Source organism: Rhea pennata, chromosome 12 (genome assembly GCF_028389875.1).
Source record: "Rhea pennata isolate bPtePen1 chromosome 12, bPtePen1.pri, whole genome shotgun sequence".
NCBI lineage: Eukaryota > Metazoa > Chordata > Aves > Rheiformes > Rheidae > Rhea > Rhea pennata.
Window position 1 is genome coordinate 6412869 of NC_084674.1, and position 141109 is coordinate 6553977.

Consider the following 141109-nt stretch of genomic DNA (forward strand, 5'->3'; position numbering starts at 1 on the left):
ACAGTGGCTTTAAAACCTCTCCACAAGCGTGGAGATCTCTGCAATAGTATACTTTGCATATGTTATATCCGTAGCCCGTAATGGCCCGTTATATCTTTTTAGATGCTGAGGGAAGGTATTAAAACCGTTTTTCTCCTCGAGGACTTTGCATAACAACCTTTAGCTCTTGAGCCGATAGTCTGGAGCTGCAGGGGAGCCGGGGTTGTAGCAGGCCACGCTCAGCCCTTCGCTCTCGGCCCCGGGCAGCTCAGAGCCTTCGTGCCCCGCGCGGGCGGGTGGAAACGGGAGCCCGGGAAGTGCTGCGGAGGCAGGAAGGCGAAGCAACGCCTGGGAGACGATCGGTCCCGTGCCGAGCGGCCCGGGCTGTGTAAAGTTTGGAGCTCTCCGTTCTCACGTAACCGCTTTGCGACTATGATAGGTTTCAGATTAAGAGGGAAAACGTTTGGCCATGTCCCTGCTTAATGTCTCCATTTCTTTTGCGCACTCACATACGTGGAAAAAAGCAGTCTTCTGTAATACCAGCTATGATAGAGATGAAGCACTATTTGAGAGCCTTCAAAATCTCTTTAATTAACCAAATGTATTAGTCTCCATGCAATGTACACCTTTGGGTTCCATCTCTGGAAAATACTGCCTTTTAACTGAGTAAAAGTTCCTCACTATTAGATCTTGCTATAATGCTGCCTTTCTGGCAAATCTTTCAACAAATCGAATCTTCTCTATTTTCTTCCTTGCTTTTATAGTAATTACTGTTCCTAAATGTAGTGAATGCAGTTGCTAAAATGATGGTGCCATTGTAAATTATTAAAATTACATAGAGTAATAAAAATGTATTGTGTTAAAAAATATAAGACAAGGAAATTGGACTTGAACTTTTAAGCTACTTCAAAGATTCCTCTGAAATCTATAATATGGACAAGCTATGCATGAAAAACATTTGTTCTGTTTATCTTTACGTGTTTTCCGGAGCAATATGGTTGGATGCTGTAATTTTTAGACTCCCCACTTTCCTTGAAGAAAATGAAATGGAGGGTCAGATGGGAGAATGCTCAAGGCTCTTTCATAATTTTGCAGAACGTCTTGGCTTAGATGCTCAGAAGCATAGATGTCCGAATAAATCACTTCTGAAAATGGAGGTGGTAGGCAGCATGCTTAGAACGTGGGGCACTGAACAAGTGTACAAGCCCTACTCTGCATCTAATCTGTGCATTAATGACTTCAGTGCATCATGTCTGTATTTTTTATTGAATAGAAAAGCTATTGAGAATCTATGAACTAAATACACCCTTGTTACCTATTGGACCTGCAAACTCGTAGTAATAAAAGTAGTTTGAGTTTTCCCTTTCTTGTAGCATGCACTCAGAGACCAGCTACAGGGAGTGTTATGAAAAGCTGGAGATAAATGCTAAGCAGCACAGATGTATGGTCTGTCTTATATGGAAAAGGAGCACAGTGCATAATCTCAGCCCTTGATGGAGAAGATATCGTGAAATGTTGACTTTAATTGCCAAGGGACATAGATTAGCAGATGGTCCCATGGATAGACTGTTCTCCATGTCTATAAATAGAGCAAGCTAATTTATGCAAGATCTTTCTCTTCTTTTATAGCTATCTCCCAGTGTGTCAATAGCTCTCCGGCAAGGAAATACCAGTGCTGGAGCTTGGATATAGGTCCTGCTCAAAGCCCTGGTGTCATGTGGTTACACTACAGCAAAAAAGCATCTGATCAAGTGACTCATGATTGAAAAGACAGGCAGGGACAGCCTGATCTGAATGCACCTCTCTTTCAAAAATAACTACCGAGTATGTGCAAATCAGCTGGAGTAATAGTGGTGAGAGCTGGGGAAGGAGCAAGGTGCCGGCCACGGTCAGGGAGCTGCTTGTGGCTCCCTCTCTCCGGCTCATTTTGACTTTGCAGATTGCTTCTGCCTTTCTACTCCCACCTTTCTGCTAGTGGACGAATTTCCTTGGCTTGCAAACAAATTGTGCTGTTTTGACCTGTTGCCTCTTTGTGGCAGGTCCTGCCTCGCTTTGTTTGATCGCTCCTTCCTTTCCCACCACCGATGCAGGTGGACTTGGGGGCTCGCCCTGACGATGCTCCAGTGCCAGGAGATACGTGCTAGTATCTGGAGGGAAGCCCTGCTGCCGCTGCTGGGGTCGGGATGCTGGCTCGGCACTGGTGGGGCTGTGCCTGCTTTCCACCACCTGGACCTCAAGCCACAAAGTGTTTTGTTTCCAGCTGCACCTCGAAGGAGCGAGAAGCCGTGCTGGAGCCAGTGGAAAACCTCATGTGTCCACGTATCTCTTTTTGCTGGGGGCCTGTGAGCTGCCCACAGGTACAGGACTCGAGCGCTCTGGGTTGGCAGCACGACGTGGCAGCATCGAGCTCCCATCCCTGATTTCTTTGTTTCCCAGGTTTCGCTTTCCTGGCGTTCAGACCCTGGGTGCTGCAGCTGTCCGTCAGCCCCTGTTTATCAGAGGCGCACATCCCCCTCGCCGCCGAGCTTTCCCAGGTGGTTTCTCGCTGTCGATAGCTGCTGTAATGGAAATCTCACTTTTGGGTTCGTAGATTTGGCTTCCTTGTCATTCAGAAAACCTTATGTTAGCAGGCTTGGCTACAACTGTTACCTAGCAATCGGCTACCAGATTCCCACCGATCTCTTTTTCCCAATAGTAGCACAGTATCTACTAGTGCTGGAGAAAGGCTGTGCCATCCCTTTGCTCACCTCTCAGACAAGTAAATGAAAATGGATCGGAGGACCTAGAATGAGCATCTTTGTCGCCTCTCGAGTCTAACGCAAACCAAAATTAGCCACCGGGGACATGCACCAGTTGTGCTCCGTGATAAATCTAAACCCCGTTTGTTTCAGTAGAGATATTCTGGATTTACCTGCTTGTAATTTAGAACAGATTTTGGACCCAGCTCATGAGAATTATGCCTCTCCCTACAGGAAGGAAGATTGTTTCTGACCTTACTTAAACTAAGCAGCTTTAATCATTCATTATAGAAGCCCCAGAACTGGGGTGGGGGTGGACGGCACAGATATGAGAATCCTCTAATCTTTGGTTAAGTTGTAATGAAATTGTCCAGATGAGAAGGAAACAGATGGATTCTGATTAATTTCTCACAAGTGTAGACCTCAGCATCCGATGCAACATATGTGGTGAGCAAATGTCACTCATGCCTCCAAAGTGCAGAAAATATCACTATTGTCAGGTTATATTCACTGGCATATCGGCTACTGAACTCCCAAGGGTATAAGGATGCTGTGCATTACATTTAGACCTGAATTAAATATTCAGAGGCAGAGATACCTAACCCTTTCCTGTATGCCTCACTGGTTATCACAGTTGAACTTAATGAATCGAAAGAGGGAGGGGAAGGGAGATTTTTTCCCCCCTCCTTTGTAAATCCTTATTTATTGTGGAAGGAATATCAAGATAGCATGATACTTTTGCTTTACAGAGTTCAGCTGACTAGCAATACAGCCGGCGTTAAGAAAAATAACACAGCTTTGAGCCGTAAATGAGCAACTGTACCACTTTGATCTTATACCGCTAGAAATCAGAGTGTTTGTGGAGCTGTTCTTGTTTTTGCCACTTCTACAATCTATTCCATGTAATTGCATATTTAAGAAAATGAAGTTCATTTATTGATGGCCTGTATATTGTTTAAGGCAGGTAAATATGAGAGGCTGGAGCTACTTGCTCTCGTCTCAGCGTACCCCATAGGAAGTCAGAGCAGCTATGCATGCGAGCAAAGGGAGGCCCCATCTGTGCTGGGGAAAGATATTCATTACAGCTGACTTGTCCTGTTAGAATTACTGCTCCAGCCTGTTTCTCCAAACGCATGCCACTAAGGTATCTGTTAGAGGATTTCATCACACAACTTGGGGACCGAATACTGAACGCAGGGGCTCCCGCGCCACTCAGGCTCTGCCTTTGGATACAGCTCCCCCCTTTCAATCAGTTCCTCTGGAAAATCAAGAAATGTGTTACCACAGTGTCTTCTTGTCTTAAAAAAACCAAAGAATTCCGTGTTAGAAAAAATGGAAGAAATGTAGCCGGCAACCTGTAGGTTTCCCTCTCCCCCTTAGCAAGCACTGCTCCGGCTCGCATCCTAGTCTGGTTAGTTTTTTTAATGATCTGCTTTTTAACAAGTGAATGTAGAGCTTCTTTCTGAGACGGTGAATCACCTCAAAGTCTGATTTAGGAACGTATAGCTGGAAGGGCTGCAGGAAGTTTGAGACAGCCACGTTTGCTGCTCTCTCTCTCTCTCTTTTAATGTGTTTTGTTTAGTTTTAAATTGAAGATGCTACAAATCTCAGTAGTAGCTGGGACTTTACTAAATGGTACCCATCTGCTGAAGTCATAACCTTCATCTTAATTAAGGCCTCTAGTTTAGGAAAACTTGGCCTGAGACTCTTCTTTCCCTTTTTTTATTGTTTAATGTTTTGGCCTGTGTCAACCTACAGGCTCCTCTTTGCTTGTGAAATACAGCAGTATTTTGTTTGACTTCTGTGCTTGTTAGAGACAGCTAGTAGTCTTTGTGCTTGAACCTTTAAAAATTCCAATGACACAATCGGACTGTGATTTCCCAGGAAGCTGCTACAAAATTGAGTATTGGTTTTGCTGAAATTCCTGCCCATGGATATTACCAACAGTTTTTGCTCATTGTTGCCTTAATTACGTGCCCAAAGAGAGGGGAACAGCTTGTGCATCCGCAAACTTTCTAAGCAGCCGTGCTGTCCTTTCCGAGACAGGAACTGGTTTTCACCTCTCCCATTCCTTTTCATAGTGGAGTGGTTACCAGCCTCCTACAGGACTATGTTTTATCATTGCTTACTGCATCAAGATGGCACAAGACAAAATCACATGGATCCTCCTTCAACCTCCAAAAGTACCAAACAGGGTCTTTTCCTCGGTCTGCCCCGTGGCACTGGAATTGGCTTGCAACACACAGTTCCCCTTGTGCCGCGGTGAGGACCGGGAGCGATGCAGGGACTCCTGCACCCCGTCGGAGGGGACGTGTTGCAGAGCTATGTCATGATTTTCTGGGCCAGATCCTGTGATGGGGGAAGACTTCGGAGGTTTGTGGTGCCACCTCAGCTAAATGCACTGGTTGTCTAATGAACCTACTTACTGGATTGCTTCACAAAGTCTTTCCAGACTTTCCAGGGCAAATCATGAAGTCATGCGAAGAGGCAAAGCCAAGGAGAGTGACGGGAGATGGATGGATGGATGAAGAAGCTGAAATGGTGGGTGTGGAGATTTTTATTAATTAATTGTAACGCTACAGAGAAAAGGAATATACAACCACTGCAGAAATAGCATGTACCTAAAAATAGTTCCATAAATCAGTTTAACTGAGAATCTACTCATTCAAGTGTAGCCATTTCCAAAGGGCAGCGTGATGAGGATGGGACCTGCGCGCACGTTGCTTTTGTCTCCTCATCTGAAGCATTGTACATGAGAGTCCCACTTGGTGCTTCCTATACACAGCAAACCAGTATAGATATTAAACTGGGGGCATGACGATGAATGAAACTGAGGGACATGTCTTCATTATCCCAGGTTTCTAATGTATAATTGAATTATTTTGGTAGGTATATTTCAAGCCCTTTGATTTCTGGCCTCTGTTTTTAATTACTCAGCCCCCTCTTGCCCTTGTGCGTTATTATGCTATTCATTAGCATTCAGTGAGACTACAGAAGTTTGACTTCTGAATAAAGTAGCGTACAAAAGAGAAGGGATGCTTTTTATCTTACCACTTAATAATTTAAATGGAATTCCTTTCTTTAATCAATGTTTAATTGTACAATAGCTGTTTATTTAAACTGGGCATTGCCTAATTTTGCAAACAAAAAAAAAAAAAAAAAAAGGAGAGAGAGAGAGAAAGGATAAACACATTTAGAAATAATGAGCTTTGTAACTATGCTAATCTTCAAAAGATTTAAAATATATACAGCACTTAAAATGTCGGTCCATGTAACATGGGCCTGAATGCATCTGTGTTGCGTATACACTGTTAAGTAGTACAAGCCAATTTTTTATTTGAGAGAAGCAGAAAACCTTGCTAATTGCAAAACTGAAAGCTACTCAGCCACGTTAATATTGTTGGCATGACCGCCAGCTGTGATGATTAGGATGTGTGACAGAGGGAGAGATAATTTGATCACAGGCCTGGGGACTAGAAACTCCTGTGTCCTGCTCTTTCCCAGTACACCTACTAAGGCAAGGAAAATTCGGGGAATGACTTAGCCCAGCCCCATGATCCGCAATTCCCATGCTTTGCTGAGAGCACCCTGCAAGGCACAGCAGATGCCAGAAATGCTGGAGTGTAATAACGGGGTGCAGGAGGGAAGAGGAGCTCATACCCAGGCCCTAGCCCTTCAGAGGAAATAGCTTTAAGGGGGAGGCAGAAATCAGGCGTGGATGTATGCTGTGTGCGCGACACTCGTTCCGCCCTGCCACCAAAACGCATCTTTGGATGTGACTTAGTCACAGAGCCCGAACCATGGCAAGGTCAGGGAAACCCCCAGAACCAGAAATAAGAGATGAGCGAAAGCACGCTTCCCTCTGCCTTGCTTCCTCATTGGTAAAACAGGAATTGATCGGGGGATATCTTGAGGATTTAGAGATATCTAGAGACCGCTTTGGAGGCATTAAAACTGGTAAGCATAGTATCTGCATTTCAAAGTACTCTTTGGACATCACTTAATTCATTTTGACAGCATCCCTGTGCAAGAACTGTGGCTCTCTCCATTGTCTGGATGGGAAAACTGAGTCTCTGAGCCTGGCCTAAGACGGAGACGGCTGGGGAGGGAAACATGAGCGTGTGATAGCACCAGGTCAGGGCAAGCAGTGAGCTCATGTCTCAAATGGCTCAATAGCCCAGCTGTAACAGCACCCATGGCAAGAAAACTGCTCAGTCCACAGGTGCCGGGGGTTTGTTGATCCTATGTAATCTCCGTCTGATGTCCTGTCTAGCCTGTTCTCAACAAATTGTTCCCCAGGCAGCAAAAATAGACCTTTTTCCTGCTGATTTGTGTCCCTTGTCTTCTAAATCTTTCTCTTTCCCACCAGCAGAGCCAGTTCTCCCCTTGTCCCCAGGTCTGCTTCTCACAAGCCCTTCTGCAAGCTTGGAGTGCCTTCCTTCCTCTGCCACCACTCTGCCAGCTCAGGTCGGCATCCGTGTCGTTCAGCCATTAGGATGGTGTTGGCCATGGGAGTGCTGCTTCTCTAGTAGGTAAGCAGTGAGTAGATAATTTCCTTTCCCTTATTTTAGTCAGCGATCTCTGTCCTCCCTGACCAGCTTTGGTGTTTGCCGGTAAGACTGTCATCTTTTTAGACCTTCATACAAACACGTTCTCTGATGCACGTTCTCCAGTGCAGATGAAATTCACTGGTTCACTCGAAAGTTATTAGAAGGGGACCAGGCAGATGGAAAGGGAGTGGCCTGTAAGTCTCCCTTTTGGAGAAAATGAGGTTAAAAACCTTCAGCGTGGGAGATTTCCCAGCCCCAGTTTTGCATGGGAGGGAGTGATACCCAGCTTGATTCTGTTAAACTAGACTTCAAATGATACCAAGCAAAACAGCACTTCCCAGATGTCTCCTTTTCTAGACTTGATAGAGGTCTGGAGCAAAGACTGGTGAGCTATCAGGAGCACTATGTAAGAGAGCAATAGCTCCATATTTAAGAAATGAATTGGAGAAATGTGATGTGATGCTGTGGTCTTGTTCCCCTCCTATTTTGATTTGTACTGAAATTCCTGTTGACTAAAGGGGCATCACCAAGCCTCAGGGAGATCTAGGGGTCCTTCATGCTCATGTTAAACAATTTATCCAAGATGTAAGAGTTTGTTATTGTATTATTAATTCACAGTGAACTGTAGTATAAAAGCTACTGTGATTTTTGGTGTTTTTCAGGTGCGCGCTAGAAAAGCTGCACACGGCCAACTTGAAAAACAACATGAAATTCCAAATGAGTAGTTGAAGAGTGATTCCCTATGATAAAAAGCAGACTGCCCTCTTCCACAAAGAGTATTTTAAGTGGTTCTTTCGATTCAAGGGAAGTGTGTCCTAGATGGTGGTGGTAATTTGTATTGCAACAGCACTTGGGGAGCGTAGCCAAGATCAGACTACTGTTACACTGCGAGCTCTACAGCCACTTAGTGTGAGACAGCTCCCTTCCTCACAGAAGTGAGGTTCATAGCTATAGATGTTTAAGTGCCTTACTCCTACTGAAACAAATAGCTGGGCACCACACTCTCAGCATACAACAGAGCTGCAGGGAAAATCGAAGGTGTAAAGTGAGTTGACGAAGGTGGTACAGAAGGTCAGTGACAGAGCAAGAAACAAAATCTATTTCCCAGTGGCTGCTGGAAAGCCTATCCAAATGACCCTAGGTTTGTGGTCAGTGAAAGATGATCTTTCACTTCTTCCATTTAAATTGAATTTCTGAATGTGATAATTTATTGATAATGTGCAGGGTTGTGGTATATGGTGCAGTAGTGACCAGACATATGATGAGAAGAGGGGTGGGAGGTTTTGGCCCTGACCCTCTGCACCCTTTTGTATGTCACGGCTGTCCCCAAAAGATGCTGTGAACTACAGATCAGTTGTGTGCTGAAGAAACATTTCCTTTCCCTTCCCCTGGCTGAGCAGCGACCACTCTCTAATACTAAAATAAGGTCAGGGCTCTGCCAGGCGGTTAAAAGCCCGGGCTGAGCAGCGTGTGCAGCTCTGCCTCCGAAAGCAGTGCAATCTTTCCCTGCAGCATCCTCACTGCTCAGGACTCCAGGGACATTGCTGGAGTGCAGAAGAGGGCACTTGGTGGAAACAGTTTTTTACTTAATGTGCACGGTGGACTCGTGCACTAGAGGAAAAGTGAAGGGAGGGACCAGGGAGCCCCACAGGGGTGGAAGAGAAATAAAAGCTGTAAGACTGTGCTGCCTCCTCCTGCCTCTGAAGAGGAGGAGTGGGAGGGGACCTCTAAAGCCACTTTGGGCGATGCGCCGCTACGGGCGGGAGTATGTGCGGAGCATCTACGTCGCAGCTTGAAATCCAGGCGCGCTCCCTGGTCTCCAGCTAGATGATTTCCCCCCCTCTTCCTGCACAGCGCTGAAGCAAGTGGCTGCCCCGCAAGCTGACACGGTTGCTCCTGCCTTCGTTGCGCTTTAGCACAGCCCCTCCTTGGACGAGACAGCGGCCAGGTACGCGGTACCCAGGGAGCAAATTGGGGCTGGGGCGCCAGGAGGCGCAGGCTCCGGCTGCCGAGCTGGGGCTTGCCTGGCTGCAGATCCCAGGGCTAACCCAGCCGGTGCTTGGTGCTGCATATCGCTGCCAGGGTCTGCCGTCCCAGGCGGGCTGGAGGGGTGATGCATGCGAAGGGGAGGCAGCCGCGCTGGGAAAAAGCACCGCTTAATCCGTGTGGTAACTTGCATTTAGGAGCGCAGTTACCAGGAGTGTGGTGAGTAATAGTGACTTATCTGTTCCCCGAGTAGCCATCAGGATCTGGCAGGCTGCCCTCCACTCAGAGGCACCAGGCAGATCCTCCTTGCTAGAAGACTCTGGGATTTTTGCACTCTTAAGTACATCTTTTGTGAAGCCCTAGGGGTGGGCAAGCTCTGGCATTGTGAGTGAGACTGTGAGAGTGCCAATCTGCACCACTTCAGGTATTTGTATTATTTAAATATACGTATGCGTTAGTGTGTGTGTGTAAGTAATTAATTTACTGTCATAGTTATTCGAGTGATTCTAGTGATAAGGAAGTCACTAACAATTGGATAAGCTTCTTTTACAGATATCATTCTTACTTTTTAACTTTTGTCTTTTTTTTCTCTAAATGTTTTAATCTCACCTACCGATTTTATAGCTCCTGAAATACTTCTATTTCCTAGATCAGTTGGTTTCTTCCTATTAGCACTTTCAGCTTTTTTCAGTTGGAGATCTTGAAAATACACTTTGTTTAAAATAGAGCTATAACAATACCCACTCCTTTCAGTGTGGCATGTTTTATTTCCAGACCCCTCCAACTTCACTTTGAAAACAGAGGCTGGAAATAATCATTTAAGAGATGCTACTCTGCCTGCTTCAACAAGTTGCTTTATTCTCTGCTCCAGTAATTTCCTCTAAGACTCACCGTCTTTATGTAGATGATATGGTGATACGTGTGATGTTAAACCTGCAGTCACTGGGGACTAATGCATGGGCATGACATCATCGACAGCCAATGAGGTGATGGTTTTGGACACATACTGACCCAAACTGTTTTCCGAACTGATGTGGTGATCCTGCCATGCTCCTAAGGAATAGCACAAGTTTGGAGAAATGGGGTGGATTCCTAACATGGTTTCATTCTCAGTCTTGTGCCTTCCTTCCTTCCACGTCTGCAAGACAGGCGTAGTTCGTTAAATAGCCACATGCATATGTTTAGTCTGGCTGATCAAAGATTACCTTTATTGGTAAGAGATTATTGAAAACAGACACATTAGCTCCTTGATACAATAGATACAATGTGACTGAGTTTGTTGCTGGCAGAATACAAACAGCCAAAGAGTTCTTAGCCTTTTTTGCAGGAAAGCCATCTGAGCAGAGTGTTTGAGCACACAGTGGATTTACCTGTTATAAATTGCCTCTTTTGCTTTCTTGCTCAGAGTAGAGATGTTCAAGTGGAGGCAGACACACATTCTGTGTCAGTGGAGCGGGGAGCGAAGCTGTACAGCCAGGTGCCTCCACGTTACCAGGGTCTAGAAGGTTTGACACCCTTGGCCTCAGTTTCTCCTACACCGCTGTAGCGTTACTCAGCTGGCGTTGGTAACTTTTGCAGAATCACGGCAGATGTTTCCAAACAGGAGCTGGCTCCTGAAATGGACATTTCTAAGTTCAGGCTGCCTCTCCTGTCTGATGTTCCCTTAAACTTCATCATTTTGCAATAGTCTCATGCAGATCAATGAGGGGGGGTGAGCTTCAGTGCAGGCTGCATGTGAAGCTTTCAGTCAGTATCCGAAATATTCTTTGCACACAGATAACCTTGGCTTAAGTATTTTTTTCATGTTCGTCGAGGCACTTACTATTGAACACAATTTTGGGGGTCCAGAGTTCAGTCCTCGGGGTGTTTAATGTTTTTGATTTGCAATTTGTATGTGTATACACGCACACATGCACACACATATACACATGCCTGCACTCCCGTATCAGTGCCATTTGCCATTGATAGCCATTTATATTAAGGGAACCATGTAAAATATTATCAGTACGATTGACATGCCTCAGAGGTGTGCATGATTCTTACGCCTTAGATGCCAATAAGACGTGACAGGATACATCTAATGAATTACCTTTAAATTAGAAAGCAGTAAACAACCTGTTATTGGATTAGAGAAATATTAAAATTAGAAGAATGTTACCATCTTTTGATATCCTGTGGCATATTTTTAACAGCTAGGAAATGAGACAGGTTACTGCAGAGAGAGAGGGTCTCTAGAGACCTTAATGATTTTCATCTGTCTGATACAGATTTTTTTTTTAATGCTGTTACTTACTATCTTATGTTTAGATAATACTGTAGCAGATTTTTTTGCCTTTACTTTCATACCAATGTTTACTATTCTTTTTTTTTTAGTGACTTGAATGCTTTTGGAAGGTACACACTTGGTATACTCTGACAGTTGAAAGCTCCTAATTATTGATCAAAAACACATGCAAAATTATGCAAGAGGCTTGGTGATAGATTTAAGACTAATACTGAAGAACTTTCTGTCTTGTTGGGGTGCAGAGATAGTCTGAGTCCATGCCCACTTAGTCCATGGCCCCTTTGCTCAGCCGCCTAGAAGGTTGCCCCAGTAATTCCAGGATAAGGCATAATTTGCACCAAAAAAAAAAAAAAAAAAAAAAAAAAAATCCTGTTGACTTCCCTGAGATTTATATAAATTGCTAAGAACTGGATTAAGACCACCAGTTCTGGTCACACGCCTCAGTGTGCCAGCATTACCCGATATTGCCTTTCAGATATGCCTGGTCTGGATTAGATCTGAACTGGCAACCAGTCAGTGGTATTTGTTTAAAGCAGCTCTTGGTCTCCCCATGCCAATCTCTTATTAATCTAAAGCCAACACCTGCTATCCTCTCTCACGGCAAACTGCCTGATTTAGGACTAGGCTTTGAATGAAAAGCACAGAATTTGGCTAGCATTGCTCAAGTGTTATAAATAATGTATATTTATGAGGCAAACACTAAGATATTTGTTGAAAAGTGGTTAATTCTCAGGAGAGTAAAACTTCCTATAGAGTCATGAAAATACTGATTTCTTGCAATACCAGTTAGCTCTGTTGGCCAATGAAAAATCAAATCCTTAGTCTAGAACTAAACTTAATTTCATTGATTTGATGAGTGGAAGAAGTTGTTTTGTTTGGAATGTCAATCTTTAATATGATGTTCTAAGACAAATATTTTATTCTTTTTAACTTGCTATCAATATGAATGCTAAGATGGAGCAGCAAGATGCCTTGGAGCGCTGAGCCTCATTCCAGTGGCCTGAGGAAAGTCTTCAGGGTACTGTTTTATCCTGGGTTTTGGAAGCATATTCAGGATAAAGAACTGTCCTATATGTATGCTTTTCATTCAAGGTAAGGGATTTTCCATGTCTTATTCTCACAGTTTATGGCCTCGGGACTCCTCGCCTCCTCTCAAGGTCTAGGAGGAACATTCTCTCAGCATCTCATTTTCCTTTCTAAAAATTTGATAACCATCAGGCAAGCAGTTGTTTTGAAGCCATTGCCAAGATCAGAAGATCACTGCACACTTTCACCCGAGGTTAGGCAGAGCAATGCTGGCTGTCAGTTGCAAAGCATCCCGAATACTTGCAAGCTATGGAGATTTCTACTGGGTTCTGCCACAAAAAAGCCTGGTTTCTTTGCTAGTCTAAAAAGGCTTATAGGGAGGAAACAAAGACGGTGGATTTCACCAATTTTGCTCTATTTTATTTGTTAGTGATTATTTTGAGAAGATTGTGAGCTGACAGGCTGATTCTCTTCAAGTTGGTACAGCTATGCCAGAGCAAAGCTCAAATGAATGAAAGTAGCATCATATCTGAGTCACCCCAAAGGTGACCTATTATTTTATTGTCCCTTCTGTTGTGCTTTAATTTTGGTTACACTTCAAAGGGAACATCTGTGGAACAAAAGCTCTTGTTGGGTCAGACATTCCTCCTGGGAAGGTATTTCCCTCTATACAACATCAGTACAAGTTCTCTCTCTCCTACCTTTATAATGACAGGTGTGATACAAGTCAGGTGCTGTGGGATACTACAAGTAGGATGAATGTGAAGTAGGAGCACCTCAAGCCTCTGTACTAGATGATAGTAAAAGTCTGATTAAAGAACTTAGTCCCAAAACCCTCAGTGCAGAGCCCTGGCCCCTTTCTTTTTCCAAGCTGCCACCTGCAGGACATGTCTTGGTCATGCATTATATCCTTCTGAGCTGAAGGATATGATACTATTCAGAGTCAGCCTAGACCTGCTAATTCTGCAGGCAACTAACCCTGCAAAAGGAGAGAGCAGGACTCTGATATTTTAGTTCTTAAAGCATTCATAGGGCTTTCTGTAGTTTGCAACATGGAAGAGAAAATCTAACTAAGTTAGACTTGTCTGAGTTAGGCTCGGATATAGATAGATAAATCAGTCAATACGAGTTTTAGCTTTTAAAAACAAATTACAAATCTCAGGTTCATATTTGCATAATTCAGATTATTAGTTCATGTGTTTGCATTTTTCCAAACTGTGTGCCAAATTCCCATTTGGCACAAGTTTCAGAGTGTTAATCTGAGAGTGAAGGGAGAAAGGAGAAAATTTAGTTGCTGCAGGAAGACATAACAGCGTTGAATGGTTAGGGTTTTTGTTTTTGTTTTTTTTTTTTTTTTTTTTTTTGGCACCAAAATTAAATGAATTTCTCTTTCCTGAGTTATTTCAGTATGATTTCAGATATTCTGTGAAAATTTTGAAACTTCCTAATTGATAAGGGACGTAAACTTTCATATGTGACCTCTGGGATTTATATGTTTTAAGAGTTAATAGAGGTTTCCAGTGTCTGCTCTGTGCATATGCAATTAAGGAGTGACTATACTTCGATGTAATTTGCTGTGTTATCTACACTCCAGTTGTGTAGGCTATGGTGTTTTATATTGTCAGCCGTAAGCGGGAACATCCCTGCATGAGTGAATCTGTTTGAAGGACTAGGCTGTGGCTGTTTTCATTCTGGAGGATATATAGTTACCCTTGGATATCTTTGCTGCTTCCATTAGTCAATGAGAATTATGTGTGTTTATGATAGTTTGATCAGCAAATAGAAGTACACTGCAGTTGCAGATACATTGTGAAGTACAGTGGTTTACATTAATAGGAAGGATTTATCTTGTTGCAGTATTGAATTTACGATGCTAAGCTGTGATATTTTCTTGTTTCAGAAATGTTATATTGCAGTGAGCTGATATCAGGGTGATAAAATAAATGCTTCCTTTTTAATTTAAGCCACTGTAACATGCTAATAACGTCAGAGACAGGAAGAGGAATGTCTTGCTTTAGAAATGAATATAATGCATCAGTGTTATAATTTTCTAGCAAAATTTATTTCACTTAAGAGTCCTGAATGAAACTTTTTGTTTTATTTAAACTATAAAGCAAATGTGGTTGATGTCTTTAACAGAAGTATGCTTTTGGACAAAAGCTGTGGGGTTAAATAGCTGTACTTGAATTAGTCTTTGGGATTCTTACTTCCTTATGATTCTAAAAAGGAAATGGAGAAGCTGTAATTGCTGGTTCTCCTCCTTCCCAGTTATTTAGGCAGCCTGCAAGCTTTGGACTCCTTGGACGTTTCCCTCCAATTTCCTGACAAATGCCCGATGCAGGTGTTTATAAGGAGGGAAGGAAGAGTCATCTCTTCTCCTTCACTGTTATGTCCTCTTGCTGCCATTGCCAGGGAGAGTGGCAATGTCAGGGCTATTTTGGGGATATCTGGTTGCCCTGTTCCTAGAAAATATGATTGAGTGTGAAGGAAATCTTAGTGATGCCCAGCAACTCTCTTCCACTGCCATCTGCACACCACATATATCAGCTCTTGAGGGAAATTGGCTGAGCCTTCCCTCATGTTACTCAGACAAATTGCTCCCCGGATTGTCTCTCATCAAGCATATGGGGAAGAAGATTCACAAGTTCATTCCACCTTTTTTCGTGAAAGAGAAAATAGGATAATTACTTCACCAGCCATACTTGTATTGCTGTGCAGACTCAGGATGTTGTGGCTGATCCATTTTGAAACCAAGCTCTGTGCCCATAGTCAGTTGCTTTTTTTCCCAAGGAATACTGGGATTTAGTGAGCCAGTGAGCTTAATGCTGGGAAATGATGGTCAGCCTACATTGTTATTATCAGGCTAAAACTCCTTTTCCTGTTTACATACAGTTCATGCAACTGTACCTCACTTTATAAGTATTTTACTGATTTCACTGGAGTTGGTGCAGCATGAGAACAGATAGCTGCAAAAGACTGATCCTGATGGTCTGGTGGGCTTATGTTGACTGCATTACCATTTGTACTGAGTACTGTCAGTTTAATGACTGTGACGCACCACAGTTAGAAGTCAAGTGCTGCAAAATTTTCACCAAACACATGTCTACACCACTGAACAAACTTGTGCATAAAATAGCTCATTTGAATCTGAAAAGGATTAATAGTTCTGTTGAATATAGAGGGAGTGTCATGTATACATTCCTGTTATATCAGTGAGTCAAACAGTGCCTCTGAACCCTTGAATTAATATCCATTATTTGGGAGAACATAAGAGAGTATTTGACATGGGCTTGCTTAGCTGAAATGTACTCCTGGAATAGCAGTTTCACTGTGAAAATATTTACCAGTTATAGGGTTTACAGGGTTTACAAGGTTACCTGGGGCTGAAGGGAGAAAGAGCAGAATAACTATTTCCATACTAAGCTATTCCCGCATCTTTTGGCATGCTGCTAAACAATCTATTCGGCCTTTGTTTAGTTATAGATGTTTCTTTTTAGGGGCCACTAAAAGAACAGCACTTTATTATAAAAAGTGACTTTTAAAAACCTGCACTGATCCTCTTACTTTGAGAGAGGATTCTGTCAAAGAAGAGGTTCTCCCTGCATTTCTATATCAAATTGACATGGAGGGATGCATCTGAGGTGAAGGGAGGCAGTTTCTGGCAGAATTAATGTCGTGTTCTATCTGAGAAAAGAATAGGTTCATTTGGTTTGTTAAGCGTTAGAAATTAATAAATACTGAGCTTATCTACATACTTAATAGCATTTCTCTCCAGAACATTTCTTTCCTGTAGATGTTTCTAATGTATTTTTGGGATACATATTTAGGTTTAACAATAGAACAGACATAGAAGTCTCAAACCTCTAAGAATAATTACTCTTTGTAACTCTGAAAAAGGTGCCGCAACATTAAATACATTTATTCATCCTGTCAGTGTGCATCATTCACCTATCATGCATTTCAGGTTATGTTTGATCTCTAGTTACACCCCAGACTGAAATGAGTTGCATTGTTAAGTCGATGAACAGGTAGCTGCAGAAACCAGAAGGAAATTGGGTACTTTCAGCACAACTCTGAGTTTTTCCCCGTGTTTTTGCATGTGTTACATATTCCTCTTTGCTAACAGAATCTTAAATGATAAATAAACTATTAATGGTAAATCACTCTTGGAAATGAGAGTGGTAGCTATTTGTAATTAGCATATTTGGAATATATATCATTGTATTGTGGCTGAAAATTTGATAGATCTTCTATGTTTTCTTCTTCTAAGAAGAAAAGACTGAATAGAGCCAAACTGATCTTGTTTTAAATGCATTTTTCTACAGAAGTAACATCTTATGTTACAGTTAATGAGTATTGTCTTTTGTTTAAATTCATTGTTAGAAAGACTTAGACCAAGAGGGCTTTAATAATAAAAGGACTGCCTTCCTCACTGGGATGATTGCCTGAAAATAGCCTGTGAGATTTAAGAACAATATTGTAAAATAATTGGTTTTCAAATGAATAAATGCATATTACTAATTGGAGGGCAAATGGAAGATTTTCATCCTCCAAACAAATATAGTGTCTCTCTTTAAATATCAAAACAAATTTTCTTTCTATTTTCCCACCCTCAAGACAAAAAAAAATCTTGTTCAGGTTGTACTTAAATATGGCCAAACTGATAATTACATTATTATAGAGAATGGCAGGATAGCTGGAGGATATATACAAGGTGCATTAGTCCCACAAATAGAAGCTGATTTACTTATTGATAGTAGAGACACGTTTTAGTCGCTTTATAGAATTAACAATTGATCAGCTTGTTAAGTTCTAGTTCTTCATAAGCACAGCATGTTTATTCATTATTGTCATTACATGGTGTAAGCAGCTGAGGTCATGATTAGCAAGGCAAAATCTAAAGACATTTAAATTTGATTTAATACAACTTTTGCAATAGGCACAGTTTTTGAACAATGTACTGATTCTCACTTTTCACAAATAAACATAACTTATACCTGCCCAGTTAATTCGCATTTCTTTAAATTTTCCAGAACCATCAGACCTATTTGTTTTCCAAATGTCACTGAATCAAGCTTGTAAAAGTGTAATAAGATGGGCAATGTAAAAGCATCATTTTCAGTTTGCCTTGGTCACTGCAAGTATATATCGATAGTGATGCAACTGATAAACTAAACATGTTGCAGAAGGAGAATGGAAAGATGTTATTCCAATAAATATATTCATGATTGTTTGTTACTAAACGTAAGTTATTTTTTCTAAATCAGCATTGACTTAAGCTTGAGCAAACTCGATAGAAAAAATTCCCAAAGAGGCTTCTCCTGCTACATATGACTAATATATTAAAGAAGATAAATAGTCATTTTTAAAATTTATTACACAGTAGGATTGAACAAAAGGGGAAACCATTTTACAAATCCGAAAGTTAAGGTCACCCTGAGAAGAAAAGGACACTTAAGATGACTAGAAAAAGTCTGCTTCCTGAAGAAATTGAGATTCAAAGTTTACTCTTTTCACAGTGTCTTTTATAAAGCTTTAGGATCCCAAGTGTAAAACCAGAGCCTATTTTGATGTGCAAATATTTCAAAACTGTATAGTGCATAGGCACCTGTGCTATATCTAACCAGTGCTATAGATTAGCTCACAATCTCTTAATTCAGTCTCTTAATTCATACTATTAAGCTTTTTGATAGTGGTTTTTATACTAAAATTCAGTATTGGGGATGAACTCTCTACAATATTTAATTGAACACTTTTAATATTTCGCTCCCCATTTCCATTTTTACTTCTACATTTTTTTTAAAGAAATCCAGTAAGTGTATTTTAGTCAAACTGATTATCATTAAGCTTTTGGTTCATAATTCAGACTTCTAGGAGTGTAAGAATCTGCCCAACAGCATTTTATTAGGACTTGTTAATAAAGTTAATGAATTATTTTTCTATTAGGCTGTCTTATCTTAGCTATACTACTTGCTTGTTTGAGCTGTAGCAAATAAGGACAACATTGATTTTCTTTAAGAGATGAATAATGAAAGATCTAAATTCTTAAATATGTAGATAAAGATAAGTGACTTAATTAAAAAATTATCAGTGGAAAGAGTAAGCTGAATTAGCTGTTTTAATTTGTTGTATATGTCAATATACTGTAACATAACCTGAAGGTTATTTCTGATTTTTTTTTATTTTATTTTCAATGTGATTTCAGAGGGTCTTCTGTGAATTATGCTTTTGAAAAATTGCTCTTGTATTGGGAATATTCAGTTCTTGGAACTATTTGTTCCAACATTAGCTTATGTAGGCCTTGAGTGCAAATGTTTCATGTTCAGTGCAGCGCAGCCTGATGAAAATAGTTCCACTCTGGTCAATAGCAATGTTCACAGGCTTTGTCTTTAGTGGTAGAAGTTAAGCATGGTTGTTTTTCTAGGGACTGGTAAAATCTGCTTTTGGATAACATGTGCTATAGGTATCAAAGATGGCAAAATCCTAGGCTGAAATGCTTGCTATTTTTTGCCCAACTTTAGATGATACCAGAAAGCAACCTTGGATGAAAGAGAACAAGGCCCTGATGTTGCTTTTGATATCATACAGCTGTCTTCAGGGCACAGTCCAGCTGTCTGCAGTGAGGTGGCCTGGCTCTCTCGCATAGAATAAGTTTGCAGGACTGAGTCTCAGCTTTGAAGGGCATATGCTAGATTCCAAGTGTGTATCAGATAGGCTGAGTGCTTTCATGTATCATATAAACCACATAAAACTATGTGGAGTCATTCTTCCTAGAGGAAGAGTTGTTAGAAGGAATTGTTCTCTTAGGCAACAGCAAGTGATTTTATTAAGGGAGGAGATTAATGGCTTTCTATTGGAGGGGCTGCTCTGTTGCAAAGTCTTCTGTTTTTCTGTTTCATGTAATACACCTACACAAGTTCCCTCAATGTATTCCCCAGCGGGAATAATTACGCAGGTAGTGCTGTGCCTTGAATAAGACTTGAACAATTCTCCTGGTTAAATTCTAAGCAACTCCCAAGTTATGGTCATTTTCAAGCCTGAAGATCCCGTTTTTCAGAATACATTTTCTCAAATCTCAGTGCAGCTACAAAGACATCATTTGACAAGCGTGGCTGGGCTTCTGCTTCAGGTCCTTGGGTTGCTGCCTTTCTTTGCAATTGCGTTGTCCAGCAGTTGTTTTGAAGTTTAGTCATTCCTACCTTTTCTAGACAGCTCTGTTAGCTTTCTAGGTTAAGACATCAGCTGGTTCACAAAACTTTTCAGACTTTGCATTCTCCTAATGCTAGACTCATGGCTGTCCTGTTTGAAGTAACTCATCTGGGTGACTGGAAAGAGTGACATGTTCTGGGTATGTCATGCTTATATTGGAATGGGATCGGAGAGTGCCTTTAATAAAATCGTAGGGAAAGATACTGGTCCACAGAACATGAGCTGAAAAGAATGATAAGATGCTTTTACAGAGCTTCCCTGGGATAGTTTGACAATACAATGTATAGTTTGGTCCTAGGCAGACAAATTTTACTCTTTTGAGATTGTTACCCAGCTGCTCCCTGCTAACAGGTAAAGGGATGAGAATAGGCTAGTGCTTCAGACTTTGCTTTGCTTTATCTTGTTTTATTCATTTTGTCTTGCTTCAGCTTTTGATTAAACATAATACTTGTGTCAGTGAAATGAGTAGCAAACACCTGCCCCATTATGGATTTTGCTATGTTAGGAGAAACAAATGGGAGCCAGTATTCCTCATTCTGAAAAGCAAGACTGCCGGGATCAAAGATGTAAATAAGAGCTGAGGAGAATTAATTGCAAACCTGTCAAGTCTGGTCTGTCTTTATTTTTATTACATGGTGCTCAGCAGATCTTATCGAGAAATGTTTAAAAACAATTCTGCTGATTGTGTGAATTCAACTGAAACTTACCTCGGTACAGCAGACACTGTTACTGATCTTTCTGTGCCAAAGAAGCAAAGCCCAGGTTTTTGCTTTTAGTTTTTTTTTTTTGTTTGTTTGGTTTTTTTTGAACATTGCACGATAAAAAGACAAGGTATGGCTTTTGTTCTACGCTTGGGGCATGAATCTAGGTGGGCCAAAGGCCAGAGGTCTCTGCAGGAGCAAAACAACAAGAGGTCCCAGATTACCTACGGCTGTGTCTACACTGTTGCAGTTTAGGCAAGGCTTGAGCACTGTGTTTGATAGCTCTGGTATTCTGGATATCCGATTTGATAGCATGGACTCCAGAGCAACAATGCCCGGCCTGTCATCTTCTCAGTGAAACACTCCTGATTTGAGCCTGAATGTTGACAATGAGTGCATGGGTCTAGCTCTCCATGCAATAGACTGCTCTTGATCCCTCTCTGCACTTCTCTGACTCTGCTGGAAGAGGATACACTGTCATTGACTGACCTGTTTGATTCTACATCCTTCTGAGTGGAGAAGAGGAAGCTTCTGAAGCAGAAGCTAGTACTTTCCAGTTAGAGTGAATATCATAGGAATGTTCCATTATTAAATTGGAAATTTTTCATAATCTTGAAGACTAGGTGTTGAGACCTTCATGTTCAAAAGGGTATGGATTATTCATGAGATACTGCTATTCACAGGTAATAAATCAGGTGGTACTATTGCAAGTAGAGAAATAATTAGGAAATTTCTTACATAATTGAATAGCCAAATTAAAAAGGACAAAAGCACATAGTAAGAAACTAACTGTCTTTGGCTTGAGTGCCAAAACAACAGATAATTGTGCAATTTGGATGAAACTGAACAGATAAATATCCAAGTATTTATCTTACTCAAAGCCATAAGCTTAAGAAGAACAACCAAACTGAAAAAACCTTGAGGAAATGCAGTTCTGTTTGCTGCTCCCTGAATTGGTACTACTTCAGAAATTTTCTGAATACTATATGCTCTTATCACCAGAGGGGAAGAATTATATAAAGATGGTTTTGCATAAGAAGTGTCTGTAGCATTACAGATGTTAGAGAGTCATATCTTGCGTCCCTCTCAGCTATTTGTAGTAGCATGTCTTGCTCTTCGTGGTAGTAGACAAGAATGAGGCACCTACCGAAAATAAAAATGTGAGCTTCGTACAGTTGCGTACAGTCGTATGTAGAAATGCATTTCTTTTAAATACTCCGTAGAGCAAAGGAAAAGCACTAAGAGGGTTAAAAGCAGCTCCACATCTTCATGAGGCTCCTTATCTAAAGTAGAGTTTGCCCTATCTGCAGGTCTCTTCATCTTGCCACCTGTCCAGGCCACTGTATCTGACCCTATTATGATTTTTCACTCTTATTTTCTTACACATTCAGTCACTGTTTCTGGAATGTCTCCTCCAATACTATAAAGGCTATAGCCATAAACTGCTTTTCTATCTTGCTCCCACCAGCTGTCAGCTCTACAGGAACCTTAATAACGTTAGGTGATGCTGGCTCTACACTTCTTATCATGGTCTCCTCTCTCGCTTGGGATCAGAGTAGGGTGTAGACGATATTTCTCACATTCAAGCCACTTTAAGTATTGCGCACTCTTTCTCAAAAGATATACTTAAAATAAGGCTTCTCCTGTACATTCAGAGATTTCAAATTCCACTGGGCTGTTACCATATATTGCCTTGAACAAAAATGCCAGATCTCAGGCCCTGACAAATTCACTCTTGCTGTTACCATGCCATTCAAAATAACTTTGCAAAGACTTTTCTTCCAGTTGGTAATTTAAAACTATCATCCCTTTCTTTGAGTCTATGCACTGGCATTTTCCCCTATTGTTTAAGCTTAAAGCATCTTGTTTTTACTTTTGAGATCTGTTGGTATTTGAGGAGATCCACAAAAACATCTGCAAAGCAACCTCCTAATTGGTTTTTAATCTCCTTTGACATGTTGCCTACAACCAATTTGACAGTAAAAAAGTTGGTACACTGAGACTCCTGCCTGCAAAACTGACCTGTAGCATCTGGTTGTTTCTTCCCCTATCTCTCTTCTCCTATCCACCTTATCCTTTTATTGTTTGAAGTAAATGTTTTGAAGTAGGAAGTGTGTATGTTTGTGTAATGAAGTTCTGACTTTGGCCTGGCTGCAGTAGCAGAGAAACAGTCTTTCAATAGCAGAAAGCAACTGTTCACTTCCATCTTCTGTGTGAACAGATGCATCCATGGGTCTCTTTTGAAAACATCATTTAGGTGCTCACTGAACAATATCTACGAGTAGAAAACAGAATTTTTACTCTATTCTGTGAATTTTGGAAAAGGACAGAAGTGGGCAGAACTTCACTCTTAGTTTAAAAGCAAAGTGTCAGATAATTGGCAGCAGATAGTTACAGAAAACAAGTGAGGACTGCCTTAAATAGTGCAAGGCACAGCTTGTGAGTTGTTGGATAAAGCTGTATCCAGCTCTAAATGAAACCTGTGTATTTTTCTTTTTGGATACAGTGGCACCCTCTGGTGAGTGAAGATTTGGCTACCTGAAGCCTCTCTTGCTAACCTTGGCCAAGAAGCCTGTCACTTGCAAGAAATAGTTTCGCTTGGACAGGAGAAAACATAAATCTAATAAGTAATTTTTCGTATCCGTTTTTCATTAGTACTGCTGTTTTGCAGTTAATTAGTGGCCAGTATTAAAGGTCTAACAGATTCCTGCTATGGTCCCTGAGATGTAGTGCATTTTTAATAACAGCAGATTTTCCTCTAAAACAGTATTGTGACTATTCTTGCCAATGACCCTTTTTCAGTTTGTGTGGCTGTGTCATCTATTATCAGACTAGGGAAATGCTGTGTGTGATAACTCCAGAATTTGAATCAATGATGCAACTGCCCCACAGGCCTCTTTAAAAATGTATCTCCTGGTGCAGAAAATTCAAATGGGAGCAGTTAAAGTGAGAGAGTTTCACTTTTGGGTTCCAGTCCATCAATTTTTAAAGAGACACTAGTAGGTCATACCGGTCTAAAACTGATCGATTTACATGAAGAATTTCTTTTTAAAGAGAATAGTAATTCATCTCCAAAGAGAAATTGAAAAAATAATATATGGCCACTAGGGCCATGATGGGACAGCACTTAATTTGCTTGGCCCCTTGCACACACTTTAGTTAGTTATCTCCTAAAATCCATAATCTAGTCTGACCTGCTTTTACAATCCATTACGTTTTTGTTCATTTAGCTGTTACTGGATCTGATAAACTACATTTGACTAATGCCTACCTTCAAGAAGAGCATTCTTTCTTGGGTTTGTGGACAGGTTCCCTGCAATGTGGTAACAAGGAAGCATACATGTCTCTCAGTCTTCTTACCAAATGCAGCTTGTTACCATAGAAGGGCATATGACATTGTTTGGTCACCACTCAAAAAGGCAAATACTTGTTGAAAACCTGTCCCAGGATCTAGCAAAGTGCTCTTGCTTGATCTTGTTTGCCTGTAAGGGTAAGCACATTTGAGCCAGCCACTGCACTGGGAAAGGTGTATATTGCAATAGGGTGGAAGTAAATGAGTCATGTTGAAGATGATAGATTTTCATGGGATTATCTGTGAGGTGGAGGGGTTCTATTTAGTTAGGCTGCCAAACTAAATCCAGAGAAAGATTGTATCTGCAGGGACATTTCATACCCATTGCTAATTCTAATATTGAAATTTGGAGGCTGCTCAGTTTAATGCGGCTAAGTTTTTAGTACTGTTTCCTCCAGGACAGTATTCAGTTCATCTATCAAAAATGGAAACAAATATATATTGTAGAGATCTGAAAGACAAAATTGTGTGACTAGTCAGAGCTTAGAGAAATGGAAGGCTCCAGCAATTTGTTTCCTTAAAAAAAAAGTTCGACAGAATTAACTGAGTATCTACCCACACTGGTTGGAAATATTGGTTATTATTCAGATACTAATATCCGTAACATCATCCAAGCTCAGAAAACACAATCCACAGAAAGAGAAATGGCAGTTATTTTCTTTAGCTCCATCATTGCGAGTCTGACTGCAGACAAATTATATTCAGGGGAGTGAGGAGAAACAGTTGTCAGTATGACACTGTTGTGGTGAGAGGCCAATGGTCGAGGAAACTGAAGGTGGAGCAAACCTTCAAAGAGAGATTTGGAAGGGAGGGACAGAGCAGGACAGTGCTGGCTGGCATAAATCAGTGTGTAGCAGAGAGAAAGATTTGGATGACTAGCTGAGATGGGTTTTGTGAAAAATAGAGCTACAGTTAAGCTTTTCTTGTTTTGTTTTTCGAGTTGTCCTGCAAAGCCTCACTGTTAAATGAGTGAACTAACTGTGCCACCAAGTTAACTTTTTCTTTTCTGTGAATCTTGAGATTTTATTCAGAAAGTCATAGTTCCTGGAGCAAAACAATTAGAGGAGATTTTTCTATTCTGTTTTCTAATTATTTTTAAGAGACTTAATAGCTCTCTAGATGTGATGAAAAACTGATTAAAAGCTGATTATTGCCTACCCTGAAAGTAGACAAACAATCAACAATTTATTACTTTCAACAGACCTCGCATTTTAAGGCAATCATAATTTTGGGGAAGTGAAGGAATCACATCCTTCATTTCCAACCCTGGGCATTTCAAACCATAATCAAAATTATATCACTTACCCACCTCCCAGCTCCTCCTATCAATCATGTGCATGGTTATGTGATCATGAAGTGGCTGGTACATGAGTGAAAGAGCAATATTGAAGCAAAAAATTCCAACAGTGTTCTCGGAGCCACAGGACCAATGGTTAGCAGATTATTGACAGATCTATCTATCTGCTTGTTCTTCTTTTGGAGTTTTTAATAGACTGTTGCCAGAAATTAGAAAACGTTATACAATTCCTGGTATCTAGACAGCACAATACCGTGAGCAGTGATGGACTCACCCAGGACTCTTGAAGTCAGTGAGAGCTTTTGCCTTTAAATCCAACCGGCTATACTGTGATGGTAGTGTTCCAATTAGCTCCAAACAGCTACTTCTCTGTGATACCAAGTTGAGTAGAGATAGTTCAGTAGAGAGGAGTTCTGTATTCAGAAACAGTGTGGTTAGTGCTAGAATAGGAGCTACTTATTCCTAGCTCAGATAGTGCTGGCTCGAAGATGGCAGTGCTACATACAGTGGTGATGCATTCTGTGTGATGTTGAATATTTCCATCCTGAATGGTCTTGCCAAAACATAGAAAAGTAAATACATCTTTGAGACTGGTTCTGAAAGTGCTTTTTTTTTTCATTTAACTAGGGCAAAGATTGGACAAAAGAGCATTTTTCTTTTAAGTATAATTTTTTATGGACTCAACTCTGAGTCACCATGCTATACAAATACCTTGTACATAAAATAAGTATAAAATTACTTATTAGCAGTATTTTCCCTTCTGTCTCATTGAATTACAGAAAACGAAGAATGACATTAAACAAACTTATTTTTGTAATGGTTCCTGAACTGATAGGTTAGGAATCTGGATCTACATTTTTCCTATTTAGTAGAGAAAGCTAGGATTCTTTTTTGAAGAACAGGCTGCATTAAGTATACAATGTCTTCTAACACCAAATAAAAGGGCTGTCCACTAGCACCAAAATCAGCTGACACTGACAGATATGGAAGTTTAGTTATAGCTCTTTGGTCTGTGCTTTTCCCCTTCCTACACAAGTTTTGTTCTTCACTACTATTTAATACTTGCCACAGGAGATTCTGCATATTGGGGGTAGAATTTTCAATCAGCCTCAAGTTGACTGTGCTATCTTTGTACAAAAATAGGAATAACAAAAATGTTACCTTTTTATTTGCCAGTAGTTATCCTGCATAGTATCTAGTGACTGAGAGATGGCACAGCAATAGCATATCACAGGATGTTCTGCTATTGGTTTATGTAGTTGATAACACAGGTACTAAAAATGTACGTTCACCCATAATTACTCTTCTGGAGCTTTAATGCTGCATTTATGAAATGCTTTTCATTTTAATCTTTTAACAATTAGCTAATGAGTCCCAAGTGGAACAATTATCCCATATACTCAAACAGTTGGGATTCTTCATCAGCCAATCTGCATCCACTGCTCATAAAGCCTGCTTGTGTTCTAAAAGCAAATATAGGTATTTTGCACTTTCCTCTTGGAAAGTCTCGTGGTCCTGAAACAAAAGCAGAAGGTGTTTTACATTGATGAGGCGGAAATGGACAGAGTCTGTTGGAGTCATGGCCTGATGCAGCTTAGGGAAACTGGAATAGACTTGTGTAACTCACTATTTACCATGAGTAAGGTGTTTTGGAGGATAATAAGAATACAGTGTTCTAAGGCAGCAAAATCAGAAAGCAGCAAATTTGATCTCAGTGCTCCAAAAAAGCATAAAAATATCTAAGTATGCCACAAGCTGACCCTGTCGGTATGAAGAACTCCAATACATGTGGGACATAGTCTCAGTGTCTTTCTGCCACTATTTTCTTTCACTAACCTCTGACAAATGTATACTTGAATGTCGGTGGTTAAGGTACTGAGGATGACACCATAAACCTTTACCTTACCTTTACCTTCACCATGCCATTTACCTTGCATTTATGCTCTAGTGCTTTTTGTGCTCCAAGGAATAAAGGGAATGTAGTCCTGGAGGACTACAAGCCATTATGTAATCCAAAACTATGCATGGAAAAGGGAACAAATATGCCTTGACCACCCCTCATAGATATTTTTCAATCCCTTTTTAAAACCTTCAGCAAAGCATGAGTTCTTTGAGTAGCTCATCCCTCTAGTTTTCCACACTTATATAAAGAAAACTTCTCTTCACAGGTATGATTATCTTTGCAGCAGATGACACTTAATTTATTTGTATGCTATTTAGAGTAGCTCCAGAGAACAACTGATCACACACTTCCTCAAAGCAGTCTTCTAGGAGGCAGTTAGCACATCTCAAATAAGTTTTCTCTTTTCTCATCTAAACAAACACAACTACTTTAACTTTTCTTTACTGATCATGCTTTTTATATCTTTTAATTTTCATATTGCCTCACTGGGTTTGCCTCTTGTCCCTAACTGGAGCATTTACCCATAGTCAGTGGTCATCTGCTTCTTGAATATGGTGGACATTTTCAGATGGGCTAAGGTAAGGGAAAATACTGGCTTGGCTGCACAGCAGATCAGAGCCAAAGGCAGTTCTGGGACCTCTCAGTGTATCACCTAGAGGTAAAAACTGACATGAGGGCTTCTCTTCACTCTCTTTACACCCTTCCTTAGGCAATCTGTGCAAAAACATATACCAGCTCACTTGGGTCCCTGGTGATTGGAAGAAAACCAAGAGACTTTCTACACAGCTATGGGTCAGCTATCTTTTCCTTTATAGGATAACTTAATTTTACTGTCCTCCATCAATCCAGTGTATAGAAAAGCTTATAGTGCTTCATGTCGCGTCATATTGCTTGAGATAATCTGTACAACCAGTTTACTACTTTGCTACCTGGTAGGCAAAGCTTACAGTAGAGAAAAAGCATATTTGCCTTGTCTGAGGCATTCTGCTGAAGGAAGATGGATTTCCTTCGAAGGCATTTTTATCTACATTTTTCCTGTGCTGCCTGCTTTGCATGTGTACTGCTCTGCTTATGAGAGGTCAGTTGGGAGTGGAGTGGGGCTCTGCCTCCTCTTTGAACGGAGCTGAAGCAATTCCTGTGCTTTCTTGAACACAGTGCCTGCAATTCTGCCTGCCTCTTAAGTAGGCCATACACCAGGGGGTGGGGAAGATTTTGAGAGGTTTCACAGACTGTAGTGAGGGACTGAGGGAACTTGGATATTCACAATGAAAAATTCTCTCTGATAAATGCAGTTGAAAGAGTTGAAACCTGGGGCTGTAATGAGGAGAAATCTTGTGTTTGCTGCCCAAGTTGAGAAGTCTGGTTGTGCAACCATAAAAATAGCAATACTTACCTCTCTAGGAGTGTAGTTTGACAGGGGGGTTCTTTGTAGGATCGTGATGAATAATAAATAATGCTATATGGAGAAAAGGCTCTATCCTGCCTCTGCTTTACAGCTATAATAGCACTTTACTTTCTGAATAGTCCTGTTGATCTTGGTGGGATTATTCTTGGAGGAAAGATGTTGACTCAGTTTGAGTTGAGAGAACAAAGTTCTTAAATTCTAAAAAAATTAATTTCTAAATGAGATTCTGCTTCATTTTGATTACCTCCATCATACACAGAGATTATACTTTTGGAGTGCAAGTGATCACTTATATTTGTGCCTATGTAACTCGTCTGTTTCATTTATGAGACTAATTTTACTTGCTATGCAAATACACTTGAAAATCGTGAGGTTCAGGATTGCAGGTGCTGGAGACAGTATATTTGAAGAAGTTACTGTTCTCTGCTTGAAGGGGACTTGAACTAGCCCTGTAGTTTGCATTGCATCAGGTCTTGAGCAGGCAGACACCTGTCTATTCTGTTTTAGTGGAGGAGGCAACAGGTTCCATTTGAAGGACAACTCCTCCTTACACTGTGTTAACTTGAGCACTTTCAGCAGTCTTCTGTTTCTCACCTTCAGTCCTTTAGCTGAATTTGGTTATTGATTCTGCCTGCTACTGTTATTGCTACTGAGAGGCCTAACCCCCATTGGATAAACTTGGAGGTCACAAAGCATCACTTATAAATGAGTCCAGCTGAAGAAGGATTGCCAACAGAGTATCTATTTTGTACCCAATTCCTGATTCTCATTCTGTGGCAGAATAAACTGAAGAGCATACAGGGACTGGGATGGGCGTTAGGGTAGCTTAAGCATGTCTTTACTGTCCTCCCACCACACTACTCTAACATGTCCAGAGCAAATACAAGGTGTGCTTTCATCTCTAAAGGAGCCAGTGCAGGCAGACATACCCTAGAGAGAACTCCAAATGCTGGCAAAGACAGATACAACTGTTTCCCCACAAACGCATGTAATATGGGATGTCTGTCTTTGTGTGTATAGTCCAAGTGCTGGTGTTGTTGATACCTCATGCTATGTGGATATAACAGTAGTCAGTTCTCCCACTTAGGAGACTGTGGGTTTTACTTCCTTTAGCTGTCATTGTTTTCTTCCCTCCCCATCTTCCTCTAGTTGCCGTTAAATGAAGTTTTGAAATATTCCTGTAGAAAGGGCTGACAGGCTGTGACAGACTGAGCAGTTGCCACCAGCAGCCAAAATGTGATGCTATAAAAAGGCACTTTGAGAGGGTTTCTTTTTGCCTTGATACTTCAAAAATTGCTGAAGGCTGTTGTGATTCTGCTGGAGTCCAAGAGGTGCTGGGAACTGCTGCAGTGATCCAGTGCTAACTGAATTTTAGGGTTTCTTAAAAGTGAGGGAGCGCACCTGTAGTTTGGTTAGCTTAGCTAGCTTTCTCATGTCCGAAGAGGCTTCTCACTTCAGTTTGCCTTACACTAGTGAGACTGCGTGATCAGGCCTCCCTCAGTGATACCTGTAGGAAAGTAAATGTAGCAGGAAAGTAAATGTTTACCCTGGAAGTAAAAGATAGAGGAACCTGGCCCAGCATAGAAACATTTTGCTTTCTTGCACTGTACGAATGGTCTCATGTTGCTTTGAGCACAACTTTGTGTCCTTACTCAGGTTGCATAGTGCCTCACTATCTGGTGAAAGTATTACTCAGTATGAGTAAGATGGATGGAACTGAGCTCTTTAAGCACTTGATTTGTCCTTGTATCCTACTAGCTGGGAAGACTAGTAAGCTGCATCAAAAGGGAAGATTAGGTACAAATTGGAAGTTTGTTGTCTCTGTGGTTTTAATAAGATCATCTGTGGATACTACCACATGTTCTGATGTTCACTTCGAAAAACCTGAGGTTGAGAAACTGGCAGTGAAGTAGAAAAGAGCTGCATGGCTGATTTAATAGTGCCAAACCTTTCAGGGAGAGGCTAAAGAAGCTCCATCTAGCTTATGCAAAGACAGTGTTCAGCAATGGCTTGATCACAGGCTGCAAGTACCAAATGTGGGCAGTGATAGCTGATAGCAGAGGGCACTTTCATCTGTCAGAAAAAGGCCTAATGAGATCAGATGCCTGGAAGCAGAAGCTGGACAAATTCAAATTAGAAATAAGGTGCAGTGTTTAAAGTGAGGTTAATTAACTGTTGGAATAACTTAGCTGCGGTGAATTTTCCATCAGTTGAAGTCTTCGGATCACGCAAAAGCTATCTGTGGCTTGCACAGAAGCTGTGACTTGATGCAAAGATTTCTGGGTGAAGTTCGAGGGCCTAAATTCGAGAGTCCAAACTGCAGCAGTCCAGAAATGGACCTCTAGCTGGTCCATTTCTGCTATGACTTGCAGCAGACCTTGAGGAGACGGAACAGCTTGTCAAACTGCATGGGGAGCCAAGCAGCTGAATGGCTCTTCTTGCACTTGCTTACAGCCTGGGTCCCCGAGTGAGGACTCTGGAGATCAGAGCTGAGGCATCCTACAAGCCACAGAAGGACCACCATAGCCCGATACTGTGCAGGATGCTAGAGCAGATCACAAGGGCCCTGCCTGTCCTCGATGTCAGTGAGCCTGAGGGAACAGCAGGCACAGCAGGTCATGCTGTGGCACAGGCGAAGAGTGTCTGTAATGCCTGCCACACAGGAATGAGCTAGAAGAGTGGGTGAACAAGCAGGGCTTGCATATTTAATTCCTTTCCTGCTTCCCCTGTTCCCAGGAGCAGCATAATTTTTGGAAGGGTTTCTGCTAACTGCAAGTTGCCGTACGTTCCCTATATGTGATCCAGCTGTCTTCCATCTCCCTTCTCCCTAGCAGGAGCCTCACATTTAACTTGTCCAAAAACTGAATGGCTGCCTCACCTCAGGTGGTAATACCCATCACGTCCCTGATCAAGCAAACAGTTTGGGCCAGGTTTGTCTGAGGTGGGAGTTTGCGACAGAGCAGCAGTTCAAGGCTGACACAGCAGAGACAGGATCGGGTCTGTGGGATAGAAACAGGATTGAAGAGGCTCGTGGTGCCTCTCTGTGTGTGTGCGTGTGGTGGGTTGGGGAGCAGAGTCTGGGAGGGGAGGGTGAATGGAGGAGGCTGTGACAGCAACGTGTTAATATGATTAATGACAAAACTTAATTTGCATGGACAGTTCATTCTCGCACAAAAGAGCGCTCGCAAATTAGAGGCATTGTAGCAGGCCTGGGCCTCGAGGGGATTCCTCTGAGGGTGAGGACGGCTCGGGAAGGGCACAATGAACGGGGTTTTGACGAAGCGATCGGTGCATACTGTATAGATGAGATTTAATGAGCTTTCCCGAGTAATGACAAAAGTTGGAAGTGCTCGGTAGCGCTCTGCTACATCCCGTATGCAGGGATCGCCAGCTACCTCGCCGCCTCAGCAGGGGAGGGCTCCGCTGCGCTGCAGCCGGCGGCGCGAGCCGTCCGGGCGACGGGAACCGTTAGGCCGGCGAGATCCGTTAGGCCGGCGCGAGCCGCGGCCGTTGGCCGCTGGAAGGGGGCGGGGGGGAAGGCGCCGGCTGCGCCGCCGATGCCGCGCGCCCGCCAGGGGGCAGCAGCGCCCCGCCGCAGAGACGGCGGCGCCGGGCGCCTTCCGTGGCCGCGGGGCTTGCGGGGAGGCGCGACCGCTTTCCCGCGTGTGTCCCCCCTTCTCGCCCAAATGCCCTTTAGCACCGACGAAACCCCACCCCCCCCTCCAAGCGCAGCCTCGAGTGGCTGCGTGTCCGGCCGGGTTGAGGCTGCGTGGGCGGCGGCCCTCGCCCTGAGGGGGCGGCTGCCCGCCCTCAGGTGTGCGGGGCTGGGACGAAACATTTCTGTGGGGTAGTTAGGCCTTGGAGGGCAAATAGTGCTAAATATCTGCTACGTTTGCGTTTGTTTCTCCTTGAAATGGGCCGTTTCTGTTAGTGAACTGGTGTATCACTGGTAAAACCTGACAAGCAGGTGTTTGCTTTTGCTCTGGATTCCTGCTTTAATGACTTTCTATCAAACTCACATAATAGTACTTTTCATTTTTTATATATATATACACATAGTGAATAGATTTTTTTTCTATGCTAATAAATTGCAGATGTAGCTCTCTATTCTTTCAATTCAGCTTCATTCACTAGGACATAATAGTTTAATAGGGCTGGTAGTAGGTTAAACTTAGGCTGACAAATTGCCTTGTGAAGTGTATGGCGTGTATACTTATTTCATTGTTACCAATTATTTTACAGAAGAAGAGTCTTTTAAGAGGTGTGCTATCTTTATTTTAAATGAAAAATTACTGAGAACTGAGAAATTACGCTTTTAAATATTTAATAGAGAGGTTTTTTAATTATTTAATAGTTTATTACAAAAGATCATATAAAAAGCTTTGGTAATTTATTCTTTACAGAAAGTAGCTGTAAAAAGTATTTTACATGTAAATATTAGTAGGAAAAATACCTATTTAAAATGTTATCTTACTCTGTCTAAAACAATTATATAGTGCCCATACAACTTCGAGATAACCTGAGAGTTTTGCTGTATCTGTTCTTGAAATACTTCTCTGGCATAGGGAAATGATATTTATTTTGCTAGAGGTTAGAGGCACAGAGTCAGACTATGCTGGGATGAAAACATGGCAGATTTCAGCTGTTTCCTTTAGATGCCAGAACACTGAAAAGGGAGAATTGGGTGCCCTGAAGTGCTATCCAGAATGACTCGTGTGCAGAGCAGAAGGCTGCTTGCAGCTAGCCAGGGCATGTGTGTTGAGAGCAGGGCCTTCCCCCCTCCATTTCCCCTGCTCTCTTTTCCCCCCTCCCGACCCTTCCTTCTTTCTTTTGTATAGCTCTGCTACAGATGGAAGTGAGGATTTAGTTGCCTTGTGGCTAGAAGCAGTTGTATAAAAAGACCTCATTTTCTTTACAGGATTTCTTTCCTTGGATAAACATCTGTACAAATTCCTTTCGTGCAAATTAACCCTGTTCCACTGAAATCGAGGACCTCACCCACAAAGTTCTGGTCGTTTTCAGACGTATTGGTACCTCTTGGGAGTTGATGCTGAATTTTTATTTTTTCTAAAGCAGCACTCCGTTTGCTTGCAAGTGGCCAATGGGAGGGTAGTTACCTACTCGTGGGACCGGCTGGCCTCGCAGGCCGCGCTGCCCCAGCGGAGCTCTCTGCGCAGAAGGTCAGGAGTGATTTGCTTGTTTGTGCCATCTGCTAATAAGCGGCTCTGCTTTCCAAAGCCACACCACGTCCTGAGATGATGCAGGGACCAGCATTAAAGTTGGGGATCACAAAACTGGGGATCACAAAACAAAAACAAAACAAGATTTCATCATTAGAAGCCTGGAATTCCTTTTACTGTTATTAACCAGGTGAGCCTTTCTTTTCTGTTTTGTTCTTTTCCTTTTTCTTTTTTTTTTTTTTTTTAATCAAATGAAACTGTTGAATCTCAGACTACTAATTACCTATAACAAGTGCTTTCCACTCCCCTCAGACAACCCTGTTCTCTTAAGAAACGTTGATGGCTGGTAGGCATGAGAAATCCCTGAGCTATGTTGGTGGCTGTATTACCTGCCTCTTTCTCTGCATCCATATAATTACAATGAGTTAGAATAATCCATACTTCCTTGTCTTTGACTAGTGTCTAGCCTGTGTTTATGGAATAGGCTCCACTGAAGTTAGCATTTATGTGTAGATAAATTTACACTTTTTTCCCTCTCTAATAAGAATTATGGACCAGATAAGTCCTAAAACCCAAGTTAGTGTGTTGTAATATTGATTTCTACAAGAGCACTGTAAGAATATATTTATCTATCTGTACTGTTATGAAATGGGTAAAAATGTACCACATAACCACTTCAGTCATTTAATACTGTATTGAAAAGCCTGTTTGTTTACTTTTTCTCAATAAAACTGAGGCTTACTTATTTTATGTGTATTTGTGAAAGATAGAGCACTACCATCCTGTATTAAACCTATCTTAAGACATCTCTTTACCAACGTTTTGTTTTGACTAGAACTGCTGAGTTGTGTCTGGCTTACTCTGAAACTTTCTGCCTGGGAAAGGGAAGGCAAAGTAAAATGTGGTTAGTTGTAGATTGGTGGCCCAATACTTCTTTTATTCTACCAATTACTCTATTTTCTCTCGCTGTTGTGAACAGAAAAGAGTGGAGCGTGTTGAGCCAGGGGCTTTCCTATACTGAGCTTTTGAAAGGCATCTACCTACTTGCTTTAATGATCTCAGGAGAAACTTTGGCCTACAATGTGACAGTGTAATTTTGTACTTCTTAAAAGCAAATTTCTAATTGATCAAAGGCAGGAATGAAATATGATGAGTGGTGGGAGAAAATGATAAAACGTTATTGTGATCACTCTTTAGGTGAAGACCATGTTATTGTTTCTCTGACAAATTGCACTGTGTTATGTTTTCAATAGCAGAAGGTCAAGTTGAGCCTAGGGGTAGCAGTGAGAGAACAAGTATAAACTAAAGAAGCATAGAGACTCAAATGTCTGTGTAATGGAGTGCTTGAGCTTATTATTCTGTGGAACATGTCAGTATTGCTACAAAAGTATCTCCATATAGTAACTTCTTGAAAGCATAGCTTCTGGGTACAGGCAGGCTGATGTGAGATGTGGTGCCTGGAAGCAAGAAGAGCCAAAGATGGCAGAGAATGCTATGATACATTGAATGCAAAGACACAGTTCTTCAGACCCTCTTCTCCTGAGGCAGCTGGACTTCAAGAGCCTTGGCCAAACACTTAATGAAGGCAGTGCAAGGTCTTCCTCTTGTCTTTAATGATCTGTGATTCAAACTGTTGGAGGTTTCAAGTAAGAATATGAAGTCCGTTTGCACTGTAGTGATGTGTTTCCCAGATCTTAACAGTTGCATGACAAGAGGGCATGTAGCTGTAAGGACACAATGAACTGCATGCGTTATATTTGTAATTTTCGGTACAACAAACTGTGTGTAGCTAATTAGTGGTGTTTCCGAGCTGTCTTATAAAAGAGGTGAAAATAGCAATATGACTGCTGCCTTTTACCTTGGATTGCACTGTAGATGGCACTGTGAAACAATGATTTTGGTAACCAACATCTATTTCACAACACCGTTCTGGACTTTAATTGCAGTGTAATATGGCTCTCTTTGTAGGTCCCCAAAGCGAAGGAAAAAAATCTGAAATGCAGAAAGGCTTATTTGCAGTCACAAATGGGAATCTGGAATAACTATGAAAAGCACACTGAAATAATTGTGTTTGACTGGAACAAAATTCTTGCAAAGTCCCCAAGGTAAGAGCACTTTTTATCTTTCGAATGACACTGAAGATTTGCTGTTCTGGTTAGCAACAATATCCATTTGAATTCAACAAAGAATGAAGGCTTGACATTTCTGAAAGCGGCAGCCCACGGGCACTGAAATGCCTAGGTGTCCCTCTCTACATTTGTCTGCCAAGTTTTTTTTTTCTTTTTTTTTTCTTTCTTTTCCCTCCGTCTATTTATATTGCTGGGCTGAAGACTATATCCTGTGTACCTGCAAGATAGATTAAAGTCTTACCTACCTGCTAGTGTTTACTGACATTGGTAGGCAGTGCTTTTAGCAGCCTTTCAGTTTGGATATAACTATGCTGATACTTTGTTGTGATACAGTTATTTCTGGACTAGAATATAGTACAGACTGTAGAGTGTCTGTAAAACTGATGTAACTGGGAGCACAGGAAGGACTCTGTGTACCTTTGTTAGTAACAAATTTGCTGTATTCCTAGCAATTGTGCACATTCGGGGCCTTGATGAAGGGGGCTGTCTCGCACATGTTTGAGCATATTCAGAACTGCAGCTCAAATGCATCTCTCCATTAAAAAGCAGAAAGCGTTACATTTACAAATAGAAGAAGATAGAAAAACATGAGGTTCTTTCTAAACCTTTCACATTCCCTGCCTAAAATCAAGGCTGTGACTTTAAAAAGGCAAACTTGCAAAATCTGGAAAAACTTTTGCAATGAAGTTAACACACAGTCATTTCCATGAGACCAGCCTTGCTCCCTCACTGGGGACAGTGGAAACACATGGGTTTGCTTACATGCTGAAATAAGAACTGTTGAGCACATCTGGTGCACAATTTGAAGGTACCTGTTCCTTCCATCAGCTTGCATGGGGGTGCTCAGAACATCTGAAAATCTGAACTCTGGTAATTAGTTCTAAGGGTCAAATTCTGCTTTCAGTTATACCTCAGGAAAACCAAAGGAAGGTTGCTATCTTCAGTATGTTACTTCAGAATGACACTGAATGACTCTGCTGTTAGTTGGAGTCTGTGTTTGCATTCAGAGCTACAGAGAGATGGTATTGCAAGACCAGCAGGTTGTGACTTCCTATATAGTGGTAATTGGTGCATAAGATGTTAGCCATGAGTTACTGTTCTTGTGGATGGAGCAAAAAAACTAAGGCTGAATTTGGCTCTCAACAAACTGAGGTTCGATGGGTGTAACATGGGGAGGATTTGGGTGATGGAAGTATTTCCTAAAATGGTAGGTTGATTTCAAGGCCTACTGGGCAGTTTCCTTGGCCTAATATTAGATCAGCAGCAATAATACCATTTATGCTCATTTCATGGTGACACAATTCCATTAGCTGCACTAGCATTATGGGGCTCAGCTGAGTGTGAGAGATGAATTAGGCTGATGCTTGTTAGGTTAAGTGTAGCTGCTCTGAATTAGCCTGGAAACTCCACAGAAGAGGATACTTGAGGGTGAGGACAAGTGAAATCTCTATCATCTGGGCTTGATCCCTGCTTGTAGAACACAAATATACTGTTGTAAAAGAGCCTCAGTGTGTTTCTTCCAGTCCTGGTTTGTATGTGTCTAGTGTTGCAAATTGTTTGACTCAAAACAGAGGACCTTCTTAAAACAAAGAGAGGTCCCTTTTTTCCCTAAATCAGTCTTTTAAAAATTAGCAAATTTGTATTTATTTATTTTTCTTAAATCAGCAATATGGTGAGTTATTTTTAGCAATATTTGTGAAGTTTTTAAACTTTATAGGCTTGAGTGAAGTCTACAAGGACAGCTATTTTTTTTCTCAAACATAACATAGTGTTTGTTACTGAAGTATATTTACAACAGGTTTTTGGCTTCTTAATTTTGGATATTACCAAGTACATTTGTGAGTTATTTGGGCTTTAGCAACATTCCCACTAATACACAAAGAGAGGATGAAATTGTTTTGTGATGTGGGAAATGGAACATTAAGCAAGTGCTTTTAAATGAGAAAACATGAGATGTGTTTTGATTTCATTTTAAATAGCTATCAGTTTAAAATAGCCAGCAGTTTAAAATGCTTCCCTGCCTTTGACAGTAGTCTATGGTGTGAGGGGTTTGTTTGTTCGTCTGTTTTTAACTATCAGGCTGTTTGGCCACTGATTAGCTGAACAGTCTCAGGTATTTGAAAGATACACAAATAAATTCTTTAGCAAATGCATGGAGGAATCAGAACTGAAATCTAGAGAGAAAAGAAGTTCTCGAAGGACTTTTGGTGCAAATGTGCATGCTTATGATTGGGTTTTCCAAATCCCAGCATGCTGATTAACTGCAGACTAAAGTCACTGCTATGAAAGTAGTATTTAGTTCAATTTATGCAAATCTATAAATTGCCTCTAATAAATTTGATGTATTCCTGCTTACAGCGTTTGTTGAAAGTCTAAAACATTACATCTAAGGGTTCAAGTGCATAATGCCCATTTATGTATCACACAAATAATAAATCATCATAACTGAGTTTAAGGAAATGATCAGATTACCTTTCTATATGATGAATGGCACAACATAAGCTATTGGGGGATTTAGTTGTAGATACGTGCAGCAAAATTACTAAGGATTTGTGGTCTTAATTCTAACACTAACATGAATAAGACTGACAACATCTGCCTTCCACAGAACAACTGTTTTCTGAAATGCAGTTGTTCTCACACCCTGGCAGAGTAGCAAGTCCTTGCATGGTTGACTGGGGCCAGGGTTTCAGGAGTGTTTAACCCCGAACAAACCCATTGATCTCCAGAAAAGGTAGCAGATGCTATGTGCCAGGGAGATCTAGTCATTTCATGTACATGTCTACCTGGCAGTTGGTAGCTTTAGCAAATCTGTCCTGAGATGTATTAAGTGACAAGGACACTTTTCTGTGATGTGTGTATAAATTAGAGGTAGGTACAGTTTAAAAATAGTAGCACAACTTATAAATATGTATGCTTAAGTTTGAGTGTAGATGGCTCTTAATCTTAAAAAATACCTGTTGTGGAATTCTAGAAAGGCCTTACACTCTTAAAATGCTTTTAAGAATATGTATGCAGGGATAATGTGATGTGTGATAACCATTGCATTGTTTCCAACTATAAAACATGCTTAACAAAGAATTTTCCCACAAAGCTGTGAATCCAGTTTTGTCAATTTTGCTTTATAATAAGTCATCTTAGTTATTCTTCAGCTTTTTTCTACCCAGCGTCACTTTTGTGTTATTCCCTGCTCACATTGTTCTTTCACTCAACTGCTTCCTTTTCTGCCTCCAGGATGAGATTCTGTGCCAAATCAATGCTTCTATCTGACTGGCTCTTTCTGGTCTATGTGTTAATGGTCTGCTGTAAATTGTTGTCTGCCTCTAGCCACCAGCCCCGGGGGCACACAGGTAGGAGCTTTTAAACTCATTATGTGCTACTGAGACCAATTATACCACTTGCAGAATATTAGAGCTCACTTTTTTAGCAGTGGATAATTGATGAGGCTGTTGACAGCATATTATAATCAGTACAATGGGTTAAAGATATAATAACACCAAAAAAAGACTTATTGTAAAAATTTAATGGGGTTTTCTAGTAATTTTATGTAGTGAAGTTTGCCAGACAGTTTTTGGAGTGACTTCATAACTGCTAGGACTTTGGGATTTGTGTCCTTTTGCTTTATCCTTTTATAGCGTTACTCTGAAATGCATCTTTATCTTCTCCCTCTTAATCCAGTGGTTATTGAGAGACTTTACAATGGTGTCATTGACTTTGGTGGGCGATAGATCAAAGTCCTAAGGCTACATGTGACAGTTCTTTCACTAAGTAACACAAATACGGAACTGCAATTTATTTCACCTTGCAGTATGCCCCTTCTTTTCCTAGCCAACACAGTGAGGCAAACAGAAAGACATTTAAGTTAAGAGGATGCACTGTTCTAGCAAGATGTCTGTACGGACCGCAATCTAGTATCTTCTTATAAGCAATGGAACAAGCTGAGTTGGCTTCCTGAAGACATGTCAGACTGAATCTGTGCTAGAACTATGCAGAGATCCAGCATGAGTCCACAAAGAAATATAGTTGTCCTAGTGCTAGTGCAAAGATACTAGCTCAGGTCCTAAAATAGCATAGCTGAATTAGCACTATACTGGACTCTCTCCAGTAGTTCCGTGTCTCTCTTGTACTGGGGAGCCCAGAGGTGGACATATTCCTCTTTATACTGCCACAAAACTGGAAACCTGGAGAATATCCTTCTGTAGCTTTTGTCATTCAGGGACAGGTCTTGCAAAAAGAAATGGTATTTTGTTCTTTGAGTCCACTTTGTCCACTGAGTCCACCACACTTTGAGTGTGGACCTAAAAGGAAATACCTGTAACAAGGCAGTGGTGATCCTCCTTGTGGGCTTATATGATGAATGCTCATTATGTTTCATGGAAATTATGGCAATCTTTTTTTAACATAACATTTGAAAATGCTTGTGCATGCTTTGAATTGACACTAAGAATTCATTTCCCTGTGTTAAAGAGATTGTAAAGAACAAACTTCTTGACAGTTAAGCAAGTTAGCTTATAGTGCTTTCTCTGGTAGGCTAAGGAAAGGTGTAATTAATGAGTACTGTGTTCTGTTTTTCATGATCAATTTGACCAGATTATGGAGCTCTTTTTATAATAGACCTCCTTGAAACTAGATCCTTTGTGTACCTTGTAATACTTATGGTGTTATACACTTTCCCAAAAATGACCTTCTCTCTCTCTCATGTGGGCACAGAAGTGGTCCCCATCTCCCTTTATGATCATTTCCATGTGCCAGATGCAGCAGTCACCCCATCTTTGATTTTTCCAGTTCCCTGTGTCTGGCATGTGGCATCTTAGTGCATTTGGAGGGCCCTCATCAAGGGCTGCATTTCCCAGCCTTATGTCTTTCTTGCTATTTGACACAGCAAATAGATCGACCCCTTAATGTATGATAAATCTGTGATGTGAGCAAGACAATGCCCTATTCATCAAGAGAGCAAATAATTTAGTGTTTAACGTGTATCCTATTTCATGGAAAGCAAATAATTAATTTCATTTGATTACTACAGATTAGCATGTTCTTGGATGACAATTGAGATAAAATCTTTGCATTCAACAGAGAACTTTCAAATTTTTCCAGATAAAGTGTCCTGAAGCACAGTAGAGAGTAGAAGGATGAATTCAAGCTTTGATTTGACACAGAATTAGTTCCGTGTCCCTTATGTCAAGCATCTATAGCCTAACATGTATGTGTTGAGGGGATAAACATGTGCCTTTTATGAGATACGATGTATTTAGCTTGGGACACTTTAGAAGAATGAGATTTTTAAGAACATGCTGTGTCTGCCCATGAAAATCAGTGTGTTTCAAGTTATGTGCTTGGCATCACCAGTCTCCTTTGAAAAGCTACTCACTTATTAAAGGTAAAAAAGTGTGTTAACCAAGAGCAGCCAATAGAATTTAAGCTGAAAAATGAGATTTGATTTTTATTGCCATTTTTATGGAGCCTAATCCAGGAAAAGACTTGTATTGACTTCAATGTTGTCAGATGGCACCTGAAAGAGTAACATTTGACAGCTGTCTCTGCTGTACTCATGCACGAGCAGAGACTGGATCTTTAAGGATCCTATTGCTGAAAAGTAGGAGAAAGTGCCATTGAGTAATTCCTTTGACAAAAAGGATCTCTTCATTTTAGTAAAGCACAAGACAGGCCTCGTTCTTTCTTCTTTTATTCTGCAAAATATTCATCACCATCAAATAACTATTGGTGGAGAAAGACAATGTTCAATCTAGTGAGCCAGCCTTGTATTGCTTTGAAAAAAAAAATGATCTTGAGTCTAGCTTGGAGACCTTGACCTGATCTTTGTTCAAACAGTGTAATTGCTTTGACTGGCAGAGTTAACTAGGTAAATGATAGAAAGGGAGATGTTCCTTCTCACTATCATTAGATCACTAAAGATGCTGCTTATGCAGATTATTCCAACAAGCTCCCTACACATCCATGCAGAGAGGACAGTTCAGAACAGTCATCCAACTTTGGTGTTCCTAATTACCCTTTTGGAAAAGTTTGTCTTTTGCACTGACAATATCTGAGGGAAGCACCTAGCTTACCATAGATATTTAAAACTGGGCTGTGTTTGGGGTTCCCAGAGATCCTAACTGATATCTGATATAACTGTCAATTGCATACTGTGCAGAATGAAGCAGTATTTTGTGTAGGAAAATATTCGTTTCTTCCTCTTGGCTATAAGTCAAAATCCACAAATAACGAGGGATTAAGCAGACATTTCCTCAGGTCACCTCAGGTAAAGCCTGGACTTGTAGACCATTAATTGCTATAGCCAGCAGAGCAGCTTCTGTCATGACTTACCTGTGCAGCTTGGCTTTTTCGAGGCTGCTGTATTTTATTTTTTTTGTGATGATGTTCACCTGAAATGCTTCCAGCCTCTTTCTGCTTTCTGATTTTGGAGTGCATATTATCCTTAATGTGCCCTGAATCCATACATTTAATAAACATCTGCAGCTTAAAGCAGGGCCAAATTTTTTTCTGAATCTTGTTGCTAGGTTCATGTTTTCTCTGCACTTTTTGATTTCAAATGAAGACTTCAGTGGTAGCTCTAACGCCTGCTTGCTTCCTACAGCAGCAGCAGAATGATACAGAGCATAGAGATAAATCACTGTGTTTGAGTGCATTGGGACTGCTTGGTGATCCTCCCACCCCAAACCTAACAACAGCTGTAACACGCTCGCAAAGTAGATACTGCATTCCCTCTAGTAGTTAGTGAGGGAAGTGATAGCAGCCTATTACAGCTAAGATCTTGATGAGTTGTCAGAATGGGCTATGTTATCAGTAAAGCAGGCATCAAGTGAAGAAGTGGATGGCGCAGTTCATCTGAAGGACAAATAAGAGATTCAGTGATGCTGTTGGACTGGACTAGGCAGCTGAGTGTGTGAGCATAAATGAGATTGGGAGCATCCCAGCAGAAGGTTGCTCCTTTGTGCACAAAATAGCAATTCATGTACTGAGGCAAGCACCAGACATTGTTTTGGTCTGCAGCGCCCTCTGGTTCTGTTTTGCTACTCTGAATGTGAAATGTCACTGTCAACTGGAATTCAGACCTGTCTTCCTGGGCAGATCAGCAAAGGCAGGTGATACCTCTTGATCATGCTTTTGGTGTCAGGTGGTCTGGCAGCAGTTGGGGTTGTTCCCAACTTGCAGGTTTTCCCAGCTTTAAAGGCTTTGCAGGTGAAATCCTGTTCCTGCACAAGTCAGAGGAGAAATTCCCCTGAGCCAGGACTTCATCTATTTAAGTGAAGGTTGTGTGTCTGAAAGATGCAACTCTGTATTAGAAATAATGCTGCTTTCAGGGAAAAGGGCAAAAACACCAGACTTATGGTTCTCTTATTTTCATGTTGGAGTGTTATTTTTCCTAGTAGTGCTGTCAGGGTGCCATGGGCACAGTTCCCAGTTCCACCAGAGGGCCCTGCAAGGCCGTGAAAGGGGCTCCCAGTGCACAGCCGCAGACAGGCACTGCATTTACTGTCTAATGATTTAAGTCATAACTGTGCATTTTACTAATTAGAATTATGAGTCCTTTGTATTTCCAAGGGTCAGACGTGGTTAGTGCACAATATGCTTTAGCCCTTTGTTCCACTTAACTCCTTTTATGTCTTAATGTTTTATTCATTGTGTTATTTATGTGTTTGATTATCCAGCTTCTAAGTACAGGGTAGGTACAATATACAGCCCTGGCTGTAATCTTTTCAAGTAACAAGATAGAGAAAGCCATTCAATTGAACAATAGGATCCCTTTAAGACAAAATAGAGCAGAGATCTCTACGTGAAGCTTGCTGGTATATTTATTTTTGAAAACGAAAAAGAAGAAAAAATACCTGTTCTTATTTTTTGTTAGTTTTATTCATTTTAAATTGTAATGGGAACTTGTTATATATAGGACAGATTTTGACAAAGACTTCGATTTGGATGCATAGGTATACTACCAGTAGGGAGCAATTCAGTGTTAATTTAGTCTTTTATAACATAAAACATAGCCCCTGGTATGATTTTCCATGATTGTGCGCTTTCGCTGCATGGAATATGATTGTATATAAAAAGATTTGTGTATTCCAGGGAGTCAGGGGAAAAAAGTTATAGATCAGCTGATGAATGTGTAAGTTTTGCATATCATATTTCATGATGTTCTAAAGGAAAAAATAAAGTTCTGTAACAAAAAGAAGAGAAGATTTTGAAAGATGGAATTTCATTTAACACACAAATGGACAAGTCCAGTCTATCAATCTGTATAGCATGAGGCTGAAATCAAGCTCTTTCCTGAATATCAAGGTGACTTTATTGTAAAATTATAGGGAAAAGCTTGTGAAAATACTGTCTTTATTTTATTAATTTTACTTTGACAGCATCTTTTTTTTTTTTTATACAGCTACTATCTTCAATAAATGCTAATCTTTACATTCCGTTGACCAAAACTTAAACCAAGAAAGCTTTCTTTGCTCTTTGTCATCTTTCTGTGCTTCTCCCAAACTTTGAACTTACAAAATATATTATATATATATATATATATAAAAATATATAAATATAAATATAAATATACATATATATATAGCAAATGTGCTTGTGCTAATGTGGGAGAAAAAAAAGTAGTTGGATAAGTGAAAAACCAGCAAGAGGATGGAAAACATCTCATCCTCAGGGTTCATTTGTGTGAAGTGATGTCATGAAAGGCAGAACATGTTCTGCTCAGGAGCTCTGCTGTGGGTTTACCCAGAGGTCAACACGCTGAGTGCTCGGGAAGATGGATGCTTGAGTGATGAAAGCTATAGGAATAGCATTGCTTTCCAAAGCCAATAGCACAGGAATATGAAAGACTTGTGTTGGATTCCTGGCTTCTAGAATGATTAAAAGAATTGCCTAAGATGAAATCCTGTCCCCACTGAAGGGGGAGTTTGTGATTCTTCTGTGATTTCGTTTCCAGCCTGCTCGTGGTATGTCATATGGTTTTTGATCCCAGCAGAAAAGTTAGACTTCATAGTTAGGATTTTATTAGCACTTGAGCCAGTCATTCTTACAGAATTCATCATTCAGTGTTTTGCAAATCACTGCCATTTTGAGGGATCGAAATTGCTTTAGGGCTTGTTCTGTTATTGATCGAGGTGTATGTGCCTACTTCATGGGCTGCAGTGCCACAGCCTTACAATTACATTAATTGTAATAGCAGCAGAGCCTATCCTAAACTTAAGAGTTCAGTTTTATTGTAATTGTAAGGCCTTGTGCTACTAGAGAGTTTTATCTCAAATGGATGGCTGCACAGGCTTAAATAAAAGTCCATGGAAAATGATACCAGTTTCTGTTAATTTCAGGATTTATGCTTTGTGTTTATAGCTATGCTGTCAGGTGAAGAGTAATTTGGAAGAAGGTTACGACATGCTGATCTTCCATACTGGCTCCTTTCATCCATGTTTCTGGGTGTAGATGGGTACAAAATAGTCGCCTTATATTTAAGAGTGAGAAATCAGTTGTTGGACTTGGCTGTAGCATGCTTGACCCTACCTGTGCCTGGTCCGCTTGTGAAGAGGAGCTCGGCCCTGTTTTCATGCCAAGCATGGCATTTTCCCCTGCCAGAGAGCCTGGACTTGAAGCTGCCACTCAGTGTTAATCCGAAAGTCTACAGCGTGGATGTGTCTGGTTTTAAGGACATGTTTGGGCAAACATTTCTTCTCAGAAAACAGGAAGTGATTAATTAATAGTGAAAGAACTTGCGGATATGTTTTTTTTTTTTTTTTAACTAACATTTAAGGTTTTTTGCTGGAGGAGCACCTCCAAATTGCTGCCACTAGCTATGATGCAGCTGTCTGTTTTTCAGTGTTTGGCAACATTCTGCATTCTTTCAGGAAAGTGACAACTGGTAGAGGACAATGGATTCTAAATCGGGAGATTAAAGGTGTCTTGTAGGGTTCAGCAGGGTAATCTCTTCTCATCAGACTGGAAATGTTATCCATCAGTGCAAGAGTGGAAGCTACATCTGACATGTATTATCTTCCAGGGTGGCAATCTTTAATAATACCCCCTTCAAATAACAGAAGTTATGAGCAGAAAATTCTAGGATCAACATTTCTATTGCTTAATTTTAACCTGCCTTTCTCTCTCTTCCCCCCCCCTTTATTTTCACTTTTGTTTCCCTGATAGGCATCATCTGTACGGCTTTCAGTCCAGTGATGGTCTGATGGTCATTATTCTTTTGCCTTTGGTAGCATTTTAAGAGATAATGACCAGATCAGTATAAGGCAGGTTTTCTTTGAGCTTTATTAAGTGCTCGCATCTTCCCAGTAACAATTCTTCCCATTAGTTTTACACCTGTGTTTCCTGAAAGTAGCATCCTTAGATAGAGTATTTTGGAATAAACAGCTTTCTTTGACTTTCCTTTTGTACAGAGACAAATTGTTGTAAACTAGCTGACTGTTACACTTCCAGAGTGGAACATCATGGTCTGTATGTAACAGATAGTGACAGCGTTAACAGATGTTTATAGATTGTTGTCAGTAGCTGATTTTGTTTTATGTTGTTTGTTGATACCTGATTAGCAAAAGTGAATTTAATTTAAATTTATAAGGGTGGTCTTTTCCTTGCATCTCATTGCCAGGTGTATACTGGTTGAGTGATAAAGCTTAGAGCATCTCTTCTGCTTTGTGTATCCTTTCTTTACATGTTTCTTCTTCCCCAGGAGATTATGGTCTTACATAAGAGGAAATAGAATATGACAGAGAGCACACCAACCTTCCTCCTTCACACTGGCCCAGACATGAAGATGAGGGGATAGGAGGGATCTAAGGTAGTTTCAGCCTGCTTGGTTAGAACACAAGTGTCTGTCTTTCATCTTTTACACTGTCTGTTGCTGAAGAACAGTATCCAAGTGCCCCATTTATAGCTATGATCTTTGAAAGATAATGACTGCATTCAGTGCTTTTTCTGATCCAATCCACAGCACAGCTAAAGACAAAATCTCTTGAAAAAGAGCATGGAAAAATCTGTTTACCTGAGGAATCCTATTCCTAAGTATCCCTGGACTACCTTTTAAAAAAGTATAATTTACTGAAAGTATGAAAATCAAATCTAAGTATAATTTGAACATAGTGCAAACAATGTCAGTTGGTGTAAATCACCCCAGCAGTATGAATGTCTGGCCCAAATTTTTGCTATGCTAATGGTCACTGTTGATCCGGTCCTTTAGGCAGGTTCTGATAGTCTGCCATTAGGAAAAGCAAAGCAAAAACTTAAAATCGAAACTTCAGTCTAAAATCTGAATACCTAAAACTTCACCTGAAACAGTTGGAACATAGAAGGAGGTCACTACTGTTTTCTGGTTGCACCCTATTGGAGTTAGGGTGCTAACATCTTAACACTGAAGTATTAAATTTTTTTGAGATTTTTATTTCCAATGTTTTTAAATGTATCTTGTTTAAAAAATGGTGATTAAAAAAAGAAAATTGATTGCACTGGAAGCTCCATTTTAGGACAGTCAGTTTCTTGAGGGCATGTCTAAATAAGCTGTCTGTTATGGAAAGTGCCAACTCTACATTAGAGTTTAGTAATTTCTTTGCATTGTTCAGATTTTGTATTTTTATTTTCAAAATTTCAGAAATGGTGAGGGAAGAACATAATGGGTTATACTGCCAGCCCTATGCGCGCACTCTCTCTCTCTCTCTCTCTATATATATATATAATATTTTGGTCCAAATCACAGAGGAAAGAGTACTGGGTTGGCATTTCATCTGAAAATACACACAGGTGTGTGATTTCAGGTTCCACCCGCACTTCCCCCTCCCCTCTTCTTTACAGGAAATACAAAAAGCACAAATTAGTGCCAACATCCTCTGGAAAAGGAGTAGGATTGCTGGCCTCAGCAAAATGCAGTTTAGTACAAGAGCTGCCACAGTCCCCAAACAGGGAGCCAAAGATAATTAGTCTGCAACTGACAAATAGGTCTGCTGTGCTAATGTCAAGAAATGGCCTTTTATCAGACTGTATCGCATGGTAGTTTGTGCCAAGTTAGAGAGCAAGGAGAGTTTACTGTAAAAATACGTCCTCTTCTGGGAGAGCAAATCTAGCCCAACAGTGACTGTGGAAAGCATTTTCCTAACCCTCTCTCAAGGAACAAGGGGTTCAGATTATCTGAGTTCTGGATCAGAACCAAGGCTTGAATAGCCCCTTCCTGCCCCCAAATCATTTCCATTTTTCTTTCAGCTGTAGCAACAACAGCATCAGAAGAGTATTAAAAAAAAACAAGTATGGTTGCAGTGTGATCAGTTTACAAGAGGGTTAAAGGTGATCTAGTCTCCTGTATTGTCTCAATGAAAGTGTTTGTCCCAACTGCTTCAGTCTAAATAAACAGCAGTGTGCTGGAGTAACTCTACTCTGGCAACTAGTCACGGAAATCAAAGCAATACAAGGTGTTTGTCAAGTAGAAGATGACATGCTTTACAAATGTAGTGTGATTATTCTCATTTAACAGATGGGGGCCTGAAACACATATGTCCATGGTGAATATTTCCAGGTCTTAGGAACAAATTAGACTCAGTTGCAGGACAGTGCCAGAAGTTATATTTAGGTTGCCTCATCTGGGGTTTGGTGGCTGGGCTACTATTTATGCACACAGAGCAGTACTTACGTGCCATCATTGCACTGTGCTGGCCAGTACAGTGAAGGTATACACATATCAAAGCTGACAAGGAACCAGTAAGCTCCTTCCCAAAATTATTTCCAATATTTCCTAAGCCTCAGTCCATTAGCTAAGTTGGTCAAAAGGTCATGAAAAGAAATGACATTTTTTGAAATATTATTAGCATTTTGCAATGAATGCTAACTGTTTTACAGTCAATTACATTTTGCTCAGTATATTTTATTATGGGACACAGGGGCTCTCAAAATGAGATCTCTTAAATAATAAATAGTATTAGCAAGGTCATTTCCTGACTGAGAAAAAAACTGCATGCTGTGAAATGATGAATTCAGTTAGGGGACAAGCAAAGAAAAGATGCATATTTTGCAGCAGCCTCAGCAGATGGTTGTAGTGAGACAATGGATACTGTTAATTGCCACTGCTCTCATATTCGCATATTCATGGTGGGCTGTTTTGCTCCTGAGTGTGGGGCAGAGAAGGTAGTGGAGTCTTTCCTTTTCTAGACTATCGATGGAGCAATAATTCAACCACTATGTGCCAACAAGGTGACATTTGCCTCATCCAGAATTCAGTGTGAGGGCTGGGCAACGCCAAATCCCACTCTGAGTCTTAAAACTAGTCTTGAGAGGTAGTATGTGCCGATCATGGCAGAGAAGGGTAGGACTCCCCGCCCCATGCCTTCCCCCCCCTCAGGATTGTCAGAACTGCTTCATCCTAAAGCTGAACAATACCAGCTGACGGTGGGGGGAGTAGGGAGAGGAAGCTCTGCTGTACGCTGCTCACATCCCCTTGGGAGGTACTGTGTGTGACACTTGGGTAACAGGACTGTATTTCTCCACTTTCCACATAGGAAGCCAGAACACCAGGGCCCCTTGGACTTGGATCCTCTAGCAGTCGTGATGACTTAGGTAGCACTAGTCTCAGGAGCTGCCAGCAGCGCTCTTTGATGCTGCCCTGTTGAATTGACTGGACTATAAGATTGCTCTTCAGGGACCAGATCAGTACAGTTCCCCCCTCACCATTTGGCCAACCACAGTGCTAGAAACCTTAAAGACATAACAAGGTCCTAAGGGAGAACTAAGATGTGTAACATTCTGGTTCATGCAGAACAGTAAACAGATTTTTGTGCCGCACCCATTGTCCCTTGTAAAGCTGGAGTGACTGCTTAGTTAAAGAATGAGATGACAGACTGAAATGCAGAACAAAGATGCTTCTGGTCTGTGCTGGAGCTAATGCACAGCACAAGAACCATGAAGGGAAGAAGCTGATTGTTGGAATTGCCTGAATGCTCTGCTATGTTTAGAGTCCTCTTTAGTACCGTATGAGTATACATTTTAGATCTTTATTGCATTTTGTGTTTATGCATTTCTTAAGTATCGTATCTTTTCCTTTATTCTTTTTTCTATATCTGATTGAAAGTCAGTAAGTAGTAAACCTTTTTTTAAAAAAAAGATCGTTAATGCTATAGCATAGTGTAAATAAAGCATTAAGCAAAAAATTAACAAAAATTAAAAAGAAGGGGTATAAAATGAGGATAAATTCTGTGCTTCAATAAAAATAGCAGTGTATAAACAGCAACATCCAGTTACAATGTGCTCTCTGGGGCAATGAGAAATGCTTGTTATTTTTTGCATAAATTTGATGACTTAAGCTATCCACTCTGTGTAAGGAAGGTAATGTCAGGCTGATTGATAGAGTGAACAGGGCATGACAGTCTTTAAGGAAGAAGAAAGGCAGAAATCATTTTCAGTGGAGACAGGATCTCATGATGCTGTTGAGCACTTGATAAGCCAACTGAAATTCAGAAATCACATTTGAATTACTGGGTGATGAAATGGCGGGAGATAAATAGGTCTGTGCTAGTGATTATATACCCTCTTGACTGGAATCAGAGATTTCTATTTCTCTTCCTCAGTTAATTCTGCTGTCCTGTTTCCAAACAAGTCTTAGCTTGAAACATGGTTAAGCAGTAACCTGATGGAAATGTGCATGGGCTGAGATTATTCTTCATGTTCCATGCGACGCTGGTCTTCTCTGTGTAATATTTTTATGGGTGTGTAAATTACTAGTATGTTAATGTTACAGATCCATTACTTTAACAGGTAGATGGGCTTTTGTGTTTTGGTAAAGAGTCAAATCAAGGACATCTGTTTGCTGACAAAACATAACTATCTTAACATTATTTTTTCTGGAATTAAACATTGAGAGGATTCTGGGCCTGGTGTCCTGCTCACAGAGAGCTGGACTAGACATATGGCAGAAAATAAGGGCAGTTTTTCTTGGAATATTCCTACAGAAAGCTGGCTTTGGTGCCTGCTGCAATGTATAGTAAGTAAATACAGTGTGGCTCTTAAATTTTGCTTGTGTTTCTGGGAAAACATTATTTGTAGCACCCAGGACTTGCTGGAGAGTTGAAGGCTTCTAGTTGTATCCCTGCTTTTTAGGAAAGGATAACTGTACAAGGAGGATAACACATCAATCTTTCTACCTGCTGTAAAAATTCCAAGACAACTGAAGAATTACATTGATGTGAATAAGTCCTCCATATTCAAAAGCAATTCTTCCGTTTTGTTGATGGTGTAGTTGAATGCCAGTGCTGGCATTCATTTATTTATTTATTTTTAAATTTTCTTATTTTTCTCCCCTCTCTCCAAGTCCTAAGTCAGTCCACTTCCCTCTGCCTCCTAGTTTGCTTGATTTGCTGGAGAAGTTTTTGCCTGTTGCTATCTTGCTGTAAAGTGCAATTAGCATCAGAAACTTATCTTCTTCATAAATTGCTCTGTAGACTGTATCCTGACATCTTGAGTTGACTTTAAAATGTTATCACTCCTTCTGTTCCAACATCTACAAGTAGTGATATTGATAATGAAAATGTAAGGATATCACTTACCAGTTCTGAGGCCCTCAGTTATCTATGAAGGAATGCTAAGTAGATAGCAGAGTATCAAATCAACTCTTTCATTTTGCTCTACACATCTATACTCAGAGTTTCCAAGCACTTAAAAATTGAGAGATGAACTTTTAAGAACAGATTTAACAAGATATTTATATACCTATTGCTGCAGTAGCAAGTAGCTTTTTTCAAATGTATGCAAGCAGGGTAGTTGCTGAACTTCCATTTGTAGAAGTTGAAGTTTGTAGCTATGAAGACTTGAAAGTCATGATAGCATGAGCCAACATCCTGCATGTTTTAAAGCTCTGTCCAACTATCCCTCTGCAGCTCCAGCTCCTGGTAATAGCTAACAGCTGTGGGATCAAAACAGAGCAAGTCTGTAGAGTAATTTCACAGGCAGCACTGAGACTGAGCCAGAGTTGCAGAGTGCCCCTTTTGTCCTTACGCAGTAGGTGCACATTGTTACAAGAGTTTCTCCTTCAGTACCTGTTTTGTTTTACTTTCTGAAAACTTTTATTTTGGAGCATATTGCAGGCAAGATGCAGAATAATTATCAGTTTGATACTGACCCAAACTCGGCCCTTGTTAGCCATCTATCTTTAAGCTTTCTACTCAACCTCCCCACTGGATGGCAGCAGCAGAACACAGCCATACAGTCTTTGTCCAAGTAACTAGTGGGACTGCCCAAGCTAGAACATATTCTTCCAGCTTCCATGTGACTTTCTTTCTACTTAATCTTCTGTTGTTTGCTTCCCTGCATTCAGGGGAGGCACAACTAGATTTCCCCTTCTTGCTATGTCTAAGAATGCAAATTTCTGTATTTGCTTTTAAAAGAGCCAGAGGGCTGAATCAGCCAGTGCATTGGTGATGTCCCTGTGTGTTTGGCATAGGTCAGAGTGCTGCAATGGCCAGCCCCAGCCCACTGAATATCAGTAATAACTTTACCTGAAAAAGGAACTGACATTGTACGTGAACATTTTCCTTCCATTTTTTTATTAGGCTGTATCAACAGCAATTAAAACAGGCAAGTGTTTACTGCCAGATAACTTGAATAAATAATTTAATTTCCCACTGTTTAAAAACTGATCTTCATCTTAGCAGGCTTTGTAATTAGATTTGACCTTGAGCAATCCCATAGTCTTCATATTACTTGAAGCAATATCTGAATTTCTGAGATAGTAAAATGTAGACCATATTACTTAAGATTTGTTAAAAAAAAATGTTGCATTGTGCCTTTATAATATAACATGCTTCTTAACAAAATATTTTGATTTATTCTGAGTGTTTGGACCTACAGTGCTTTATATAAATGAGTCAGCATTTAAATGAGGTCCAGCTAGTCTCTGAGGCTAACAGTCCATTAGGATGAAAGTGTGAGCAGTTTACCTCAGTGTTGGTGCAATATGTTCCATCTATTTGTCTGCAGTATGTACAATAAAAGAAGAGAGATTTGTATAGTTAAGGCTTTCTCTGCAGTGTGGAAGTCCCACAGAAATTAAAACTCTAATGACAGTGACATTTTTGGGTATCTGGGTGAAGACTGAGCTTCAGCAGAAGAGCTTTCTTATTCTTTACCTTCTGATCTCTTGCAACTGAATCTTGAGATTTGATATTATTTTTGGTTTTTTTATTCTTGATTACTTTGTAATCAAGGATGACAGCAATATGAATTTTGCGAATACACACTTGCTTTCTTTGAAGGTGATTCCAGATTTAAGGGGACATAATTGTCTTTATCAGAGGGGGCTAAATATAGTATTAGGTAGGTAGAGTACAGATAGTGCTGTTTGTTACAAGTGCGAAATAAGAGTTCAAAACACAGACTGTCTTTCCCCAGGGAAGCAGGGTCTATAAAAGTAGTAGCAATGATCCTCAGGGACTGGAGAGTTAACTGTAATTCCACAGTAGTTCCTTCTGGATATGTAGAGGATATTTAATCCCAAACTAGGTCCTAGTAGTGATGTTATGTATATGGAGATAATAAAGTAAGGAAAATGATTATATGGGGAAAAATTCAAGCTTGTAGATGGTATAGGCTTGATCTTGTTTTGGCCCTCAATCTCAGAACAAAAAAAGATTTTGGCAACTTGTTCACCACTTTCTGAACCTGCTCACAGATACAGTGATACAAACCTATTTGAAACTTACATTCTGCCAGTGCACATGGCTTGAGTTTGTATTTTCTGATGCTGTGCTGTTGGAAATTGGGACTGTTTCATTAATGGGTTTGTCAGAGCTGTTGGACTCTGCCACTTAGCTTATAAACCCAAAGGAAAAATCTCTTTGAAGGAGGATTTTTTAGGAATAAAGAGATCTCTTAATTATGGTTAATTGTTTCATTCAGAGAAGGTAACTGGTTAACATTATTAATCTAGCTCTGTGATTGATCCTTTGGGAACGGTGCTGTGTAGACCCCAGATGATAGATGGCGAAAGATCCATGGAAAGGATAGAGCATCTCTAGCTGGCAGACACACATAATGATCCATGTGAAACGGGAGTTTAAAGGGAACATGAGAATTTTAAGGGCACAAAATAGATGTATACAGGGATTCTTTCCTGTGCTTTCATTAGGAGATGATACAATATAATCAAGAGATGATATATGTAGTTGCAATAGTTATGTGAAAGCGCTGCTGTTAAATAGGGTTCCTATGTTGGTGTCTTGTTCTAAGTATGGAGGTTAGGTGCAAGTGGGAAGAAAAATGCTTTTGGTTTTGTCCTGTACAGATTCTTCCTTCTCTTTAGTTAGCCTATTCCATCACAGTTTGCTCTTGTGTACTATGATACTTGTCAATCTAATAGTCCAACATTTTCAGAATTAATTAGAAAATGCTTCAGAGTAAATGGAACTAGGCCTATTGCAGAGAGCAAGAGATGACTGAGACTTGCTTTGTTTAGTGAGGCAGCTAAATTCTTTGTTTTCTAGAATGGGAAGCAAGTGTATGTCTTGCATTTCAAACACCTTTTAACCCTGAAGGAATAAAGTTCCTTAAGGAGCAAGACATATACAGTCTCTCTGAGTGTCTCTGACTCCCTGAAATTTTTTTTGGCTTCCTGGGCCAAGTCCAACCAAATTAATATTTTAAAAGTATTAGGATTTCTAGGAATTTGAGGAAAACCAGCAATAATGTAAATTATTGTCCCCACTAAGAGAAAAGCTGCAGTATAATCATGAAGGTTACCTGTCTGGTGTGTCCTGGCAACCAGCTTGTTAATATTTATCTATGCTGCAACCAGCACTAGCATTATTGCAGGTAAGGAGCAGAGAAGATGCTTGAGCATTGTGAGGTGGAAGAGAATGGGAGTTACGAGTGACGTGGGATTGGTACAGAGAGCAGACTTGTTGCCATGTGTGATTGTCATGGATGCAACTTTGATCACCGTGCAACAGTGCAGTCAGTGAAGGATTATTTCTTACCGTTGCCTCAAGAAGAGATTGTCCCTGAAGAGATTTGGTTTGTTTAATGTCAGAAAAATTGGTTCCTTCTGATGGAGGAAGACAGTGATGATTTGGATGCTGGTTTTCATGGTACTGCCACTGTAAGATGGACCAGATGCAAGATTTTCTCTGGCGCTCTTTCATCTGGCCTGCAGTGGTAGAAAGGGGGATATAGGCATTACGTTAGCTTGTGTAATCCAGCAGCTGCATACAGAGCCAGCTGCCTTGTGGCCGTGAGCTGTAGCTTTTGTGTCAGTGCGGCCTATGATCCCAACCTTGGGGTCCATCCCTCCTGGCAGAGTCACTGCCGTTCTCACATGTGAGTGAGAGGCTCACTGAAGAGTGATCAGCTGATGAAATCACTTGATCTCTGTTCTGTTAGGTTTTCTTTATTAGATGTCATCTGCTTGACGATTAACAACAACTTGTTTTTTTATGCTGGGCAGGAAAGGTTATTGATTTCAGTGCTCCTGGCTCACTCATTAAACAGTTCTGAAAATCCTACCTGCTAAGTCTGACTCTTATTAGCCACTTCTGTTATGAGCAATGTCACTCCTCATTCTGACATGACAGGGAAACACCAGTGGAAGCTTGCCTATTGCATCTCTTTAATCTTGTTTTTTGTTCAGTGCCAAAGTTATCAAACATATTTAACAGTGTCCCATAAATAATTTCAAGTTGAGAACGCAATAATGATGGATGCATCTATTTAGCTGGCCAGATCAGGTAACTGCAATGCAATGCATTGCAGGGAAGGACTTGCTCTGAATTGCTTGCAGAGTCACTGCTTTGAGCTGGGGCAGCAAAAAGGAAATGTCTGCCATTGAAACCTGGAATGAGTCTAATTTGAGAAATCTTATAGATTTCTTTATGTAACAGTTCTAAGCAGTCTTGCCCCTAGTGACCTAATTATGTCACCTGCATGCTGCACGACTTCGTGCTTAAGCATGACCGCCACAAGGCATGTGAGCTTTGTAGTGAAATTTACCGTAAATTGGATTTCATCTTCTCTTTATCCCTCTCAGTACAAGCTGCTGACTTCAACATTTTACCTAAGGTTGGAAGCTCCACTGATTTTTGTTTTTGTTTTTTTCCTTCCAAAAGGCCAAGGCTGCAATGATAAAACTCATTTGTCTTTTTAATCTTTGCCTTGTAATTAGAGCTAAGAGAGGCTGGAAAAAGATGCCAGGCAAGTAAGCTCTTTTTCTTTAAAAGCTCTCTGGGCACATAACTGAGTCTTGGGAGAGCTTTAAAGGAAAGCAGTAATGAAAATCCTGCAGAAAAGGAAAAATAGCCAACAAAATTAAGACTTAAGTGTGCTATTTTTATTCAGAGCTGGAGGAAAAAAAGGAAAAAAAGATTGCAGTACCCCCAGGTTTATTCTCAGATAAAACGTTTGAATTGCTAATTATTTTTAAACACTCTTTTTGTATGGATGAGTTTCTCTCTTTGTTTCTGCCCCGCTGACTTCTCCATCACTGAGGTTTTAGGCAATTGAGGATGTTTTTATTTTATTTGGAACTTCTGGATTCAGTTTACATCAGCTTTGTCTGAAAATAATGGTTTTTACTGTGAGATCAGTCATTTTCATGAAGTTTTGATTTTCTAGAAGGTAAAGCATGAAAACAGAAAAAACAGCTTATTCAAATGCTAGAAATCCAATATTTGTGGAATTTAAGCATCTTATTTTCAAAATGTTTAAAAAGGAGGCACCCCTCACTCATAGAGAGTGTTGAGTTAGAAACAAAGCATAGTAACAGCCATCTTTGTAAAGGTGAGGAAGGTGATGGTGGTGCTGAGAGCGCCCAAATGGGAAAGGCCCAAATGATGATCTCTTGAGCTTCCTTGAGAAGCTGAAATATCAGTAGTGTCTTTGGGCAGGATTCAGCTGTTTTAAGTCAGTAAATCTCCACTGATAGAGCAATGCAAAGTGTCAGTCCTGCATGAATCTGCTAATTGGTTTGCTCTAGCACAAAAGGTTATTTTTTTCTATGAAATGTATATGCAAAATTTCCATTATTTGTTACCTTCAGGATGCTTCTAATGCCATTAATGCTGTGAGCTTCAAAGCATTCCTTTTGTCAACTGATCCTCTAAGAGTTACAGGACTTCCGTGGGTTTTTTTTGTATTTACACAAAAAACATATTATTAAAGGCTAATTCGTAGAACTGAATTGATTATTTCTGAACATTTCACCAAAATGGTCAGAGATGGTGCAGAGCTAAGCTGCCTTTTTCCTTGGCCTATTATGCCATTTATGAGGCTTTTTACTTTTGTTGCTCATGTATGAGAAGGAACAAAAGCCTCATCTTGTACTGGCATTCCTGAGGACAAATAAAAAAAAAAGGATATTTTTGAATAAGATTTCTCTTAAGAAAATAGCTACCCATCTAAAAAAATATCTTACCCTTTTTTTCTTTATATAAGTGTAATTGTTAGTCCTGTTAAGTAAGACATGTCCAGGTGAACATACTGAGCCTCAGATGGCATTGCTTAAAACTGGATTTTTTTTCCCCTCCCCTCTCATGGGGTCCTAAATGGTTACCTTTCCATCTTTACTGCCTTCTGCACTGGATGCACAAGATTGCAGAACTTTTTTGTTGTTGTCGTTAATAAGTATCCTTTGGATTTTATGGAGTGAGTTTTTCTTTTGTGTTATCTTGGGTTGCTTAATGAAGGCTGCTTTTTGCACTGTCTTAGCTGGAGGAGGAGGCTGAAGATCAAGCTGACATACCATCCGTTTGAAGAGAGAAGGATGTATAGTCAGTGGTTATTATTTGTGAGCTCAGTGATGAACAGCGGTTTTTTTTTTATTCCTATAAAACTAAATTTTGGAAAGTAGCAAAATCCTCCCTGATCCAGGATGTTCTCTAGCGTAGTACTTACCTCAGTGTTAAATGTTTCCAGTGATGTCAACAAAGTCAATGTGCTTGACTTTTCTGTTACCTTTGCCTCTATGCAGTCACTGCCCTGGTATAAACGCTATCATTTAGATGTTAGCAAGCAGCTGTAAAACTTTATTCCTTATTGCTCCCTTGTAACACTGTGCTATGATGCAGCTCAGCATGCAGATTTTTGAGTAAGGAGAGGCAATAGTTTTCAAAATAAACAAGTCCACTGGGTCACATTAACCTCTTTCAGTCTCTGTGTTAAATAATTAAAATAAACTAGGTAGTGTTTAACTATACATATTTAGAGGCTTACTGGAGGAGCTTATTAGTTCAGTATCCTAACACGGTCTTAAACCTTTCTGAGCTCCAGGATTCCTTATTAAATATTTACTGCATATTGCTGAAAAAGTCAAGATTTGCTTTATTTTTTTAGAGGCAATTGCTACTCTCAGAATTCTTTTAGGCCTTAAAATACTAGCCATCTATAAAAAGTTTTCTCAAGTCGTCAGTTCTTGCCATCAGAGGAGTATTTTTTCACTTTATTTACACAGATCTTAATAATGCCCCAAGAATTAATAGTTGCAGAAGGCTTTCAGGTATCTGCTCTTCATCCCTGAAGTATTCTGTAGAACCTCTTCAAATACCTTTTTAAGCACTTGATTTGACAGCTGCTTCTTCAGATAGAAAGAAGATGCATGTCAGCTGCTGACTCTGCTTTCGAGGCATCAATGTATCTCTCCTTCTGTTTCCAAAACTGTCAAAAAGAAATTAGTTAATTGATGAGTATTTTTCTGTAGTAGCTGTGGAATAGTAATTATTAGTGACAGAGGACTGACTGTACAGGCACTAATACTGCGCATCAAAACTTTGAATTACTACATTTTGAAAAGAGAAGGCATTATCCTGCACTACTGTTATGACTAGCCATTTTGCCATAGACTTGACTTGCTGTAGATTCAGGCCTTCAAGTTGAAGGTCTTCTTGCCAGGGTAGATAAGATTTTGCTTTATACTCAACAGAGTTTTATAAGGCTTGCCATATAGCTGAGTAAAAGCAGCTTACTGGATTAAAACAGCAGCAGTGATATCTCTTGTCTCTGGGGTAATGAGTTACGAGCAAAGCAACAACCTCCAGGAAAGATTTTGTTTCTGTTGAGACTCTACTAGATCATACTGAAAAGTAAACAGAAAACATGTTGTCTCAGCGAATCCAGTGTCATTTTGCCTAATTGCCTGCCCTGGCTCAATACTGGTGTAGGGGGGAGATAAGTCATAATCCATGTTGTATTTACTTTTACACCAAAGGAATTATTGCTTACTAAAAGAAGCTAAGGTACAGGTCTTCTCTCTGTCTGTAATACAAACTGGTCGATGCCTGCTACAGGATCTTCTTCAAAGATTTTAACTCAGAACTTCTAACTTAGGTCTCAAGTTGAAGCTGAGTTGTTAGCTTCAGTAAAAGCATCACCTTTGTAGTGTGAAGGTATTTGGCCAAGCCATTTACGGAGCCCTGCAAAGAAAGAGGTTTTCTACTTTTAATGGTAAGCCTGCATAAATTGTCTGTGTGCCTTGAGACATGAACTGTCTCATAATCCACCTCTACCCAAATGCTTAAAATTATTTAAAACCTGAAAAAAGATAATGTGTTGAAATGTTGAATCTCTAATATAGGCTCTGTTCATTCTAGTAATTGCTATCCACTTCTCATCTGAAACTTATCTGTTCTTTGAGCAGTGATCAGTCATGATCAGTCATAACATCACGGCTGCTAGTATTAACAAGGATGTGTGAGAAATTCCTTTAAAGAAGATGGCCCCAATTTTGACATAATTCTTCATAGATATGTCTGTTCTTTTCACTGTAGTGTTCTCGTGCTTTTTTTATTCTAGACTAACAGTCTTTCTCTTCTCTACTAAAATTTCTGCTAATTTGATGGACACAAAAAGTTCATTTAAAAAAAATCCCTCTGGTTGAAACTCACAGGAGCATTTAAAGAAATACAGATACATTATTTTTTTACCCAATTTCATATATATATACATATACATATATATATATATGTATTACCAAAGTTAATGATTTTAAATCAAGAAAAGGAAAAATGAGTTATGATTTTCAGAGACTCTGCACCTTTCAATTTCAGAGTGCAGAATAGATTCCTGCAGGAGATAAATGATGCTTTTTTTTTCTAGTCCGTTGAAAGTAGGTGTCAAGTTTGTTGCCAAATAACATGTCTGATTTCTTATCTAATAGTTACCAAAATTTAATAAATGCAAACTGAAAAATGGCATAATTCTCAGCAGGAAGGTAGTTGAGTTCCTCTTTGACACACCCAATTCATTTTATTTTCAAAAAATTTCTATAGGTGGCCATTCAGTGCTAAAAAGTGAATGTGAACCTTGGAAAACAATCCAGCTCACAATCTGAATAGATTTCCAGAGGAGTAAAAAAAAGGATAGGCTTTGTTGTTAAAAAGAGAGTATTGGTGGCCTGAGATTTTTACTATTGCTATTTGAAGTACTTGCACCCAAAGCACAGTAAGGGAGTGAAATTGAGATTAAATGCAGTGATTCAGACCTTCAGTTTGGAAGCCATTCTTGAAAGCTTTTCTAAGCTTTTCTGCCAGAAACTGTCTACCAGCCTGGGCCATCAAAACACATTACACTATGGCCCATATGGGCTATTCTCAGAAGGACTTTCCTGCTGCCTCTGCATACTTTCATGTTTTTGCGCCCGTGTCCAATATCCAACCAATGAAGAAATGCATGGTTCTGGGATTTGGTGGATGTTATCTGTGGAGTTTTCATGGTACCTAGGGGAATCAGTTTGCCTGTGTTGTTGTGATGGCTATGTTATTAAGGCCTTGCTCCTAGAATGTGTTAGAAGAAAAGGTGACACTGAAATGGTTCTCATTGGCCATCCCATGACTAGCAAGCAACTGTAGGTTCTAGGACTGAATCTAGGTTCTGCTTTTTTAATGGACACGTGTAGCAGATTTCCTTCTGTGAAAGTATATTTCAAGTGAAGTGTCAGGTGTTTCTAAAGGCTCTGAAAGCCTAAGTCTGTGTTGCTGAGCCTTGTGAACTACCACTTTGTACAAGTGGGAGTTAGGAATTCTTTATACATCATCAGATTAAATTCTGAATGCCTTAACTGCTGGCTTATTGAAATCAGGCTTGTTTTTAAGTTTTGGGTTCTGTGATTAAAGATGGATCATTATTTTTCAGCTTCTCAGAGTACAGGATGCTTGAAACTCTGTTGATAGTGGAAAACCCACTTTCCTGTTTAGAAGTGAACTATTTTTGAGGTACATTGTTGAAGATGGATATCTTTCCAGCTAAAGCCACTTCCAAAGCTTACGTATTTATGATAACCTCAGGCAATCTAATGATCTGCCACTGATCTCAGAACAAAGAAAAATATTCATCCTAGATGTATTCTTCCTTATCACAGCCAGTGATTCACAGGAGAATGCATCTCTCATAGTATTTTATTGCTTTAGACCCAATGACTATTTTATACTCTTCCAGAATCTCTTAAATCTTCTTCCTTTTTTGCCTCTACCTCAACCTTTTCTGAAAAATAAAAGGAAATTTTGCCTTAATTTCTGTTCTGCCATATTTACGTTCTTAGAAGCAAGTTCTTGAAAACCTCAGTTAAAATTTCCTCTTACTTAATATATAATACGTGGATAGAGAGTAAATGATTTGGTTAGAAGAATTTAAACAGGAAGGTTGCAGGCAATAAATCACATATAAAGTGACAAATAAAAAAGTTTTGCAAAACCATTTCTTTGTCAGCAATTTTATGCTGAATATTGCCATGTCTGTTGCCTAAGAACAAAATTTTGTAATGTTTTTAAAGCAAAACTCAGATTTTTATTAATGCAGACATATAAGTGTTTTTGTGTTACAAAATTGAGATTCTTTTATTAAAAAAAGTTACAGCTTGACACTATAAGTATCTGATTTATGTTCCCTAAACTTTCTGCTTGCCAAGGCAGAATTATTCTGGACTAGCTGTCAGTTTATTGAGAATTGAGAGTTCTTCTCATGGAAGTGGTAGTGCAGTAACAAGTTTGTTAATTATATTGATTAATCTCAAATGGTCAAGATTGACTATAGGATTTGATGTAGTCCAAAGGTGTATAGTCACTGTAAGGAAAGTCTTGTGAATTTTTGTACTCAAAAGATGCACTTGTAAATAACTACAAATGCAATCACAAGAGAACGGGAAACCTTAACAGATTAGTGATGAGATACAGAAGCTTTCACCTCGAGGTCATTGTTTCTAATGCAGATCTGCTTAGTAATGACTGGAAGTGCTTTCAGACGGATGGTTAGTGTGAAATTAGTTGGAGATATCAGGGTTGTTAGTAAGTAGATATCCTTCTAAGAAAAATTGCTGTGGCTATGGTTTTCTTTCTTCCTGTCTCTTTCCCTCTCATCTGGATAGGAGACAAAGTTTTTGCTGTTTTCTTATATTGGCTGACTGAGTAAGATCAGTATAATTCTGGCCAGTTTTATTGCTGCTTAGAACCACCTGACGGGCAGCAATGATGCTGTAAAACATGAGTCCTCTGGCTTGGGCAACTAAGGGATGTCAACAGAGGGAGGTAGCAGAGGTGTTTATTTTTAGGAGGTTAGATGAAGAGCAGTGTGAGAGAGGCACTCCCTCCATACACACTGTCCTGGGAAGCACTGAAAATAACAGGAATTGAACAGATGTGGGCAGAGGAGTGTCTTTTTCCATTCTCAGTGTGCAAATTGTAGAATCAGTAAGGTTGGAAGGGACCTCTGAAGATTATCTAGTCCAACCTTCCTGATCAAGCAGGGTCACCTAGAGCATGTTAGACAGCGTTGCATCCAGGTGGGCTTTGACTGTCTCCAGAGAAGGAGACTCCACAACCTCTCTGGGCAACCCGTTCCAGTGCTCCATCACTCTCATAGTGAAGAAATTCCCCCTCACATTCAGGCGGAACTTCCTGTGCTTCAATTTCTGCCCATTGCCTCTTGTCTTGTCACATGGGACAACTGAAAAGAGTTTGTCCCCGTCCCCTTGACACCCTCCCTTCAGGTACTTGTAGACATTGATAAGATCCCCCCTCAGTCTTCTCTTCTTCAGGCTAAAGAGGCCCAGCTCTCGCAGCCGTTCCTCATAGGGCAGATGCTCCAGTCAAATATGTGGGAATTACTCCTGTATTACATGGAGTGCTTGTTGGTCCTTCCCACACTGTTCCTGCAGCAGAGAAAATGAATAACCATGTGAACCGTAACTGTTCCTCATCTGTTCACTTGTACATTGAGTTAAGGGATGTACCAGAAGAACATTTTATGTAATATGATGTCCATAGATTTGCAAAGTTGGTTACAATTCTGACTATTTATCTTGCAAACTAGACTATGAATATTCTAAGATCAAGAAAGTCAACCACGTAAGCAGAAACTGTTTTCTAAAATGTTAAAATCAACACAGATTTAAAAAATAAGAAAGAGAAGTAGTGTAATTGTTGATTTTAGCCCTTTTTTCTTTTCTTTAGAATACGATTAAAGATATATTTGAAGGGTTTCTGCCTTTTAATGTGCAAGAGGAAAAACTCAACCATTTTAATTAGAGGACTGTCTTTGTGGAAAGATAGCGGAACTAATAACTACTGCTCCAGGTCACCTTTAATCTTATTGAAACAGGGGAGATGGCAGAGCATTGCTGTTAAACTCAATGGCACTTGGGGGAGTCTAAACAGCGCTGTGTAAGTTAATGGCGCGCCCTCTCCTGCCACCTACGGCTGCTCCATTATCCTTGATAGCAGCCGTCAAATTTGCACAGCTTTAGCAGGAACATCTGCTTCTCTCCCCTGGTTGTTTCCCTCACATCTGCAGTGCTTGTGACGGAGCACATGCTCTTCTTCATTCACCCTTGCTGCTCCGACCTTTCCTATGGCTCATTTTTTATGCTCTGACTCCTTAATGACTATTCTAATTCATCTCTGTGTTTGCTGATAGTCTCATTAGGGATGAGGGGAAATTCACTTGGTGAGGAGGCCTGTTGTTTTCTGGTAAGAATAAAAGTTTGTCAAATCTGATAAGCTAACTGGGATACTTGGAAAAGACAGTTTCAGTGCATTATTTCTACCCAGTTGTGACAAGTGTTCCTGCTAAAAAGCGCAGTCCCACTGTTCTGTAATGAAGTATGTCCCCTTATTAGGCTCTCCTGTTTTGGGGGGCCAAATTCCAGAAAGATATCTGAGTGTCATCCTGTTGTTTAAGTATCCTGGTTCTGCTAATTTCAAGTAGATTTCATTGCTAACATAAAAATTGGACATTGAAATACCCTTGGGAATCTGAGACCTTCTCCACTCCTGTTCTTTGAGCCTCCAATCCAAATATGCTTTAGCAAGGGTCCTGAGAGTGAGCCAATGACTGGCTTGCAGCAAACAAATTTAGGAAAGTACTCTTACTGTATCTGCTGCTTCACAAAATAAATGTGCTCAGCTGTCAGAGAGCAAATTTCCATGTCAATAACCTAAACACAATATTCTGCAAGAGTTAACAGCTTTCTTGGTCCTTTCAGTGATGACAGTGAGGCTTGAACAGGATTCAAGGATTAAACTCCAGGACTTTCTCCTAGTCTTAGCTTTCAGATTGAGACTGCCTTGTATAGAGAGAAAATTTTGCTGTTACTACCCAGTGTGTTCAAATTCTACAGATTACAGGATGGTGTAGTTGTGGTACCATTTTAAAGTTATGTTTTCATTTTTTGGCTTAATCTGAGTGGATTAATTAAAATGGAAAATCTACCTAATCATTCTAAAGCATTGTCCTTTTTTATATGAAGGGGAAACATTGGTTCTTGGTGGTCACAACAGGATCTGTGGAACAGCAAATGAATGTTGTAAGTTTTCCATTTCTGAGATTAATTCTGTGTTTTGATGATTGATATGATACCTTTTTATAACAGCACACATCATTGGTCTGGGTGGAATATCTCCATTAATGTCACTTGCTGAATGGAGATTTGGGTAGAGCAGGCAGTATTTTCACTGATTTTTGCTACAGAAGATTAATAATATAAATAACATAGAAGAAATAAAGCAAAAGATCAGCATAGAGTGTATGTTACAGCAGCACCCATTTGTGCATGTACTTACGCTGAAATACAAATCTCTAGATTCTGCTCTCCTAGTTGAACCATCAGCCTTTCCCCTCTGAGAATTCCTTGTGCTCCAGCCTGCAACTGAAATGTTGAAGTTTTAAAGATTTGCATCTTTATTCTAAGGCAAAGAAGATGAAGTAGTGAAAGTTGAGAGGCTCAAGAGATCTGCAGAACCTTGAAAAGGAGAAGGTATTAGTACAGAAGGTTTGAAAAAGAGTCATCAGTATGAAGTAGTAAATCTGCAGACCCTCACAACTTCTGAGTCCTGACCTTCTTTTTAATTATTATTTTACTGTTAGCAGTATAAGTCTGGGTCATGAGTTATAACGTAGGCCTATGGGAAATTATTATCAGGTTCTGCTATGATTCTCTCTTTTTCACTGTTATAGTGTGGCATTAAATGGTGCTCTGCAGGGTTAATTTTTTTCCTTAAAAGAGAAAAAAATCTTTCAATAATAGTGATTAAAAAAAAAAAAAAAGGTGCAGCACTGACTTGCGTTTTTCACTTATGGATATAATGGTTAAAATAGCTTAAGTTCACTTAGCTATTTAACCAAGTTGGAAAGAGGCTGCACATACTGAAACCATTTAAATGTCCTCATGCCACTCAGAAGTAAAAATGCATTTGTGCAATTTAATTTTATGACCTGTTATTGGTTGACTGGCAGCTGGATCTTACTTGGACTGCTTTCCATGTCGATTACATCAGAATAAACCCAGATAACCATTACAGTTGTATAAAACCTGATGTAAAATGAGGCAAGCTCTGAAAATAATTAATCAGTGATGATGAAGAGGTAGAGTCTTTTCAAGAGATTAAAGATCAGCTGAGGAGCTAATGGCCTGGTGCCAGTGTCGTATCTAATCTAATTGCTTTGAATGGTCCTTGAAATTCCATTGCCTGATTTGCCTATCACATCAAAATTTCATTTCACTTCAGCAATCAAATGTATCATTCAAATTCACAGTCTTACCTACTGGTCATGGTTTTTGCAAGAGCCAATTCTTCTAGTAGCAACATGTATCGCTACATGATTGTAATAAACAAATGAATTAATGGGAAGAGAGATTTTCTGCCAGAGCTAGTCTTTTAAATTAAGACTACCAAACAGGAAATGGTAACAGAAAAACTTTCATAAACCACACCAGTTAATAACAACAGTTATTCTTGGATCTTTCTTGAGCAGATTCTCCAATGAGGGTTAAATAATGAAAAATTGTTAGTTTGCTTACCTCTGACTGCCAAATTCAGACACAGACCTATAACTTCACAGTCCACAAAAGTCTTTAATTAAAAAGTGAGACACACCTTTGTGTTTAAAAAGAAAAAAAAGAAAATAAGGCACAAGCTCTTTGTACCTTCTCGGTTTGACCTACTGAGTACTGAAAGGAAAGAGATTCCGAGTTCCCTCAATTTTATCTCTTATACTTGAGGATAAAAGATTTAATTTTTATTTGAAATAATAGAAATACTTCTCTCTCAAACATCTACTTTTTTTCTGGTAAGTGCCATTTACTTAATCTACCAAGGCTAATGTCTTAGCTGACAACTGCCATTTCATATTCTCTAAACAAATATCATTCATGTCTGATGGATAACCTTGAACTGGGTTGAAAATACATCTGGAATTAAGTAGATTACAGGCATTTGTTTTACACAGCTTAGCCCAAACTGGTCTTTGGTTATTTGAGGTGATGAAGAAATGTTCAAAAGTATACAAGGCTTAAACCTCGAGATTCATTGTGTTGCGTATCTTAAAAAAAACTTTTAAAACATTTTTCTTCTTTTCTTTCTTAAAGTTTGTGATAAAGTTAAAGATACTTCTGGCATGCCATGCATATAATTAATAAATACTACAAGGTCAGTGCTTACTTTAAGTACGGTAATGTAGGCAGCTGCAAATGGCAGCAGGCTGCTGGCAAGCTGACCCAGGTCATGGTGCCTGCTTGGTCTGCATGAGAGATATCTTGATCAATGAATCATAGAATCAGGACGACTTCTGCCAGAAAAGAGGAGCTACTTGTGGAAGTGGCTGAGATGGTCCTTCCCATTTTGCAGTCCCAACTATTGCTACTTTCACTTTCCTACAGCAAGAGTGACCCTCTTGAGATGTCATCACTCCTCACAAGTGGAGAAGCAAATTTCATTTTTGCTTACAAACTAGTGATTAACTTTAAGTCTGGCCTAAAAAGCAGGCAAACTGGAAACCTCTCTAGGGAACTAGTTTCATTCTTTTTCCCTTTCTCTCATGATAAATTTGTGAAGGAAGGAACAAATAAGAGGAAAGAGTTGTCCGCATGTAATAGCGAGAGTGAATGTTAATGGGATGTGTGGGAAGTACTCCTGTGATATAGGATGTGTAATACAAGATGTGATGGAAAGCAGAATCTTTTCATTGTATTTTTCTCTACCTCACCTAGAATAGACATACAGTAGGAGGTTTCCCATAGGAAAGGATTAGTACCACTTTTCTCCAAGGTACTTTATGAAGTCTTATACTTTTAGATTTTATTTGTACAAGTGATGTGTGCTTGAACCAGGGTGAATGGCTGAAAGGCAATCATTATTGATTAACTTCAGTGCAGCATCCCAGCAGATAGAGAGGCTCATCTTTTAAATTCTTTTTTTGCTTCCACTCTTCACTCACCTCTTTCATTTGCAGCAACTTTTGCTTCCCCCTGCATTTGCAGCACCTACTTCTGTCTCAGCTATTCTGATTTATTGACCACTCAGATTTAATGCTTTGTTCCTTGGAGAAGTCTCAGTGCTTATGTCTGATCTAAGGTCACCTACACTACTTATTCCAAGGGACTTTAATCTCCATATGGATGTGACCTCTGACACTTGCCAAAGAATTCACTGTATTACATGATTCACTCCAGCTGTGTCAGCATGTTCCTCCACCTGCACATATAAAAGGTCATGCTTTTCATTTTGTTAACTCTTTAGGTCTCTCATTATGAGGGTTTGAGGTCACTCACCTTCCTTTCAAATACACATCATCTTCTGTACACCTAGGGTACCTTTCAAGCTGGTTGCTTGAAGAGAGTTTGAGAGTTGTTGTTTTCCTCAAGTTGTCACCTCTTGCTTAAAACAAGTTAAATGGTTCAGCGCTGGTTCTCTGGTTATACAGTTACAATGCTGATTGGGATTCTGGCCTTTTACAATCTGCGAAGTACAAATGCGTTCACTAGAACAAGATGTGTAACGTTGTGGGCTGTGAGGAAACTCTTTGGTTGGGAACATTGTTTGTGCATCAAAATGAATTCTTTAACTTGGAAGATCATTGTATCTTTGCTTACTTGCTTTGTTATAAATGTTAGCTTTAGCAATCGCAATACTGTTACGTATTTTAGAAATGCCAGGTAAATGGTAGCAAACTGGATTCCTTACTCTCTTTTTTCTTTTTCTTTTTCCTTTTCTTCCTTCCTTTTTTTTTTTTTTTTTTTTTTTTTTTTTTCCTTTTTTTTGCACTATGTCTTACTTTGCCAATTGTTACGGACAGATGATTATGGGAAGATTCTTATCTATGTTTTCAGAGAGTAACCAGCTGGATCTTTTTGGCAGTTCTGGACTGCCACTGCGCTCTTGGAATCTCTGAAGAGTCCATTACTGCCAAAAAGTAAAATGGGACCTTGTTACAAGTGAAACTGGACTGAATTGTATATTCAGAGACAATTCATGAGAAAGTGTGTATATAAATACTGTGCGATCTTGAGAAATGAGAGAATCTAAGACCTTGAAATGAATGTGAAATGATTATTAAAAAGTGGATAATGGAACGGCAGTAGAGAAATGCTTTGCTGAAATCTTCAGCTTAGAAGATTGTGCGTTAACTTTAATCTACAAGTGACTTTCAACTTTTTCTCCAAAAAGCAGCTGTCGTCCTTAGTAAGGGTCCCTCTCCCCCAAAAATCTACACCTCATGAGCTGAAAAGGTTCTCATTTTCTAAAAATATTTGATAACAAAATGTGAAAAATAGTATTTCTTATTTTCTTTAATGCATGTGTATTTCTAGGAGTGCTTGCTTCTTGGCATGTGCTTCTGTGTGCTCATGTCTGTATAAGCAAAAGCCAGCAAGAGATGAAGGCTGAACAGATGATAAGCTGTCACCAAGCATTTTAGAGTGCTTTCTTCTTCCAGACAGCATCTCCACTGATTTCTATGCTCACTTGCTTCTCATACTATTGTCTGCAATACTAGACTCCATAGCCATTCGTCTCCTTATTGACAGCCATCCTCCTTAAATAAATGATGCATTTGATTTTGTGCAGACCAAGCTTGCTGGTTTTGAGGCCACTGAAGAAACCTACACTATGAAGAATGTGCTGACCTAGGGTCATATTGTTCCACTCTTTAGATGTTCTCTGCAGTGCTAGTTGCTTTCTTCATCAGGGAGAGCAGTTTATGAAACAGAGATTAAACACTCCCTTTACTTGTGTCTTTTCCATATGTTTCTTAGCTAAGAAATTAAACAAGAGGAGGATATCCAGGATTGAGGTTTTCTGATAAAGCCGTGCTGCCTGCATGTATATTGTATCGAAAGAATACTCCTTGGGAGCGATTAGAATTAGTCACAAGAGATAATAGGCTGTGGATGGAACTGGCTCGCAACCTTAATATTTTCCTTGCGTTTTTGAAGTACATCACTGTGATCTGTCTGATATTTTATTAATAATACTTGTATTTCCCTCTTTTAATTTGAGGATTTCAAAGAGTTTGGCATGTATTAATTGCATATTTGCAAGTAAAAATAAAGTCTTGTCAAATATTTTAGTTGAAAAATTGCATTAAACTGAGAATAAACACTTCAGTGGTGATGATCCAGCCAATTCCACTCACTTATGGTGACTTGTAAGGCGAAAGCCTAATCACTTCCTAGTTTGTACTTACGTGTTCTTCAGAAATGATGATTGCCTTCTCTGAGAATCAAACTATGAAGGCTGCCTAGAAGCTGTACGTAGTCCACCTTATTTTGGGCTGGAAGGCCCACAGATAACAAAGAAATGGTCACAGAACCTTCCTGTAGCAAGACTTGAGCACCTGAGAGCTGTTATGACTCATTTGTATCTCCTTATGGAAGGTAGCAAAATTCACAGCAGGAAGCGGCCTGGGGGTTGTTGCCATTAGTAGTCCCTCTCCATTATGTCTTTTGTATGTCTTATGTTTTATATAGAGGCATAGACAGAGAACCTGCTTTTAGTTGACTGGAATGGCAGTGGTATTTCTAAGGAAGCTAAGCTGTAAATAAACTGGGATATTGAAAGCAGCACATGTACTGCACTTGTGAACGGAAGTAATGCAGAACCCCACAGTTTTCTCCCCTTCCTTGCATCTGGCTGGAAGACATATTAGGTATGCAGACGGTGTTCCATGACAAGAACCTCTCTCCGGTACTGTTGCTGATAAAAATGTATATCTCCTTGGAGAGTTTTCTTATTTAAATGGGAAGATGTAACTGAATTTCAACTGTAAATATTGACAGCCTGTAGGTTGCTGATCTGAACAGGTTTACAGGGGAAGAGGTATGAATTTATGGGCTTTTTTATAAGTGAGCCCAAAGGGGTATTGCTCCCCAGAGCCTGACTTTCTAGCTATCTCTCGCTGCAGTTCTCCCTGAAATGGCTTTCCTGATGGCACAGAATTCACTTACTGTGATCTTCACACTTTAAAAATGCTTTGGTCCCTGTTCCTCTAATGACTAGACTTCCTTAAAATCCATTGATTCTAAAATATTTTAAGGCAGTTCACGAGTTTTTCTGTCTTTATGTTCTCAGTCATACTTTAAGTGTGCTTTAAATCTGAGATGAAGGTTTGTTATCTAGTGCAGGATGGAGATTAAAACATGCAGGAGAATATTCTTATGTTCCTTCTTTTTGCTGCCTTTGGGCACCTGAATGTAGATATGATGAATTTCAGTAGATCTAGGCAGGGAATAATCTGTTTGAGTTGGTGGTTGGGTTTTTAAGATATTCTGTGAGTTTTGTTAACTCCGAAAGCCACCCTGCAAACTGAAGACCTGTTCTCTAGATTGCTGAAAGCTGAGAAAATGGTATTGGAAACTAGCATGTTAGCATTTAGCATTTGTTCAGCGCTTGCTCACAGATACATCATGAGGAAATGCGTATGATGTTCAACAGAGTAAGTGTAAAGATGTGCATGAATAAGCAATAGAAATATAGATGTGAATGTGAAGGAGGGGAAAGACAATTATAAGGGCAATCCAATTAATGCAAATGATGCATACAGATGTCTTTGACTTTTTTAGTACCTTTCACTATGTTACTCCAGTGTTCAAGAGATCAGCACGTTAGGGACAAATGAGGAGCACATTCTTCCTTTGCAAGGCAGCAGCACTGTCTCAATATAGATTAGCATTCCTACCCTTGAAGCAGACGGGGAGGGGACGGGACACTTTCTCTTACCTCCTTGGCTGGCTAGGAAGCATGAATGAGTGTACAGTACATAGCCATCAAAGAAAAGAACCCATGTAACTTAACTTAGCCTTTTGCAAACATCTATGTGCTTCTTGATTCCTGGCACTCTAGGGGAGAAGTATCATTACTTTAAAATTCAGATAGGCCAATTGGAAGCAGTCCCTATGATTTTGGGGCTCATGGCCTATTTGATTTATATTGTTGTTGACTTAGCAGGACTTTTCACTTAAAAGCAGCAGGATTTGGACTTGGAAATAGATATTCATTCAGCTACATATTGATCTCTGGAATTGGATCTAGTCCACCTTTATGATGTACAAATCTGACAGGCTTTATAACTCCCAGCAAAGTGTCTTCCACTCTTCTGTTGGCATCTAATGTCTGGTGAATAATGATTTTAATTAAAATAAGACCTGATTGCTTGGTCTTTCATATGTGGCACATAGCAAACTCAAATGTGGTTTGAACTGTTTCAGATGTTTGCCTTTTCTTCACATCATTATAAAATATTTCCTTCAAGAGATAGTCTAGAATTTCACCTTGCGCTATTGAAATCAATAGACCTTTGTTGTCGACTCGGTGAGTGCAAAATCCCCGCTATAAGCACTTTAGGAAACAGATAGAAATTTTTCCATTTACTCCAAGAGGTTTTGGCTCCAACAAACAAACAAACAAACAAATGCTCTCTTAAACTAAAACCATAATTAAAAAAACCCTTTTCTTTCAAAACCTCAGGCCATCTATTTATTATCTCCAAACATTGTCATGTGAATTTGTTTTGTAAAACAATACTTTGGAATAAAATGGCATGGCTATATTATTTATTTTTTTAGTTGTGGAGTTTTTTTGTGTATTTATTTCCCATGTCGACTTACAGAAAAGCTGTTGTCCTGCAAGCTGGTTGCTGTTTTTGCTTTTTTATGTTGTTATGATATGGGTAATAGGTACTTGCACAAAAATTCACAGTCTGTCAATAAAAATGCAGTAGCTATGTGAGATACTTTTATGCTGTCTTCAACGTTTTTCCAACTTTCTGTAAAATACATTATGCATTTTCCTGTTGTAGCATATTTTGCTTGAAAGTACAGTGTAGCTTTTATCTTCAGGAAGAAAAAAGAATACATATCTCTGTATATATAATTTCTCTTTACATTTTGAGTATAAACATAGAAGACTAAATTTGCTTTCCAAGATTGTATATACATAGTTTTCTGTCCATTGAGGTTGTTGCGAATACAAATTTGGCAACAAAAGTCAAGCAGCTCTCCAGCTATGTTTGAAATATTTCTGAAACCAAAACACACACAGCAAAGGAGTGTTGCCAAGTCAACCTTTTAAAAAAATATACATTTTAATACTCCATGTTTTTTGGAAAACCTACTTAGAAGCCTAAATTGCATTACTAACTTTATTGCAGGTTGAGAATTCCCACTTAATAAGCTCATAAAAATTCCTGCTCCAAAAGCACGGTAATCTCAATGGCTTCAGTAAGATAGTCTCTATGAGCATGCAAGTCTGGCCATTTTGTATGAGACCAAGGTGTTCCTGATCTCAGAATCCTGCCTGGCGTCAGTCACTAACAGGTAGCAGGGCAGAGTGAGTAGAGTAAGCAGGACAATCCTCCAAGCATGTGTTACTTCTTTTGCTGTATCTCTCTGTTTCTGAACAGTGCTTTCCCTTTCACCTTCCTTTCTTTATTCTCCTCTACCTTTGATATTACATACCCACCTACACTATCTGCACCTTAATGTCTTCTCATATAAGGGGCTTGCATGGCTTTGATGGTGAATACTTTATTATTCTCAGCATTGTCTTTCTATCTAGCTCACTTACAATAAAAAGAAAAAAGCCATTTCTGTAGTGCTGTTGCAAGACGCTTTACAAACATAGGTAAGAGCCATCCAAGGCCTTCTGTACGTAAGATGAGAGAAATCTAAGATGAAGACCATTCAGGAAAGTGAGGATGTGGAAATGGTTTATGAGAAGAGAGGGCTTTTGTGAAGTGGGAGTTCTGAGAAAAGATTTTAGGCAAGGCAGGGGGTGAGTCTGGCAGTAGAGGAAGTTAGTCAGGTACAGAGAATGGTGTAGCCAAGATATGAAGACAGGAGTGGGGAAAAGAGATGAATGGAAGAATAAATTTGGAGAAATAGGGTGCCTTGAAGTGTGAGGAAAAATTCTTGAGAGGAAGGCAATATGATAGAGCATTTATCACAGGTTTCTTCAAAATGAGCTGGGAGGGACCTAAAAAAATCCATATAGTTTGTTCTTTTTTTTGTGATAACGCCTGACTGTCTTTGACAGTTTTGCATCCCACCTTGTTCTTGGAAACCTGAAATGATGGACATAGCGAGAAGTGCTTACATCATATTATTATGTTAGAAAGTTTCCCTATTATCTAAATTAACTCTCCCTTGTATTAAATGTTATCCTATCCATTGAGTCCATTTATGAAGAGAAAGGATTTGAATATAAAACCTAATAAAAGAGAGGAAGTCAAAGGAAGGAGGAGTGTGCTCTGTCTCTGTATGCTTTCTGTCCAGTTCTTTAGTTGGCTAGTGCAGTCTCCTTTTCTCCCTATGGAGAGAGGCCCTTCCCTAAGGCCTGGGGAAGACAGGTGGAAAAATTGACTTGTTAGGATGAATTAATCTATTGTTAGTAAGAACAGGGTAAATTCAGGGAGTAAGCCTGGTCCTACCACATGCTTTGCCCCTTCATCTTCCAGGGACTTACATGGGTGTTCAAGAGACTCAGTATCTTGTAGGACTGAACAAAGTGACCTTTACCTTATGCACTGATGTTGTTTTGTTTTGCTCTCCAACGCGCCAACTCTGCAATTATTAGAACAGCATCAAGTCAAGCAAGGGACGTGTGAAGTTGTGGCAGTGCATCGTTGCTGCAATAAGAACCGGATTGAAGAACGGTCACAAACGGTCAAGTGCTCCTGCTTCCCAGGGCAGGTGGCTGGTACAACAAGGGCTCAGCCGTCTTGCGTGGAAGGTAAGCAGTCTTCCACTCAGTCATGGTTCATTAAGATTGTTTGAGAAGTTTAGTCTCCTTGATTGTTTGACTTCTCACTGCCTCAAAAACATAATCCTTTCTTTTGTTAATTTTGGAAACATCTCTGTGCATTGATGATAATGAGTATGTGCATAAATCTGGGTGTAATTAATCCTCTTAATGTATGTGCTCGTCCATTTCATGTCCATGCCAATAAAACTTTTTAATTTTTCCACACAAGAATTCTCCTGTAAAACTAGCCTGAAAACAGCATAAACCAAGAAATTCAAGCTAATGATATTAACTCTTCCTGTTGCCTCTTGACTTAATAGCATGGCCAAAAAGTCATCAGTTAGTAAGTGCAGTCCTAACATTAGGCATGTAAATAATGCTGAGATACATGATTTTGAGACTTGTTCTTGGGTGAATGTTCCACCGTTTTATATACTGAATGGGCTCTTACAGTGGACTTCAGTATGTTAACACCACTCCATGTCTTTTCGGTTGTATGTGCTGATGTCCAAATGTCCTGGAATTTGGACAGCGCAGCAGAGGTAGCTTACCATTGCATAGGACATAATGTCTGAACTAGAACATCCACCATGAAGAGGGAAAAATGTGGTACAGTTGCCCTTGTCCATCACCTTCTTGGGTAGATGTTGAAATCCTCATGGAGCTCTAAGTTGCTGTTCTTACACTTTTAGTAGTATAACTCATGTGAAGTTGAGTATATACACTGAAGCTAAAATCTTACCTTAATTCTAATGCTGACTAGACATTCTGAGGATTTATAAAACTTCCCTCCCTGAGGTTCACTCTGCACTTCATCTCCACCCTTTTCCTCTCTGACTTATCAGCAGTTCAAAAACTATGGGTCACTCTTCTGCCTTTTCCCACCAGCAGAGTCTATTCCCTGGAGCTGCTGCTATCTCATAAATTGAGTTAATACAAAACTGAGATTTTTTTCATCTTAGAAAAAGTCTAGTAAAGACTTCTTTTCTTTATTTATAAGTAAGCATTCTGATGTTACTAAAATACAAAATTCTGTAAAATTTACATTTAAATTGAAGCGAAGAAGAAAAATAGAGTAGCTCACTGCTAATTAATATTGGCACAAAAGTTACCAGTTCCTCTATTTTGTTAATTCATAAATAAGGTATTTCTGTTGTTATTGCTTTTCATACAAAGTTGTGACCTTCACAACTTAAATATAAAACAGAAGTTTCAAAATCCAAATTTTTTTAGCCTAACTTTAAGAGATATTTTGATCTAAACATAAACCTCTAAGTACATGCAATGTGTCTGATTTTTTAACATGTTTTCTCTTTGAGAAAATTTTATTGAAGAAAATATTTTTTTCTAGGTGTTTATACTTCTCATTCTTATAGTTGAGGAACACAATCAACTTCAACTTGCAGTTTGTTAAGTAGTACCTTTTGTATTTTTAGGGGATACGCCAAGCAACACTAATACTTTTACATATGATAGATAATAAAAGAAAGGTGTTATTTTAGACTTGATCTGCATGATGATCTTACAGAAGTCTGCCTTTGCTTCCTATTTTTAAGTGAAGGTCTGTTTTCTGTTATACCTTTAACAACCTAGGAAGCAATTAGGTAGGTTTAGCTTTCCTTTATGCCAGACAGGCACATCACTGGTCCTAGATCCTAGACAGTCTATGAGAAACGAAGTCTACTGAGAGAAATAGGTTGTCGTAGAATACTGGAGGCACCAACGATCTGGGACTTGGGCAAAGTCTAGACGACCTGTACTTATCTTTCTGTTATGAACTGGAACTTACTATTTGAGCAGCTTTTGACTATAATCATTTTGGATTTTGTTTTCCCTAGCAAATTATAATCAAAGAAAAAACCTTTCTCATTTGAAATTTACAATTTTTCCTGATTTTGGTAATTTGCAAGTTTCTTTTTTTTTTTTGTAGTTTTCTCAGTCTTGCAGCATATAGGTTTCCTGATCCAGCTCCCACTAGGTTTCAGTGATTGTTTGTTTGTTAATTAGAGTGAGGGCAGACCTTGGTTCCCCAAATGAAACTCCTTGTTGGTAAGTATTGGGCATTGTGCCCTTTTGTATAAATTAGGTGTGAAATAGGTGTAAAAGCCCATTGTGATGTTTTTTAGGGTAGAGTAATAGGCCAGTTGGATATTTTACATGTTGAAATAGTTTGACAAGTGCTAAAGAATTTTATACGAGCTCAAATTAAAATAGCAGTGTATTTGAATAGCAGTATATGTTAAAACTAAACAGTGCTCAGAGAGCTAGTGAACAAGTGTACCGGTACTGAGAGGTACCAGAGTTTCAGGAAGGCTTCCTATTTGAACTAAATCATAATTAGATATTTTCATAATTACATTCCCACATATGTCTGCACACACAACTGACATTTTTTTTCTTGTGATTGTGATGAGGAGGGAACTAAGTACTTTGGTGTTGTAGATAGTAGACATCCAGTTAAGTTGCAAAGAAAAGGTTAAAAGTGCTTCAGAAAGGAATATAAAAACTAGTTAAATCTTGCAAATGCCTCAAGTGAAAGTCTTGAGTGCCTTGATATGCTATGAATAAGTCCTTGTCCATGTTATACAATAATACTGTACTGTGGGGCTTAACTAACATTTATAGAGTGCTTTGTGTTTCTACAGCGTCTTTCATCCTGGAAACTTTAATTATTGGTAGTAACAGAAGTCAAAAGAGTTCATATAAAAATAAGGATGGGAAGGTGAAAATCAGTTTACTACAGGTTGGGATCTTCCAGAGCATTTTCATCCGAACATGAGATACTCACTTGTCATAGCCTGGATGAGGGCACTGGGCAATAAGTCTCTGGGTCAAGGCATTTTTTTATCCTTTGCCCATGACAACACTCTCATTAATTTTCTTCTTGCTCACGTAATTGCATTTTGTATGCAGACAACAAGAAACTCTGTCATTTGTGTATTTCAGCTGAGTCCCGAAATCTATTGACAAGTATTGGCAAACAAAAAAACCAAGGCTATGTCTTCTGTACACATGCATGCTTCATTTTCCTGTTTTTTTTTTCTTTTTTTGAGCCCCCAGGCACAGGCCAACTTGATGGTTTGCAGAGTGTTGCTGTAGATAAATTGAGCCGCTAAGCTCAGAAAAAAGCAGAGCCTGTGAAAGGGAGTATTTGAATATGCAGGGAAGAGGTACTACACAGCCTGCAAAGCCTGCCTTCAATTGCAACTATACTACTCAATTGCAGCTATAGAAAATTTTGCTTAGCAAAGGTCAACTCATTCTTTTGTCAACAACAAAAAAACATTTACATTTAAAGTAATCATTATGGGATTTTGTTTTTACCCATTTTCTTTATGGAAACAAACATCCTTGAGTAAGTACCTCCAGCCTGGCTAACAGCTACTGCCAAGAAGATAAAACATTAATAAGTTTCATCTGTAATGAAGCTATCTTAGCTAAGTGCATTAAATGCATCTCTGAGTAAATTATCACGAGCCAAATCATCTTCCACCCAGGCAATTCTATCAGTCTTAGAATATAGAAAACATTCAGATAGGAAATAAATGTGAATGGGAATCAAGAATTATTTAAGAAGATCTTTTAGAGGGCCAAAGAACTGCAGTGAAGCAAAAGGACAATTTTAGCTGAAAGCCCCCTGGGTTCCAGTTTGAAGTGAAGAGAGGATATGGAATCAAGAAAACAAACAATCAGTACATAACAAACAGATAAAAGAAGAAATAGCTGAGAAGATTTCCCTCCCACTGTTTTGAATGTATTTCAGAATACTTGGGAATTCAAAAGGATGCTATTGTTGTGTCACTATTCAAAGAAGAAAAGGAAATATACAATAGAATAAATAGTGTTCTGAAAATTTATACAGAAAGTTTAATCCAGTGGGGTGGGAAAGAAATCTGTATTTGTCAAGACTAAGGATAGTGTAAATTACTTTGTTAAAGTAAATGTGGAACACAAAGAAATCCACATGCACAGAGACACACACAGGTGTGAGCCCATAATGCATGAGATATTAAAAGCATTAATGCTGAGGCAGAAAGGTTCCATGGATCCATATCACTGTTCTGCTTTTGGTAACAAGTGGGATGGTGAGATACTTTCTACTTTATTGTTAACTAAAGAAAGTGGTAACTGACATCTACAGGGATTCTTTTTTCTGTAATTCTAAGCCTGTTTTAGTCCTAACAAGCTGTCTAATAGTTTTCTGGTTAGCTAGTGTAATTTGATTTTTTTTTTTTTTTTTTGAATACGTGGGTTATTCTAGAAAAGTATTAATATTGTACCAGTTTTCAGAGGGTCAGTAGCATGGTCTGGATACTTAAGGTGCTGTTAGGTTGATATCCGTCCTATGCGAAATAACTGAGAAGCTGGTATGGTATCCAAGTAGCAAGGAATTCCTGAAATATAGATCACATGAGTCAATGTGATTTTCTGGAAAATAGATTTGCCAGACACAACTGATTTAATTATTTGAGGAGTATTCTAGACTGATACAGGTAATTGTTTGACTGGAAACGTTTAAGCCTGGTTCTTCCAAGTTTTTTTGCAAGATATCATGTATAATTTATTCATCCAAAGAATTGGTTTCTAAATATATTTGGAGGATTTAGGTCTTATTTTTTGTAAGCTGTTTAACTTTGAACCGTATGACATATTACTTACTACTATGTGCTCTGCTCTGTGTCAGTTACCTAGCATACCTAAAGCATAACTTTAAAAGCACAGCTCTCCATAGAGTCATCAGTGGAATATGGTAGTCAAATGGGACATGCATATTGGGATTTCACAGTGCTCAGCTCTATGCCTGACACTCCGCAGCACTTCAAGAAATGACTTGAAAGCAAGTATAGGATCACTCCTGATAAAAAATCTGTGGTTTTCGTTCAGTGGGGAAAAGGAATAATTAGAGATGTGCCTAGGACAGTCACTTGAAGTAGTCCTGAAGTTAGACCTGTTTGAAAAAACTCTGTGTTAGTAAAGACAGGTGTATTATGAATGAAAAACTAAAAGAGTTCAAACAACTGCTTATCAGACAGAAAGCTGAGAAGTTACTAGATTGTAGCATGTTCAGTATCTTCACAAGAAGAATATGATTGCTAACAGGCACTGTAATGTAGGATAAGAAAGCACAATGGAGTAATTGGAAGAGGAAGAAAAGTAAGGCTGTGTGTTCATACTGAGACTGTTTAACTGTTGGAGAAAAGTGACCTTTGGGGAAGTTTCTTTCTTCACCTGTTTCAGACTGGCTTTGGAGACACTGTGTAGCCACACACAGCTCTGGGACACAACACAGTGAATCACATGAGGCAAGACAAGATGATATATTGACATCTTTTGACCTTAATCTCTATGAATCTACTGTTTCCATGAAATCACGTTATCTAGGGAATGATTTCAGCAGCAGAATTATTTCTGGCAGGGTAACCCCCAGCCAATCAGCTGGCAGATATCAGGCTAAAGCAGTCTCCTTTTTCCTCATGAAACCTTGTTGTATATGAGAGTGGCATAGCTAGTCTCATTCCTCAGAAAAGTTATCTGTTGAAACCTCTTCAAGAGTGCCTCAATCTGATAAGAAAAGGAAACTTTTACATCCTTTAGCAAATCAAACCATTACAGTGACAATGATAGTTAAAGAATGCTTGTTATGAAGATGAGCCTAAAACTCTAAGAATTTTAATGGACTGATCTCAGGGGTGTGTTTGACACAAACAGGTATAGCCAGTTAGGACAAATAGAGTGGACGTTACAGATACTAAGAAATTGGACATAAAATGGATGTAAAAATTAGTGCTTTGATACAGCAAAGGATTGGGGATTTGCTGAAAGCAAATAGAATGAGATCTCTAGTAAGTATTTTAAAGTGTTAACATTAATCTGAAGAGAGGTATCCACACAGAGTAGAAATCAGTCAGTGAAAGGGTAGGAGTCAGCTTCACTGAACGTGTCTCAACAAGAGATGAATAGAAGGTAAAAAATGCAGTCTATTGAAGAACTTTTTGATCTTGTTGGAGTTACAGCTTGACTTTGCAGTGTTTTCCATGCACATCTGTGCTTGTTGCTAGGTAAGATGGTACTGTTGGACATGATGGGTCTGATTCACTATATTATATGCCTTATTTTCACGTGGTCCACTCATGCAAGGAAGTTGAATGGGCGTATTCGGTCAGTAGTGCTGTGTGAACCCAGTTTTGTGTTGCACTTTTGGCTAGTCAACAAACACTTTTTGAATAAGGTGTTAGAAGCAGGATGATGCAGGTTGCATAGGTAAATAAAAATTGCTATACTCAGTACATTTTCCGTGGTCTCAAAACATACCGCAGTTGAACAAGTAATCAGCATGAAAAATGCTGGCTGTAAGGAGTTACCATGTCAGTAACAGAGGCACAAGTGATGCTAGGCACCTGCAGGAGAGAGCCATGTGAGAAGTGGTTTTCAAGGTCTGAAAACAAACTTATGTTTCAAGGGTAGAAGGAAATACATGGCAACACTTTCACATAGCACAGCACAGGTTAAGTCTCAACATGTCACCATGTCCATATGCTCGAAGTAGCGCTGTGCAGAATTGTGTAAGGCAGCAGCCAGGCCTCCCAGGAGGACTCGCTGGCTTTGGAGCTGCGCTCTAAAGATGTAGCTAGCTTGCTTCCAGGTTCTCCTGTTTGGTCAGGGACCACTGTACATGCCATCAGTCTTGAATCTAGACTTGTAGAGTTGACCATACTTACTTGAAATAAATGTGGCATGGAAAATGCAACAAAGCTTATAAAGTAGTGAAGCTACAAAATAAATGATTGAACTCTATGTTTCAAGTAGAAATAATCCCTCACATCCCAGGAAGCACAGTCAAGTTTCATCCACTTCATCAATCAACAGTTAATCAGCATAGATGCAGATGATCATTGATCCAAAAAGCTAGTGACAGGAATCATGCGTTCATTTTATAGTTTTGAGATTGAAAGACTAGTTTATAAAATAGTGTCTGAAGCCAAACTGGTGTTCCAGTTATGTCTTTCATAGTCAAAAGATGCCTCATTTTCTATGCTAGAGGGAAAGTACAAAACAAAAGTAATTGAGCTTTTCAGCAATATCCTAGTGTCAGCTTGCCTGTTTGTCACCCTAATTTAAAGGTTGCAGAAATATGACTCTACCTTGAAATTAAAAAAAAAAAAAAAAGAAGAAGAAGAAGAAGAAGAAGAGTCTTACAAGAAGTAGGCTAAATTATTTTTATTCATCTCATTTGGACGCAACATCTTTTAAAGCATGCAATTCAATATTTTGTGTGCATAGCAGAATAATGCAGAGTGAGTAAATCAACATTTTCATCCTTTTTATTTTGAAATTCAATTTAGGTTATGTAAGATTGTGAACAGATACATTTCATAATCATTTTCTGTGATTTGATAAATCCCATGCACAATGCAAAACTGAGAAATGTGTGTGGGGTTTGCAGTGTTTGGGGGGCAAAATGTATCTATTGTTATCAACAGTATTAAAAAGTCATGATGTTTGTAAAAATAACAAGTATGGTCCTGTTAAGGGAGGCTTGCTTAAGAGTAGAAAATTAATAAATTGGCACAGTGAAAGCATATTGTTGTAATCTTCCAAAATATATAGCAAAACTGGCAATGTAACTGGTAATGTAACTGGCAAGTAGACTTCTAGTTAATAATGCATCTGCTTTCCAGTGGTCCCACTTCTTTTTTTTGCACTATTCTCTGACAGACCTCACGTGCTCACCTCTGTGCAATTCTATTTTCTTACCCAATGAAGAGAGAAACTGATGTTCTTTCATCCAGCCTTACATGTGCATATCCAAATTAAACAAGTCATACCACGTTACAGCAGGTACTTAACTGAAGCATATAAATGAAGGAGGCAAGTCACCTCTGTAGTCAGTGTAGACAGAAGACAATTCCAGAGGTCAATTCAAACATTAGAGTTGAATCATTCTCTGGAGGTGCCTGGCTGTCTTTACTATTTTCACATGTCATTTACCCTTCTGTGTGCTGGTGAAGGTTTTAGCCACATCTTAAGCTCAAACAGGATCAGTATGATCATAAGGTAGTATCATAACAGTAATTGTTCATTTTACTTTTTGTAATCAAACAGCTAAACATAGCACAACAGCCTCCCTTCTAAAGTCAACAACAACAACAACAATAATAAAGATTGTATTCTGTTTCTCTTTTCTCTTTCTAGCTTCCATTGTCCTACAGAAGTGGTGGTGTCATATGAACCCATGTTTGGATGGAGAGGACTGTAAAGTACTGCCAGACTATTCAGGTTGGTCTTGCAGCAGTGGAAATAAAGTCAAAACCACAAAGGCAAGTACAGAGATCGCCTATATTTTAAAGGTGGCAGCCTGCTGACAGCCCTTGCTTGTTGCATTGCATCTGCTGGTGTGAGCGCCAGCACTGGACTCCTCACTGTTTTGGAAAGCAGTGATTAATGCAGTGGTTCTCAGGGAGGAAAATGCTGGGTCAGAACTGCCTCTTCACTCCCAGCCTGGTTAAATTAGCAGGTCGTAGAGTCAAAGAGGAGGAACCAAATGTAGCAATTCAGGTCTACATGTCCTCCCTGCCTGTGTTTACAATGGGGTAAGAGCCTCACAAGAGTATCTCTTTGACTAGTTCAGCCCTCATACCAATTTTTTTTTGGGGTGTGAACTTCGTACTGCTGGAGTGAAGACCCCTGCTTCCTAAGCAGTTTCTGAGTTATACCTATCTGGGAAGAAAGGAGGGAGGTTTTTGTGAGTCCTAGACATCGACTGCCAAGTTTGCATGTTTGTGCTTTTCTCCGTAGAGATTCGGTGTCATGAGTTGACTAAATTCCGTTAACTGGACTCTGTAACTCAGTTACACTGAGTTACCCACTGCTTCAGTCTTTAGTGAGCAAAGAAATCCTCTACTGTGCTCAGAGCTAGAGCTAGCACATTCCAGGATCAAGTCCTCAATTTGCAAACTGAACATAAGCATCCAGGGTCTTTACCAGGGCCACCAAAATTTATATTCCTGTGCCATTGGAAAGCCTTTTAGATACTGAAAGAAGTAGCCTGACTCAACTTGCTAAGAATCTGAATTAATGTCAGTGGGAACTGTGGAACACTGAGCACCACTGGAAATCAGCCTGCCTCGGATCATTTCTAATTACAGGCCATCGGATAGACAGCCTGTTTTTGAAAGAACTTTGCTATGCCATTCCGTTTCTTAATTAACGGTCATCAGAAAGAAAATATCATGTCCTCTGTCTGCTTCACAGTCTAAAATTAGCTCAATGCGTTAAACTTCAGCAAGTCATAGTGAACTACATGGCTGAATATATCATAAAACAAGAGTCTTCAGCATCCAATAGCAATCAAAGACATACACTTAGCTTTTCCCTTTACAACCTCTTCTAGCTGGGAATGAATGTTGTTGATAAGGTTACCTTCTGAGTTAATAAGCAAATACTAACACCAAATGTTGTTTAATAATGGCTGTTCTAAGAACTGAAGACTGTACTAAATTATATATGAAAGTGAAAATCAGATAGTTTGGGCAGCTGCAGTTTGATATTTGTGGTCCACAGCCCAGCCACACACACCTGTTGCATGGTGATAGGTTTAGTGGAAGAACCTGACCAAACAAGCCAGAGTCTGAAAAACCCTATTCCTTTCTCTAAGATCAGAGGAATTTTTACAGATCAATGTTATTTATCAAATGCTAGAGGTGTAGTCTGTAGTGCATCTATGCCTCAGCTGTACTTTCTGTGACTGGTACTACAGCTGGAAGTTGACCTGTACAGAGTGTTTTACTCTAGAATCAGTATGGGTGACTGGCAGTTAGTTACTGCAAGGCATAGATTACTCTCAGCCTTTGAATATTTTCCACAGGTTCTGACTTTAACTACTCATGCATAGGTAAGAGGTAGAGTGGCAATGTCAAATACATGGGTGAGACAGGTGAAGTAGGAGTTCTATGTAATGAATAAGACAATTTAATTTATGGACATACCTGAAAAGAGGTGGCACTTTATAGAAAAAAGACTTTTTTGGAAAAGAATAAGCTACGGTTAAATATTTCTAATACCTTTAATAGATTCAAGAGGGATGAATGGGAAGAGCAAAAAACTTTATGTTGGCATTGATGACGGAAGGCCTGAGGCGTCAAGTCTTCATTCATGCAGCTCTCTCCATTCCAATGAACAGTTCCCTTTAGTTCTTTGAGGTCAACTGACCATATGAGTCATATTGCCAGTGTTCATGAGTCTTGCTCATAAACAGTGAAAAGAGGCAGCCTCAGTCAGTGGGAGCTTACTAATAGAAGGGCAATTTTGACATGGATCACTTATTTTATTTTCCATGACACAAATTGCAACCACCAAACTACAGAATAATGCATTCTGATGAGTTAGGGATATCCTTATAAAGCTAGAGTGAGACAAATCACCCTACCTTCAATTATACCTGTGCAAATTCATCAAATCCAATGAGTTTGTGTAGGTCTAAGAGAGAGCGGAGTTTAGCAATGTGTGTGCAAATGTTACTACATTAAAACCTTCCTCTACTTTGCTGGGATCTGGAGAAATGCATTTTGCACTGATTAGGAGATTACTTTAAGGGGCATTTAATTGGAAGGGTAAGAAAACAACCAGCCCTCACGCTTGGATATGAGATATTTTACTAAATTACAGATATGAGTACTATTTGTTTTTTCTTTCATGTTTTTTTTTTTTCCCTTTCAGTGTCCTTTTGCTCCTTTATATTCAAGCACCTTAAGGAAGAGCTATCTTTTCTTGTGCATGTGATTAGCATCAGCACAGGGGAGATCCTGATTTTGACTGGTGTACTAGGGTATTGCAACAATATAAATAGAAATATGAATGACTAATTTAGTGGTTTAACATTGCACTGAAATGACACAAGACAGTCCTGAACTTTAGGTAGTGATTGACTGTGTTTGAGAAAGAAACAGGCCAGTAGTAGACTTCCTTAAAGGAAATGTCCCTTTAAAAGGCATCTCAGCCCCTCACTTCTTGCTTAACATTTCTTATAAATTCTTCCATTGTTTGTTGTATGTATTTTATATGTGGATGCTTCAGGGAAGTCACTGCTTTCCTGCTCTGCTTTTCAGTAGTTTGATTTTGACCCATACCAGCTTTGTCTATGCATTTACCTTTGTCTAACCCAGGAGAGTTATTTTAGAAGTTAGGATTTAATGTAGCTGTTTCCTCGGTAGTAGTGATATTTCCAAAAGCTCATACTATCCCCAGGTCTTTCTACTCCAGTAGCCGGCTTTTAGTATTGTACCTCTTGAGAATCAGTCTGAAATCATGATGTTTGTCATCTTTATTAGTACAAGTAAAAAGGACTTGAATTGTCCAAGGTTTTGTGGGTGACATTCGTTATGCCTAGTTGTAGCAACGTTTCCATCCCAAATCAATTGTTTAGAATTCCCCAGGGTCAGATGGAGAGAAATGGGTGATCATACAGTGTAACTGTGCTCATCTGAAAAAAGGTGTTCCCGAGGAAAGCTGATTTCTCTCTTCTGTAGCTTAAGGAAGGCTCAGATGACAAGCTCACATGCAGATGTCTTCTTACTAGATGGTAAATGCTGGGTCACAGAATCTGTCTCTGTATCCATATTTCTTTTACAGATATTTTGCATGTCTTATGTTGTGTGTGGTTTTCTCTGTCTACCAAGATTTGGGGCTGTTGCACAATTATAATAAGTAGTGATAACTCCGTATTCTGAACAGTAGCATGTGGCACATACAAGATTAAACTGGAAAGTAAATAGGTTAATTTTACAACAATTACCTTGTTATAGGGAAAAGTAAAGCATAGTATAACATATTTTTGATTAAAACTGAACCAAAGATTTGTCCAATTCAATCAACAAAATATGTATTAAATACATTTATTAAAATTACACACAACCAGAGTACTATATGAACTGCCTTATCTAATTATGACTAGTAGTCCAGCCAGTGCAACAACCTTCTCTCTCGGTGCTGAGATACTTAAATGAGAAAAAGTCAGCAAAACCCTTGTGGACAATTACAGCAAATGTACCCATCGTGAAATTCTTTCAATTTAATAGTTGGCTTAAGAATAAAACACCAGAGTTCAGATTCATTCCATATTAATTTTTTTTCTATGTTATGTAGCAAAGATGATCTTATTACCATTTAAATTTCTAATAAGTTTTTTAAATCTTACTAAGACCCTGGATCAGTGCTAGCTGGGACAATGAGTTTCACAGTTTCACAGGTTGAAAACAGGAAATATGCTGAAATAGGAAATGCCATTTAATCACTTCAAGGCTTCTATCTTTTCATTTGTGAAAATATTGGAGTAACTTGAAGTATATGAAGCTTGGGAGAGTCCTCATGTTTCTCAGTATTTGGATGAATAGTTACAGTAAGTGAGGCTGACAGTTAAACATGTGAAAAGCTGAAGAACTCTTACACAAGTTATTTCATGAAGGGAAATATATATGTCTCTGTACCAAGCCTCTGTTTAGCTTAGTAGCATGTCCAGACACCACTGAGCACAGCTGACAGACTTCCTCCCTATAAGCTGCCTGTTCCCATTCATTTCCAGGACGGGGTGTCTGACATGAGCCCTTATCACCATTGGGCTTGCATAACAGTGTATTTGTACATTAAGGCCTGTACATCCCTGAAGCACCTGACTGGGTATGCATATGGATATAATGGGAACAAACCACAGGATCCCCTGGGAGATGTGATATCCAGGAGTGGCTGCTGTTGCAAGAACAATTCATCCACTCTGCAGACTGTTCTGCCTGATCCCTAGCTCTCTCCCATGAAGCAGACCCCTGGGAATGGGTAGCAGTTTGCATGAATGATCCTTTGAGATGTGTGTCATACGTTTGTGTTGTGGGCATTGATGTTGAAAATGGTGGTAAGCAAAATAAAGCGGAAGGAGATTACTGTGAGATGTTGAAGGCAATTCAGTAATAAACTGCCATTCTTTCTCTACTAATCTCTGCTATACTTTTGAATAATAGTATAGTCAACATAGATTCTGCTTCTGTGCAAGTTATATGGAGCATATAGTTACGGCCAGAGCATGTTTATTCACTGTGTATTCACATGTACAGTTTCTTCACAGCATCAAAGCATGTTTTATCATACTACTATGATCACTTCAATGTAAATAACTCTCTCTCTTTTTTTTTTTTTTTTAGGTAACACGGTAGCAAAAAATAAACCTGTGGGTCATTACTGGAACAATGGCATGTGCAACCATGTTACTTCACTGTTACACAGAGACCCTTTTTTTGTGACAATGACATAGACTTAACTCTTTGAACTTGCAAAATTAGTGCGCAAAAAGGACAATACTTCTATGTTCAACTGTGATTGTAGTTCTTGAACCTAGATTTTGCTATACAGAATGATACATGTTTAATTTCACAAAGAAAAGCAATGAGATTTGTTTCTTCCTGAAATGCACATTGGATTCCAGGTTCTGACACCTGGCAACAGTTCTTGAAAATACACAGCTGGACTTCTGTGGTGCGTCAGGGATAAGACTTTCTTTATGATGCTAAGAACTGTAAAATTGCTTTAAATGATTTTATATCATTGAAGTAAGCTAGGGGGTCATAGAAAGATAATGATTATGTTACAACCAGTATGGATTTGTTTGAAGTACTTCTCACTTTACAATACAATCTAGTAATATAAAGCTGATCCTGATGCTAAGTGGGTCAATGGAATAGTGTTAGTAAATGATGTCAGTGTATTTTCAACTGTGATTTAGTAAATCAAGATTGAATGAAGATGAAAGGATGGCACTTATAAATTAGTAATAATAATTGTAAGGCATATTTTGTTTATATCTGTGCAATTATATTTATTTCATAGATAGTTCTAGGTATTTTAGCTTTTACATTCATAAGTGATGGCAGGGAAGCATAAAGAAGAGACAAAATTTGAAAGTAGACATAGTTTTTCTTGTTCTAAAATAAATCCATTCTCTAGGGGAATAGCAAAGTATACATATTCCTTGCCTCTTTGAATCTAGATATGGAAAAGAATTTAGCCATTAGCTAGAAATATTCATTGAGATGCCTCAAAAAAAGAGAGCATGCTTATATTGCATAAGGAAGGCTTGCTGGAAGAGGGGGTAATTTGTTTGGATTTTCATAGCTTTAGTTATATCCTAATAGGTAACATACTTAAAATTCGTGAGCAGAATCCTAGATAAAAACGAACCTTCAGTTTCAATTAGTTCTTGTTTAGAATGATTATAATAATTAAATGTCCAGTTCCTTGACAGACTGAATTTCTAAGTGGTTACACTTTGTGACACATAATTGTTCCATATTATTGTACATATGTTTCATACTGTTTTTCTTATTTTCCTGTTACAGTTTTTTGTCATTAGGCTTCATAAATAGCAGAGGTGAAGCCATAGCCAGTCTGTTCCCACTTCCATCATTTTTTGACTTAAGATGCATTGAAACAAACTAATATGCAATGATGCAGATAGATATCATGCAGATGAACTGCTGCTAACCCAGCTACTGAATTCATTGTTATGCTTCATGTAAATATGAGGGTAAAAATATACAACCAATTTTTATATACCAAAAATGCCAAAAATATTGAGTGTGTGTTGTACTAATTTAGGTCTTTGTGCACAAGCTTTCTAGTTTATGGGAAAGATACCGTCAGCAATGTGAAGCTATTCAGAGTAATAATTGTTAGTTTTTGATTTGCTGGAGTGAGTGGGAGTATTCATCCAGTTAATTTCATTGAAGTCAGTGGTGGGAAGGTCTGGCCTGTGTTTTGTTTTTGATTTCTCTGGTTTAGTTCATTTTCAATTATGTATTTGATTACAGCTGGGATCGTAGTGGTCATTGTACTTGGTGATAAGTAAACAAGAAATTTTCTGCTCTGTATTTGGACAGCTGAACAGTTATTCTACCTAATAGACTCGGCTTGCCCTAATTAACTCTACATTCCCAGTATTTTTCCATTGTTTTGATTTTCTAATTAAATTTTAAAATTACCTTAAATATGTCTACCATTTCTGTGCATACGTATTCAACAGTATCATCAGTGAAGTTCATTTTTGTTTATTGTTTGTATAAGGCTGATTGACAACCGGTATCTATTTATTTATTTTGGTATGAACTGTACAAAGGCATAGTAAAACATCTTTTCTGAGATGTTCTAATATAGACTGACAAAAAAGAAAAAGGATTTTAGAGAAAAACTATCCCTTTTTTTTTTTTTTTTTTTTTTTTGAAAATAAGTACAAAGAAAATAAGCTATTTTGCCAGTGGTCACATGCTAGATTTGTGGCAGAATTGAGAACTGAGGCAAAATTTCTTATATCTAATTAAGTTTTTCCCTTGAGTAGCATAAAAGTGGTACAGTATGTTACATGCCTTGCAGTAGCCATCTGGAAGGTACATTTGCAGTGTCAATTAGGAGGGGAGAAAGTTTGACATAAGTTTGATAACACAGGATTATGAAATACAGCCCAAATGAATGACTTGCCTTCCTAGAGCCTCAGGCCTTGACAATGCTTTTATATTTCTAAAGCAGCTATGTTTCAGAGGATCTCCAGTTGATTTACAGCCTTCCTGACTTACTGCACAAATGCTGTAATACATGCCTGTCTCTGTTTGGAGGTTTGCCACTTCTTCCAATGCTGTTGTCTGGCATCTGACATCAGTATTGTTGTTCTATTGAGCCATCGCAAAACTGAGGGCTCTGCCAGCAGCTCTGTTAGTAGAAGAGATCAACATTCTGGATTCTTGGTGTGTTCTGTATGTAAACGGCTTAGTTCATGCATATCTACTTGCTCTAGAAGAGCAGTATTCATAAGCAGCATACTGGCAATCTCTTAGAAACCTCAGCTTCCCATTGCTAAGCCTCTCTGGGGCTAAAACTCCTGGGTCATCGTGTCCAGGTTTTTGTTAGGACAGGAGCTACCTCCTTGTAGAATTAGATCCATAGGGTGAACTCTGTCTTAAGATCACAAGGTTTTGCCATACTATTTCTAACATAAGATTGTAGCAGGCACTAACTGTTCAGATGAAAGATTATTCTGATTTCAAGACTGAGCTGATTCATGTCCTGATCGTACCTCTCTATTACTTCTTAACTTTGTTATTTTTTCCCCTCATTAGTATGGCCCTGATGTATTTATAGAGAATAGTCTTCCCTCACTCAGCTGACATTTCAGTAGGCAAAAAATAACCATGGCCTCTTCATCTCTCTTTTTCTTCATTTATCTGTGTAGCCCTCTTTGCATCCATTGCAGCTTAGGTGAATCTTTTTTTGAACAAGGATTGCAATAATTATGTGCTTCACTTGACATATACTGTTGCCAGGTTTCTACAGTATCTTTAGCACTTTCCCATCTCTTCTGGAAATGCTTCATTTTCTACAGCCTATGTTGCTTTTGCCTTTTTCATAACTGCCTCATGCTAACAACTGCTAGCAAATGCTAACAAGTCGGCCAGCATTTGACTAATATTCTAGGCTGGCTTCTTTTCAGCTTGTGCACTCCTTGCTTATAGCATATGTTCTTACTAATCCTACCTCAGAGCGTATCCTTGAAGTTTGCACTGCTAAATGTCATCCACTGTTACTATCCCAGTCTGAGATCATGAGATTCTGCTTCTCCTCTGTGCTGATATTTTCTGTGTGCCTCTTTGCAAGACGAAGAATGAAAGACCCTAGGACTGTCAAATGAGGAACTCCACTTCAAACTCCAGTCTAATTCTTTTAAAACAGAAATTGCCATTGTTCAGTCTTTAACCAGTTCCTTACCATTGTCCTTATCTTCTCCAATTAGATGAGGAATTCTCTGTGGTATTAAAATAAATGTAGATCAAACTAGATTCATTGCATTTTCTTTATCTGAAAAATAATCTTAATAGAAATCCCTGCATGGTTTTCTTTGCATCCTACAACTCTGTTAAATCCCTGGTAGATTTTATTCCATTTTTTAATTTACCTCTAAGTCTGTTATCTTCCAGGATTTGTATTAGAATTGGTTCCTAAATAGTGAATAAAATTCTTACATTTGCTGTATTTTTTTTTCAAATGGTTAGTGCATAACAAACCTACAATAATAGAAAATTTCTTTGAAGAAACTTTGAAGTTTGCTTGCAGACTGAGCAGACCCCGAGTTAAGAGAGCAGTTAAGACTTCTGTCATAACAATAGATAATTCTGTATTTATTTAAATATAGGCGATCCTGTAAGAAACTTTTAGGTATTTAGGATAAATGAATGCCTATAAACTGTGGTAATCTCATTTAAAGGACTGTCTTTCACAGCACAGTGTCCCCAAGCACTGAATTGGGCAATAATTCTGGACAGACTGAGAATGGATCTGCTTACTTTGGACTACAGTGGTTATGTTGAGCCTCTCTGAATTCATGAGGATGTTTTTTCAGGGATTTTCACTGCATAGAGGTGAAACTCCTGTACCTAAAAATGTAGTAGGTATTGACTTCCTCTCCAGTTATGTTAGTATTTAGTTCATCAGCTAGAACCCTTTGAAAAAATAGAATTCTCTAGACAATGACAGATGTTGAGATTTTGCAAAACGACAACTTTACCTTGATGACTAACCAGCACATTTTCCCCCTTTTTGTCTTTTGCTTGTTAAATAGATTTTTTTAAAGCCTAGACAGTATTTTCAGTTTGTAATTTAAACTCTAGAACCCTGCATGTGTATGTACCAGCTACCACTTTTTAGGCATTTCAGTGGAAATTCACAAAAGTAATAGTTTAGAATTAACACCATGTACCAACCTTCAGGAGACCTTTTGCTTTTTATAAATCACCATAGCTTTATTATTGTTAGGAGGACAAACTCACCCACAAGGAGAAATTAATATTACTGTTAGAATACTTCAGGGCCCATTCTACCCTGCTATGTGTGTGTGTGACATTCCCATTAATACTAGCAGAAATTATATGCACTCAAAAGAAGAACAGCTTTGGTAGCATAGATAAAAAGATTGTTCATTACAGTCATTTGCACAAAATGATAGTCAGTGAAATTTTGCCAGAGAAATCACTACAAGGTACACTGAGCCCTGAGGCTCAGCCCTGTGAAATGTCACTACTGCATTTACTCAGCCCAGGATGAGTCCTGGAAGTGAATGTGGCTTTCTGGGCCTTTGAAATGTAATGTATTAGAGCCCTGTGAAAGGTGCAAACATGAGTGAGACTGTGTGGAAAGTCTTCAGTTCCTACCTCCCTCTTCTTGCCCATCCCACAGAAGGAGAATTGAGTACAGTTTTGCACTCCTTCCTAGAACTGAAGTTCAGAGACTCATAAACCTCTTTAGCCAATGTAAGTTTTTCATTTTGGAAGATATCTAAAGGCATGATCAGACCAAAAGTGATTAAGCAATACATCTTAACAAGATGTATTCAGCTGAAATGCAGCTAATATATATGCTTATGGTGTATAGTGATATGAAATAAAGTCAACTAGCTTAACCTACTATGAAGGCTGCAGTTGGTAGGCAGTAACTTTTTAAAATACATTGACTCTCTCATTCATAGTTGTCTGTCGCAGCCCTAAAGTGTACTGTATCTACCAAGTAGTAGCTTATTTAGGAACTTCGGATGATCTAGCGCTAGAAGTGCTTCTACATTCAGGGTATAAAAGGGTTTTTATCTTAGTAAGGGAAATTTTGCAGAACTGTCCCTTTCTGCTTAGATCTTGGTCCTTGGCTGTTGAAGACTTTTCAACAGAGGAATAGAAACACAAATGTTGTGTCCATTCACTGGAATTCTGTTTCATTCCATGTCAATGTATATTGGTATGAAATTGCACAGATTCTTAAGGGCATTTATATATAAACTCACGTACTGTAGGAATCTGATATCCCTTCTACTTTTTAATATATGCACTAGGTGAAGGTTTGGTAATCTCACTAATACAGCTTTTGGCTATATAGTCCTTATAAGTGTTCTCTATAGTTTAAGGTTGTGGATGGATGTACTTTCTTTATATCATTTTTTTTTCTTTAAACCATCAGGAATATTTTTGATATAAGCGCTTTCTAGTCAGAAAACTTCTTCCTGAAGTAAAGGAAACTTATCTCAGTAAAGGGAAAGTTTTATTCTGACATGAAAAGAAAGCTGAGAGAGACCAGCTTCATCCTACTGTAGAAATGATCTCTACATGGAGCCAGAAAGTAAAAAAGTAGAATTGGTAAGATAACTTTATCTCAAGATAGTCAATATTTTTTGTGTAGAGATACCTTAATAGGCTTTTCAAGGACAGTTGATTACATGTAGTTTTCATAAGCCTAAGACTGAAGAGAACCACAATAACTGGAAAAATAATTATCTTGCATCTTATAAGAGCATCTACAATGCCATCCATCAACAACTGTGAGAAAGATGAGGATTATTGCAACAGTGGCGAAGTAACCAAAAACAAAATATACAAATGGGTACAGAATCTGTTTGTCTGCTCTGTAGTACTATAAGATCCACCCAGGTTCAAGCACTGAATGATTTTCCAATTTACAGAAACAAGATTTTTTTTCTTAACCACATTTCTCAACATATATGGCCAATTGCTTAAAATTCACCAGTACAAGTGATTTACAAACAAAACAAGTCAGTTAGTTGCTTACAATTTAAATTAAGTGACCCTCAAAGTAATCTATTACAGTGGTAAAATCAATGTAAAATGCATTTCTCTAAGTCTCTACAATATAAAATTGGTGCTTTATGAAAAAACATTGACATTCACAGGACTAAACTCAGCCCTCACTTGAATTCATACAAATCTGCTAGAGTCAATGTGTTTGCACAGGTCCGAATGAATGCACAATAATATTCTGAAACCTGTCTTTTGAAGATGTGCCTTCAGATAGTGTGATGCATTAGGAAAGTTTTGAAGAATATTGCAGGAGCAGAGGAATTGTGCTGCTCCTTCCAACACTACTTACACAGTTTTTGGAAAGTAATGGAAAACTGCCTCAATCTACTTTGGACCATTCCTGTCACAGTTTGTGGATTAGGCCCTACCTGTATAGAGAGCATGGGTCTGACCATGGTTAGCAATGAGCTGATGACTTGCTGGCATTAATTAGCAGACATTTATTTGACAGAGAATTTGAAAATTGTAACATGAAAGTGCTGAACATCTACATAGATGTCTTAGGCCTGCAAAGAGATAGTGCTGAGGGTACTCTGCACCCTTAGCATATCAGATTGACAAGTGTGCATGTGGAGGAACAGAGCTTTCTTTTTGCATAATGCTATATCCCTTAACATTTTCTCCATAGATATGCTACAAATTCATTCCAATTTTATGACAGTAGTAAAATACAAACAGTTGCAAATGGGATGTGAATTCTTGCATCAAGGTCTTAAAAGAACATTTTTTGTCACTTAAAGTAAAGCAGACAAGTTAGCATATCCCACAGGGCACTAATGAGCCACCTGATAACGCTGAATGTACACCTGACCTCTTGACATATGAGGCAAAGATGACAGATGTACTGTCAAAATACAAATCTATCAACTTCATCATGTTAATCTACTCACAGATGCTTTACAGTACAGATCTGAGGGGAAACAAACATTTTAACTTACAGAGTAACCTTGTAAACAGGAACCTTTTACAAAAGACTTGCTTAATAATTTATGAATTGTAACAGTATCACGAGGAAAGGATACTTAGCATTGATTTTTGGCAGTGAATGAGAGCCAACCCAGTCTTCCAGTTTCCACAGTAATAATACACTTGCTAATGTAATGTTGAGATGTATTGATATTCATAGGATATTTCCATAAAATCATGTCTCATCTTTCATGTTATTCATTCCATGCTTTTCATCTCTTTCCCAAATGTGTTGTGTTGTTTCCTTAAGTGCACAGACTTTTATTCCACAGGTGGGAAACATCTTGGAGTCATTTCAGGATGATGATTGCTCTTTAAGTAGGATTACAAAGAGTTTTGTACTTAGAGCAAGATTTTTTTTTCTATGCATGTAAATAATATGATATGACCTCTCCAAATGATAGCAGTTACACTGTGTGAAGAGAGTTAATTTTCCAAGATGTGACAAGCAGACAAGCATGGTTTTTAATTAGATTAGGAGGAATCATATCAAAAAAGGGACTACTTTTTGTGAAGCACATGAATATTCTCCTAGCAAAACCTTTTTTCATGACTTAAAATTAAGCATAACAGTGTAAACATTCTGGGGTGGTGCTGAAGTTTATACACGAGGAAGAATTTTGGGCTGTTTATAATATCTTTCATGACTCTCTTTACAGACCTGCATTTGTGATACGGTATTTGGTCTCTAATGAATGTCTCAATATTTTTGCTTTCATTTTAGAAAGGTTCTATCCAAAAATATTTGCAGAGAAACTCTCAAAATGTGTGTTGAGTTTAACTGTGATTGTCACTGTTGTGTCTTTCTTCCCTTTTGCCCTGGCCCTTTCTCCATTTACTTACCCACCACTGGCCCTTTCCACTGTAACAGGTTGTCCTCCATGAAGGTCATGAAAAGCATAAAGAGCATTTTTCACCCTGGGGCCATTTCCTGATAAGTAGTGGTGAAGTATGGAGATAGGTGAATGGGGGGGGAGGGGCAGTGACTGCTGAGAAATAGGTTCTTCGTGGGTTTAGTGCAGCGACTGTGACCCCCAGTGCATCAAGGCAAGCCCAACACTTTGAGCATCAGTCTGGTCACTTCTCCTTTCCCAAGCTATCACCTGCCAAGCTCCATCCACTTGGAACATCACTTGTTGACGAGAGGAGAGGAGAGAAGGGCAGAAGTGTTTGGAAGAGCAGGGGGCAAAGGAGAAGTTGCAGAAATTGATGGGTTTGAACTGAGTGAGAATGCAAAGCTATAACTGCGAGTCTTGGCTCAGGAAAGAGGCCTGACCACATCAAAACTATCTGTCCACCACATCAAAAGCAGGCTCAACTGGTGAGCTATGGTATGAGAAGTTCAGGCTGTCTTTGACAACCTACCTTTGGAAAAGGCCCTAATGGTCATGAATTAGGAAGGTTGGTTGGGCAGTGTGGGATGCTTCTGAACTGTGTTGTGTTGACATTATTTTATGAATGAAATCTTGGTTTATTCATTCAAGAATCCCATTGGAATTCTGCAGTCATTGTTTGTAAAAGGAGTGGGGCTTTTCAATACAATCTGAGACCTTTGTAAGTGCCTCTGAAGAGGTTTTAGTTAATAGCTCTGACGAGGCTAATTCAGTCTGTCAAACCAAATCAGACTTTGCTTCTCTTTTAGAGAGATGTTCATTTGTAGACTTATGGTTTAATGGACTTATGGCTATTTTAGAGATGCTATAGTCTGTTGAATTGCTGCAGGTGCATTGATGGGATAGACCCTATGGGCCTATTCCAATCCATTTATGTCCACTGTGTCAAAAATATTTCGAGGCAGTTATGTTCATGGGTCATTAATCTGGTGATCCATGGGTATTTAGAATTACATTCTGTCAGACAAACTCTGAAACTGAGGCAGGAAGATTATCTATACTCTCCAACAAGCTTTTCCCCTTAGGAGAGTCTCAGTTCAAGGACTGCTTTGGAGATTCCAGAGGTTTTTCATAAGAAATGTCAACCCTGATGTACAGGACATCCCTGAGCCATCCAAAGATGTTCTCCATGTTGGATAAGTAGCCAAATAAGCCTCTTAAATGGTAAACTAAATTCTTCCCTATTTTAACTTTTTCCCACCATAGCACAGTACATTCTGGAGTATGATCCATTATATCCTCAGATCCAGGAAAAAATCATGTTTAATGAAAAACACAATCCATTTTCTGTGGCTTTTTTTTAACCTCTCAAGTTCATGAATTTCCTGATCTGTATTATAGATAAATTCTTTATTAAATTTAATCTTTATAATAAACTACCTGTAGAAAACTAGCCCCCCGAAACACTCAATTGCAATGTATAACCAGTGAAGAGCTAATTTATAGTAAACCACTCTCCCCCATAACAACAAGATGAGCTGCTTCCCAAATTCTGATCTGCAACATATAATTTCTACCTTAATGGTTCTTAGCTGGTTTCAGGAGTTGGAACAGTGGAGGAGATGAACACAGATTTGGTTGTGCGGTTAATCAGAGTCCTTTTAAGGCATGTTACTTACGTTACAACTTTTTGAGAATGACAAGATGTTCAAATAAGTGAAGGTAGGTAGTCTTTTAAATACAATGGTCTTGGTGTGCACGTTTATTACATAGAACTTCTGCATGAATGTTGGAGATGGTAGGTTTTCAATCAATATTTAGAACAACTGAATCTCTCTCTGCTTTATTGCTTGTCACCAAGGATTAAGGAACCTGAGCTGTCTTCATTCTGTTCCTAAAGCACAAGTCTGAGAGATAAGCTAGACTATAAAATGGGAGTAGTGTAGCCAGACTGTCTACTGCTCCATTCTGCCTTGCAATAAGTAGGTAACGTTAGATTTAAGAAGTCTCACTAACTTTATTAGATATTGACCATGTGAAACTACCGTGAGGTATTATGGGATATACGATGGAGGACTCAGCTGGGTGATAAAAATTATGTCCATGCTCAGTCCACCCACAGTGTATTTCCTCCTTTCCTTTCTTATATCCCATCTGTATGATATTAATGTGAGTATGGGCTCTAACTCGTGTTCAGAAGACAATGGAGAGATATTCCTTAAAGCCTCCAGCACTGCTGTTGCATGGAAGGGGTGTTGGGTAAGAGCGTTCCAAAGCATCCTTCCAAAATAGCATCTCTAGTTCTTCAAGAACATTTGCAATATTGTGGAGTGGAGGACAGCTCTTCATAACATTGTAACAACACTCAGTTCTTGCAGACAGGTGCTGCAGGATAAAGCATTGTTACCTGTAAAGCATTGGCTTAAGTTTTGTCAACTGCTCCACAGCTGCAACCAGATGCCGTACTGACACAACATAGCTATCCTGAGAGGATATAGGAAGAAGCTGTTATGTTGCTGATACTGTTCTCATTTATCTGTGACTGTAGAGATTGCATCAAATCACTGCATCGCTAAAAGGATTTCCTTTTATGAAACTGAAAAGGCTTTTATATTCTACTGTTGCAATGTGGGTGGCACAGCATAACTTGCATTATCACTTCCGCTGTTAGCCCTGCTCTAGTGTCTCCTGGGGGGCTGTATTCTGGCTCTGTAGTAAATGGGTGCTGAAGGCAGACAAACTGGCATGTAATGGTGAGCACAATGTCAGAAGAGAGACAGGTGGAGATTTACCAGTGAAATAGTGATATACCATTGACTTTTATCAATCTCCAGCATTGGCTTATCTATCTGGATGCTGCATAGGGATAAAGAGTATCCCATATATATGCCTGTACTTTGTTCATCTGCATGGCAGGGAAATACTGAATGCTCAATCTTGTTTCTGTTTCTTTCTCTCCTCCCAACTCCTGCGATTGTCTAAATTAGCTTTATCTTCAGTGGTAAACTGAAGTAGTGTTAACGGAAGTCAAAATGTAATATATTGTTATATATTCTGAGCTGTCACAACCCTTTTATTTTCATTTCTTTGCTAAGTACAATGTGTTAGATATGCAGAAGTATTGCTTTAAAACATATTAGTGAAAATCTGAAATTCCCTTTTTTTTCGGTTTAGTAGGCCAACATGAGCTTTTCTTACTTTGTTTTTTGTTGTTGAAGCCCAAGGAGACTCTCTTCTATGCCCCTACAGATGGCTCTTCAGATCTTAATAAATCCTCAAAGTTGAGTTAATGTCTTATGTATATTAGTCACATGTGAATTTAATCACCATTATGAGAGCCTACTATGGGTCATGGTCGCAAAAACCATTTCCCTCGGAAATATTTGCCCTCAGCTGCAGTATAATATGTTAATAGAATTGCTTTAAAGCAGGATAGCAGCCCTATTAACACTTGTCACTCCTCTGTGTATTTTCAGTATGTCTTTCTCTTCTATTGTATACCATTAGAATGGAAATGTCTTGGATGCAGAAAATAGTCTGGTATATACTGGCAGCTGTGAGTGATGAACTGACAAGTGATTCATTCCAAAGGATTCATCTAATGCTCCAAAAACAGTTGTTTCTGAGACATACTCGGACTGGCACAGGGTCCAACTCTGCATCCCTTCTGCTGAGAATGTGGACGTGAAGAGATCTCTTTTGCCGGCTGATACTTGATGCTTGTAAGAGCTGCACATGCCAATAATGGTCTATAGTGGGCTTTTCTCAGTTAAAATGACCCCCGGAAGCAGAAAATGAAGCAGAAGTGTGATTATGCAACTCCTCAAACCTATAGAGGAGTGTGCAGATGCTTCTGTGTCTGTGTCTCAACTCTGCTCTGAGGACAGAGACATCTGCCACAGCAGTCCTTGGATCCACCCATGCAATGTGGAACTGCTTCATCTGGTTGGAGTGAGAGTGTCCTTCCTACACCTATACCAAGTGGCAAAGGCATACAGTGAAGAGCTTTGGATAGAATTCCTTCAGGTGGAAAATAATTGACCGCTACGTCCCACATCCTATGAGAGGTATAAGCAATGAGCAGTACAGGTAACAGTGACGTAAACAAAGAACAAAATTTTAAAATCAGTGGGCTGTATGATGATTAAACTCAGAAATACTGTGTTTTTTTAACACAGCCTCAGCAATCTTCCTTCATAAAACACTCTATTCATTGCATTAAATTCAAAGCAATTATAGAAAATATGTGACTATTCTTCAATATGTATTTTGCATTGCTTTATTTATGCAACTAATTTGTTGGCCTAAAACATTATCTGATGACATCTGGAATTGAAAAAAAATACATTGTCTGGGGCTAAGGAACTCTGCCTGTCTTTGAAGCAGCTGTTAAACTGTTTGGTTTCATGCAGACATCCTGATCATGGTTGGCATCATCGTAGTGCTTTGAATTCCATCCTAACTCCAAAGGTTGATAATGCTCAAGTCAAATGTGACCTAATGCAAACCTCTCATAGCTTGGAAAAAGCTCACAGTATTTCAGCCACAGCAGGTTCATCCTGTAATGCTTTGTTTAAAAACTCCTGCCAACCCCCCACCCCCAGCATGTGATGGCATCTCACACAGATTAAACCTGACATACTATGAAATCACTACAACCTTTACTTTATTCCTAATTAAAGGAAAGGGTGTCCAAAAAGGATGAAGTACCTGTAAACAGAAATGTGTGTCAGGTAGGCAGAAATTATTGTGTTGTGTTTGGCAATGACTAGGCCTGAAGTTTACAAGATGGGGAAGGTGCTTGACTTACTGTTCTTGCTGTGTGTGTGTTTAAATTAAATCGTAGGCTTTCTGTGAAAGGTGACTGACATTGTTTAATTAAAAGCCTCTCTTCTATTCTACCTGGACTTCTAATTCCAGTGCAATGTGTGGGCACACGGTGCTTTGTCTTCTCAGGGTATAATTAGACTTGGTAATGCAGCTGTCCTGTTTACAGTGTAAATCCCCCTAATGATAAATGGAGTAGACTTACGGAGAAACCCTGACGGTACTTCAGACAGGGAGAGTGGATGATCTTTGCAAATAGCTAGTGGGTAGAAAGTAAATCCTTATCTGCTAATAAGCCTCTGATTGCTGGGTGTTTTATATCATGGAAGATTAGAAGACTTGACTTTGCTTGTATTAGTCCTGGCTGCAGAGCTAGAGCATGAACAGGGAGCAAATGGTTTGTTTATGGGCAAGATTCTGACCTTGCTTTTCAGGAGTCTCTTTGAAAGCTTGTGCTATGTCAGAAACTTTTCAGGGGTATTGATGACAAAAAGGTTTTAGAAATTCACAAGAGATGCAGGAAAGCAGCCTTAGCTATCTGTATTTTGAAAACACCCATTTTCCTGAATCAGATGTGAGGCCCTGCTAAGTGCTCTGTAGCCAGATAGCAGGAGACCTCTGTGTCTCAATGAACTTACAGCATCAGGAGAGGCAGTAGATCAAGGCTGGGAATGAGGATGTGTTATTACCCTTGTTCACAGGAGTGGATCTGGGACATTAAAGGAATGAGATACAGATGGATCAGAATTTTGCTAAAGCTTTTAAACTGAGCTTATTTCTCAATAGCATGAGAGATCATGAGTCTGTGAAGCAACTGTGGCCTTGGTTCCTGAGGAGAACAGAGTACATTGACTACGCTCACTGACTTCTGGTGAGGCAGAATGGGGGCCAACAAGGAGAGAGAGGTCATTTCAGCTGTCGAATTTTAGATATCAAAGACTGCTCAGTGAGGAAGAGATGAGGAACATACGGCGTGATGGGAAGAGGTGACAGTGGTACAGAAGTGCAAGAAATATAATGAGAAGCAAGTTATTGTTAGAGTACAGACTTAGGAAATGTTGTGGGAGAGGGCAGGAACTGGTGAGAGTGTGTGTGGAAAGGAGAAATCAAATCATGTACAAATGGGAGCTGTGAAAAGGGACAAGCTTTGGGAGAGAAATCTGGATGGTGAGGTTAGCTTCCATATGCATGTATATTTACTTGTGGTATAAGTCAGCCTCGAAGCCACTGGAATTATGAAATGAATTAGATCACTATTTTGAAAGGCAGGTGATCTAACAGCAAGCACTCTTCAGTGACTTTTTGCCAATATTTCACAATTACGTACAATTATAATGGAATAAGGTTAAACAGAAAAGTCCCTCTTTTTTTTGTAATGAAAGTAACCTCAAAGTGTTAGAGGGATGGAAATACATATAGAGTTGTAAATGAACCAGTCAACAACAACAACAACAACAACAACAACAACAAAAAGGAAAATTGCACTGCAAGTAAAACCATGCTCCACTTTCAGGTATGGGATGGTAATAAATTGAACACAGAGCATTATAGAGACAGTGTCAGATATAAAATATACTAATCTTGTCAGAGAGTATACTAACGTTCCCAGATTTATGATCAGGTGCACTTAAGTGCTGGTCTTCTCATTAATCTTGATTTACAAACAGTAGCCTTCAGAACAAGAGGTCAGCAAAGAAAAGAAGAATCATAGATGTGTCACTTGGATAACTCACCTTCTCCAGCTACGCTCTAACTTTCAATGACATCTTTCTATCTTTAACTACTGAAAGATCTTTAATTTTGTCTGCAGAAGGACAGAATATGATGAATGTGAGGGGTTGTCTATGCCATTTTTATCATGGCATAGATGATAAACAACTGATGCCATGAACATCGGGAACAGCAATGTAATCCCTGCTATCATTGGCAGGACTTGATGCTGAGAAAGAGCAAGAGAGGGATGTTCTAGAAGGAGGGAAAAATAGGAAGAGAATGTCTGAGGCCAGTCACCTCCAGTGAAAGCAGTTTTGTGGGAAAAAACACAGTTCCTGAAGATGCTGAATTTTGAAGTTCCTCCTTGTCACTTTGAGCTGCAAAATTCTCACAGAGATTCCCGTAATTTGTTGACTATTCAAAATACACCAAGTCTGATATTTCATTAGTTTTTGAATCACTGTGGTGCTGGCTATGGTGCTATCCATGCATCTGGTTCTATTCTTCTTGATGTACAAAATAAGTTAAAGGAGTAAAGGCAGATCTTAGGATTCTTGGAATAATTTTGGAGATTCCACTGTAGTATTTTCCTGGCAGGTTTATGCTCTCTATACCTTCACTAAGAGGAGAGTCAGCTTGGTCCACACAGTAAAAACTGACCGGATACAAACCAGAAGCCATGCAAGCACATTCAGCAGGTAAGTGCTGCTGAGGAACAGGGTGTACTACCTTGAGGTCAATTCCAGGCTAGCATTAATATGCAGCTTCTGATTTGGACCTGACCAGTGTCTGAACAGTTTGGTACAAAAGCAGTATAAGATCATGCCCAACTGCAAAAGGCTATCCCTTTGTGACTCCCAAAAATGTGGGGAGCTGGAAATCAACCTTCTTTTGATGCAAATAAACCTAGTAGTCCCAAAAGTCAACAGTGGAGACAAATCAGTCTTCCTACATACCCAGTATACTCGGGAGGATAATGTCACCCTGGACACTCGTCTAGGTGGTTGAGATGAGGAGGGCATAAATAACAGGATTCCCAATTTTATTTGCAGTTTATAAGGGGAATAAAAGAAATGTTCACATAAGGAAGCTACCTAACATATGTGAGAAGGTAGTTATATACCAAATGACAATGCCTTTTTAACTTCCTCTCTGATATGCTGTGTGGTCAGAAGAAGCCATCAAGGATGGATTGAAACACAGGCTAAATAGTGCTCAACACAGTCTTTTGCTTTTCCTTACTTTCTGTAAGGGTATTAAACTATCAGAGTATCCATATTTTGTGGGCAGCGTTGAGTCTCTAATGAAGTTCTTAGAGCCTCTTGCAGTTCTCCATAAAGGTAGTAGAAGCTTTACTTGTGACAGTTTATGCGGTGAGGAAGTTGGGAAGAGATTTGAAATAAATGGGTTGTCTGAATTGTGAGTTTGACCTGTGGTGCTAAATCCATCTCAGAGAGATTATGCATAAAGTGTGCTAGAATCTAGATCTAACATGAGCTCCACTAGAAACCTATTTCACAGCCGTTGATAAAGAGAAGGTTTTTTTGTTCACAGCTCTCCTAGATGTTGTCTCAAAGTAACTAGCTGCCATGGGAATTTGCAGATGAAAATTCAGTCTTTGATGTAGCTGGATTTTGAGACATTCAATGCTTTGAAAAATAGGACCAGGGCCTTAACCTGGCATCAGATGCTGACTGGGAGCTATGGGAAAGGCTTGAGCACAAACCAGATATGCCCTTGGCAACCTGAACCATAGAAAACGTACTTGTTTCCCATTCCCTGCCAGCTGGAGCTAGCATATATTTCCCTCACTGAGCTTCAAAACACATTGAGTTATTATAATCCAGCCCAGAGGTGACAAATTTATGGATTACTGATGCCACCTAAGTGGCCAGACTTAGCAAGGTGTCAGACCCAAGGCACAGCTTTGACAAATGCAGGCAGTGTGTTTTTCCACAGAGGGGAAGATGATGTTTCCATGAGCTGTTTAAAGAAATCTTTCTTCTCAACCTGCATTTTGGGTATGCTGGGATTCATTCACTTCAGCCTTGCTTGGATTCAGTTCAAACCATCTGCTCCTCTCCAAGAGCTAATTTCCTGGAGGTGTTCTGGCATGCTGTTAGTGTCAGTGGTTGTATCCGTGGAGAACGAGAATCCTGACTGTCATCTGCAGACTGTTGGCAGCCAAGCCTGCAGCACCTCTCTGTCTCTCCCAATCATCTTGCATAATTAACGAAGAGAAGGAAGGATTATGTGAATGCCTATGGGCTGTTCAAGTGAGGGAGGGCAGAGCCTGTCTCCACTTTCAGATCTACTGGACAGCAGTGATAGGAACTATGCTAAGGCTGGACAGTCTACTTTGTTACATATGGGTGTTAATGGTTCTTGGATCTTGTATCAAAGGTTGCAAACTCGTTCAGCAGGGTAAGTATGGTGGTGGCCATGAAGACATCTTTGGGTGTCAGCAGAGCTGCTTGTGTTGTGTTATGGGCTATATCCTTTCTGTCAGGTATCCAGGATGTTGGCCCACGTGATTTTGTTAGTGGATAGCATGGAAGGTGGTAAAAAGAGAATGAGTACAAGAATCTTCAAGGTTAAGGATTAGTTTTTGAAGAGCCTGAAGAAGCTACTCATAGTTGAAAGAGGTACTCTGAAGACTTGCCTTTTTGAACAGGTATTGTTTATTTTTGTTTATAATAGGGTATTTTTATTCTTCACTGACTTTTACAAGACAAGAAAGTCATCAATCTCTTTCATGAATAAGGATTCTAATTTTTATTTTATTTTTTTAGAACTTCTAATGATCTGGCACATGTAATGGGCTGAACTCGACTGTAGCAGAGAAACATAAAATTCATTTTGGTCATAGGTGGATTTTTTTTTCCTAGAATAGCCATATATCTATGTGAAAGAAAACTGAAAGTTGTCTACAGCTATTATGTGTTTTTGCTGACTTACAGACACATAAAATGTCTTTGACTAAGACAAGTTGAGGCTTCTTTGCAGGGCAAATTTGTTCCAAACATTCTCACCTGTGGTGGTATATAGTTTAACCTCTGATCTCTGTTTACATTAGTTGTAATTATTCCAATAGTATTTTATTTGTGATGTTTCTGGTATACAAGATGTCTGATCTTACACTGAAAATATGAAGCAAAATATATTTATGTTGTAAGTCCAGATGCTGACATGATTTTCAACACAGAGATGAGCTGAGATACTTTCAAACAACTGCAGGTCTCTATGTGAAGTTTCACATAGTGGAAGCCGATTGATCTGTAATATCTTTGAGAGAGTCAAAAGACTGTCTGGAGGAGAATATGCTGTTGGTCATCTTCTTTTCCAGCTTGTTATCCCTTTTGTTTATTATTTATTTATTTATTTATTTATTTATTTTTAATTCTACTGATTCAATGTGGGGATACTTTCTGCGACTGAATCTGGAGAAGAACAGCTAATCTCTCCTCTTCATCTTTCTAGTACCTACTAAAATATATGCAGGGTTGTGAATTAAGACTTGTTTAGGAGAAGAAGGAAGGGGGAAAAGTGCTATTTCTTGTAGAGTAGAAAGTAACACTGAACCACATCTCAATTATGTAGTCAAGATTAAATACGACATCCAAACTGAAATCCTAGCTAGTTTGACTGGTTTTATTGGCATTTGGTTTTGTAGTCAGCTGTTAAAGCATTAGATTTTTTCCCCCCTTCTCTTTTGTTTAATGGTGTTGCAGAATGAGCAACTGGCTGCAGAACTGATTCAACATATGGTGTATTTGGAGATATCTTCTCTGTAGATTTAAAAGGTCTCGGGCAACAGTATTCTAGAAACTTCATCCTTCTGGTTTTCAGTTCCTGAGCCCTGGAGGATCTGGCCAGTCTCATCCCTACTTTGCTCTATATTAGGAGATTTGCATTATTCCTTAACTGGTCAACTGGTTAATGAACTGAAGTATACTTCAAAGTGTTGGAAGCTTTTTTAAGGTGGCAGAGCCAAATGCCCCAAGACTTTCCTCCCGCTGATGTCATGGAGGCCAGAGCTGTGATTTGGAAGGACATGACTATCTGTGGTTAGCAAAAAATTTATTCAGTGAAGCACCATCCCACACGAGAGTAGCAGGTGTTCATGGTAACTACAAATGCACCATCTTTGGTGCTTAGACCCATCAGTGCTTCTGTGTGTGTTGCGAGAGACTCATGATAAAATGCAATAACCTATTTTCACGTTGCTACTGTTCTTTTAAATATGTAAAGGATAAATTAACACACATAATGAAAAGCAGAATGAGTTTTATCTCTGACAACCTCTGCACAGAATGTTTCTTTGTTTTGTCATATTGGAAACATATCAACTTGTTTTGTTCACAATTTTCTCCATAGGACATTTTCTAACTTCTTGTTCATTTTTCATTGTATAGTTTGGAATCTTTTTCAGACTGGAAGAGTCCATATGAATTCACTCCATAGAATGCAAGGACTAAACCATGCAAATAAGAAAAAATCATGTCTAAATATGAGTGCAGCAGGATTCACTCCTGGAAATTCTCAGAATAGGTTAAACAAGTTCTTTCAGGAATAGTTTAAGTAGAGATGGTCTTCTGTTGGGATTGGGGGAATAGTCTGGGTAATCTTTTTTAGTCCCCTTGTGGCTCTGTCTTCTGTATTTTGTAATTTACTGCTTTAATTTATTTCCAAATAAGGAAGGATTGTATCTATATAAAAAGCTGAGTATGTTAAAGCTTACTTAGTTAGAGCAGCATGAAGGCAAGATAAAAAGAAATAACTCTAGTGCCAGAGGTTTCTTATGAGGTTCAGACCTGGGCTAAGCTCAATATGGAGACAGAGCAATGGGACGCAAAGCCTGAGCTGGGTTTATAGACACAGTTATATGATAGTAGGTTTGCCTCTCAAGGTCAGCCTATAAAAGTGTATGTGTATAGTGGCATTGTAGAGGAATAAGCTATAGGACTATAAAATGTACAGCAGACGGGGCAGATGTCAGGTGGATTATTACTTTGACAGACTCATGAGACCAAAGCACAGGTGCAGTCTTACTGCATCCAATAAAATAAATGCTGACTGCTAATGAGGGTCCCCAAATTGTAAAACTGCTAATACTCCAAGGAGACCACTCCTTCTTGCTACCTTCCAATGCTAAGAATAGACTAAGACACCCCTGAAGGATGGATAACTCTGCTAATCCAGAAGCTATGTGCTCTTTCTATCCTTGTGAAGCTGTGTAATTTCTACTGGAGCTACATAATCCCTTGTATGAGTGAGCATACATTATATAATATTGGAAAATGCTGAGGTTAATGTCAATACCGTGGCAGTCTTGGTGATTCTTAATCATCAGTGAAAAAGAGAGTGGTGGGAAATCCAGTGTTCCCTGGGCAAAAATTGGAGCAAGGTGAGGAGAAGATACAGTAGGTTTTCTATTTGTTTGTTATTTCCCCTATTAGTAGGGGAAAATAAGTGAGTGTAAAGAAGTCTCATTAACAGCTTTTGCACCTGAAAATGGACTGGAGGAAGAAAAGTTTTGTTCCTAATTCGAGTGCCCAGTGAATGTGTTATCTTTTGATTGTGTTCCTAAGCAAGTTGTTCCTCCCCCATGAAGCAAATGGCTGTTTGTTAAACAGAAAATATTACACTGAAAGATGGCTTTATTTTCTTTAATAATTCTTAGGTTTTACTGGCAGTGAAGGCACTGTGTACCTTGCTGCCTAATTTGATGGAATGAGCTTTGCAAAAACAGATTAAAATATTTTTCTTTCACCTAAGGAAGGGATAATTAGCTTGGAATAGAGCAGACAGGAACAAGTCAGAAATGCTGCTCTTTCAGGCACTGCCTAAGGTCTGGAGTCATAAATTAGGATGCTCTATTTGCGGTGGATGGGGCATTACATACATTGTGCTCAGAATTGCATTTTTCCTTGATTTTTCCCTTCAAATGCTCTTTGAAACTGTTCCTGCTGTTTGCAGGACTATTCTGGACTCAAAGACACTGTGTTGTCTCCAAATGAGTTCACAGAGAAAAAGGCACCTCTCCCTTTCTGCAGCAACACAAGATTTGCCTTCCCTGAATTTGAAATTAAAAAATAGGCCCTTTTTTGTGCCTAATGAAGTTATTTATTCAGAGCAAAAATTAGTTATTTAAGCTTCTGTATGTTGAAGGCTATCTCTTTTCTATATATCAAATATCTCTTCTACACAGATATGACAGATCATTTGGCTACCAAATATATAATAAAAATGTAAAATATAATCATGCTTAGCAAATTCACTGCAGTTACCATAGCTATGAATTGCAGACTACACTGGGAGTCCTGGTGGACCTCTGAACCGTGAACCTCTGGACTTACAGGTGAATCTTGCATGTTTTGGTCCCCCTCAAGTTCTTGTTCTGTGAGATCAGAGAATTCTCCATTTCTGTCCTCTGCCCTCCTCCTCCTGCATCTGGAGTAGTCCCTGCTCTCCTTTGAGGCACTGATCTCAAAAGGCTGTTGCTGAATTGAGATTTCTGTTTTTGTGTTGTGAGAGGGTGGATGATCCCTCATTTCCATATTTTTACTGATTACAGGTGTTTGCTTCTATAAATTGTCCTAAGTGGATGGTGTTGTGAGCAATTGTTTTCTGAAGAAAGGTGTGTCCACAGAGATGCCCCCAGAGAAAGGTTCTGATGACAAAAGTGCTAAGTCCAATATAGAAGGAAAAAAAACCCTTCTCGTTTTATATTATAACAGAGGAGGAAAGCGAACAAGAGACTCTAGGGCTGCCTTATCCTATTGTATTTAAAGTTCTGAAATAGACCTCTTTAAATGCCAGGAAGAAAAAATAACCTCTGTTATGTCACAGTCTGCCAGGCATGGGACACTGTGCTTGATAGAAGTTCCTCTGTTATTAAGTCACTTGCAAGTAAATTTGATGTCTTGGCTCCCTGGTGAGGGTCCTGGAGGAAAACGAAGCGGTTGGAAGGGTCTTTACGAAATCTTGCGGAAAACACAGTGGGGCTGTTTCAAAGTGAAAGTCCCTATAGCCTTTGGAAGAACTCTCAAATAAATGATTCAAAAGCAAATTTCAAAGATGATCAAAGACAGGAGATCTTCAAACATTGGGAGAAGATGGAGGAGAATCCTTGTAATGTAGTCCCTGTAATGTCAGTCTCGTGAATGGAAAATTTCCCTCCTGGACCTAGAACAGAGAGGTCCTGTGTCTGAGACATCCTGTGCTATGGAGTTCAGCTCAAGCTGTGCCCATTTCTCTTTCAGTTTTGGATGTCGTGTGTCAGTGCCAGGTAAATCAGCCAGGATGGTGATCATCATGCTTTTGCAGAAACCTACAGACCCTGCATTTGAAAACAGCAGCAACAGTGAATGTGCCCCTAGCACTGGTTGTTTCTACAGCCAAGACTCACCTTACTTTTGGATACTTCCAAAAATGTTAATTTAATTTGAAATATAGGATACTTTCTGTCCCAAAACTAGAGATCTATATTTATAAAATTAAATCATTTAGGCTTAGTAACATAAAAACATGCCCTTTAGGTAGAGGTTCATTAGAAGAATGGAAGCCATGTTGTTCTTCATGGAGTTTTTTGTTTTGTGTTACTGATGGAAAATAGACAAATTTTCATTGAAATAGTGGGGAGATGCTGATAAAAGGGGTTCATGCTGAGGAAAGCTGGGTTATATCTGGTGGAAATGAAAGAGATGTAGGTTGAAAGGCAGGCAGGGTGGTTGCAGCAACTGCAGTTTGTTAGTTGTGCTCATGAGCTGCTAGAAAGCAATAATGTGGCAGCTCTTAGTTACCTTCTGAATACCAGTCCTAGCAGTAAGTGTCCAAGCTCTGTGCTAGATAACATAGAAAGTCACTGATAACCTCTGTATACAAGATTTTTCGCAAGTATCTGCGCCTTCCCGTATTATGCCTTGCTTGTCTATCTTTTATGATAGCACTTCTATGGTGGCCAAACCCTCGAAAAAGAATGGAGACTATGGAAACAGGCTAACTTTGTACCATTTCCAATTCCAATTTGTGCCTCATTTCAATGACAAAGATTGTATTAGAAGCTGAGCAGCTCATAAATTCTGAAAGTTATAGCTGTAGGCGGTTCATGAAGGGGAAATTGGGACCGGGTAGGATTTGAAATTTGCATATTCACCCCACCCACTACTATTTAATTTACATTTGATTTGCATACATCATCATTAAATAATATACATGTGGTACTTCTAAGGGGTGGGGATTCTATCAGTTTATCTATGATTTATATCATTTTTGCTTTAAGTGTAATTTTATGGAGTAGTTTGCAGAGCATACAGTGCAAGCTTAAATTTAATTTTACAAAAATGATCAAATAACACTTATCAACCATAAATATCCAATTCTCTCTGAAAATAAATGTTGTGCTCATAAAGATGCTAGATTAACAGCACTGCAGGCTGAAGTCTGCTGTTCGTCAGCTTAGAAATCACAGTACAATACAGACAATTACAGATTTCCCCACACATTGCAGTAGTAATGGCATCTGCCCTGAACCAAGCAGGTATTCGGGACTCGTGTCTGTACAATGATGAGTGACACCTGCTCTGTTAGGAATCCTGAGTTTGTATGGTAGTTTAAGGTGTGTTCCTTCCTTGCTAGCTGTACTTTAATGATCTTTCCAGGCTGCACATAGGAGCAGAGTAATGGTACCTGTCCATCCCAGGATGGCAGATGACTGTAATGTGGCTCTTAGATCACTGATGCTAGGGTCTCATGTGGGAAGAGAGAGGTGACAGATATTTCAAGATGTTTTTCACATCTTTTTTTTCTTTTTTTTTTAAATGAGAACGTATGATGAATTCAAATGTAGAAAGTAAAATACCCTACTATTGTTTGCTTTGTGCCTGCCCTGATGTCTCAGAAATTGTAACATCCTTTTTAAAAATTGTTTCTTAATTGTTCTTTAGCACAAAAACAAGTTCTGCAAAGGCATTTCTGCCTCTTTAATATGCAAGTAGGTGCACAAACAGTTTCCAAAAGCACTGGAGCAGAGAGGTGCTATGCTCCTGTCATTACATTTCCCTTGACTGGGAGGACTTGGAAATTCCACTGAGCCTTCCCCAGAAAAAGCCATTTTGGTGCTTTCCTCTATAAGGACCTTGGCCCACAGGCTTCTTTGCATCTTAAGGCATCAAAACACCTTTTAACCCGACGTACGTCTTTGACCATGCATTAAAACCCTCGGAGTACTAGGTAGTGCCATCTCTTCCTCCTCTGCACGCACTCAGAAATCTCATGTTGTAATGAAAAGGAGTAAAGGCAGCTCTTTTCTGGCAGCACAGCAATAAATCTCAGCGCTAGAGAATATTTCTATACAGCAAAGCAAGGAGATCTTTATGCATCTCTTCAGGGACAGCAGCCTACAACTGTACACTGCTCTCAGCTCCTACTGGTTGTAAAAATGAGCATCTGTCCATTGCTGTGTGCTGTGCTACCTGTAGGCTGCCAGGCCAGACAACTGCAAAGATTCGTTGAATGATCTCTCAGCTAACAAATAATAGCATGTCACTCTAGAATATCTGAGCTTAAATTGGTTTGAGTCACTAAGAAATGCTCTTGCTTTCACTCTAGCCTCCCTATACTAATAATAACGCAGTTCTGAACGTGCAGATGGCTATAGCGGTAAGTCTTTGATGAGTGCATGTGAAGTCACCTCTTAACCTGGCCAGCCTTTGCCTGCATGATGTATGTCAAGAAGGCCTGCTCCACTTTGATCAACTTTGGTGCATTTGGGAGTGTATCTATAATCATCTGCTTTTGCCAGCATCTCAGTGCTTCAGTAAGGCTTCAGGAATTGTTGGGTGATGTCTCACCTCTTTCTTTCAAATCTCAGACATTTGAACAAACACTATCTGGAAGAGAAATTGAAGGTGTTTACTCCTGCTAAACAGCTTGCAGATATTACAATACACAAAACGGGCCAAAAGTAGCTTTGTATACTTGAGATCCAAGAGTGTTTTTTAGAACTTTACCAATTTTTTGTTGCTTTCTAGCATTCAAGAGGAATTTCTTCTAAAGTCCTAAGTATTAATTTGCCCCTGGTGGGATATTGCCTTCTGATCCTTCTAAGAGCCCTCTAGCTTTGCGGCTTCATTTCTGTGCTCATGTGTAGCATCAAAAATAGCGTGCTTACTGTTCTCCTTTGTCTAAGTTACTCAGATGGCCTATAGCTCCTCTTTACAAGTTACAAATGGGTGTTAGTCTTCTCTCAGCTTCCTTTTTCTTGATAGGGAAATAGGTATGCTCCTGTAAGCTCAGAACGAGCCCTTGAAGTCTGTCTCCTGGTGATATGGGTTTGCACTTGAATGGCTTTTGTTAAATTCAAGACATGACTGATCAAAGATGTGGAAGTATCCGAGTGTGAGTTTGTCTGGCAAACTGCTGAGCAGCATTTCTGAATAAACCTTAGTGACTTAGGAACCCAATAGCATCTTTGAAGATCTGAGCCCTCAGAAAAGACCATGTGAAATATACTGAAAACAATGGCACAGCAATTCCTTGAATACATCACCCTATGCTTTTTTACTTCGCTACAAAAGGCAAGGCCAAGGCTGCCTGTGAGGCCAGATGATGTGCTAGGCAGGCAGAGAGCCAGGTGCCCAGCCTCTGCCTCCTTCTGCCTAACCCCCTGGCTGCCGCCTGTGCTGGAGAGACTGAGCGATGGAGATGGATGCTGGGGAGTGCTGTGTGCTTGCAAGTAGCTTGAGGTTTCCATCAGAAACATGCAGGCTCAATGGCTGTGTCCTGAGGGGGGATTTTCAGAAGTGGGTTAAAATTTATTGCTAGGACATTGCGAAAAAGTTCGCCTCCTTTCCCTGTTCCTTTGGGTTACGTTATGAGAGGACTAAAATTGGAGGATGGGCTAGTATGTCTTCTCTAATAGTCCTGGTCTGGCAGCTCTCATAGGTGCCACTTGCTGCTGCTGGTGATTCTGAGCTTGCTCAGGCTGCAGAGTGTTGCTACACCCTTAAAATCCCCCTGTTTACCTGCAAGCGTCCTTGGTGTCGTCACCTGATGTGCTTGTGCACCCACAGCGATGGAGTTAAGTTGCTTTCTGTCTGTCTACACCTGTCTTTTCACGTGATTGAGACTGCGGTTGCGTATGCCTGTGAGTGTGTGTGAGGCTTAGAAAGCAATCTGAAAGCAAGCCAGTCACTTGGTGTTTGTAAGGCAACAGAGATGTGCAATAAACAAGTACCCTTCCAAAGTTTGAATAAAATCAAGAAAGACACCAGGTCAAGCAGGAGACACATTCAGAGAAAGGGGATATGGGAAAGAAATCCATAAATATGCAATGAAAGAAGTGGGAAAACGCATTCAGATTACAACTCTGGCTTTAATGTATGCAAATGTAATAGTTTCCTCCCCTACTAAGGAATCATGTATTACATACATTACATGATGTACTACTGTGTAGCAACATAGTTTATGACTCCTAGGAGAAGAAAATCATAATTCACAGCCATTAACAAAAATAATAGTGCTTTCACCCAGAGGAGCTTTCCTTAGAAAGCCTATACAGATTCTATCTAACCTAATTTAAGCAATGTCATGAGTTGGAACAGATCGCTATCAAGTCTGTCATGCTTGTCATAACATGGCACTTGAATAGAAGACATCCCTTCCCAGGAGAAATTTCTGCTACGGAACTGTATTATTTAATGGAGTTTAAGATTCTTTTTAAGTTTCAGAGCTTGTTTATCTGAAAATTGTTCCAGTAAAAAGCAACCATTAGCCAGGTTTCATTTAAAGAGAAATGAGTTTCCGTGTACATGATTATAGGCTGCTATTCTTCAAAGTTATAATTAACCAGTGGCTGCAAAGGGGCAAGTCACTGCAGAGGAACAGAGCACATATCAGATGGTTTGCACCTGGCAAATATTTTCTCAGGGAAGAGGATTTCTGGAGCCTGTGAATGGATGTAGGTATTTATGTAAAGAGACATTCCCCCATGACAGTCACCTGTCTCTGTCACAGCTTCCCTGATCTCTCTTCCATTTCATGCAAGCAGCTAATTAACTTTACAGCTTTTGGTACGTAACTACGCAGGTAGCCTAAGAAGGAAGTGAAAGACTTGATGGTTTTGCCCAATAAAAATACATACTATTAAGTGGCATTTTAGGTGAATATATTTACTCACACCCTTGGGTGGTTACAGGCTCAGACCTGCAACTACTTATTTGACTTTGGATTTAAAGTAGCAACAATGACTGTCACAAAATTTAGAAGTTCAAATTAGTTACCTTTGCATGAGACCAAGCGCTGCTCCCATTGCCAGGAATTTTCATATGCCATTTGTTCATTTATTTTTGGAGTGCCTTGCATGGGTGATATAAGAGCCAGATTGTGGGCGCACTGCTCTGCACCATGTTTGATTCATTAGAAGCACGTGTGGGCTGTCCTCATTTATTGTGGCTGCTCAGGAGCCTCCTGTTTGCAGAAACTTTGGCAGCTTGTCATAGCATGTAAAGATCTGCTCATCTCTCTGGATAGCACAGTTTATGCATAATGCAATAAATAGAGATGGGGAAAATTGCATTACTTACATGACGCTGATCTCAGAATATGTAAAGCAGTAGTTAAACTAATGCCTTTCTGTCAAACTCTCAAAACAGTTAATCATATTTTTTGGTTATTTTCCTCAATTTCCTCATTCTTATTTGTTTGTTTTTACAAAATATTTGGATTTTACTTCTCTCTGTTAAGGAGGAGTTTCTCTTTTCAGATCAGGAGGTGTCAGGAAATACCCTAAAAAAACCATAATGAAAGCAAGGCTGACAGGGGTATTTTCAGAACTGGAAATGGGGTCGAGGAGAAATCTTCCTTATTCCTTTCTTGCCCTCCATCTATTTGCAAACTTATGTGAATGGACCACACACAGTGGCCCTCAAAAACCTGAGTGTTCTGCTAACTCTGACAATATGTTCAAAGGAACCTCTGCCCTGTCTTTTGACAATGCCGTACCGCTGATTAAAATCCAGCTGAAGTCAACAAAAAGGCTTTCAGTAAAGTCAATGGGCTTTGTCTCAGATGCTAAAGGCATTATGATCTCTCTCTGACTGATCCTCTTGATACCAGTTCTTTCATCAAAACCTCTGATGGAAAAAGAGAGCAAATCCGGTCCCTGCTGGCTAAAATAGCAGCTAAACAGAGAGTTTTGACAGAGCTAAACAAGGGCTATGGAAAAATCAGAGTTTTCCAGCACAGAGGAATGGTAAACATGTACTACTCAAAACTCCCTTGTTCTTCAAAGTGTCCTGCACACCCTGATGTCCTCAAAACAGCATCTTTTGTAGCAAGGAATCATGGTAAAACAGAAAGAGTTTGGTTTGCTTCTTGACTGGACTGTGGTAGGACTCTGAGGAGCACCACAGTGAGCACAGAGCTTTCTTTTGGGCAGCTCTGGAGAGAGTGTGGTGCCATGCTATGATCTGGGGACAGCGCTGTGATGGGGGGGGACATTGATTTGTGGGGCAGTAGAGAGAGATGTGAGGACATCAACCTGAGTGTCAGGATGGAAGAGGTGAAGAAAGATAGCTTGCAAGTGGCAAGGAAGCTGAGTTCCTAGGCAGAAAGGAAGAAATATTTAATGAATATTCAAGACAAAAAAAAAAAATGACAGGAATAATTAGAGATGCTCTTACTTCCAGCTCTGGCATTTTGCAACCAAAAAAGCTGTAGCAGAGACAATATGCATCCTGACTTTTTTTCCTATTTTAACTGCAAATTCTCAATTCACAGATTCAGTCAAGCTGGTGATAGATACAAGGGCATAAAGCCCAGCTAGAAATTTTAAGCAGCTTCTAACTTAAACAAGAACAGAGAGCTAAACAAATCCCTCTCAATTCAATCAAATACCTCTTCCCAGCCAGCAAGAGTAACAGGCTTTGGGTGTTAGATGGCTGGCCTGAGTGGATTAATAACTTGCTTTATATTATCAGCTGAGTTCCATCTAGAAATAAATCCTGTCTGATCTCTGTGAACATGACACAAGATTATTCAAGCAAGTGCGGAGGCTGAGATTTTTGTGTTGCAACTGTGCAGTGAACAAGGGCCATGGAGGCAAGCAATGGAGAGGGGGCTGTAGCAGGAGGGGCCCAGCATTAGTTCAGGGTTGAGGGACAAGGACTCTGGGTGGAAAGGTACTTGCTGCTCCGGACTTGAACCGAGAAAGTGAGGCTGCAGAGGCAAAGCACAAGCTGTACCCCGAGAGCAAACTGCCCTGTGGTAGCAGAGAGCCACTTAATTGCCGCTTGCCTTTAGCCCCGGTGTGTCCAGGGTAAGTTTACTGTGGAGAGGAGTAAATCATGCATATTTTTCCCATCATGCGATCCCAGATTGCCTCACCATGAATTAAAACGCTTCCTGTGCTTATAGCCTTGGTTAGTGAAGCCTGGGGATATGGGGCAAAAACCTTCACTCAGCTTGTTTGGGTTTCGCCTCCAGGATGGGGAGAAATGTGGTGACCAAGTGCAGAAAAGCTGGTGTGGGAAAGGTGAGAGGGAATTTCTCAAAGTGAAGTGGTTGTATCCCATTCCTTTCTGATTAAAGCCACAGGCTCAACCTGTTCTGCCAATTTCCATGATTCCTCCCATGGGAAATGCTGCACAGTGCTTTAATTAGCAATAGAAAGACATCTGAAGAAGCTTGAGGCTTCTTACTCCTTACCCCGTGCTTTACTTGTCCACTGCATGCACTGCACTTAGCCTTTCTTTCTTGGTCTATTTCTGGAGTTTCTTATGATTTCTCCTGTTTTGAAACAAAGAAATATAAAATGAAACCGTAAAAGCATTGGTTGAAGAAATGCATTTGAGTTTTCAGCTGATTTTTTATATTAACTTTATTTATACTGTAGTGTCATCTAATTCTAGATGTTATGCTCTATGTGACCCCAATACGGAGTCTGTTTAGAGCCTGCATTGCAGGTAGACTGAGCCTGTGCTGATCCTGTGGCTGTACCTGGGATTTTGGAGCGTGCGTAAAACACTCACTCAGCATTGGCAACAGGAATTAATGTGCTGGGCGTCAAACTGGAACTGTACAAAACAGCTTGTTTCCAGACAGTGACGGAACGGAGGTGAAGGACTGCCCTTTGCCTGCAAAACATTTTAAAATAAAAATTTTTAACCTCTTCTCTCCATATTCAAATCAGTGTGAGACAAAATACATTGAAATATGTATTTTTTCCTTTTTCCTGAAACTAAAAAATATCATTCTTTTTTCCACATTGAAGCACTTTCACCTCCCACAGCTATGAGCTGCTCTCTTGTTTGAAAGTGCTTTTGCAGCCATCAGTTAAGTTAAAATGTCAGTGGTTTTTGATGTCATATGTGTCCTCTGGAGGATGACCGTGTTTATTTTTAACTTGTCTCTCACCTCGGTTCCCTTCATCTTGTTGGAGCGGCTCAGTGTAGCCCTCCAGTGGAAGCAAGTTGAAAACTCTGCCTCTTGGTTTTTCACCCGATCTTGCGTGATGGTGTTTTTGCCTGCCAAGGCTGTTGCCTCCAAACCCGTGCCTCCTTGGGCAGGTCTCAAAGCTAAACGCCAAGCCGGTGGTGCGCTGATCTAGCTTCCTCCCTCCTGATGAAAGCAAGGGGGAGTAAAAGGTCTTCGAAATGAGGGTGAAAGCAGGAGTGATCGTGGGTAATGTTGTGAGACTGTGAGAAAGAAGGTGGAAAGGGAGGGTCCTGAAGATGGGCAAGATAAAAATGGAAATGAAAAATAAATGGGTGACTCGGCTCAGCTCCATGGCATTCGCACTAGTGAGAACACTGCTGGACGTGTGCAGGTTACGGTAAGCACTTAGCCAACACTGGACAAGGGCTGGGGGTCCTTCACCAAGGAGAAAACACAGCCTGAGGAGAAAGAAATTGGTGCAAATGGTACAAGTAAACAAAGCTCAGTAAGCTCTCTCTAGAATGGTCATCCTTAGATTGGCAAAACCTCAAGCTTCCCTAAATTTGTCCAGCGACCCTGATCAGGATTACACAGATGTTTGGTTTTCCCTTTCTTTCCTTTTTTCTTTTTTTCCATCTGGAAAAATACCATTTTCTCTCTGTCCAAATAGAATGGGTGATTTTTTTGTCTGTCTTTAAATTGGCCTCTTTGGGAACATACTCTGAGATGTTGATGTCTCCATTACAGGATAGACACCTTGCCAAAAAGAAGAAGAAGAGCAAAATGGTGGTTAATGGAATTAAAACCTCTGTTCAAAAGACATTATAACAAAATCGTACAGACAGAGAGCTCTCAGACTGTGCCTTGCCTTAGGGCCTCAGCTTCCTCAAGAATTCCTGAGCCCAATTAAACCCCTTGGGGGAAAATATATATATATATACACATATATACATATATATATATATATAAAACCACATGAGCCTATAAAAAAGCCCATAAGAATCTTTCTGTTGATTTCAATGGCCTTTCAATCCACAGTAGTAATACAACTATGTATTTGTAGCTGATTTGAGGATTTAGAGAATTTCTCTCTGAAAAACTCATGAAGACTGCTTGAGATTATAGCATTACTCTAGGTAGCTCTATTAAATTACAAACCTTGGTTTGATTGCAGTCCTAGTCTGCGAGTGCTGCAGTCTTTTTATTTCTGTCTTGGACTGAAAGTCCCAGAAATAGTGATGCAAGATTAATAATGGATCACACTGCTCCTGGAGGAAGACTTGTTTACTGCCCAAAGGAGCCAGGGGTTTGGGAAATGACAGGTCATTTTGAGGGAAAGGAGTTTAAAGGTCATGTAGTGAGGCTCATCACTTGTCCAAGGGAGCTGAAAGGTAACTAAATGTTTTGAGGATTATTTCTGACAGCAGAAAAGTGACGAGTCAGAGTATTGCAGTGGGAGGGGGAGAACCAGGAGATGATTTTGTAGAAGTCAGGGTGCAGAAGTGGTTGGCCTGTTAGTCCTCTAATAATCTCAAGGCAAGGATTGGGAAGGAAAAGGATCTGAGGAAAGGGATGTCTGTGTATATATTAAAAAACATGTAATGTCTATATTGTGTGTGTATATATACATATACACACACACACACACACATATAGCCTTAGAGATACCTATATCTGGTTGTTTTACAAAAAAAAAAAAAAAAAAAAAAAAAAAACTGCAAACAATCCAATCAATCTAATCTCTAGATCCAGATGGGCAAGACAATACAGATGCCATAGAACTATACTGTTTCAGACCAGCTTAAGGCCATAGTCAACACATTCTCTGCTGGTTGTTCATCCTTTACTTTAGACTTGCAATAGTACCATATTTTCAACGGTGCCACACACTTAAATCAGCGTTGCTTCCTGCAAGTACAAAGGTTTTGAAATATACACACACAAATGTAAGTATGTGCAATGCTAGTTAGGCAAAAGGAGAGGATGGTCTTTGGAAAGAAATTGTTTTCTGTTGCCGACCTGTTTCCTGAGAAGAACAAGTAGAAATTCCAGCTGTTTTCTTTGGAAGTCACAGCCTTTGTGACTTTGATCAGGTCAGATGGCAACTGAATTGCCCCTAGTCATGTTTTTCTTTTTGTTTGTTTGTTTTTTTTTTAATAAATACACCTGAGATTAAAGTATTATAAGGAAACACCAGCCAAAGGGACAATAGGCACATTTTCAGTATTTGCAGTTCAATGACTGTATGAGCAGGAAGATTAATGAACCATTGGAAAAAGGAAATAGGGAGCTATTTAGCCTCTCATCTTGTATCATTGAAACCAGCATGAGTTTTGTCGCTGACTTCCCTGAGCAGGGGCAGCTGCACTCTATTCAGGATACCTAAGAACTGCGCCTTATGACTGTGCCTTATCTAAAATGCAGAGTACGGTCTGAAACATCCCATATGCAACTGACCCTAATCAAACGAGCTGGAATACATAATACATTTTCAAGCTGGGGAGAAGGTAATGGAAAAAGATGCATTAACTCATATTTTGTGTCTGCTGTAAATTACACTCTGCTGGGGAGAAAGAATAAAAGAGATTAGTGGAACTACTGTGCTTGATGGTATGTGTGGGCAGATCTATGCTTGAAAGGTCTGTTCCTGAGCCATGAATTTTTAATAAATACTTTTCTGAGTACAGGATGGATAATAGCCAGTAGGAAAGGGTATGACGGTGCAATGGGAGGAGAGAGGATGAATTGTATATAGTGCCTTAAGAAGCAGTTGAACTCTTTGGCTGTATGATAGTGGTTGTAAGACTAGAGAGGAGGGCCTTCTGGGAAAAGAAGAAAAGCTCTGAGTTTCTAAGGTAGCATCTTCAGAGCACTAGTTATTGGGCACTGACATAACCTTGAGGATCTGGGCCAGGATATTGAGTTTGAGGGCAAAAACGAGCCTGAAGGCGAAGAGTTTGTACATTTGTAGTATCAATAGTTCTAACTTCACAATATAACATCAATACAACGCTTGACATTCAAGGAAGGTTGAAGTGTGACTGAAGCCAGGAATTCGAATGGAATGGTCAGAACTAGTCAGCATCTTTACAAAAAATGTTTTTTCTCATTTACTTTCCCAAGTTCAATTAGAGCTTTGAGCTATTTAGCTCTGTAACAGCACGGTGAAGATAACAGGTAATTGAACAGCATCTAAAAACTTGGAGCCAGTCCATGCTGGCCCAAGCCCATGAAAGGTAGTGGCATCTCATATAGTCCCACTGCTGTGCTGGGGGCGGGTAGCTGGTACTACAACAGCAGCATAGAAATGAACCCTGCTTGGATTTGTGTAAGATTGAAGCTGCATCCACGTTTCCTTTGGAAACCATGGTTTTATCCATCAATGAAAATATTAATAAGAGCTCTCTGGTATTAATGGCTCTGCCTTAGCTTTTGTAAAATAAACTCCAGAGGATGAAACCTTTGTAAGCTGGCTTGAGGAATCACTAGGCTCAAAGGATGCGCAGCAAACTCTGAATCACCGTTGCCCTGTTGTTCGGCAGGAAGGTTGCCTTGTCTGTCTTTCTGAGCCTTATTTTAAATAGATTTTATAAGAGAGAGCAGGATCCTGTGCCTTTTGCAATCTCACTAAATCAGATTTTGTTGTATTGCTGAATCCTGTTATGCAATTGCAGGCAAAATAAAACCAAACAAAAATAAACTTAAAATTGAAAGTTAAAAAAAAAAAAAAAAAAAGAAACCTTCAGAGATTTCACCTGCCTCCTTTGCTTACGATGCACACTTTGTGCTGTGAGAGGTAATTCCAGCACTCATGTCACTGGAGAAAGGATGGTTTATGGAAGGGAGATCTAGATTCAGAGTGGCTAACCTAGGTGCTAACTGATCATAGACATATAGGCTATACATTAAACCCAAATGACTAGAACAAATCTTGTTTTCTGCAAGGCTTTTTTTCCATTCTGCTGAGCACTTAATTTCCCTCCCTCTACCCCCATTAGCTGAGTTATGCTTCTCACCCTGAACTATATCAAAGTCAGTGTTTAGCACTGTGTATTTACTTTGGATTGCATGCAATTTGCAAATGATATACTATACATTTCTATACTTAATTTGTTCATTTCAGTGTATAATGCATCCATGAACTTTCTGAATTTTGAGCTGAAAATATGATAAGTGGGTTATATTATGCAGTGAAGGAGTTATAATACAAAAACACTTCGATATCATCAATTATGCACTAGCTTAATATGAAACGATATTAATACATGAATCAATACGGGAAGCAGTATAATAGGATTCTCATGAGAACATGAAGCTGATATTTATTAAAGATGTAAGTTTCTCGTTAAGAAGAAATACTTTGTTTTATTCATTTATTTGATAAGCAGCTCAACTACCCTGAATGGAATGATTTCATTGTAGATTCACAAGGAACTCTCACGTGTATTTCTCACAGAGTTCAGAAATTTAATAAGCAATATAGATGTCATCAGATTTCAACAATTGGCTTACGGTCAACAGCATAGTTTTCTTTGAGCAAAGAGGAACTTACAGGCTTTGGAAATGGCTCTTTTGACTGCCATACACTTATATATTAACTGGGCTCCACTGTTTGATGCAGACTGGTGAAGCTGGGTGAGATTCTGTCTAGTTTCCAACACAACATGGTCCGAACAGCACCCAGCATCATTGTTGTCAGATTGCTCTTGCAGTTTATTTCATCCCTATCCCAAACTGTTCCACTCAGTCCAGAATAGTTTTTTTAGAGCAGGTAAAAAATCAGCTGGAGAGGATTTGGAGGTAAGTGTCCTTGAAGGTGCATGTGGTGTATGGGTTGGGTGGTCAGGAGTCAGCTATGGTGTTTTGTGCTGAGAAAAGGATGTATCTCCTTTTCTACTTCAGTTTGGATAGGAGCCTAGATCAAACCTAAAACTGGATTTTAAACTTGAAGGAATATATAGTCTTAATTTCACATACTCATACCAACAAGTTAGCATCCCTGTAACACCAAAGCCCAGGTTAAAAGCACTTGATGGATAAGCATTACGGTCTGAGTTTCTCTGGGAGTCATGTAGTCGTGAGATAACTTTGCTTTTTTTTAATTCCTGTTCATCTTGGTTTAACCAATAATGGCAACAAGACTTAACACACCTTTAGGATGAATGGGAGTCATTGGATACTGTGTTTGTTCTCATCCATTTCATAGCTAATAACTTTCTGAGTGCTACCTTTAATAAGAGAGTGGTTTTTATTATTTGACAAACATTCGGATCCTGTGGTGGTTTACATGATGACACAACCACGTTGTACATGGGTCCCTGCCTGTAGCTGGCAACCCTTTTTGTTTCGCTTATCATTGCAAGGCTTTACAGGCACCTGATTAGCAAGAACTTGGATGTTTTAGAAAGAAACTTGACGCTTCCAAAGGAGCTAGGAGAAAATCTTGTAAGGCAACAGGGTGAAATGCTGCACGGAGAGCAATAGCAAGAAGAGCAAAGCTTTGGAAATCATGATGCCAGAAGAATTAGAGAGAGCTTCAGGTAAGCAGCATGTTGCAAAGATCTCTGAGTGCAGATTCAATTGAGAAGAGTGATTTACAGAACAACAGCAGGATAATACAAAGAAGAGCTTGTACAATACCTAATAGAAGGTAAAAAGAAAAAAAGACTGAAGACTATATAATGAAAGAGAGAGTAAGTGTGTCTGCATGCAAGAAAGAAAGAAGAATGGCGATCAATGTTAAGAACTGCACCCAGTTTGTCAGGAAAGTAATAGGATAGAGCAATAATGTCAACATGACGATGGAAGCATGGAAGAGCTGGTGGAAAGCCCATGGAAGTCAGAGGGAATTTCTTTTCTGCCTTCCCAAGGGTTTCATAGAAAGGAACATGCAGGGAATTCCTGCTGAAATTTGCTTAATATGGAACATAAATTAAATGATAATTCCCCTCTCCTACACACAAAAAAGCTCCCATGAACCTTAGATATATTGCAGTTGAAATATTGAAATAAGAGCCACATTAAAACTATTTTTGCAGAAGTACAAAGCAAGGACGTTGTTTGCGTTATCATTCATTTCCTTTCCCTGCACTGCCAGCTTCCAACCTAAAAAAAAACCTGAGGAATGCTGCAGCTCTGAAGTAGGTGTAACAGCTCAGCAGAAAACATCCTGCTCCTCCACAGACAGCCCAGAGGATGTCAGCCAGCTGCAGGGGGGCACCAGAGGACCTTTAGCTCAGGAGCTGAGCTGCCTGACTGTGTTGCCCAAACACGCCGACGTCGGCGGCAGAGTGGTGTGAACTGCGCCACTGGAGCCGCAAAGATACCGTCCTCAAGACAGTCCTCAAACGGACGGGAGGAGCAGCTGAGTCAGTAAGAAATCTCACTTGTTTGTGCAAGTTTGTGTCCAATTTCTCATCTCCAGCACGTCACAGTATGATAGATAAGCATCCAAACTGTAGAAAAATCTGAAACTGGGGAACACTCCTATCACTAATGAAGACACATTGTCACTGGGCTCGATTCAAAGACCTTTGAAGTTTGCGATTGGTTCCAGTGGGAACTAGAACAACCCTTTTTCTGAAGAAGTAGAGATATATTTTAAACCTTAATTGGGAACAGCCTCCACAAGGATTTTCCCTCTGAGGAGATGGCATTTTTGCAGATATAATTGTTTTGGAGGCATTAATTATTGCATGCAAGTTTCCCATGTGAATGATAGAGGGTTCCCCCCCCCCCCTTTTTTTTCTTTTTTTCCTCAGAGTGGAAGAACTATAACAGTCTTATGAAGGGCTAGTGGCTTTATCTGGCAGGCATTGGATGGGCTGCTGTTTTAACGTATATACACAGCAGTAGGAAGAAGTTTTGTACTGTTTGACTCAATATTTCTCTATTATTCTTTACCCTGCAGCACAGCACAGTTTGCAGCAATTGATTTACTTAGCTGGACAGTGAGATAAAAAATTACAAATACATCCAGTTGGAAGCTGTTCTTTTGCTGTGATTAGATGTAAACCAGCCACAACAAGAGCCAAGTCTTGCCTGCAGTCAGAGACCACAGATTTGGGGCTTTTTACATGTTAATTTTTACTGGACTGGAAATCATCATCCCAAAAAACCCTTCAAGTGATGTAGCATGATCAGTGCTTTCTACAGAATAATCACTTTTTTCCTCTCAATCAGGAAGACATTGCAGGGAGATGATGTGCAGGAGGGAGAGGCTGACTAAGATGGGAAAGAAGAAGGGACATAAATCTCGGACAGGGCAGAAGAAATGAGGCGAAACATAGCGGGAGGAAGATGGATCCCTGAAGAGAGGAGCCATCAGCTACAAATAGCTCAGTGGTCCTGCTTGCTGTTCCGAGCAGCTTGTGCAAACCAGAAGGCCTCTCCCCATCTCCGGCTGAGGAAGGCTGCCGCTGAGAGATTGCCTGAATAAGGGATGAGTCCAGGCTGATCATTAGCTAGCATAATCTAGCCCTCCTGGAAGAGTTACTGCAAGATGTGGCTGAGGCAGAAGACACTTGAAATGTAATAGCTTCAAACCATTCTGTAACTAATTTGTAACAAACTTTTCCTTCATCGTTTTGCTCTTTTCCTCTCAAGCCACTTCTTTGTGTCATCAAACCTTGGCAGAGATATTTGCACTGAATGGGAAGCTACTGTTCAGTAACCATACTTCCATCAACGTAATAAAGCAGTCCTACTGCAATGAATTTTAAAGTCTATTTTGGCTGCCTGGGAAATGACTTGAATCAAGTTTTTTTGCGATTAGCAGGACACTGTCTAAAAGTTATAGAGCATCTTAGGCAGAAATAGGCAATCATCTGTTTTTCAAGTTATTTTCCTAAAACATTTCATTTTATTTGCTCAGCAATTTAAGCATTCTATCTTAATAAAGACACTTCCACAGTCAGAGCAGGAAAATTTAGCTAGATTTTTCTTCAGAGCTGATAGCATTACCACGAATTACTCCATGGAAAAACGTATATTCATGAGTGGGTGGGTTGGCTGGTTTGTATTATCTGTACTATCTATTTAGTCAAATCAAACCTCATCCTGGGACCTCAGGAAATTCAGTTGCCTTTTTTTGCTAATGTAAGAATTGCAAAAAAACCCCATGATGTTGAATGCTATATTAGCATAGTTCTGAAAAGCTATCTATATCACATAGCATTATCAGACACAGAGCCGATGAGGTTGGGTTGATTGCCATACAATTCATTAAGCAAAATAGTTTTCATCTCAAAGCATTCAAACCTGACACATTCGTTTTAATGAAACCCTGAGATTTTTTAATGAAATTGCTTCGCAAAAATAGAATACCAATAATGAATCTTATAACATATTCAAGCACGTATCAATTAAAATCATCATTATAAAGGACAATTTTTCTTCAATTTTTCACAAGATGTTCAATTTTTAATCAGTCATTTCTGGAAAAGGAAGTATTTTCGGGAAAATAACTTTAAAAAGTTACAGCTACAAAGTTATATATGTCTTTGTACTATCCTTCTTCACAGAATGAAAATGTCAATTGTATCTCTTTTTTTTAAAGGAAGGGAAAAGAGTTGACCATTTAGCATAAATATAATGTTTTGATACCTGCTTCTTCTCTGGGTACATGCAGTATCTGAAGAACAATTTATTGAAAGACAAAATGTGTCCATCTGAACTCACACGACTTGTTGTGGGGATGAAGTACTCCAAGTGAAACACCTGGTTTTGTGGTAGATCAGCATCGAGCCTGAAAGACTTGCTGGGTGATTCCCTGGAAATACAACGTGGATAAAACAGAGGCTACTGCAAAATAAACTCCTCAAAACCACTGCAGTCTAAACTGAACTACGTACCGTGAGAGCCAGGTGTCCTCTGTGCATGAGAGAAACATAACCTGGCCGGGGACACTGCCTTTGGAGGAGACATGAAACATCACCTCCGTGAGACCATGCGGCAGCGTGCGTGCATGTTGCACCAACCCGCAGTACTTTGTTTTTGACATGATGTTAAAACTTTATGCTCAAAAATTCAGTTTTTGAGACCTCTTCGATCCCATTCACAGATGACAAAGAAGAAAAAATCTTGTTACTTTCCTAAGGACACAAATTCTAAATTAATACTGAGTTTTACTGAATATCAGAAGAAGAGAAAACCAAGGCTGTAACAGGCACACGATATCTTGTGAGCAAGCTGTACTTTTATTGCAAATCCATTGGGATCATTCATCTCTGAGTAAGGCTGTGTTCTTGTTATAGGCAAGTTTTCCTGAATTTGCTATTAAAATACTTCCATTAATGCTTCATGCTTGCAATACAAGCAGATACCACTGGAACTCCAGAAAGATTTAGACTAAGCAATGAAAAGGATGTTTGCCTCAAATGTAACCTTTGGCAAACAGTGAGAATGGAATAAGTGGGTCAGCTTTGGAAGGCTAATGCAAGAACTAAGTCATTTATGCTCAATCTTAGTGTCAATTATCACAGATACATTTAAAAAATGCTTCTGAGCCTCTTGAAGTTATAGAATGAAAATACTCCCAATTTTGATGTTTGAAATACGCACATAATACTTTGCCTTCCTATATGGAGTCACAGTTATTTATTACAGGAATCATTCACAGCTGTTATAATAGCTTTTCTCCTTGCCACATCCTGATTGGCCAAAATACCTTTCCGTTTACTATTAATGCACACTGCCTCAATGAACAATTTCATGAGTTAGGAATAAATGAAAGCCTAGCATTCAAGTAGTAGTAACTGCATTCAAAAACATTTGGTTTATCAGGCTCCTGCTGTGCCTGCTATGTGCAGATTTTGATGTAGGCAAGTGTAAAATGTGCAACATGCAAGCCTTAATGATGGTTTTGGCTCAGTATTCACCATATTTATAGCAGCAAAAGAATCCCATTTTAAAAGCAAAATATGACCTCAGGAAATAAAAGGTTTATATTCCTGTCAATTCCTGTTGCACTTTCCCAGGGTGGTATTAAACCCATTATCAGTCATCATGGACAAAATCAGCACTTCCACCTTTCAATGTTGTTTGATTGAATGTGCGTAGTGAATGATAGGCTTCAAGTAAAATAAGGGTTCTGTGCACTTCTGTCCACATGCACATGGAACCCATTGGGATGAAAAGCTCAACCAAAACTCCACATATTATTAATCATGCAGGATTGCTTCATAAAGCTGATTTTCCTTTGCTTCTTTGAAAGCCTCCAGTTGTGGCTTCTATTCTTTTTGCTAGGTCTTTAGTGCATATAGAGAAAGACAAATTACAATGTTGAAAAATGATAGTTTACTAACTTTGCCAACAATTTTATGACAGAAATAAACCAATAAAATGTCAGAATCATCTATGGCTAGACCAGATAGCTATGGAGCAGGATCACTCAGCATTTCTTGCATATCCAGATTTTATCATTTGCCATTATAATGGCTGGAAAACTTGATACAGAGATTGCCCTCTTCCTATTGATTTCATACAAATAGGACATTAGGTAATAGACTTACGTTTTACTCTCTTCTGCCAGAATGAATCCACTGCTATGTTTAATTTCTAAACACTGATCCAGTCAAAAGGTTATTTGAACTGAAACTGTCAGAGACTGCTAGTTTTCTAGCACAAGATACATTTCAAAGCCAAATACACAACTGTAATAGCAGCACAGGTCCATGAGGAAATAAGCTGAAACACCTCTTCAGGAACCCATGCCTACTGTTTAAATGCCACTGATACTTTCCAAACCTCTGCTCAGCTGCCATACTGTGGTGGGTAGGTACGTATTTGTACGTAGGTACATATCATTCACATATGCACCCGTGCAAGTCGCACTAATGCTGTTAATGGTGGGCACGTGCAATGCCAGGGAAGGTAATGAAGTGTTCAGTGCTCCAGCAGGAGCCTGAAGCAGGAATCCTTGACTCTCCCTAGATGCCTGGGGTACATGTGGATTAGGATTAGGGAGGTATTTTCAGGGACTAAAGATGCTGGATAGTAGCCAGCATGACAGCCTGGTGGGAAATAGTGCTGCTGAGCACACAAGCAGGATTTGCAGCAGAGTTCACCGACACCATCCTTTTAGTACCTGCATTAAAGTGTTTCCTCGAGGGAAATGAAAGCCTGGAGGAAGTGTTGGTTGATAACACCACTCCGTCGGTCTTTGAGGTAGGTAAGAAACATCCTGTTACCACCTGAAATGCAGATACATCGAAGTGCACTTACACACCTACTTTAAAGATTCTCTGGAAGCTAGAGTGGTACAAAGAAGTCTTAACATCAGAGAATTAAGCCCTGAGGCACAAAGGCCAGATTCGTTCTTGAAAAGGCTCCTTTGTGTTGCTGTGCTGGAAAACCTTCCTAGAAAGAATGAAGCATGTGTAATATCACGCAATAAGAGTACGAAAAGAGTTTTTATACAGGTGCGCCTGAGTTTGTTCACCAGGACTTATGTGAGTCATATAGAGGTTTCACAAAAGATGCTACAGTCACGGAATAACCTTGCTGTGCAGGCAAAAATTTCCAGGTGGCTTCACAGGAGCATGTCTGAGCAGAGTGAACTCCTACCTGGCCTCTGCAGCAGGCTGGGACCTGGCTGCCTTTCATGGAGATGCACCGAAGGACCCTCTCACCCATGACTGTGACACAAAGCCATCCACACCCCTGAGAAGCATGAGTTTCTTATTCCTGTGGACGTTCTCAGAGGACACTAGTTTTCATATTCTCACCAGGGATGTGAATCTTCTAAGTCTTCTGCTGAATCTAAAGTTTTCTTCTGTTTTTTCTCCTGATTGCTCTTTCATTTTTATGTTCCAGATAGCTGTCCTTCAGTCCTTTCCTACTAGATTCAATTTTAAATCTTTCTTCTAAGAACCAGGAGTTACATTTCTCATTAGTCTGCATAACTGGTTGGTCATGCCTCCCTTTTCTCCTTATACGGTGGGAGCACTGGACTTCAGCGAACAAACTGATTTGAAGGATAGATATTTCTGAGGAGAGGAAGGTGGCTAAAGCTACTTCCTTCTGAATATTTGTGCAAGTTTCTGTCGTTCTTTTCAGAACTACAAATCAGCAGAAACGAAGGGGAAGCCAAGTTGGTGACAAACCAACCGGAGTGTACAGCTGCTCATTCTATACAGAGCTCAGGGCTTTTGTGCCTACAAAGTCATGACATTTTTAAAATGATCATTTCTGAGACCAATCCAAAGGGCTAATTGATTCTGTTACAGATCTGTTGTAAAAGCTGTGATTTAGAACAAGAACAGTCACAATTCTTGCCAGCTGTGGGAAGCTTTGTGACTGCCTTGTCCCAATTACAGGGTGTTTTTGTAGTGAGCACACTGTATTAGCATAACTGCAGCTCCCTTCTAACAACAAATAATCATGAGAAACATTTAATGACCGGCTTTGGACCCTAACCTTTTCCCTTTTTCTGTGTGGTATTAGAAGTGATGGTTTCTGATGCCCCTAATACAAGTTTAATAACATGTCTGGAAAAAGAATGTCAAGGTTCAAGTTCATGTATTCACTATATTTATTCCTTTTTCCAAAAAAGAAGTATCAATACCAAGGTTTAAGTAGCAGTTTTCATTCATGGATCTCAAGTGACTTCAGCCTGCTTTTACAGGAAGGGCAGGCAGAGCACAGATGAACGAAAGAACTTGCCTAGCAGTTGCTCAGAAAAACTATCCAGCTCTCTGGATCTCCTGAGCTGTGTGCCAAAGGCCAAGAATATATTCCTGTGTGTGTGCCAAAGGCCAAAAAGGTATAGCTTTTGGTATACCTTGATGAATTTCTCAAATTAATTCCTAGTTAACACATAAGTTTATCTTCTGGCTTGACTGAAAGCATTTGAAATTTTTTCTGCCTTCTTTTGACTATGGTTAGTTTGAAGAGTCCCTCAGGAACTCTTCTGTCCCACAGCTGGATGCACAATCCTATGGTTCAATAACTAATGCCTTCCCACTTAAAATTCCTTTCCTGTAAACAGTTATGTTGTGAGCTTGCTCTTTTCAGTTTGTATGGAGAGTGAAAACAAGTGGGGACCAAACAGAACTGAAAACAAACAAACTCATTTAAAGAGCTATGCTAATATTCGAGGATTGTTTGATTCAGCTGTGATGTCTACCTCAACGTGAAATAGAGTACAACAGTCTTTATTTCTTTATCATCTCCAGCTGTACGGAACTATAGTGATGGGTAGAGTGATTTCCTGTAGGCAGCACTTAGCCTACCTTAGGGATCCTGGGAAATGAAAAGGTCTTTATGACCAGAAATCAATATCATTCACAGAAAAGAGCATCATTTCCACAGTGCAATGGCTGTGTTGTGTCCTTTAAGTTCCTGCTAAAGTTACCTTATTTCAAGTTTTCCTAAGTTTCTTTTATTTTCCAAGAAAGCAGAGATGAAACAGTGTTATAAATCCTGTTAATCCAAAAGTGAAAAACAGCAAGTAGTTTATCAACTTATGTTTATCTGGAATTTCTTAAAATTTTTCAGATACAATGATGATCAGTGCTGACTTCCTACCAAACCGGTCAATAGAGGCTTCAGTGTCTGATTCAGATACCAGACGAATTGTCCGTGAAGCATCCATTAGGACACAGACCTCAGGTGTGAAAAAAAAGACAACAAACCATTGCAGAGACTTTCTAGAGTAAAAGAAATTTAAGCCATGATCGCCTGCTTGCTCAGAAATAACTGATAAAATTGGTGCTATGACTTCTTCTGGAAGAAGGCTGGATTAAGGGCCTCTGTCTAGAATAGTGCTGGAGGCTCCAGGGAACAACGTCAAGTGTGTCACTAAGAGGGAACTGGAAGAGACTCTGGAGGAAATCTGCATCTAGTGCCACCAGCCATGCAGAAGGTAATGGGTGGACCTGAAGACCAGTTGTGTTACGTGCCAAGGAGGTTCAGAGTAAAGTGGGATAAGCTAATACTGTATTCTGAAACCACCCTGCCTTGCATCACGTTTGTCTATTGTTTAAGCCATCTATTATGTCTTTCAAATGTGATAATTAAAATCCAAGCATTACCAAGAAAAAAAAGACAATAATTAAAATCCAGGCACAAAAGGGAGTTCATTCTCCAGTGCTATTTTGTGCAGAGGTATTTGAGGGTTTCAGTAAAGCAACTCTTCCTGATTCTTTATGAAAACCCTTAGTCCTACAATGAATCTTTCCAACTCTCTAGAAAATAATCTAATTATAGTTAACACTATTATGTTCTTTGGTGCTTTGAATAGAGCTGTGGGTAATATTATGATTACTCCAAAGCGAATAGCTATGTGGTGCGATCTGACATTTCATATTGATAAAAATATAAACATTTTATTAAAAACAATGGATAAGGGAAATTATTCATTTTCTAGGTAGTATAACAAGAGAGAGGAAAATGCCTTTGTTTTCTGAGCAACAGGAGAAATATGCTTTGCCAGACTCTGCTCTATAAATACATTTAATTAAAACATTGTATTCCTCTTCTCCTGATGAACTCAAAGGCAAAACAGGGGAAACTTAACTGTCTCTTTCCTGAAATCTTCCCATATAACATCCAAAACAAATGAAAATCTGAAGTGTAAGACATTCCATGAAGGCTTATAACCACCCCTGAAAAAAGAAGATTAAATACCAAAGATTGGTATAAAGTCTGAAAATGTGTATTTGAATTTTCTAGTTTAATCTCATACAGTTCACTTGTTTTTTAGTTTATTTGTTTTTGTTTAATAAAGTCCCAACTGGAAGCCAATCAAATTGAAAATGTATTGGCTGGCTTTGCTTCACTTCTGGCATAATTAGTTACGTACTGTTGAATGCTGACTTTAGGTGGCACAACTCCCACCATCATCCTCTCCACGAAAATGAAAATGCAATCAAAATTTGCTGCTGCTGTCCCTTGAGCTGTTTTTTTTTTTTTTTTTTTTTTTTTTTTTTTTTTTTTTGAAACTGCTTAATTTTCACAGCCGTCCTGAAGCTAGATGTTCTCAGACTGGGGAGGTTACCTGACGCAAGCGTAACATGCGTTCATGCAGGCATGGCCAGTCTTTCTGAAACTTCAAGCGACAAGCTGACGTCTCTGGGTAGCTGTGATATGAGATACACTGCAAAGAGGTGGAGTAGGAGAGGTCCAGGTGGTGGCAGCAAGGGATGCTCTCTAGCAATGGCCTCTTCTCCCTGTGGGACAGAGCACTGCAGCCCCTGTTTTACCTGCAACCAATGCCACTTGCACCGGGAGGATCTGTAAAGGGCTTTTTGGAGGCGTTTGTACGGAGCCTGAGCGCACAAACTGTGTGATGCGGAATAGAATAAATCCAGACTTTGCTGAAACTGTGTTTGAGTGGAAGCAAGTACATCTAATATTTGACTAGATGACTGACACATTATATCTTCCCCCCGAGAAAGCAAATATTTTTTCTGTCAAAATGTCTGTAATACAATCCATTCTCACTCCTTCCTTGGTGTGGAAGCAATAGCTTCTATGATTTTAATCAGCACTGGATTTCACACTCCCACTAGTATTAGAAATCCAAGAACATACAACGCTGTACTCTGGAGGCAGCTGAAGCTATTCTTTTTAAGGTCACAGCAAATGCAATAATGCCAGCAGCTCATAGCCCTCTTCATTAGGCTGTGTAACTTCCCAGCATATCAATCACTCCGTGAAGGATGTTTACTTACTTTTTTTCTGTATATAATTTTATTTTAACAGTGTAAGAGTGGGTTTGTTGGTAACCTACTTTGAATTCTCCTTTATGGGACAGATGCAGCTGACCTGGCTGATACTGGGAATTCAGTGATGTGAAGCACAAAGGCAGTGGTGGGATTTCACTACTCAGAGGAGATGCTGAGCCTGTTCAGACATCACCAAAGCTGGTCAGGTAGCCAGAGAGCCGCTCATCCCTGCGTCCCTCCGGTTCATCACAAAGCTCATAATTGGGCTGGATGATAATTTAATAGCTAGGATTTGCACTTGAAAATGTCTTTTCATCTTTCTGCAGGTCAGCCATATACTGAGCCTCTGTCACATCCCAAGAGTCCCCAAACCTCAAAAAGAAGACTTTCGGTCTGTTCGTAAGTCCAGTTGTGATATCGAAGTTAATTCAATTCCTGATACTGTAACACTGGAGTAAGTAAAGCAGACTGGATTTGATTAGCAAGCCCAAATCACTTCTCATTTGGTCCTATTTTACAGTACCAGAGGAAAAAAAGTGCTTGGAACTGAAAATGCCAGGATGCATCCAGCCATTGGCTCTGCAGGCTGTGGCCCAGGTCCCAGGTCCAGCTCCCCATGGCCATGTCAGGTATCAGGTTTGGCTCCCCACAGCAGTAGCTCAGGTCCAAGGTCTGGCTCCTCATGGCTGCCTTATACTGGTGGACAGAGGCTCAGGCTCTCCCTCCCTCTCAGTCAGGCATAGAGCAGCAGGGAGCCTCCAGCTCTGGGCAAGGGCAGATGTTGGTTATTGTTGCTTCAGGCTCCATCCCCTCCTGCAGAACTGTCCTGCATTCGGTTGCCTTCTCCTCCAGCCCCAGATGGCTGCTCTTGGGGAGGGGGGATATTCCTCTTCCTCATCTCCTGGAGGAGAGCCAAGGACTCACAGCAACTCTTGCCCTGCCTGCTGGAGCACCGGATGTGGGAGAGCATGGTGCTGCCTTGCCACAGGTACCCCCAATCCCAACCTGTGCTGAGGCCCCATTCTGCTCTGAGACACCTTGCCTCCAGACCAGGAGAGCAGGGGACATTGCCTGAAGGCTCCCCAGCTCCAGGTCCAGGCTGTGGAGTGGTAGGATGATGGTGAAGAGGAGGCGATAGCCATCCTTCTCCCAGCGCATCCTCGCACATATGCTCTGCCCACCTGCCAGGTGCATGCAGCTACTTACATTAGGCCCTTTAGTGTTATTTAATCAGGAATTTGGGCTCAGGGGGTTGTTTTGGGTTTCCTTGCCCTTGTTTTATTAGCATCGGTAGCTGGCTGCTGGGAGCTTTCTGCGGACAGCTGTGCTGACAGCCCTGGGGCTCGGTGCAGTGCCCACACTCCTCGAGGCTGCCTGCGCTTCTTGCTTATGTTTCATTAACTGTAGACCGGTATGAGGATAGCGCTCACTTCACACTTCTTGGGAGACCTCACATGCAGAGAGCTATGCATGATAAGAAGGCAAAAATAGTGGACCCCTGCCTGCGGTTATCCCTAGCTCCCACTTGGGAACCAGAGAAGATATAAAGGTGCTCCAGGAGCAGCGTGAAGGGAGAGCTAGCTGCTTCCCAGTGCAGGGATTATGTATTAAAACATCAGGCTTCAACAGCTTTTGGTTACACCAAAAGACACACACAGAGCAGCGGAGGGGCTGGGAAAAACATCAGGTCTCCACAGCTTGGTGCCTACACTCCCCTTGCCTCCTGTCCCGACACGCACGCACGTTCCCGGGCACACACACAGGGGCACTTGGAGAAACAGCCGAGGCAGAAGGAACAGAGGAGACAGAAACCCCCTAGAGCCACTGCGTCAGGAGCAAACATGTCGCTGCAAGCTGTCCCTTCCCACGGCAAACCTGCAGGACGATGCATGCACGAGAGGACGTGCAGGAGCAACGCGATGGGAAGCCACTGGGAGGAACATGTGCAGGAGACGCTGGTTCAAAGCAGAGCTGTCCCCTCTAGACTAGGTGCTTATGCAGTTAAAACACTTAATCACTGTTGCTTCCCTCTCTACTGAGAAACAGTGCGAAACCAGAAGGCAAATACTTTAAAAGAGATGCTCTGCTACTGCTACAGTGTGTTACACTCATACCTGAGCTCTCTGGGCAACTTAACTCCCTTTAAGCAAAGGATCTAAAGCACAGCCAGCTGGGTGCTTATATTTCCAGAGCAGCTCGCTCAGCTCGGACTAGCCGAGATGATTAACCGACTTTGTGAACAACCCTAATGTGCTCAGGGCAGGGAAAGCTGGATTGGCACAGAAAAGGGGGGGAGCCACCAGCTGCAGCTGAGTGGTAGCTTTCTAATGCATGCTGCAAAATGTTCACATGCTGTTTGGCTTTCAAACAGGTAAACCTTCACTAGATGAGTTAAACTGAGTGAGAGCTGAATGTATATGGACTTAGTGAGTGTACAGGTTGTCTTTGGGCCAGTTTGGTCGCCTGGAAGTGAGACACGTGGGCGAGTTCTTGTAGGCTAGTGAATGACTGTGATGATCATATGGATGTTCTCAAGCAGAGACAGAGACAATTACATTGGACTTTATTTATCCTTCAGCGAGAACAGACCAGGTTAGGTTTATTTATAGCCTAAGAGCATGTACACAGATGCTCACACTACTGGGACAATTTTAATGCTGGCTAAGTGTTTCCACACAGTGATTTTAATGCAGTTTCACCTATTCAATTATTTCCTTGCCTTTTTTTTTTTTTTTTTTTTTCTGTTTTGTGAGCGCTGGCAGACATGGACCTGTGCATGTTGCACAGGGGCCACGCGAGCTCTCAGCCTCCCATTGGCTGTGGCCACAAGGAGTTGTGCACCCCACGCACCTGCCTTTCCAGCCACTCTGCCTTGGGCTGTCTCAGAGAGGGACTAAACAGGCAGATGGGAAGGACTGAGGTGTCCCCTTAGCGGTTGTAGGACACTGCTAGTGTGGGACAGGGTGTCCCTTGCCCTTGCTCTCCGCCGTCCTCTTGCTCCAGCCTGGATGATGCTCCTGGCTCTCATCAGAGCCAACTGCCCCCTGCTCAGCCCGGTTGTCCTCAGTACTGCTGTGGCTGGGAAGTTAATGACCTCCCTTCTCCTCCGTTGCATATTCCTGCCACCACAGCTCTCTGAGGAGAGAGAAAGGGGAGACCAAAAAGATTGTTAACATTGAAGAGAAGCTAAATAACTTGCTTGAGGAAATCTCTTGCAAAGATCAGAGAGAGACATGCTCAGCCCTGTTCCCGACCTACCAGACCATCTTGTCTCCTTTAGAGGCACCTCGTGATGCTCAGACACGCTCCCCCAGGAAAGCTGACCCTGTCTATCCGTCTGTCTCTCCATCATTACTTTCCTTGCTATTCCAGCCTAGTGTCAGCTCTCAGCTGTGGCACGACATGCTTAAGATCCTCCAAACGCGAACAAGCGGGCCCTGCTCTGAAAGCCCTGGGTGGTGGAGGGGCTGCTGAGGACGCAAGAGCGACAGAAGCCAGGTTTGGAGCTGCTCGGCGGCGCTGGTGGGTTTTTAAGTCGCTGCCTCCCTGTTGTGGTATTCGATGGCCCGCCCCGGCGTCAGCTCTCGGGTCTTTCAGCTCTGCCAGCACTGATGAGGCTGGCAGGACTTCCAGCGTAACGAAGAAAACAACAGCTGCAACACTGTTTTCCCCTACTTTTACAAGTTTACTGATTTCAAGTCGAAAAATGCTGACGGAAGGAGCAGAATTGGGGGCTGGTGCACACAGGGGCTGGGAGGCACCAGGTGACCGGAGACACTGGCACAGAAAGGACCCACCGGAGCACGGCGGGAGCAGCTGGACTCCCACGGCTGGGCACGGTCCTCAGCAGAGCAGCCGAGGAAAAATGTACACGGGCCGACAGAGAAATGGTTGCTGTGCTTCAAGGCGCGCGGCTCTCCGCTCCCGAACGCTTCGCGCTCGGTGCCGGCGGGTTCTCCGCAGCCGCCCGGCTCGCGGAGGAGCAGCACGTGCCTCTAAGGGGGCAAGCAGAGGGGAAAGGGCTCCTTCGGGAGCCGGGCCGAGCGCCTTCCTGGCACGGCAGCGCACCCTCGTTCGCCCGCGCCGGCGACAGCAGGAAGCGTCCGCGCCCGCGGTCCCCGCTGCAGAGCTCTGCGCGGCGCAGCCGCGCTCGCCGCCGGGACGAGAAGCCGCCGCGGCGTCACGTCTGCTGTCTCACGAGCGCGGCAGGGATCCCTGCGGCCGCCGGGCAAGAGAAGAGAAAAGCCGTTTTCCGAATGCTTTCCGCCGAGCAGGTGCGCGGCCACAACGCAGCACAAGCGCTCCGCGGACCCAGCGCTGCCTTAGTGCCCTTGGAGGTTTTAATTCAGAGAAGCAACCAGGTTTCTGGCTGCATATGCCAAGCACCTCTTTGTGGTGGAAATCTTCTTTTTGGGGAGATTATGGCTGGCGGATGCCAGAGGGCAACTTGGTGGTAAGTGCCTGGCACATTCAACTTCCTGCACTGTCTCCGAAATCCTTTCACCGCCTGCAGATGGTCTTTGCCTGCAAAATTCAGATCCACGTCTTAAAAGAGTTTGCTGTCCTGGAGCTCTTGATTCCAGAAGTTTATGTTTATCTGCTCAATATCTTTCCACCTTGGGAATTTGGCTGGGGACTAGCTGTTAATAAATTAAATAGTTTAGCACATTTTTTTGGTAAAGCTTTTAAAGCAAAGGCTTGTCAGGGAATATAGAGAAAATCAGCTTGAAGGAAAAATCTGAAGAAACCTGGCTGTACCTCTCCAAATAGGTCACCTGCTGGGAAGCATCCCTGAAAATTGAATGGGTGCCTCTGAGATACCTCCAGATTATTTATGGCATTATAATTCAATTAAGTGGGTGGCAGGGGATCACTGAGGGTAGCTGTGGGATTCTTGTGTGCCCCTTTTTTTTTAACCTACAGAGGAAGAAATGAGAATATTTAGGATCAAGCAATTACAAGGGTTAGTGCTTAATAGGGAATTTATTTTGCAGTCTGTGGGTATTAGAGTAGCTGAGTAATTTCATACTGGGGCATTGCAATATAAGCGCTCATTGAACAGGTAGGTAGGTAGAATGCTGCCTATAAATGATCAGTAAATGATCTATGGGAAAAAGAAAAGAAAGAAGATATGCCTGAACTATGTTTTATGACTTCCTCTAAAGTCATAGAGAAGGATGCTAAAAAATGTGACTCTGCCTTATTGACAGCAGGCTTTCAGGTCAATAGAGCAAAAAAAAGTTATAGGGTCCAGCCAGACCAGTTTCTTTCTGTAGCAGAGTGAGAGGAGATTTTTCTTGAGTCATTTAAATAGAATAGAGAGAAAAAAAAAAAAAACATGTAGCTGAGACATGCTTTAATGAAAGGTATTAAAATGCTAACAGAGCGATTTCCCAGGGAAAGAGTATTAACTCTTAGGATGAGAACTGTCCAGCTAGAGTTGAGGATGGCTGAGCTGAAAAAACAAAGAGGACATTGCTTAAGTTCAGCTACAGCAGCAAAATAATAAAAATACACATAATACTAGTGCTGTGCTCTTCCTCTACCCTGGCCAAATTCAGTATGCCTTCTTCAAAGGTGTTACTGGTCTTTCCAACTCACAGGTCAGTGCAGGGCATTTTAGAGTAATAATAAACATTCCTAATGTGCCTAAAACGTGAAGCTTCATTAATCAGGCCTTCCTGACTGGTTGTGAGACCTCTGTTTCTGACCTTGTTGGACGCTCTTGATTCAAATCACAAGTTGTCAGACCCTCAAGTCATTCAATCTCTCCCACAAAAGATTGGGCGTGCATTTGTAGCCTCATATTTAGTCTTAATTATCTGCATGGAGCCGAGCAACGTTCGGGAAGCCCTGCTTGGTGCTCAGCTGTCAAGCAAATACTACTGCTGCGACGAGTTGCCGGAGCCTCCTATTGCCTTCACTGCGGTGCTCCTGCCACGGGTGTCAAGGTGGAGTGTCCGTGCTAATGCTGCCCTGCGGGGCTGCATATTTTTTACCTTTTCCATGAAACCTCTCTGAATGACTTTGCTCAAAACTCACAGACAGGCAACATCTATTTCCTGTTTAAATTCAAGGGTGTTACTTCGATAAATGCAATCTTGGAAGCAGGGAGATGTCTTACTATCTGACCAGGACAACATAGTCGTGATATCTGTTACTCTCTCTGTAAGAAAGCCACTTTTCTAAACCCTTGTAACTGTTGGCAGGGAACAGCAAATCTAATTTATCTCTTAGAAAGCCACGAATGGACATGCTTTGGAAGGGAAAGCAGTATTTGGCAGTTTAGGTCTTGCACTGAGCAGCGCACAAGCTGAGTTCAGTTGCTATCTCTATTATAGATATCCTGCCGTAAGGGCAAGATTCAAAACTAGGATTTAATTGCCATGCTTAGAGTCTCTCTGTTTTCCATGTCAGGCTGCAGAATAAGGAGGTGAGAGACCACTCGCTCTCTCTCTCCTACTGGGAGACTGTGGAGTCGAGAAAGCAAACTGATGGGTCAGGAGAACAAACTCAGCAAGACAGAGCTTGACTTTGCAGCCTGAGGAGAAAGGGACTTCTGGGCTCCTTTCCCTGCTCCTGGGAAGTCTTTACATATACACATAGACAGGGAACCTTCATGGCTTCCTGAAAGGGTATTTCCAGCTCTCGAAGTCCACGTCCCTTGAGGTTATGATAATTCTCTTGTATTCCTCATTGTACTGCGGTGGCTCACTATCGGCAGGAAAGATGGATACTGGCAGCAATCCCACTGGAGAACATCAAACTGGACGTTCAAGCCTCCTTATGGTGTGGGAGCCTTGAGACATAGCTCCCGTGGGAAAACTAAAAACCATGGAGCTACAATGCAAGGCAGCTCCATCTCCTTTCCCTCTGGTTGAAGAAGTACGCACCAGGAGCTCACCGCCCACTCAGGACACTCCTGAGATGTGCTGAATTTTGGGTACTTCCCAAACAGTGTGGTGCCAGCTGGACAATTTGGTTTAACATCGGCTTGTGCTGAAGTGGTCTGAATTTTTCTCAGGGAAGTAAGGACCCCAAATAGTACCTAGACCCTGAAAATAACCTTTATTCTGAACAGGAACAGTCATATAATCAAAGAGTCATTCATGGAAACCCCAAAATCCTGAAAAGCATGACAGAACTGAAAGGCAATTTATGAAGTGAGGTAGTGAGGATCCTTAAAATGGAAATCTGAACCGTATTGGTGGTAAAATGAGGAAACTTCATTAGAAACTATCCATTAACCAGCTGTTCTGTTCTCTGGACAACCGTATCATCCCACTCTCTACTCCTACTGCTTTTGTCAGGCTGGAATACTTCAGCCTGCAGTAAATAGATATAATGAAAAAATAACCCTGACATGCTCATTTGTCTATCCTGTCACCATCTGTATTTTTGAGGATATCCTGAGATGAATGGCTGCAGGAAGCCCTTGGTCTTGTTATGAAAAGCACAGTCTATCCTTTTAAGCAAGATGATAGATTTATCTGAAAGCCTAGCGTCTCTTGAGTATCAGTTCCTAAAAACAGATACATAATAATGAGAGCTGTTTCTGGCTACTTCTTGGTGTCCCTACAACAGAGAAGATATGTCTAGATTTCAGCAGGCTATCCCCTTGTTTTACATGCGGCGGACTCCACGAGAGCTCTAGTGGATGTGTCCTGGCACACAAACTGAGAGAGGCAGGCTACCTAACCAAGGATCAGCTTCTTGTTCGTTCTGGTCCTTTCTGGTCTGTTCTGGTACTACAAATGGGCTTTAGTACTGCTCTAAGGCTTCCTGGT

The 141109-nt window shown here is 40.0% G+C and overlaps 1 protein-coding gene across 6 annotated transcripts; it reads left to right on the top strand.

Moving 5' to 3' along the window:
• Nucleotides 1-9016: 9016 nt before the first annotated feature.
• TAFA4 (TAFA chemokine like family member 4) lies at nucleotides 9017-89242 on the top strand. 6 transcript variants are annotated; one of them, XM_062585509.1, is made up of 7 exons: nucleotides 9017-9215; nucleotides 33507-33800; nucleotides 35579-35715; nucleotides 38974-39089; nucleotides 74049-74204; nucleotides 82410-82534; nucleotides 87404-89242. In XM_062585509.1, exons 3-7 carry the CDS (start codon nucleotides 35636-35638, stop codon nucleotides 87413-87415), a joined length of 489 nt encoding a protein of 162 aa, XP_062441493.1. In that variant the 5' UTR covers nucleotides 9017-9215; nucleotides 33507-33800; nucleotides 35579-35635; the 3' UTR covers nucleotides 87416-89242. The 6 variants fall into 6 exon arrangements, with proteins under 6 accessions (XP_062441493.1, XP_062441488.1, XP_062441489.1 ...); XM_062585504.1 differs by having other exon boundaries at nucleotides 82410-82493; XM_062585505.1 differs by having other exon boundaries at nucleotides 33669-33800; nucleotides 82410-82493.
• The last annotated feature ends 51867 nt before the right edge of the window (nucleotides 89243-141109 follow it).

Excerpts from the sequence above, each read along its gene's own strand:
- TAFA4 (XM_062585504.1), top strand. The coding sequence starts at position 35,636 with ATGGGAATCTGGAATAACTATGAAAAGCACACTGAAATAATTGTGTTT. Across the intron at positions 74,205-82,409 it reads TCAGCCGTCTTGCGTGGAAG|CTTCCATTGTCCTACAGAAG; the intron begins GTAAGCAGTCTT and ends TTCTCTTTCTAG. Across the intron at positions 82,494-87,403 it reads AGTACTGCCAGACTATTCAG|GTAACACGGTAGCAAAAAAT; the intron begins GTTGGTCTTGCA and ends TTTTTTTTTTAG.